Below are 141,247 nucleotides of genomic sequence, written 5' to 3'. Positions count from 1 at the left end.
TTAGCCTTCACGATAACAGCGTTGACTTCTACAATCTGCTCAACAGAATGCACATGGCTGACTAACAGCTCTCCCTTTTTGACATTTGTGCTGTGAAAATAGCCACCGTTGTCGGCTATTTTCTCAAAACCACATCGCAGCGTGTACATTGCTGCACACTCGCTTCAAACACCGCTTCGTCCAAGCGCGAGTTTGAAAAGTAGAAGCAGGAGCGCGCGTGCGCGCGCGACAGCTCTTTTTCAGCATGGAAATCCAAGCGCGCGCAAAGCGAGTAGACTGTGGTCAGGGCGCACGCGCGCGCGCAAGTAGCTTTCAACAACGTAAGCGCGCGCAAAGCGAGCTGCTTCCTCGTGCAGAATCCGTAAAGACACGAAAGCCCACAGGCGAGCTGTTGCGACAGCCAACAACACAACAATACACTTCCCCACATTTCGAGCGTCACGAAACCACTCCAGCCTTGTTTTAAACTCAGCTGTGACACCTGTTTGCATGCCTGCGAAGCCATGGCGGCGGGCCGGCGCGAGCACTCACAAAGAGAGTTAACGCGAGCGACGCGTGCAGCACACGAAACCGCCAGAACACGTTCGGTCAAGCGCCGCATCAGCGCCGCGCCCAACCAATGCTTCAAAAGTTCGCCGCTTGCGGAGGAGCGCGCGCTGCAGTAGCCCAGACAAACTTGAGGTTGGGTTCCCTATACCAACAATTCACCCCATCGCGTTGACACGGATCTAATGAATAGTAGAAGGGATACTCTTGTGACCTGGGAACTTTTCCAGCTTTTGATAAGAAGTTTCTAAATGACACACAGCTGTACCTGAAAATCAGGTGTCACGTGAGGAAGGCACACACGGCAATCTATGTGCCTTCTTTGAGTGCTTGTCATTTCTTGGCTGCGCGACCTCTCAAAAGCAGATTCCAACACACCTAACACTTCGACATGTTTCAAGCTTTCAAAGAACAATGGAGACCCTTACATTAGTTTTGTTAAAACATGGGCAGTTGCGAAGGAAATTAGGCACCCAAGAACTATAACAGCATAGAGAGACCGTACAGCTCCGAGCGGACGACCTCCACGAACAGTGGGCTGACCTGCGATCCTTGCAGGAGCAACGGGGATAGGTAGACGGGCAGAAGCAGGACGCGCACCAGGGAACGGTAGACGTCTGCTTGGGAGGTGCGGAGGGCTCGCTCCTCTTCCAGGACTCCAGCAGGGGTGAAGGCTTCGCCCGCCATGCCTATTTGTATAAATGCATTGTTAAGAACGAATAATGATGATGCCTTGTCAATGCGGCAACTTAGTCAATCAGCTTAAGAATATAAAGAGAAAATTTAAAAGGGCAGTCTAAATCGAGGGTCCCGGTGCTGTCTTATGGCTATGGGACCCTCGTCTGTATTTTTATACATTTTGTAAATATGTTCAATCTAATAAACTTTCACTTTCACTTTAAAAAAAAAAAAAACCTGTGTGGCACTTTGGACCAATAAAGTGTGCGATGAGGCCAAAGCCTCTGAAATACAGCTGATGCTCTCTTTTCGGGGTCTGCCTCTGTATGCTGTGTGGTACGGCGTTCGAGAAACGACAGATGAACGGCGTAGCACGGACACCTGGATCGGACACCCGGCAGGGTCAGCTTCTTAGATGCGTGAATCGCCTGGTGATAGGTTGAGTCATGACATCATAACAGAACATCCGGTCATTGCCGATGAAATCACCAGATCAAGACGTAACAATCTCATGGTATCCGGTGAAATCTCGTGAGGTGTGATACTTACCGCGGACGGACCTTCATGAGGCTTTCGCTTTAAAAAATCAGACTGCAGCTAGAATGACCTTCCAAAGAGATCTTTAAGTGACATCACCGAAACGCGGCGTTAATACTTCATTTGATGAGAAGTTAAGGTATTTGTGTGCTTTCTTTATAATATCACCGTTTGTTTCAGCGTGATATCGTTCATGGCCCTGTTCTACTGAAAATAGGGCTTCGGCAATGAGGCTTAAAGGAAATAATGCCTAGCCTTCCTCTGGCAGGTCGCTGCGGCAGGTGGCACAGCCGGATACTGAATGGCCAGAAGGTTGTGTGAAAAACAAGACCGCACAACAAGGCAGAGTTGGCAAGAATCGCTAACTTGCGGAGCTTCATTGAAAGAGTAAGTTGACAACAGGACACTAAGGAACTCTCGAATATCGGAATCAATTAAGCTGCTACTAGTGCCATGTAGTCGTCCTTGTACAAAAGGGTTAAAGCGGAGCTTTTGTAAGTGCAGCTCTTATGCGGCCGTTCAGCGGTTGAGCGGTTTCGCCGTGGTCGCTGGTGTAACCGAGAGAAAGAGTGTCACGAGCCACGATTGAGTCAGGAGCCAAACAGAATTTCTCAAAATAGGAGAAAGAAAATCGTACGCTCGAGACACCCGCCGGACCGAGTGCAGGCCTTATCGAGGTCGGCATCAATCAACACTGTCTCTGGCTCCCCGCTATCGCTGTTCCCTCGCGCTCTCTTTCACTTTGTTAAGAATCGAGACCTGAGTTCAAATTTTGCATGCTCGAATGTCGTAATCATCCTGACATATTTAATTTGATAGCAATAAAGGATCGTTCACCGAAAATCCGCCGTCGGCAGCCATCCGCCTGCGTTGTGAGGAAAAAATCACTCCAGGCCGCAGTCACATGCCCGACTCATTAACTGGCAAACATCTTGCGGATGCTTTAAAATATCTAAAGTACCTTTCTATCTTTCTCCTTGATAAAGCACTCGTATGAAAATGGCTATAGATTTAGGAAAAGCGGAGTAAGCACAGTACTAGTACCTGAAGCTTGCTAAACTGGTAGAAAGACCACTACAATTTGTTACCTAAATTAGGTGATCGATGCTCGAACGGGCCTAATGCAAAGGCATGCTCAGCTTTCATATGCTTTCAGCATAGCGAGGATGTGCTCACGTTTCCGCTTTATCTCCTGCATAAACAGGATTGAACCTTACTGCAAGACTAAGCGAATTGGTCATCAAAAGTGCCAACATCAAGAGATAGTGACATGGAGGAGCGTCTTTTCGGGGCTCACCTGTAAGGAAGGGCGTCGTCACTGATCTGGTCTAGCGCTGAGTAGTTTCCTCTTCTTCTGCTAATCGTCAGGAACGCACTCACGTGGGTCCGTGATCTCCACCTTCTTTTGCTTTTTCCCAAAGGAGGCCGCACGCTGCGCCTTTCGGTGACGCTACTTATAGTAAAGCTCGGCAGAGCACGTACGGGAGCAAATATAGTTTTCTATAATCGAGAGCTCAAGAGGACGAGCCTAGACTTATTACGAGGTTAGGACTGACCTTTATTCTGTGAGTTGTGTCCGTTTCTATGGCAGAATACATTGGCACTGATACAGGCAGCAAGTACACTTACACATAAACAAGTACAAAGACAACACGGAACACAGAACACAAATTGAAATAGATGGACGGAGTCACTGAAGTAAACACCAAGAAAGAGAAGTCGACATGGTCTAGATAGGCATAGCGAAGAAATAACACCAGGAATGTAGCGGAAGGGAAGGCAAGCGCAGCGGGATGGGGGAGGTTGGAGGCAAAATAATTATAGGTGGTCGGATAAGGCTAGAATGTTTGGGAAATAATGTGGGCGCTGCTAGCGAATGAGTACGTAAATTGGAAGGATCTGGAAAAGATCTTTGTCCGGGATTTTGCTGTAGGCATTCTGGATATGTTTTGATTTACTAGTGCCGTTCATCGTCGATAGCCGCTCTTATTTGAAAAAACAAATATACAGATGTTTGACGTGGCTAAACCTAGTAAAACCTGCGAAACTGATAGCTTGGAATAGTTTTTCCTGGTATCTGAGATAAGTGTTAATTCTTCCTCTGTCTTCTCGCCATCGCTTCTCGCGAGAACCGTAAAGCATGTTGCCACAGTTTCTGCGGACGACACGAATGTGCCTGCCTGGCCAAGGAGCAGCGATTCCAGGTCGGGATCCAAGGTGGAAGGCTGAATTCCGGTCTCAGGCTCCCTTCTTATGGCGACGACCGAATTTGCACCACCTGCCAGTTTGGCGACGTGCATCAGCAGGGTAACCCGGTCAGATGTCGTGAAGCAGTGCTTTCATGCTACAATCAGAGGAAAACGCTTGGACAGTAAAACGCTATTCTATACCATAAACTGTAAATGTTCCGCTGAAGCCATTTTGAAGATGAGGGTTCAGAGTAACATAGAGAGTGCGTAGAAATTTTTCGGAGAGCACGCAGAGTTGAAAACATGAAAAGCCTGACGCCATCAGCGGGAGAGCGAAAGACACCAGCAAGTTTCGCAACTGCTAGTAAAAGCCTAGAGGACATCGCCGTCAAGGAAATGTATACTACCACATCACGGGCTAAACTCACACATTCACTCTCCCTTTACTTTCCCTTTCCCCGGCATGGTGGAGTCACCTAGCTACCCAAAGATCTGTGTTATCATTAAATCACTTTCTCTTTCTTTTGCCCATTTTCTCAGCTTTGAGACTTCTTGTACATACAAACTACATTACAGGGAAAACGACCTTATTATGGAAGCCATGGACCATAGCTTCACAAATATCATTTCAGAGTTCGTAGTAGAAGCAGGCGGTAGGAGAGTGTGGATTCTGGTAAATTATCCCAGCTAACAAAACATTTGATTAAAAACCTCAAAAGTAAGATACAACAGCCCGAGCTATCAAATCTAAGCAATTAGTGCTATGTGTCTGGCATGGAGACGTATCACATGAAGAATATTAAGCATGTTCTAAAGAATGCTGGCAGCCATAAAGAGGTGAAGAGATATTAGGCATAGACAGAATTCAGTTTTATCTGTAAGGAAAAAGTCGTTAATGTCATTACTAATGCAGACAAAATAATCAAAGCAGCCGAGGAGTGATTTATACTGACCTACACAGCAGTCAAATTACGTAGTAAGGACAATAATGAGATTGGCAGTAGTGAAGAGCTATCAGACTTTCCGCCCGTTACGAAGGGCGAGGTTAAGAAAGCTTTAGGAGCTATGAAAAGGAGGAAAGCAACTGGGGAGGATCAGGTATATACCGATTTATGAAACGATAGGCGGCTATAGTACTAGAAAAACTGACAATCGTATAGCAATGCCTGGAAACGCAGCAATGTCCACCCTCTGTACTAAGATTCAGGAGACAAGCTGGACCTTAACTGTTACAGGTCCATAGCAGCTACGTCGGTATTTTATTGGCTGACCACGCAGGCCGTAAAGAACCACCTACAGCTCTGGGCCGAACGCAAGGGTGTTCTCGGAGAGCTACAGGCGGGTTTCCGGGTTGGCAGACTAATTGAGTACAACTTGTGTGTCCTCACACAGTGCATTGAAATCGCCAAGCTGGTCGGTGGCCCGTTCTATGTGGCTCTCCTAAGGCATACGACCGGGTCAACAGGCAGCTACCCTGGGAGATTCTGCGCGAGCTCGGCCTCGACAAAGCCCACCTTGGGACTGTACAGTGTCAACAAGATCGTCATATGTCGGGAGCGTCTTTATGACAACGCATTAAGCAGCGGCTTGTTGGCGGAGGCCTGCTGCGGAGTACTGCGGGCGTGTGAGTTACGAGCTCAGTTTCTCGAGTAGTGCTACTTGTGCCATCTGTGGAACGTCTGCAGAGACAACGAGATTCGTAATCCTGGAATGCCCGGCATTTTGGCCAGCCCCCGTGACCAGAGTATTGCCAGCAGGAGAATCCGCCCTAAGCCCATTCGCTAGTCGTGCTAAGGATGATGAAGTGGAACAAACGGCAAGAAGAAGACGACGCTGAGGCTGGTGAAATCGGTGCTGTCATCAATGTTAGTTGTGCGGACAGCTTTTGGCCTGTACATCTGCCCATTAACATCTTGGGGGAGGTGAATTCAATAGATTCCCTATGACAAACTGGATCTCCTCAGCGGCCGCCACGTCGGTACCACCACAAGGACTACAGGCACCGCTACCTCCACAGCCGCCGCACCTGCTGTCGTCATGGCCCACCCCCGTGACCCCGGAACCTTCTGCGGGACCGACGACGTTGATGTCGACGACTGGCTAGCCTAAACGAACACGTGAGCAAGCACAACAGGTGGGATCCCACACTAATGCTCGCGAATATAATCTTTTACTTGACTTGCACCGCGAGGGGGGGGGGGGTTGAAACCCACGAAGACGTAACATCTTGGGATATCTGCAAACAGAAGCGTCACGACATATTCGGAAAGCCTATTGGGGGCAACTTCGCCGCCAAGAAAGCGCTAGTCTTTCGCACCCAAACATCTACGGAGTCTTTTCTTACTTACATCCAAGACCAAGGCATGCCTGAGGAAGATAAAGTCGGTCATATATCAAAAGGCATTGCCGACAATGCCTTCAACCTCCTGTTGTGCAGGGATTGTTCCACCGTGGACTCTGTGGTGCAGGTGTGCAGACGTTTCGAGCAAGCAAAACAGAGGCGCATATATCCCGATTTCGGCCGGCTGCCGAACACGGCTGCCAGCTCCTCCTGTATCGATCTCCAGACTCCTCGACCGCCTGCTAACGACAGTACGTTGACACGCATTGTCCGGCAAGACCTTGAGGCAATGATGGCAGCGGGCTCACTATCGCATACGCCCGACAACACCGTACCTACTATGTCACTTATTCAGGTTGTTGTTCGCCAGGAGGTTACCAATATGGGTTTCCTTTCTGCCACCGACACCGTGGATTTCGGACCTACCCCTCCAGATATTGCTGCCGCCTCATCCAACGCCGATTTCTTGCCCCGATATCGGTACCGCAATCCAAATGAGTGGCGTACCCATGACAATCGCCCCATCTGTTTTACTTGTTCTCGCGTTGGACACATTCCCCGTCACTGCCGTAGCCACTGGTACACTTTACCTCGTTAGTTCGCCTACGTCGACCACTGCGGAGACTATGCCTCTCGCTATTCTTCACCTCGCCCCGACCAAAGCCGTGTTGAGCCCGGTTCCACTGTCCGTGCTGCCAACCGTTCACCATCTCCGCAGACATGAAGTTCGAGTTGTCCTCTTCCTCGCCGCTGTTCGCCACCGGCCTTTCCTGGCCTCTTACCGGAAAACTACCCAATGCAGCTCCCGGAGGTGACGCTGCATTTATGACACGGAGCAAAAAACCTCTGCTGTCCCCTGCCCTACAAAATAACCGTATCGACGTCTTTGTGGATGGAGTTAACGTTTCTGCTCTCATTGATACAGGCGCCCAGCTATCCTTTCTCAGCTCCTCATTTCGTCGTCGCCTCAAGAAAGTCCTTACGCCAGCCGTCTCATCCACAGTTCGCGTCGCCAATGGTAGCCCTGCAGCAGTGGTTGGTACGTGTACGGCGCGAGTTACCATTGCTGGCCGTCATGCCCCAGTGTTGTTCACTATCTTCCATGAATGCCCCCAAGACGTTATCCTTGGCATTGACTTTTTAACAGCCCACTCTGCCCTTATTTACTGCTCTACCGGCCTACTTCGCTTGGACCTTCTGCTCTGCTCTGAAGGCCCCTCCTGCTCACCTCGCCTTCGATCAGCACTGTTCAATCGCCTTCCTCCTAAAAATGCCGTTTACACCGCTATGTCGCCATTCCAACCCGTCCCGGACGGCGACTATCTCTCGCGTCCCATTACTGATGTCATGCTGCAGCGGCACGTCACCCTTCTTCATCTAAATGTGCACATCTCTGGAACCGCATCATTCTCCCTGTCCTTAACTTCAGCTTGTCAACTCAAGTTCTGCCCAAAGGGAATTTCACTCGCTGCGCTGTCCCCGATGACTGACTGTGCCATTTCAGCTTTGACTATGGTTCATCTAACTGCCGTCCCTGCAGCCACTGCCTCGTCCCCCACATCGCGCCCTGATCCTCTTATCAGCATAATTGCAGCTAATCTCCAGATTTCGCCGCTGATTTAAACAAGCTTTGTCTCACCTACAATGACCTTTTTGACTTCGGAACCCGCCCATGGGGTCAAACTACAGTTGTCAGCCACCGCATTGACGCCGGTGACGCCAGTCCTATTCACAGGCGGCCCTATCGTGTTTCGCTTGCCGAGCGACGTGTCATTCAAACGGAGGTCGAGAAGATATTAGCGAACGACATAATAGACCTTTCCAGTAGCCCCTGGGCATCCCCTGTCGTGTTGGTCAAGAAGGATAACAGTTGGAGATTCTGCGTTGACTACCGCAATCTGAATAAGGTAACCAAAAAGATGTCTATCCTTATCCTTGTATCGATGACACGCTTGATAGTTTGCACGGAGCCAGCTAGTTTTCATCCATCGACCTTCGTTCCGGATACTGGCAAATCTCCGTCGACGAAAGAGACCATGAAAAAACAGCGTTCATCACCCCTGACGGCCTCTATCAATTTAAGCGCATGCCTTTTGGCTTTTGCAAAGCTCCAGCAACCTTCGAACGCATGATGGACTCTTTGTTCAGATGCTTGCATCAAGTGGACCATTTGTTTATCTTGACGACGTAATTGCTTTCTCCTCTAGATTTGGCAGCCATCTCCTTTGCCTTCCTACAATCGTTCGATTTTCGCCGCGCCGGACTTTAACTAAACCCCACGAAGTGCAGCTTCGGTCACCGAGAAATCAAAGTCCTTGGCCACTTGGTTAATGCTTCCGGCGTTCCGCCTGACCCTGACAAGATTCGTGCCGTCAGAGGTTTTCTCACTCTGCGATCATCCAGCGATGTTCAAAGATTTATTGGCCTATGTTCATATTTCCGACGATTCGTACCAAACGCCGCAGCCCTTGCTCGTCCTCTCACCCGCTTCCTCAAGAAAGCCATTTCATTCTCTTAGGGGCCTGAACAAGCTGCAGCTTTCTCAGTGCCTATTGCTGCTCTCAATACTCCAGCCGTCTTGGCCCATTTCAACCCATCCGCCAATACTGAACTCCACACCGACGCAAGTGGTAATGACGTAGGAGCTATACTCGCTCAGCGACAACACGGCCGTACAAAGGTAGTAGCGTATGACAGCCGCCTCCTCTCAATGCCAGAATACAATTATTCTATCACCGAGCGAGAGCGCCTGGTGCTTCCCTGGGCTATTACAAAATTCCGCCCTTATTTGTTTGACCGCCATTTTACTGTTATGGCAGACCATCATGCCTTGTGTTGGCTTTGCTCTCTCAAAGATCCTACTGGTCGTTTGGGGCGCTGGGCGCTACGATTACAAGAATATACCTTTTTGTTGCCGCATTCCGTGATGCAGCTCTTGCCGGCGGTTCGGACATGAAGAGAGTCAGTGCACTCGCACATACGCAAGCGTCACCGGTCCCGGCAAAAGCGATGAAGTGTCCGAGCTGCACATGGATGAGGCGGACGCTGAGGAGACTTCAAAAGCAGGAAAAGGACCAGCGGCCAAGGAAGTATTGCAGCCTAATCTTCAAGTCCTTGTGCCGCAGAAGCCTAGTGTTCACGCTAGCCCACCGAGCAAACCAATAGTTACCGACCCGGAGGAATCTGCTTTGGATAACGCGACGAACGACGACGAATCGAACATCGAGGGCGCCGAAGCAACCGCAATGGACGTTACTCAGGGAGCAGCTGGCGTTGGGACCGGTATACTTCCATGAAAACGGCCGTGTGACCAGAAAGATACCGAGAGTGAGCAACTGGATGGCAGTGGCAGCGGGGAGCCGCCACCAAAAACAACTGGGATCAGACGGCCGCCCTTCAAACCGCGGCCGAACGTCCCGCCCGAGCCAAGGCAGGCGGTGAAACCGCCTCCATAATCCTTTCGCCTGTGTGGCCAGGTGGACTCAGCGAAGACGGTGCTGGCTGTGATCTGTACGGCGCCTTCGAAAGACTGGATTGGGGAGCGCTGCATGGAGGCTTTATGCACTGTGAGTTTAGTGTTTTGTTGCCCGATACAAACTCTAATTAGCGGGGCTTTTGTTACTAAACATGGCGGTTAATCACGATGTAACACTGCGTTTAGCATCTTTAAATGTGCGGGGTTTGGGAGCAAGAAGACGACAAAGCCAGCTGCGTCGCCTATTTCTTGAAAATGATCTTGACCTAATTGCTATCCAAGAAACTAAGATTGAAAGCGAAGAGCTAACTGATCGTATGGCGTCGTCCTTTTCTTCTTTGTATGACGTATGCGTCTGCCATTCCGTCGGCGCGTGGGGTGGCTGAGTTTTTTTTATTCGTAAAAGTTTAGGCATGAACGTTACTTTCGTTGTGGCTTCCCAATGGGGTCGTCTTCTTTGTTGACTTTTCGTTTTCGAATTATAGTTATCGTGTTGTCTGTGTTTATGCTCCGAACGCGGCGAGCGAGCGCTAAACATTTTTCGAAAGTCTCGAAATGCATCTTAGGTGCGACAAGGTAGTAATATTGATAGGAGACTTCAACTGCGTTTGTTTCGCTCAGGACCACGTGAAAAATTTGCCAATGAGGGACAAGAGTGCTCAGCTGCTTCACTCTTCAATCAATGAATGTAATCTCGAAGACGTTGGCTATTTGTTCTCTTACGACGCACACCCTAAATACACGCATTTTCAAAGGGATAGCCACGCCAGGTTAGATCGAAGTTATGTCTCTGTTGAACTGGCTTCATTGTGCACAGAGTATGACGTTAAGCCCGTAAGCTTCAGTGACCGTTGCTTAGAAATTGGAACATTTGGCAGAAAAAGAGCTTCCGATTTAACTGGCACCTGTGGAAATTTAACGTGAAGCTTTTAGAGGACGACAGTTTTGTAAGAGAAACAACGAAAGAACTCAATAAATTACTTTCGACGCAGACCGAAAGCTATACAGTTGAGTGAGAGGAGCAAAAGCAGAGAGTAAAGCTTTTAGCCATCGAAACTGCAAGCGCAATTTGATATGACGAGAAAACAAAACAAAAAAATGCACGAGGAGTTTGAGGTTTTGCTTAGCATGGATAGCATCCAGTCGGGAAGATGTGCACAAAAAATAAAAGCCTTGAAACGACAACTTGAAAACATTCACACTGAAAAGTATAAGGCAGCAGTGATAAGAGCAAGGTCTCAAAAATTTTGGGCGGGGGAGACGCCAACTAAGCGAGCGCTGTCAGATGAGAAACGGCACGCGTATCAAAAAGAAATACGGCAAATTGAGAACCAAGGTGCTGTAACTAGTGACCCTGCTACTATCAAAAATGCCTTTATAGAACACTACAATGAATTGCTTGGCCGTAAACGCGAAGTCAAAAATGGCTTTCAGGCAGAATTCTTGCGCCAAATGCCAAAACTAGATGATGATGTTATAACACGTCTAGAACGACTCATAAGTTTGACAGAAATAGAAAGTGCGATAGACGAGCTTCCAATGGGAAAGTCGCCAGGACCTGACGGGCTTGGCGCTGCTTTCTACAAAGGATTTAAAGATTACACTGCCCAGGTTTTGCTTAAAGTGCTAGACGAGTCATACGAGAGTAAGCAGGTTCCACCTTCATTTTCTACCTCGCACATTGTTTTCATTCCGAAGTATGATGAGCCAGGAAAACGCCTGTTGGTGGGTTCTTATCGGTCGATAAGCCTCGTCAACGTGGATTACAAAATATACATGAAAGTGCTGGCGAAAAGGCTTCAAAGTGTAATATCAAGTCTGGTTGGGTCACACCAGACGTGCGGCATTAAAGGTCGAAGCATCGCACCTATTGTGCACGTGGTACGAACTGTTTTGGAGTGTTGTGACGCGATTGGATCTCGAGTGGCAATGATACAGCTGGATCTCGCCAAAGCATTAGATCGCGTTTCGCACGATGCCTTGTTCGAAGTATTGGCACACTCAAACATAGGAAGAGTGATTGAGGAAGGTGTTCGAATGGTGTATGCGAACTGCACGACACGGATAATTGTGAATGGAGAGCTCACTGACAGCATTCGCGTGCTGTCGTCAGTGAGGCAAGGCTGCCCCCTGTCACCCCTGCTGTTTGCGGCCTACCTCGAGCCTCTCTGGCGGTCTATCATAAACAATGAACGTATAACTGGTTTTATGCTACAGTCAGCACAGGCAAAATGCTGGCATATGCAGACGACATCGCTGTATTCTGTTCAAGCAGAGAAAGCATTCAAGAAGTTACTGTCCTTGTTGAAAAATTCTGTCGACAGCCAGGCTGTGAAGTAAATTGAGAAAAAAAGGTCCGGGTTCTGGCATGGAGACTTGGATGTTATGCCTGAATAATTTTCTCGTTTGCAATGGTCAAAATTGCCGACCCAGTATTTAGGCGTGCCGTCCCACCCCTTTCTGGGCTGGCCAAGCAGAGAGGGCGAGAGAGAAAGCTGATTCATGGCAGCGCAAGCCGTTGCTAATGTTCTCACGAGCTTATGTGTGCAATGTTTTCCTTGTGGCAAAGATATCGTACGTAATGAATGTGCTTTCGGCGACGCGTGTTAACATCCAAAAAATTCATCGTGTCTTTGCCGTTTTCACGTGGGCATCAACATGGGAAAAGTGCTGCAGAACCAACCTGTTTCTTCCTGTTAAGGCGGGGGGCTTGGGCCTCGTGCATCTATTTTTGCGACAGGTTGTCTCGCGTTTTTTTTCCTTCGTGATCAAAGCAACGAATTCTTGAGGACGGTCATGCAAGTACGAGTGTGTAAAATGCTTCCAGAACATGTTGTCTGTTCTGGTAAGAATATGAGTGGCGTCTTAAAAGGGTACATGCGCGAAGTTGTTTTGTCTTTCAGAATGTTGCATGTGCAAAGTTGGCTTGTCTTTCAGAATGTAGCATGCGCGTTTTTCAATGGAATACTTGAGCAAAGTGTGTAAGAAGAAGCGGTACAAAGACCTTCTGGGTGTGACGATACCGTTGCCGATTTACCGTGCACCAACCGGGGAGGCTCCGGACAGGATGTCTTAAAGCGTGTGAAAAAGATGCCAGTTAGGCCTTCAGTTAAAACGTTCTTCTTTAAGCTACATTCCAACACATTACCTGTTAAAACCTGGTTACATGAAAAAGGCTTATTTGTTCCGTGGACAACAGACTGTCTCCTTTGCAAAAAACCAGAGACAATCGACCACGTCTTTCTGGATTGCTCAGACCCAGTCTTTGACTGGGATTTTCTCCAGAGAACACTAAAGAAAGACCTTCCGTTAGATCCGTATGGCATACGGTTCCTTCCAGTCGAGAGCGAGGGTATTCCTTTGGATTTAGTCATGGTCTTGGGCCTCCACAGCCTGTGGAAAACAAGGATGCAAGTGCAACATGCAGATGTCAACACGCGTTCTGTACGCGAGAACCTTATCGAGAGTTTGCTGCTCCTTAGAGAAACATGCCGGGTGCTTTCTGATCCACCTGACTGGATCAGTGTGCTTGATGAACTGGCTGTCCTGAAGAAAATTTAAACCTTTCGTGACAGCCAAAGTCTGGTTGTTGCGAGTTTTACCATTATTGTGAATTTTTTTTTAAATTGATGTGAGCTCAAAACAGGCAATAAAGAAAATAAAAAGAAAAAGGAGGTGTAGCTCAGTGGTAGAGCGCTCGCATCGCATGTGAGAGGCCCCGGGCTCAAACCCCGGCACCTCCAGGGATCCCCGTATAGCTTTTTTTTTTTGTTTCTTTCAAAATGTTTGAAGAAGAGTGGTAAGTATAACGTTGCTAAAGATAAATCTCGGAATCACAGCCTGAGTGGCTCCGATCGTAGAATCGGTGCGTGTAAATGCGGCGTGTTGCGTCATGAAACAAATTTCTGTTTATTTTGATCATTACGAATGCAGTGAAACAATATTCAAGGAAGCAATGACGAGATCACCTGTCTATCTGAGGATGTAGCTCGGAATTCTGCTTCCGGCCACGCCAGTGAACGGACGCAGGATGCAGGGCTCTGTAGGAGCGGCTTCAGCGGCCATGTCAGGCCACGGTAACAGGATTGCTGAACAGGACAATGCTTACCAGGTCGTTTTGCCTGCACTGCCAACAGGTCGGTTTGTTTTGAATACCGTTTTTTGCACGCCGATATCAGGGCCCGCCCGTACCGGGTGGAGGATTTCCGGGATGCGTTAGCGCAACACTCGCTAATACCCGATGTTATCGCAATGGGGGCGTATCGGATGAGCCACGTCTGGGCCATCACTCTCAAGGATACTGAAGCAGTGAACAAGATTGTGAGTGTAGGTGAGCTTTGTGCGAAAAACGGTCGCTGCTTGATCGCTGCCGGCGAACCAGGACGTGCGGCTGAAACTTCACTGGCTGCTACACAACGTGAAAGACGAGGATGTTCGTGCTGCCTTTGCGCCGTACGGAAAGGTGTCGGAAGTTACACGGGAGCGCTGGCGAGTTAAAGGTATGTTAGAAAAGGGCTCAACTACTAGACTCGTCACGCTGAGGCTGGAAGCTGGCATGAAGCTTGACGACCTGCCGCATCAATTGAGTGTTAGCGGCGCTCGTTATTGTGCCAGGCAGGCCCCCCCTGTGCCTACGCTGCCGGATTACGGGTCACATCCGCAAAGAGTGCCGGCGCGGAACCTGCCGACGGTTCGGGCATGAAGACAGCCAGTGTGCTTGTACCTACGCGAGCATTGCCGGACCTGGGACAAGCGAAGACACGTCCGTGTTAATAATAGACGAGGTGGTTGCAGAGGAGGCTGCTGACATTAGAGGTCAGTCAACAAAATAGGACGCGCCTTCCATGACTGTTTTAACAAAGAAAAAGGTGACGGTCCCCAGTCAAGAGAATGAAACTCGAGCCTTGCAAGTTCCGTCACAGGACCATGAAAGCGCGTCAAAGGAAGCGTCAGAAGTTGTAAACGATTTTTCTGACGGTCAGGAGCAGCTCAGTACTGAGCATCCCTCTACTAATGCCATGGAGGTAGGGCCGGAGGCAGCAGCCTTAATTGCCGCGAAACGTCCGCACGAGGAAAGCGTCGAGGAGACTCAGCTGCCAGGCGGTTTTTGTGGGGAGCCGCCGCCGAAAGCTTCCGGCATTAGTTGAGCAACGTTAAGACCGAAGCCGAACTTCTCGGCTGACACGCGACAGGCGGGGAAGCCGCCTCCGTAGTTTGTGTGGTGCCCTGAACGATTTGTGGTCGGATGCCTACCGACCAGCGTCAGGAACCTTCTGCAACCAAGCGGTGCTTGCGTGAGCCAAAATGAAACAAAGTGCTTGGACTTCGTTTGAATGCATCCCGACGTTCTGCTGGGAGGACATTACATGCATGCATACGCCGCTGTTCTTCAGAAGCGGAGGCCACGCAACCATGAAGGTAGGCACCATGCGGGCACGGGCGTCTCTTTCTAATACATGACTCTCAAGCTTAATTCGCCGTTACACGTAGCTACTTTGAATGTCAGAGGGCTGGGAGCGAGAAGACGACAATGCCAGCTCAGTCGCCTCTTTATGGATGATGATATAGATACAGCAGCTGTGCAAGAGTCAAGGATTGAGAGCCAAGAAAGCACTGACCGTATGGTGGCTTCTTTTCAAACAAACCTTTATGTGTGTGTATGCCATTCTGTTGGTGTATCGGGTGGATGCCTTTTATTTATACGTAACACGCTGGGAGTAAGCGTAGAGTCAGTTTTTGCCTGTCCAAGCGATCGGCTTTTGGTTACTGATTTTACCTACTCTAATTTATGCTGGCGTGTTGTGTATATGTATGCTCCCAATTCAAAATGTGAGCGTGAATTGTTTTTTGAGTCTATTGAATTGTGGTTGAAGACATACAAAATCTTGCTTGTACTTGGTGACTACAACTGTGCGTGCTCAGCTGTGGACCGAGCGGCGAAGTGTAAACCTCGAAGAGACGGAAGCTCCGAGCTGTTGAATGCACGTTTGCATGAGTATAGCCTTGAGGATGTTGGTAGTATGTTCTCCACTGGAACCCAGCTAGAGTTCACGCACGTTCAGCGAGAAAGCCATGCTAGATTGGACAGGGTGTATGCCTCGGTTGATCTTGTTTCCCTATGAACTGCATATGAGGTCAAACCTGTGTCTTTTAGTGATCATTGTCTCGTGAGTGCAGTGTTTGATAGGAAAGGAACAAAATCGCGCTTTAACTGATACCTATGGAAACTGAATGCCAAAGTTCTTGCCGATGAAGAGTTCCTTAGTTAAGACCAAGTTTGAAAATCGTCTGGCTATGCGACCAGTAAGTTTTGGAGCGGAATGGGACAGTTTCATAGAGTGGGTCAAATTGAAATCCATAGGAAAGAGCAGTAAGGTGCGGCATAAAGAGAAAGAAAAATAAAAAGAACTGAGTGAACTCCATTTTTTTTAGCATGGAAAGTACTGTGCCAGGGCATTTCGCCACTAAAATACGAGACATTAAAGCTCACATTAAAAGTGAGCTGGAAACAATCGGTAGCGAAATATGCACAGCGGCTGTCATACGTGAAAGGGTGAAAAAGGAGAAGTGCCGACAAAATGAGCGCTAGCAGACGAGAAAAGATACGCCTGCCAGAAAGAAATAAGGAGAATAAGGTATGCCGGCCATATCACTGAAGATGCTAAAGATATTCAGCGTGCCGTAGCAGAGCACTTTGAAGAACTGCTTAGCGCTAAGCTTGAGACCGTAGGCGGCTTTCAAACAGATTTTCTAAGACTGATGCCTGCACTGGATGACGAAAGTAAAGCGCGCCTAGAAAAACCGATAACGTTGCAGGAGATAGAATCTGCAATAGATGACCTGACACCTGGGAAAGCCCCCGGGCCGGATGGTCTAAGCGCTGCCTTCTTTAAAACTTTTCAGCAGTATGCGGCTCAGTTTATGCCCGATGTAATCACTGAAGCTTATGAACGTAATACTGTTCCATTGTCTTTCTCTACATCGCACACTGTGCTAATACCGAAGACAGAGGATCCGGAGAAACGACTGTTGGTGGGGTCATATCGACCGATTAGCCTCACCAATGTTGACTACAAGGTGTACATGAAGGTTTTAGCAAAAAGACTGCAAAGCGTAATAAAAAAATTGGTTGGGCCTCATCAAACGTGCGGCATCAAGGGTCGATCCATTGCCATGAATATACATGTCGCACGAACCGTATTATAATGTGCGGATGCACTCGGTGGTCAGATAGCCATGATGAAATTAGATTTGGCGAAAGCCTTTGACCATGTTTCTCACGAAAATCGTTTTTCCATTGTGGAGCATTCTAACCTTGGTGAGGTCATAGTGGAGGGTGTTAAAATGGCTTATGCGAACTGCACGACCCGTATTATAGTGAATGGTGATCTGACTGACAGCATCGCAGTACGGTCATCGGTAAGGCAGGGCTGCCCGCTCTCACCCCTGCTTTTTGCATTGCATTTAGAGCCACTTTGCTTGGCTATCATTGATAGCGATCGCATTTTAGGATTCAAGCTGCAATCAGCACACGTGAAAATGCATACGCTGATGACATTGCAGTCTTTTGTGCAACCAGAAAGAGCATCTGTGAAGTCACGGGTGTCGTCTAAACATTTTGTGATCAAACCGGATGTAAGATCAATTGGGAGAAAAGCTCTGGGCTTTGCCACGGTGATTGGGACGTGGCTCCTGACTTCTTCTGTAAGCTGCGATGGTCTGCTCTCCCAACGCGATATCTATGTGTGCCTTTAGATTGTTATCGAGATCGCGACGTGCACTGGATGGAAGAAACATCCAGAGCGAAAGAAAAAGCGGAGGCGTGGCAAGGAAGGCAACTCTCAATGTTTTCGCGCGCTTCTATTTGCAATGTTTGTCTTTTTTCGAGGCTGTGGTACCTCATCAATGTGTTGTGTGTCGCACGAAACTCAATTCAGAAAATGCACCGCGTTTTTGCTGTTTTTATTTGGGCATCCACATGGGAAAAAACCACCCGGACGAATTTATTTCTGTTAAAAGGGGCGGGCTTCGCCTTGCCCATTTGTTCTTGTGTCAAGTGGTTTCGCGATTTATAATCCTGCGCGATCAAAAAGATGCCGTTCTAAGAACTGTGATGCAAGTGCGATTGCAGAGGCTGCTCCCTGAATGGATTGTGTCATGTGAAAACATACCTGGTACTGTGACTGGCTACCTGCGCAAGGTTGTTTTTTCGTGCAAGTTGCTTGAAGTGCGGTTCTCTTTTGGTTACCTTTATAGTATTTCCAGAAAAAAACTATACATATAAAGGTCTCATTGGCGTGATGCTGCCGGTGCTTTTTACCGGGCATTACACTGTGGAGGCCCAGGGCAGGACGTTTTGAAAAGAGTCAAGAAGATGCCCGTGAGGCCATCTGCTGAAACGTTCCTTTTCAAACTTCACTTTAATACGCTCCCTGTTAAAACCTGGCTGAATGATAAAGGTATCTTCCCATGGACAACAAATTGCCTGTTGTGAAAAAAACCGGAAACAATTGAGCATGTTTTCTTACAGTGTTGGGATGCTGTCTTTCTATGGGACATACTCCAAAGGACAATTAAAAAGGAACTTCCCTTAACTCCGTACGGTATCGGATCCCTACCAGTGCAGAACGATGATGCACCGTATGACTTAGTTATGCTCGTTGGTCTGCATAGTTCGTGGAAAACACGAATGCAGGTGCGTCATGCAGATATAGATACACGATCTGCGCTTGAAAACTTTGTTGAAAGTGCAGTGTATATCATTCTACTTCCGGTCACCGCCGTGTACGGACGCGGAATGATGTGCTCCGACGGAGTGGCGATTGCGGCTTTTACCGGCCGCGGAAACAGGATCTCAGATAGCGAAGACAGCGATTATAAGCTTATTCTGCCTCAGCTGCCAACCGGACGCATTGTTCAGAACACCGTGTTTTTGCACGGCGAGGTGCGAGCAAGGCCCTACAGGCTTGAAGATTTACGAGATGCTCTCGTGCCTACTGGCTTACTGCCGGATGCGGTGGCCCTGGGAGCCTACCAGGTTAACCACGTTTGGGCAGTCACCCTTAATGGGGCCGAGGCTACAAAACGGCTGCTTGGCGTGAAGGAGCTAATGGTGAAGAGGCGCCGCTGTGTCATCATCGACCCGCAGGAACAGCAGGTGAAGCTGAAGCTTCACTCGGTATTGCATGGAGTGGCGGACGAGGACGTCCGGTCCGCACTTGCGGCCTTTGGGACTGCAATAGGTGTCAGACGAGAGCGCTGGCGAGTGCAGGGTGTGAGTTACAAGGGCTCCACAACGAGGTCAGTGCTTTTCAAGCTGAAGAACGGCATGAAAATAGAAGACCTGCCGCACAAGTTATGGGTCGGTGGTGAACTGGCACTAGTTGTCGTACCTGGTCGCCCGATGCAGTGCCTGCGATGCCATGGCTCGGGGAACGTGAGAAGAGAGTGCGAGGTGCCGCGTTGCTCGATCTGCAGGCGATTTGGGCATGAGGACTCGCAGTGCGTCCGTACCTACGCCGCGGCAACGAGAACGGCGGCGAGTGATGACACCGAGCACCTCATGGACGAGGCTGAGGCCGAGGACGCTGCGGAGGGGACTGGTGAGATAGCGACTTCTTCGGGAGCAGAAATGCCTCTGCTTAGCGAAGGAGCCCAGGATATAAGCACGGACAGGGCAAGTGAAATGGTGGAAAACCCACCATCGGCAGAGTCGGACATCAACGAAGATGGATCCAGTCAAGCGCAGCAGCCAGCAGCAGTGAAGGGTCAGGAACTCCTAGGCAATGGCAATGTCAGTTCAGTGGGTTTCGGAACTGCAACTAAACGCACCCACGACGCAGCCGGCGATCTCGACGACATGCCGTATGCAAGCAGTGTTGACGAGCTGCCTGTAAAAGCGGTGGAGGGACGGCGGCCGTCCTTCAAGCCGCGACCTAACTTCGCAACGGAAAGAAAACATGTTGTAGTAATCCCGATCGCCATCAGCTCGCGCGCCAACCCGAAGAGGTCGACGAAGTGGAGCCAGAGCCTTGTTGGCACTGCCCTGTTGATTCGAACGCTACCCCCGTCGCTTTGGTTTGCGAACGTTGCTTACGGTCTTGGTACCCCAATAACCACCCTACACTTGGTGGAGGTATCTCGGCCGTCGCCGCAGTCCTCCTCGCAAATTTCACCCTGCAACTTCGGAACCGCACGCTACCGCCTTCGGTCACAACCATGCAGGACGCTCCCAGCCAACCATCGGCGCCCATCCCTGCTACTCCTGCCACCATCTTCTGTCCCGGGGCACAACGCCCCCGTGACCCACCTTTCTTCAGTGGTACCGACGACCATGACGTTGACGACTGGCTGGCCTCTTTCGAGCGCGTCAGCACTTACAACCGCTGGGACGATTCCATAAAACTGAGCAACGTCCTCTTCTACCTCACGGACGTGGCGAATCTGTGGCTTCGAAACCACGAAGCCGATCTTCCGACGTGGTCTATCTTCAAGAAGTACTTCGCGGATGTCTTCGGCCGTCCTGCGGTAAGTAAACTCCGCGCCGAACAACGCCTCCATGCACGGCTTCAACTTCCCGAGGAAACGTTTACCAGCTACATTGAGGACGTGGTTGACCTCTGCAAGCGGGTTAATCCGTCTATGCCCGAGCCCGAAGGAGTCACCCATGTTCTAAAAGGTCTCACTGATCATGCGTACTATATAATGTCGGCCAGGGACCCTACTTCCGTATCCGACATTATAACTCTGTGCCAGAGGTTTGACGAGCTACGAAAGCAACGCGCTTCTACGCGGCGGGCTGCCGCACCTGCCGGCATTGCTGGCTTGGCACTGGCTACGCCGTCTGCGGAACAGTCTCAATTTATGCAGAATATCCAAGACTTCATCCGCGAAGAAGTTGCACGTCAGCTGTCCCTCCTCCATCCAGTTCAGCCGACGGTCTGCACTTCGCAATTAGCGCCGGCCAACGCGCCATCCATCTCGCCAGCTATCTGCCAAGTTATCGAGGAGAAAGTCGCCGAAGCGTTGCCTTCTAGTGTTCCCATCGCTCCTGTGCAAGCCCCACTCACTTACGCTCAAGTAACCGCTGGAACGCGCGGTCCGCTTCCTACATCATCTTACCAGAGCGGCCCTACATTTTATGCTCCACCTCTATTCATGGCCCCTCGGTTTCCAATCCCCCGACCGCGACGCCGCATTACGAACCAATGGCGAACCGCCGACAATCGCCCAATTTGCTATGCTGGCGGGCTCCCGGGTCACGTAGCTCGCCTTTGCCGTCAGCCCCCGCTTCATCCTGAGAACACAGTCCGTCAGTACCACTACGATCCCGAGCCGCCCTTGAGCAACGTCTCTTCTGGATCATCTCCACCTCGGGCTCAGTACTCAACACGCCGTTCGCCTTCGCCTCGCCGACGTTCCATTTCGCCAATGCTCCGGCGACAGGGCCCTACGCAAGGGGAAAACTAAATGCCGAAGTTCCGAAGGCAAGACCTGCGCGTTTGACGAACTCGTTAAGTCCTCCGCCTCCTCCCGCCAACGTCATTGAAGTGTTCGTAGAAGGTTTTCCCGTTCTTGCGCTGGTGGATACAGGTGCTGCCGCTTCCGTAATTAGTGATGCCCTTCGCCGCAAAATTTGCAAGGTCACGACGCCGCTTTCTGCTTTTTCGCTTCGTACGGCCAGTTCAGAGCGCATCACCCCTGTGGCAGCGTGCACGGTACGAGTTTGCATCAAAGACATTACGTATCTCGTCGAGATGGTGGTGCTTTACGACTGCTCCCACGACATCATCCTCGGCTACGACTTTCTGTCGACTCAAAGTGCTGTGATTGACTGTGCCCGTGCTGAAGTTGAGCTTTCCCCTGTGTGTAATGTTTCCCTGTGTGACACGCCTGTGCGCCCTGCTAAACTCCTTGTAGCTGCAGGCACCGACATTCCTCCCTTTTCTTCTGTTCTCGTTCCCCTTATTTCGACATCTGCCCTCCCTAGTCCTGTTCTCTTTAGCCCCAAGCTCGCCTCCGCCCACCATAACCGCCTCCTTCTTCCTTTCGCCGTTCTAACGATTTCTAATGACAAGCCACCCCCGCCGAAAAGCGAGACTGACCAGCCGGGCGGCTCCGGAGGTGTCTAGCGGTTTGCTAGACGTTAAAGGTAAGCACCATGCTTCTGGGCCTACCTCATAGTTAGAGCAATAATGGCACCTGAACCGTCTCTAAGTGTAGCCACGTTGAATGTCAGAGGACTAGCGAGCAAACGAAAACAAAGTCAATTGTATTGGCTGATAACAGATTATGACATTGACGTACTAGCTGTTCAGGAGACAAAAGTCGAAGGAGAAGAGGAGACTGGGAGCATGGTGCTCGTTTTACCTCAAGGTACTACGCTGTGCTTAGCCACGCTGTTGGGTTGTCGGCAGGATGCGTACTCTTTGTCAAAAAGTTACCGGGTCTTACTGTGCAGATCATCACATAAGGTCCTCTGGAAGATTCGTTATTTGTGATTTTAGTTATTGCCAAAGAGAATATCGGGTTATTTGCATATACGCACCAAATGCAGTGGATGAGAGATATAATTTTTTTGCTATGGTTCAGCAATATGTAGGCCCTGAAAAATGCCTCATTATTTTGGGGGACTATAACTGTGTACTGAATTCTACAGACAAAACCAGCGGCACGGCTTTCCGAGATAAGAGCGCAGATTTATTAGCCGATATTGTTACCGCAGCCGAATTAGTCGACGTAGCCGAAGTCTTAGAGAGTGGACAGGCAGTGAAGTACACTCATTTCCAGGGGACAAGCCACGCACGCCTAGATCGGATTTATGTAGCCCTCGACTTGATCCCAAAATGCCGCACTTACACCCTGCATCCGCTGTGTTTTACTGACCACTGTCTGGTTAAGTGCGTAATAGGAACAAAGAAAGAAGTTAGGAAGTTTGCTTGGGATATGTGGAAAATGAGCGTTAAGCTTCTCGACGACGAATATTTTGTAGCAAGAGTGACAGAAGCAACCAACAGAATAAATATGAACGATTACTGCAAGGTGGGACAACAGTGGGGACTATGCAAAGAGCAAATCAAAATCACAGCGATTGACAGGGCCAGTTCGATTCGATTTCACGAAACAAATTAAAGAAAACGAAGTGCAGAAAACACTAAAGATGCTAATAACAAAGGAATTGAAAAAACCAGGTGTTTTCAAAGATGACCTGAGGATTATAAAACAGCAATTACAGCTGATCGAAGAGCGTTATCGGGGCACGCTGGTGCGACCTAGAACAAATGCACTAAAAGCGGGCGAAGTACCTACGAAGCGGGCTTTAGGTTCCGAAAAAACGAACGGCCAACGAAACCACGTATGCGAGATAGAGCGGAACGGCGTTGTGGTATCAGATAACGACGGCATTGGGCGAGAGTTTTTTGAGCATTACCAGGCGTTATTCACGTTTCATGAAGCTGACTTAGACGGTTTCAAAAAGATGTTTCTGGGTCAGATGCCGCGACTGGCCGACGAGGTAAAAGAAGTTTTGGAGCGGCCAATAACCGAAAGAGAAGTGCGCCGAGCAATTGAAAACTTGAACGACGGAAAGTCGCCTGGGCCCGATGGCTTGAGTGCCGCGTTCTACAAGTTTTTCAAAGATAAGTTGTCTGCAGTGCTTACAGCTGTATTCAATGAGGCATACCAACTGAAAGATTTACCACCGTCATATAGTACATCACATACTGTTCTCATACCAAAAACTGACGATACAGAAAGACTTCGCCTTGTAACGAGTTACAGGCCCATCTCTTTAACCAATGTTGACTATAAAATACTAACGAAAGTCTTAGCAACTAGGCTCCATACAGTAATTAAGGACATTGTAGGGTGCCACCAGACATGTGGAATCGAGGGAAGGTCTATAGTAAGCAACATACACAAGATGCGGTGCGTGCTTGAGTGCTGTGATGTCATGCAATCTAGCGTCGCGGTTTTGCAGCTCGACCTAGAGAAGGCGTTTGACTGTGTATCACATGTTATCCTGTTCGCCATTCTTGACCATATTAATGTCGGTTCGGTTATCAGAGAGGGTGTGGCCATGGCATACAGGAGTTGCTCAACGCGGCTTATTGTAAACAAGACACTGGGGGCACCCATTGCCGTGCAGCGTGCGGTACGCCAAGGCTGCCTCCTAAGCTCACTTTTATTTTGTCTGTACATAGAATCACTATGCTTGACTAATATTAAAAATGACTCTGTTCACGGTTTTCGACTCCAAGCTACCGAAGTGAAGCTCTTAGCATATGCCGATGACGTCACAGTGAGTTGTATTGACAAAGAAAGTATTATAGCAGTGGTCGAAAAGGTAAAATGTTGTGGGGACATCACAGGGAGTTTGGTCAATTGTGAAAAATGCCTGGGATTTTGGCATGGAGAATGGTCGTCAACCCCAGACACGTTTGCAGGCGTAACGTGGGTGAAGACACCAGTGAAGTACCTGGGTGTCCCTCTGCAATTCTACGAAAGCAATGATGACCTCTGGAGAAGCCAGGCGCATGAAATACGTGAGAAAGCAGACAGATGGAAGGGGGTTCCTCTCTCGTTTTTTTCCAAGGCAACTGTGTGTAATCTTTTTTTTTTATAAGTAAATTATGCTATCTAATGGAGGTTATGCATTGCTCGCGGCTAAATGTGCAAAAGCTGCACAGAGTGTTTGCCACTCTTATTTGGGCATCGCAGTGGGAAAGGTGCAGCCGAACACATTTGTTCAGAAAGGTGGAGGACGGCGGTCTTGGTCTGGCGCACCTCTTTGTACGACAGCTTATTAACAGGTTTCTGTTTTTCCAGGACACAAAAGAGTTTCTTACGAACGGTGTGCCAAATGAGATTAAGACGGGTGTTGCCAAACTTTGTAATCGGCACGAATGAAATGCCAGATCCAATTAAGGGCTTTTTCAAGGATGTGGTGATGAGCGTATGTTTCTTGTCAGTACGATTTTCTAACGATTATTTGTCTGCGGTAAAAAGGAAAAGACATTACAAAGATGTATGCGACAGCATACTTCCTGTACCGATGTACAGAGCCATGCACATTGGAGGGCCGGGCCAGAATGTGTTAAAACGGGTGAAGAAAATGCAGGGGACACCAGACATGAAGTCCTTTTTTTAAACTTCATACTGAAACACTTCCAGTCAAAACATTCCATGAACAACGAGGTTTTTTCTTGCCATGGGGAAGGACTGTCTAATCTGCAAGATACCCGAAACTATAGATCATGTTTTTCTTCACTGCTGGGAAGGAGTGTATTTCTGGGATGTTCTGCAGAGAACAGTGAAAAAGGATTTCCCTCTAGATCCACATGGGATCAGATATTTGGCGATAGATACCGAAGATAGTTTTACTTTTGATCTCGTAATGTTGGCTGGCCTCCACTCTGTATGGCGCTCCCGGATTGCCGGCTTCTATTGTGATCCTTGCATCAGTTGCATCTTGCCTGTACCACACCTATGGGGCTGAAACGTGGAGGCTAACCAAGAGAGTTCTACTTAAGTTGAGGACAACCCAGAGGGCTATGGAACGAAAAATGATAGGGGTAACATTAAGAGATAGGAAGCGTGCAGAATGGGTCAGAGAAATAACTCATGTTGCCGACATTCTAGTAGAAATTAAGAAGAAATGGACATGGGCTGGACATGTAGTGCGAAGAGAGGATAACCGATGGTCGCTGAGGGTAACAAACTGGATTCCAAGGGAAGGAAAGAGTAGCAGGGGGCGGCAGAAAGTTAGGTGGGCGGATGAGATTAAGAAGTTCGCAGGGGTCAAGTGGATGCAGCTAGCACAGAACCGGGTTAAGTGGAGAAATATGGGAGAGGCCTTCGCCCTGCAGTGGGTATAATCAGGCTGATGATGATGATGATGATCGTGATCCTGATGCGAGGCCTGCACGGTTGTATTCTCGGGAGAGCATTTCCCGCTTCGTTCAGGGGCAGAAGACACTTGAGTGTGTGCCGCAATGGCTGCCAAGGGTGGAAGCCTTGGCAGGGCTAAAGGAATTCTAAGTGACAATGTCAGTACAAAACTGACAGCGTTTCCTTCTTGTTCCACGTCTTGCATGTGTTTGTATATAGTGTATCGTGATGTACTGAGTGGCTTGTCGGATCCCGGCAATAAAGAAAAAAAAAAGTGCGGTGTATATACGCGAAACGTTCGGGATGCAGCAGGATCCACCACAATGGCATTGTCTGTTTGATGAATTGGTGCACTTGAAAAGATTTTAGCCACGTACGCGTTAGCTCGAGCGTAGTTGACGTGTTTTATCATGTGTATTTTTGTTTTGTGTTTCACAGCAATAAAGAAAAAAAAGGGTGTAGCTCAGTGGTAGAGCGCTTCGCATGTGAGAGGCCTCGGGTTCAAACCCCGGCACCTCCAGGGATCCCCGCATAGCTTTTTTTGTTGGTTTCAAAATATTTGAAGAGTGGTAAGTATAAAGTTGCTAGAGATAAACTTTGCAATCACAGCCTCAGAGGCTCCCTTTACATAATCGGTGCGTGTAAATGCGGCACGTCGTGTCGTGAAACGAATTTTTGTTTACTTTATTCATTACGAAAGCAGTGAAACAATATTCAAGGGACCAATGAAGAGATCGCCTGTCGATCTGGGGGTGTAGCTCAGTTGATATCTTTAGTAGGAAAGTAAGCGAAGAAATTGACAAAATAGAGTCTAGGGGGAGATGAAAATATGGCAGCAGTGGGAACTTTGCAAAGAGCAAATAAAGATAGCAGCAATCGAACGGTCAAGCTGTATACGACACGAAGAGAAGCGTGAGGAGGACAATTTAAGATCCTTGCTGGCTAGACTACTTGAAAAAGAAAGCGAAGAGCCTGGTAAATGGATGGACGATGTTAGGAAAATAAAAAAACAGGATTGAACTGTTCGAAGAAGAGCGCTATCGTGGTGCGCTTGTGCGGGCGAAGGCGCAAGATATAGCTGCTGGGGAAACACCGTCTAAACGAGCACTAGGAATCGAGAAGACGCATGCTCAGAGAAATCACATTGAACTGATCGAATGGGGCGGAACGTTATCTGGAGAAAGTGGTCATATCCAGCAGGCGTTTCTCGAATATTATCGAGCGTTGTTTACAAAGCGAGACGTGGAAGTAAACGCCTTCAAAGGAAAGTTTCTGGGCGCTTTACCGCGATTAGATGATGAGCAGAAAGATAGGCTGGAGCTGTCAATAACCACGTCGGAGGTCGAGCTTGCCATAGAAAAATTGAACCAGGGAAAATCTCCCGGCCCCGACGGGTTAAGCGCGGCGTTCTACAAAGCATACAAACATGAAATAGTGCCGGTACTGACAGCCGTGTACAACGAGTCCTACAACGTAAATGTATTGCCCCCGTCTTATGGCAAATCCCACACAGTGTTGATTCCTAAATACAATGAAGCAGATAAGTTACAACAGGTTACAGCATATCGCCCTATCACACTCACGAATGTAGACTACAAAGTGTTTATGAAAATTCTAGCCCGTTGACTACAGTCAGTAATTCAACAGTTAGTTGGACCACACCAGACGTGTGGGATCAAGGTAGATCCATTGTTTCCAATGTGCATAAAGTGAGGAGTGTGCTTGAGTGTTGTGATCACACAAACAGTCGTGTAGCCATCCTTCAGTTTGATCTGGAGAAAGCATTTGATTCTGTCTCACATGAAATCCCGTTCTGCATACTCGACCATGGGAATGTAGGGTCCGTCATTCGTGAGGGAGTGGCCATGGCGTACCGAAGCTGCACAACAAGATTGATTGTAAATAAGAGTTTGGGGGCCCCCATAAACGTGCAGCGATCGGTGCGCCAAGGTTGTCCCCTCAGCCCTCTGCTATTCTGCATTTACATCGAGACACTGTGTTTAAATATCATAGAAAACGACAAAATTCGTGGCTTCCAATTGCAAGCTGCAGAGGTTAAGCTGCTGGCATATGCGGACGATGTGGCTGTATTCGCAGTGAATCGCGAAGGGGTAATCGAGGCCGTGTCGTCTGTAAAAGAATTCACAAAGGTTTCCGGCAGTAAAGTAAATTGGTCAAAGTCCCTGGGGCTTTGGCACGGAGAATGGCCAACGGCGCCCGAGAAGTTCGCAAACATGTCCTGGGTGACAACACCAGTAAAGTACTTGGGAGTCCCACTAGATAGTTATCGCGATAGCGAATCGTACTGAAGGGCACAGACTCAAGCCATGCGGGAAAAGGTGGAGGGGTGGAAAGGGCAACAATTGTCAGCTTTCGCCAGGGCCACAGTCTGCAATATGTTTTTTTATGTCGAAGCTGTGGTACGTGATGCAAGTGTTGCATTGTGCAAGGATGAACGTACAGAGACTGCATCGGATATTTGCCATTTTTGTGTGGGCAGCAGAATGGGAACGATGTAGCCGTACAAGTTTGTTTAGGCGGGTGAAGGACGGTGGACTGGGTTTGGGGCATTTGTTTCTACGACAGATTGTCAGCAGATTTTTTTTTGTTCGCGATGTAAAATATCCATTTTTGCGTACTGTGTGCCAATTAAGGCTCGGAAATGCACTGCCGGACTTTGTTGTCTCGACCGAAAGTGTATCGGGACGCATTTTTGGTGATTTTAGAGAAGTTGTCGCTAGTGTGCGATTCCTGTCTGTTCGATTTTCTTATGAATATTTATCTTGTGTTAGCAGGAAGAAGCTGTACAAGCATTTGTGCGACGTAGTTCTACCCGTACCAATGTACAGGGCCTTATACAGTGGAGGACCAGGACGCGACGTACTTAAGCGGGTGAAGGCGATGCAAGTCCCGTCAAATGCAAAAACGTTTTTCTTTAAGTTACACACGGAAACACTGCCAGTAAAGAAGTCCTTGGAAAGGAAGAATTTATTTTTACCTTTGGGCTCGCATTGCTTAATTTGTAAACAGCCAGAAACTATAGACCACGTTTTCCTGCATTGTTGGGAAGGGGTGTACTTTTGGGATATTTTACAAAGGACTTTAAAAAAGGAATTTCCATTAGACTCGCATGGTATTGGGTACTTGCCAGTAGAGAATGAGGATGGGGTGCCATTTGACCTTATTATGCTAATGGCCCTCCACTGTATTTGGCGCTCGAGAATGGCAGGGTACCATTGCGATCCTGACGCACGGCCAGCACGGATCTATTTTCGGGAAGCCATGAATAGATATATTGAAATTCAGAAACTTGCTCCTGAAGCTCCCGAGTGGCTCGGAAGATTGGAGCCATTAGTGACCCTAAGAGAATTTTAGCACGATGATGCCACAACCCACCTGAGTGATTGTTGTATTAATGAATGCTCGCTGTGCCCTGTAAGTGGTTTTGTGTATTGTGCTGAAGTCAGGCAATAAAGAAAAAAAAAGTAGCTCAGTGGAGAGACACAAGAAAAAGCAGAAAAGTGGAAATGTACTCATTTATCCGTGTTTGCAAGAGCCACTGTGTGTAACCTGTTTTTTATTAGTAAACTGTGGTATGTGATGCAAGTGCTCCACTGCTCGCGAATTAACATACAAAAGGTACATCGAATTTTTGCGGTTTTTGTATGGGCCTCTAGCTGGGAAAGGTGCATGCGGACAAACTTGTTCAGACGGGTCAAAGACGGAGGCCTAGGGCTGGGACACTTATTTGTGAGGCAACTGGTAAACAGATTTTTGTTTTTCCGTCATGTTGAAGATCCTGCGCACAGTGTGCCAAGTAAGGCTAGGGCGAGCCTTGCCAGAGTATGTAGTTGCAACAAAATGCATGACAGGAGGCATTTTTGGTTATTTCCGAGAGATAGTAACCAGCGTCAGATTCTTAACTACTCGGTTTTCAAAGGAATATTTGAGCAGCGTAACAAGGAAAACATTGTACAGAGATGTGTGCGATGTTATCTTTCCGGTACCGTTGTACAGGGCCTTGTACTGTGTAGGCCCCGGCGGTAATGTGTTGCAAAGGGTTAAAAAAATGAATGTATCGCCAGAAGTCAAGAGTTTTTTCTTTAAAGTGCACACTGGAACTTTACCCGTCAAAATTTTTTTGAAAGAAAAAGAGATGTTTCTACCGTGGGGACCAAACTGCTTAATCTGCAAGCAATCGGAGACCATAGACCATGTTTTTTCGCACTGTTGGGAAGGGGTTTATTTTTGGGACGTGCTACAGAGGACCATGAAGAAACAGCTCCCGTTGCATTCACACGGAATTAGGTACTTGCCAACAAAAAATGAGGGTGGGATCCCGTTCGATTTAGTCATGCTGGTGGGCCTCCACAGTATATGGCGCTCTCGTATGGCCGGGTACTACTGTGACCCCGAAGCGCGTCCAGCGCGTATATATTTTCGAGAGAGCATCTGCAAGTTTGTAGAAATACAGAAGATACGGAATCCTGTCCCTGAGTGGCTCTCAAGGCTAGAGCCTTTGACAACACTCAGAGAATTTTAATGTTACAAAGCCTGGTCCTCTCTTGGGGATTCCGCTTCTTGTATAACTGTGTACATATTTTTTTTTGTCTTTGTTTTGTGAAAGCTGAGGACCGGCAATAGAGAAAAAAAAAAGGGGGTGTAGCTCAGTGGCAGAGCGCTCGCTTCGCGTGTGAGAGGCCCCGGGTTCAAACGCCGGCACCTCCAGGGATCCGCGCATAGCTTTTTTTGTTGGTTTCAAAATATTTGAAGAAGAGTGGTTAGTATAAAGTTGCTAGAGATAAACTTTGCAATCACAGCTTCAGAGGCTCCCATTACAGAATCGGTGCGTGTAAATGCGGCACGTCGTGTCGTGAAACGAATTTTTGTTTACTTTATTCGTTACGAAAGCAGTGAAACAATGTTCAAGGGACCAATGACGAGATCACCTGTCGATGTGGGGGTGTAGCTCTGTGGTAGAGCGCTCGCTTCGCATGTGAGAGGCCCCGGGTTCAAACCCCGGTACCTCCAGTGATGCACGCATAGCTTTTTTTGTTGGTTTCAAAATATTTGAAGAGTGGTAAGTATAAAGTTGCTAGAGATAAACTTTGGAATCACAGCCTCAGAGGCTCCCATTACAGACTCGGTGCGTGTAAATGCGGCACGTCGTGTCGTGAAACGAATTTTTGTTTACTTTATTCGTTACGAAAGCAGTGAAACAATGTTCAAGGGACCAATGACGAGATCACCTGTCGATGTGGGGGTGTAGCTCAGTGGTAGAGCGCTCGCTTCGCATGTGAGAGGCCCCGGGTTCAAACCCCGGCACCTCCAGGGATCCGCGCATAGCTTTTTTTGTTGGTTTCGAAAATATTTGAAGAGTGGTAAGTATAAAGTTGCTAGAGATAAACTTTGGAATCACAGCCTCAGAGGCTCCCATTACAGAATCGGTGCGTGTAAATGCGGCACGTCGTGTCGTGAAACGAATTTTTGTTTACTTTATTCGTTACGAAAGCAGTGAAACAATGTTCAAGGGACCAATGACGAGATCACCTGTCGATGTGGGGGTGTAGCTCTGTGGTAGAGCGCTCGCTTCGCATGTGAGAGGCCCCGGGTTCAAACCCCGATACCTCCAGGGATGCACGCATAGCTTTTTTTGTTGGTTTCAAAATATTTGAAGAGTGGTAAGTATAAAGTTGCTAGAGATAAACTTTGGAATCACAGCCTCAGAGGCTCCCATTACAGACTCGGTGCGTGTAAATGCGGCACGTCGTGTCGTGAAACGAATTTTTGTTTACTTTATTCGTTACGAAAGCAGTGAAACAATGTTCAAGGGACCAATGACGAGATCACCTGTCGATGTGGGGGTGTAGCTCAGTGGTAGAGCGCTCGCTTCGCATGTGAGAGGCCCCGGGTTCAAACCCCGGCACCTCCAGGGATCCGCGCATAGCTTTTTTTGTTGGTTTCGAAAATATTTGAAGAGTGGTAAGTATAAAGTTGCTAGAGATAAACTTTGGAATCACAGCCTCAGAGGCTCCCATTACAGAATCGGTGCGTGTAAATGCGGCACGTCGTGTCGTGAAACGAATTTTTGTTTACTTTATTCGTTACGAAAGCAGTGAAACAATGTTCAAGGGACCAATGACGAGATCACCTGTCGATCTGGGGGTGTAGCTCAGTGGTAGAGCGCTCGCTTCGCATGTGAGGCCCCGGGTTCAAATGCCGGCACCTCCAGGGATCCGCGCATAGCTTTTTTTGTTGGTTTCAAAATATTTGAAGAGTGGTAAGTATAAAGTTGCTAGAGATAAACTTTGGAATCACAGCCTCAGAGGCTCCCATTACAGAATCGGTGCGTGTAAATGCGGCACGTCGTGTCGTGAAACGAATTTTTGTTTACTTTATTCGTTACGAAAGCAGTGAAACAATGTTCAAGACCCCAATGACGAGATCACCTGTCGATGTGGGGGTGTAGCTCAGTGATTCTGCTTCCGGCCACGCCAGTGAACGGACGCAGGATGCAGGGCTCCTCAGGAGCGGCTTCAGCGGCCATGTCAGGCCGCGGTAACAGGATTGCTGAACAGGACAATACTTACCAGGTTGTTTTGCCTGCACTGCCAACAAGTCGGTTTATTTTGAATACGGTTTTTTTGCATGCCGATATCAGGGCCCGCCCGTACCGGGTGGAAGATTTCCGCGACGCTTTGGCACAGCATTCGCTGATCCCCGATGTTGTTGCGATGGGGGCGTATCGAATGAGCCACGTCTGGGCTGTCACTCTCAAGGATTCTGAAGCCGTGACCAAGCTTGTTAGTGTAGGCGAGTTGTGTGTGAAAAACGGTCGCTGCTTGGTAATTGACCCGGCGAACCAGGATGTGCGGCTGAAACTTCACTGGCTGCTACACAACGTGCCAGACGAGGATGTTCGTGCTGCCTTTGCGCCGTACGGAAAGGTATCCGAAGTTACACGGGAGCGCTGGCGAGTTAAAGGTATGTTAGAAAAGGGCTCAACTACTAGACTCGTCACGCTGAAGCTGAAAGCTGGCATGAAGCTCGACGACCTGCCGCATCAGCTGAACGTTAGCGGTGAGCTGGCGCTCGTTATTGTGCCAGGCAGACCCCCGCTGTGCCTACGCTGCCGGAGTACGGGTCACATCCGCAAAGAGTGCCGGGTTCCTCGCTGCGGAACCTGTCGACGGTTCGGGCATGAAGACAGCCAGTGTGCTCGTACCTACGCTAGCACTGCCGGACCTGGGACCAGCGAAGACTCGTCGGAGTTAATAATGGACGAGGTGGATGCGGAGGAGGCTGCTGACATTAGAGGTCAGTCAACAAAACAGGACGCGCCTTCCATGACTGTTTTAACAAAGCATGAGGTGACGGTGCCCAGTCAAGAGAGTGAAACTCTGCAAGCCTTGCAAGATCCGTCACAGGACCATGAAGGCGCGTCTAAGGAAGCATCAGAAGATGTAATCAATTTTTCTGACGCTGAGGAGCATCTCAGCACTGAGCCTTTTTATACTGATGCCATGGAGGTTGGGCCGGAGACAGCAGCCTTTATTGCCGCGAAACGTCCACACGAAGAAAGCGTCGAGGGGACTCAGCTGCCAGGCGGTGTTTGTGGTGAGCCGCCGCCGAAAACTTCGGGCATCCGAAGAGCAACGTTAAGACCGAAGCCGAACTTCTCGGCCGACACGCGGCAGGCGGGGAAACCGCCTCCGTAGGTTTTGTGGTGTCCTGAACGATTTGTGGGTCGGCTCCCTACCGACCAGCGTCAGGAACATTCTGCAACCAAGCGGGGCGTGTGTGAGCAAAAATGACAGACGGTGCTTGGACTTCGTTTGTATGCAGCCCGACTTTCTGCTGGGATGACAATACATGCACACATATGCCACTGTTCTTCAGAAGCGGAGGGAAGGTAGGCACCATGCGGGTACGGGCGTCTCTCGCTAATACATGACTCTCAAGCTTAATTCGCCGTTACACGTAGCTACTTTGAATGTCAGAGGGCTGGGAGCGAGAAGGCGACAATGCCAGCTCAGTCGCCTCCTTTTAGATAATGATATAGATGTAGCAGCTGTGCAAGAGTCAAAGATTGAGAGCCAAGAAAGCACTGACCGTATGGTGGCTTCTTTTCAAGCAAACTTTTACGTGTGTGTTTGCCATTCTGTTGGTGTATCGGGTGGATGCCTTTTATTTATACGTAACACGCTGGGAGTAAGCGTAGAGTTCGTTTTTGCCTGTCCAAGTGGTCGGCTTTTGGTTACTGATTTTACCTACTGTAATTTATGCTGGCGTGTGTTGTGTTTGTATGCTCCCAATTCAGAACGCGAACGTGAATTGTTTTTTGAGTCTATTGAATCGTGGTTGAAGGTCGACAAAATCTTGCTTGTACTTGGTGACTACAACTGTGTGTGCGCCGCTGTGGACCGAGCGGCTAAGTGTAAACCTCGAAGAGACAGAAGCTCCGAGCAGTTGAATGCACTTGTGCATGAATACGGCCTTGAGGACGTTGGTAGTGTGTTCCACTGGAAACCAACCAGAGTTCACGCACTTTCAGCGAGATAGCCATGCTCGATTGGACAGGGTGTATGCCTCGGTTGATCTTGTTTCCCTATGTACTGCATATGAGGTCAAACCGTCTTTCAGCGATCATTGTCTCATGAGTGCAGTGTTCGGTAGGGCAGGAAAGAAATCGCGCTTTAACTCGTACATATGGAAACTGAATGCCAAACTTCTCGCCGAAGAAGAGTTCCTTACGGAAGTTAAGACCGAGTTTGAAAATCGTCTTGCTATGCGACCAGTAAGTTTTGCAGAGGAATGGGATAGGTTCAAAGAGTGGGTCAAATTGAAATCCATAGAAAAGAGCAGTAAGGTGCGGCATAAAGAGAAAGAAAAAGAACTGAATGAACAACTCCAGTTTTTTTTGAGCATGGAAAGTTCTGTGCCAGGGCATTTCGCCAGTAAAATACGAGAGATAAAAAGTGAGTTGGAAACAATCGACAGCGAAAGATACACAGCGGCTGTCATACGTGCAAGGGCTGAAAAACTTTGGGCAGGAGAAGTGCCGACAAAACGAGCGCTAGCAGACGAGAAAAGATACGCCTGCCAGAAAGAAATAAGGAGTATTAGGTATGCCGGCCATATCACAGAAGATGCTAAAGATATTCAGCGTGCGGTAGCAGAGCACTTCGAAGAACTGCTTAGCGCTAAGCCTCAGACTGTAGGCGGCTTTCAAAGAGATTTTCTAAGACGGATGCCTGCACTGGATGACGAAAGTAAAGCGCGCCTAGAAACACCGATAACGTTGCAGGAGATAGTATCTGCAATAGATGACCTGACAACTGGGAAGGCCCCTGGGCCGGATGGTCTAAGCGCTGCCTACTTTAAAACTTTTCAGCAGTATGCGGCTCAGTTTTTGCTCTGTGTAATCACTGAAGCTTATGAACGTAATACTGTCCAATTGTCTTTCGCTACATCGCACATTGTTCTAATACCCAAGACAGATGATCCGGAGAAACGACTGTTGGTGGGGTCATATCGACCGATTAGCCTCACCAATGTCGACTACAAGGTGTACATGAAGGTTTTAGCAAAACGACTGCAAAGCGTAATAAAGAAATTGGTTGGGTCTCATCAAACGTGCGGCATCAAGGGTCGATCCATTGCCACGAATATACATGTCGCAAGAACCGTACTAGAATGTGTTGATGCACTCGGTGGTCAGATAGACATGATGCAGTTAGATTTGGCGAAAGCCTTTGACCGGGTTTCTCACGAAATTCTGTTTTCCATTTTGGAGCATTCTAACCTTGGTGACGTCATAGTGGAGGGTGTTAAAATGGTGTATGCGAACTGCACGACCCGTATTATAGTGAATGGTGAACTGACTGACAGCATCGCAGTACGTTCATCGGTAAGGCAGGGCTGCCCACTCTCACCCCTGCTGTTTGCACTGTATTTAGAGGCACTTTGCTTGGCTATCATTGATAGCGATAGCATTTTAGTGTTTAAGCTGCAATCAGCACACGTGAAAATGTAGCATATGCTGATGACATAGCAGTGTTTTGTGCAACTAGAAAGAGCATCTGTGAAGCCACGGGTGTCGTCCAAACATTTTGTGATCAAACTGGATGTAAGATCAATTGGGAGAAAAGCTCTGGGTTTTGGCACGGTGAATGGGACGTGACACCTGATTTCTTCTGTAAGCTGCGATGGTCTGCACTCCCAACACGATATCTAGGCGTGCCTTTAGAATGTTATCAAGATCCCAACGTGCACTGGGTGGAAGAAACATTTAGAGTGAAAGAAAAAGCGGATGCGTGGCAAGGAAGGCAACTGTCAATGTTTTCGCGCGCTTCTATTTGCAATGCTTTTCTTATTTCGAGGCTGTGGTACCTCATAAATGTGTTGTGTATCTCACGAACCTCAACTCAGAAAATGCACCGCGTTTTTGCTGTTTTTATTTGGGCATCCACATGGGAAAAAACCGCCCGGACGAATTTGTTTATTTCTGCTAAAAGGGGCGGGCTTGGCCTTGCACATCTGTTCTTGCGTCAGGTGGTTTCGCGATTTATATTCCTCCGTGATCAAAAAGATACCTTTCTAAGAACTGTGATGCAAGTGCGATTACAGAGGCTGCTCCCTGAATGGATTGTGTCATGTGAAAACATGCCTGGTACTGTGACTGGCTACCTGCGCGAGGTTGTTTTTTCGCGCAAGTTGCTTGAAGTGCGGTTTTCTTTTGATTACCTTTACAATGTTCCTAGAAAAAAACTGTATAAAGACCTCATTGACGTGATGCTGCCGGTGCCTTTTTACCGGGCATTACACTATGGAGGCCAAGGGCAGGACGTTTAGAAGAGAGTCAAGAAGATGCCCGTGAGGCCATATGCTAAAACGTTCCTTTTCAATCTTCACTCTAATACGCTCCCTGTTAAAACCTGGCTGAATGAAAAAGGTATCTTCGTCCCATGGACAACAAATTGCCTGTTGTGCAAAAAACCGGAGACAATTGAACACGTCTTCTTACAGTGTTGGGATGCTGTCTTTCTATGGGACGTCCTCCAAAGGACAATTAAAACGGAACTTCCCCTAACTCCGTACGGTATCAGATTCCTACCAGTTCAGAACGATGATGCACCTCATGATTTAATTATGCTTCTTGGCCTCCATAGTTTGTGGAAAACACGAATGCAGGTGCGTCACGCAGATATAAATACACGATCTGCGCGTGAAAACTTCATTGAAAGTGCGGTGTATATACGCGAATCTTTCAGAATGCAGCAGGATCCACCACAATGGCAATGTCTATTTGATGAGTTGGTGAACCTGAAAAGATTTTAGCCGCGTACGCGTTAGCTCAAGTGTAGTTGACGTGTTTTATCATGTGTATTTTGTTTTTGTGTTTCACGGCAATAAAGAAAAAAAAAAGTGGGGGTGTAGCTCAGTGGTAGAGCGCTCGCTTCGCATGTGAGAGGCCCCGGGTTCAAACGCCGACACCTCGAGGAATCCGCGCATAGCTTTTTTTGTTGGTTTCAAAATTTTGAAGAGTGGTAAGTATAAAGTTGCTAGAGATAAACTTTGCAATCACAGCTTCAGAGGCTCCCATTACAGAATAGGTGCGTGTAAATGCGGCACGTCGTGTCGTGAAACGAATTTTTGTTTACTTTATTCGTTACGAAAGCAGTGAAACAATGTTCAAGGGACGAATGACGAGATCACCTGTCGATCTGGGGGTGTAGCTCAGTGGTAGAGCGCTCGCTTCGCATGTGGGTGGCCCCGGGTTCAAACGCCGGCACCTCCAGGGATCCGCGCATAGCTTTTTTTGTTGGTTTCAAAATATTTGAAGAGTGGTAAGTATAAGGTTGCTAGAGATAAACTTTGCAATCACAGCTTCAGAGGCTCCCATTACAGACTCGGTGCGTGTAAATGCGGCACGTCGTGTCGTGAAACGAATTTTTGTTTACTTTATTCGTTACGAAAGCAGTGAAACAATGTTCAAGGGACCAATGACGAGATCACCTGTCGATCTGGGGGTGTAGCTCAGTGGTAGAGCGCTCGCTTCGCATGTGAGAGGCCCCGGGTTCAAACGCCGGCACCTCCAGGGATCCGCGCATAGCTTTTTTTGTTGGTTTCAAAATATTTGGAGAGTGGTAAGTATAAAGTTGCTAGAGATAAACTTTGCAATCACAGCTTCAGAGGCTCCCATTACAGACTCGGTGCGTGTAAATGCGGCACGTCGTGTCGTGAAACCAATTTTTGTTAACTTTATTCGTTACGAAAGCAGTGAAACAATGTTCAAGGGACCAATGACGAGATCACCTGTCGATCTGGGGGTGTAGCTCAGTGGTAGAGCGGTCGCTTCGCATGTGAGAGGCCCCGGGTTCAAACCCCGGTACCTCCAGGGATCCACGCATAGCTTTTTTTGTTGGTTTCAAAATATAAGTATAAAGTTGCTAGAGATAAACCTTGCAATCACAGCCTCAGAGGCTCCCATTACAGAATCGGTGCGTGTAAATGCGGCATGTCGTGTCGTGAAACGAATTTTTGTTTACTTTATTCATTACGAAAGCAGTGAAACAATATTCAAGGGACCAATGACGAGATCACCTGTCGATCTGGGGGTGTAGCTCAGTGGTAGAGCGCTCGCTTCGCATGTGGGAGGCCCCGGGTTCAAACGCCGGCACCTCCAGGGATCCGCGCATAGCTTTTTTGTTGGTTTCAAAATATAAGTATAAAGTTGCTAGAGATAAACTTTGCAATCACAGCCTCAGAGGCTCCCATTACAGAATCGGTGCGTGTAAATGCGGCACGTCGTGTCGTGAAACGAATTTTTGTTTACTTTATTCATTACGAAAGCAGTGAAACAATATTCAACGGACCAGTGACGAGATCACCTGTCGATCTGGGGGTGTAGCTCAGTCATTCTACTTCCGGCCACCGTAGTGAACGGTCGCAGAATCATGTTCTCCAGCGGAGCGGCGATAGCGGCTCTTTCCAGCCGCGGAAACAGGCTTGACGACATGGACGATAGGGAGTATCAGATTATTCTGCCAACTTTGCCCACCGGACGCGTTGTTTTTAACACGCATTTTTGCACGGCGATGTGCGAGTCAGGCCATACAGGGTCGAGGATTCCCGCGACGCCCTGGTCAAGGCTGGTGCGCTCCCCGACGTTGTGGCGTTGAGGGCGTATCAGATCAACCATGTTTGGGCGGTCACGGTTAGCAGCACAGAAGCTACGAAGAAATTGGCGGCTTTCAAAGAACTTGAAGTTAAGGGACGCCGTTGCCTTATTATCGATCCCGAAGACCAACAGGTGAAGCTGCGACTTCACTGGATGTTGCACGGTGTGGCAGACGACGACATCCGGACGGCTTTTGCTGCGTTTGGGAATGCGACCGAGGTGACCCGGGAAAGGTGGAGAGTTCAAGGAGTCAAGGAGAAGGGGTCCACCACGAGGACTGTGCTCCTGAAATTGAAACCCGGCATTAAGGTCGACGACTTACCTCACCAGCTGCGAGTTGCCGGAGAGCTAGCCCTTGTCGTGGTGCAGTGCCTGCGCTGCCGCGGTACCGGTCACGTTCGACGTGAATGTAAGGTACCGCGTTGTCCAAAGTGTAGACGCTACGGACATGACGAGGCTGCCTGTGTGCTTTCGTACGCTTCGGCCGCAGGACATGGAACTGCGGAACGGTCGGCGGAGCTCACCATGGACGTGGTCGAGGCGGAGGAGGCGGCGAAGGGTGCCGGAGAGGTGCGAACGCAGACACGGGAGACTGATTCGTCGGTGGACTCGGCAGAAAGCGGCAATGCTGCGAGAGATGTGGGGAGAGCGGACTCTGCACCTGAGCTCCCTAGCAATGAGGAAGGCACGTCACTTGAGCCGGGGAACGGTATGGAACAGGATAATGGGGAGGAGCACTCGGACACCAGCGGTGTTCGTAAGCCAGGCGTCCCAGCCCCAGCCAAGTGATCCCACACGCAGTCCGAACCCGAAGGTAACCAGGCGTAAGCCCCCAGCGTCGACGAGCCACCAGCAAAAACAGGGAAATCCCGGCGGTCCACGCTTCGTCCGCGGCCAAACATTTCATCAGAGAGACGGGCAGCGGATAAAGTGCCCCCGCTGCAGGTCAGCCACTCGCACAGGACGGGGATGGATCCAACGACGGCGTCTAGCAACGCGCTAGACGGGAAAGGTAAGCACCATGCTTTCGGTCTCTTCACCCTTGATGAAAATGGCGCCTGAAACCACCTTAAGAGTAGCCACGTTAAATGTCAGAGGATTGGCAGGCAAAAAGAAGCAGAGCCAGGTGCACCGGCTCTTAACTGACCACGATATTGACGTGCTTGCCGTGCAAGAAACTAAGGTTGATGGGGATGAAGAGACCGGGAGCATGGTGCGACGTTTCACGGCTAGATTTTACGCCATTGTTAGCCACGCAGTTGGGACATCGGCCGGGTGTGTATTGTTTGTCAAAAAGCTGCCTGGTCTGGTTAAAGGGCTACTCCTCATGCTCTTCTGGACGGTGGGTTGTGGCTGATTGTGGATACAGCGGTGTTGAGTGGCGCATTATTTGTGTGTACGCTCCTAACTGTGTGGAGGAAGGAACAGTGTTTTTCGAGAATCTTATGCAGCAGTTAAGTACGGAAAGGCAGGTAGTGTTTCTGGGCGATTTTAACTGTGTGCTGAATGCTCGAGACAAAACCAGCACACGCGGATTCAGAGACAAGAGCACGGAAATGTTATGCCAGTTGACAAGCGAATGGAATATGGAGGATGTGGCTGATTGCTTGGAAGGGCCGCGTGGCGTTCAGTACACGCACTTCCAAGGTTCTAGCCACGCGCGTCTGGACAGAATTTACGCGTCGCTGGATTTGATTCATTCATGCAATGAATACCGAGTTGTGCCTATGACATTCACGGATCACTGTTTGGTGCAATGCTTATTCGGCACCAAAAAACGAAGCAATGCATTTAGCTGGGAGTTATGGAAATTGAACAATAAATTGCTTAATGATGATGCCTTTAGACGCGTGGTATTGAATGAATTGATTAAAGTGAGGCCAGGGACTTTGCTCGAAATCTGGAAACAGTGGGAGTTGTGCAAGGAACAGATTAAAATTAAAGCCATTGACAGATCAAGTTGCCTGGTGTACGAGAAGAAAATTACAGAAACCCAGCTTAAGGCTTTGCTTGCAAAACTACACGAACAGGAATGTAAGGCACCCGGCAGATGGATAGAGGATATTCGAAAAATGAAAGAACAAATAACTTGATAGAACAAGACAGATACCAAGGAGCGTTAGTGCGTGCAAGAGCGGAAAAATTGGCCATGGATGAGACGCCGACAAAAAGATCGTTGGGAATAGAAAAAGCAAATGCAAGGCGAAATCACGTGGCAGAGGTAGATTGGGCAGGACGCACAGAAACCGATAACGAAGGAATCGCGAAAGCTTTCCGGGAGTATTATGAAGAGCTATTTTCGTCCCGAGAGATTAATTTGGACCGATTTAAAGAATCCTTTCTTGACGCGATGCCAAAAATTGATGACGAACAAAAAGAAAGACTGGAGCGGCCAATAAGCGAAAAAGAAGTGCAGCAGGCAATAGAAAATTTAAACCCAGCGAAATCACCCGGGCCTGATGGCCTGAGTGCGGCTTTTTATAAAGCGTTCAAGGAACAGCTATCTCCTTTGTTGTGTGCCTTATTTAATGAAGCGTATGAACTGAAGGCACTGCCTGCGTCTTTCGGATCGTCGCACACAGTACTTATTCCGAAAACTGACCAACCAGATAAGCTTAGGCAGTTGTCGTCTTACAGGCCCATTGCTCTGACAAACGTTGATTACAAGATTTATATGAAGGTGCTTGCTGGCAGACTACAAACGGTTATATGCGAACTAGTGGGCCCTCACCAAACGTGCGGTATCAAAGGGCGATCTATCTTTCAGAACATTCACAAAGCGCGGAGTGTGCTCGAATGCTGCGATGCAACTCATGCATGCGTTGCGTTACTGCAGTTGGATTTGGAGAAAGCTTTTGATTTTGTGGCACATACTATTCTGTTCAGTATATTAGACTATGTTAATGTCGGCTCTGTTATTCGAGAGGGAGTGGCCTTGGCGTACCGTAACTGCACTACGAGATTAATTGTCAATAAGTCACTGGGGGCCCCCATCAACGTACGACGTTCGGTGCGCCAAGGTTGCCCCCTCAGCCCTCTTTTGTTCGGCATTTATATTGAAAGATTGTGTTTAAGCATCCTACAAAACAATGACATTGGTGGCTTTCGACTGCAGGAGTCAGAAGTCAAATTGCTGGCTTACGCATATGACGTTGCGGTTTTTTGTGTGAATAAAGAGAGTATAAAGAGGACAGTGGATGTGGTAAAACATTTTAGCAAAGTCACAGGGAGTAAAGTTAACTGGGGTAAGTGCTTGGGATTTTGGCACGGTGAATGGCAGCTGACCCCCGACACTTTCGCTAATGTGTCGTGGGTTACAACGCCTGCAAAGTACTTGGGTGTGCCCTTGAAATTTTACAAGGAAAGTGAGCCATACTGGCTAGAGAAGGTCAAAGAAACCCGTGAAAAAGCGGAGAAATGGAAAAGCGCTCAATTATCAATATTTGCAAGAGCCGCAGTTTGCAACCTGTTTTTAATTAGTAAGCTATGGTATGTAATGCAAGTGTTGCATTGCTCTCGTGTAAATGTGCAAAAATTGCATCGAGTTTTTGCGGTGTTTGTTTGGGCCTCGAGTTGGGAGAGGTGCAGTCGGACAAATTTGTTCCGGCAGGTGAAGCATGGGGGGCTTGGTCTGCGTCATTTGTTTGTGCGACAGATTGTCAACCGGTTTATGTTTTTTAGGGATGCCAGCGATCCATTCTTGCGCACAGTGTGAACAAAGACTTGGTCGAGCGTTGCCTGATTTCGTAGTTTATACTCAATGTATGCCTGGTTCTCTGTTTGGATTCTTTAGGGAAATTGTTTTGAGCGTGAAATTCTTAAGTGCACGTTTTTCGAAAGAGTATTTAAGTAATGTTAACAGGAGAACATTATAAAAGGATGTTTGTGAAGTGGTGTTCCCGGTGCCCTTGTACCGAGCTTTATACTATGGAGGCACAGGAAGTAATGTATTAAAACGCGTAAAGAAAATGCAAGTTGCCCCGGGAGCTAAAACGTTTTTCTTTATGCTACATACCGGTACTTTGAGTGTAAAATCATTTATGGAGGAGAAGGGTATGTTCCTACCGTGGGGGGCCCAATGTCTCATCTGCAAACAGCCAGAGACAATAGATCACGTGTTTTTGCATTGCTGGGAGGGGGTATATTTGTGGGATGTTCTGCAAAGGACAATAAAAAAACAGTTGCCACTTGATTCCAATGGCATTAGGTATTTGCCATTGGATAACCACGATGATATGCCGTTAGACCAGGTTATGTTAATGTGCCTCCACAGTGGCGCGCACGAATGGCTGGTTATTACTGCGATCCAGATGCACGGCCAGCCCGCATGTATTTCCGTGAAAGTGTGCAGCGATGGCTCGACGTGCTTAAATTGCAACCATGTGCTCCCGAGTGGCTGTCAAAGCTGGAACCTTTGACGGTGCTCAAGGAATTTTAACATGACAATGCCTGCCCCTCAGTGGGCGTTAGGCCACGCTAGCTACCTTTGTGTACATATATTATTCCTTTTTTTTCCTGTTGTTTTGAGTTCCAGTGCTGTGTATTTGTGTCAAAGCCAGGCAATAAAGAAAAAAAAAAAGGTGTGTAGCTCAGTGGTAGAGCGCTCGCTTCGCATGTGAGAGGCCCCGGGTTCAAATCCCGGCACCTCCAGGGATCCCGGCATAGCTTTGTTTGTTTGTTTCAAAATATTTGAAGAAGAGTGGTAAGTATAAAGTTGCTCGAGATAAACTTTGGAATCACAGCCTCAGAGGCTCCCAGTACAGAATCGGTGCGTGTAAATGCGCACCTCGTGTCGTGAAACGAATTTTTGTTTACTTTATTCATTACGAAAGCAGTGCAACAATATTCAAGGGACAAATGACGAGATAACCTGTCGATCTGGGGGTGTAGCGGGGAAGAAGAAGGGCGTTCCGGGCGGCTGAGCCTGAAAATGTTGCTTGCTGGAAACAGCGCATCGGCCGTTGGCCGAGGTCTTTCGACTCCTCAGGACACTACCGAAACGTACAAAGTTGTCCTTCCACGCCTGCCCACCGGTAATGTTGTCCTTAGTGCCGTTTTCCTGCATGCCGACCTTAAGGGTCGCCCGTACCGAGCACCTGACTTTCGAGACGCACTTGCACAGATTTTGGACCTCCGGGAAATTTTGTGCATTGGTCAGTACCAAATGAGCCACGTGTGGATGGTTACCTGCGAGAGTAGTTCTTCAAAGCAGAAGCTAATTAACAAAGCAGAGTTCCCTGTGAAAGGACTTCGGTGCATGGTGTTCGACCCGGATACAAAGAATGTCGAGGTTACGCTCCTTTGGCTTCCACGTTATATGGAGCACCGGAGGATTGTGGAAGCTTTCGAGCCTTATGGAACGATTCAATCTGTGGAGCGTGAAAAGTGGCGGTGCCCAGGGATGGAGCACATGGAAACGGCGAACCGTGAAATCGCCCTCAGGCTCAAGGACGGAGTGTCAGCAAGTACAATTCCTCACACTCTTAATGTTTATGGGGTGCAGGCACTAGTGCTTATCCCAGGGAGACCTCCACTGTGTCTTCGATGCAGCCGAGTAGGTCATGTACGGCGTCAGTGCCGAACGCCTCGATGCACCCAGTGCCGGCGCTTTGGCCATACTGTGGAGAACTGTGTATTAAGTTATGCCGATAGACTGCGTCAAGGCCAGTGGTCACGAGAAGATGACGTGGCGTCCGAACGTATCATGGATGTGTCAGAGGTTGTTGATGTAACTGGTGAGTTAGGTCATGAACATCAAATTGATGGGGACCAGAAGCCTTCTGCACTTCACACCAACTCAGAAGAATCTGCAGTGACTGGCCATCAAGAACCAGCGTCTCCAGAGCCAAAACCGCCGGACCCGGGCCCGCCTGTGAGTGCCACTCAGAGTGCTGCGCTTGCTGCCCAAGAACCACCTGTCATTGAAAGACGTCTGGATATGCCTCCTGTGGAATCAATGGGGAAGATACTGCCAGTGGATGCTCGCCTATCCTCCTTCGTCATTGATTCTCCTTCGTCGCTGGAGGGTAATAGTGAGCCGTCTGTGGCGCCGATCTCTGGTGCGTCCGGTTCTCTGTCGGCTGTCAGTGTGGCAGCGAGCGATGTGCTCCAATCAGGTTCGTGGGCCGAAGCCTTGAGTGTCTCAGAGGAGGACATGGACAACACAGTGCCTTTGAAGCGTCCCGCAGATGATGAGGTGTGTATCGATGGTGCTGGCCAGAAGGCACACTGTGTAGAGGCCACAGGAAGGGTGACTTTAAAGAGGAGGGCGATGTCTGCCCGAAAGGCCGCCAATTTGCAGGCGGGCCACCCCATTCCAGGGGATGATGTTTAAAAGGACTAGTACCAAAAATGGCTACAGTCGTAGCATATCAAATCGCTACCCTTAACGTCAGGGGTATGCGTAATCGTCGGAGACAGCAGCAGTTAAGACATCTGTTAAAAAAATGGAGTGTGTCTGTAGCAGCAATTCAGGAAACAAAGTTGTCCTCCGATGAAGAGACGGAAGCTGCTCTTGAGCCGTTTTTGCCGGAATATAACATCATTGTTAGCCACGCTAGAGGCTTGTCCGGAGGGTGTATGCTATTCCTGGCCAAAACACTAGAGATGACAGCCATGTCTTATTGCATAGATGGCGAGGGACGACTTATATGCTGTGACCTCACAATCTCAGGTGTGCAGTGGCGAATTATTTGTGTTTACGCCCCTGTAAAACAGCGAGACAGAAGGCATTTTTTTCTTTCATTAGTTAATCATTTGTGCACAGATCGCAAAATTATGTTGGTGGGAGATTTTAATTGTGTTTGTAGGGATGAGGACCGATCAGCAATATGTAAGAGATATGACCCTAGTGCTGCATTACTTAACGATTTGGCTTGTGAATATAACCTTGTGGATGTGGGGCAGGAAAAAGGCGACAGTATTCATTTCACTCATTTTCAGTTCTCCTCTAATGCCCGCCTTGACAGAATTTATGTTTCTGCAGACATGTTAGCAAATTTGTTTGGTTACTGGGTGCGGCCCATCTTCTTCAGTGACCATTGTATGGTGTCTCTTCAGGTAGGGAGGTACAGTCGGCAGATACTTCACCCTCGGTGGGAACTGTGGAAAATGAATAACTGCCTGCTCTCAGATGAAATCTTTAAGCGTGCTGTACCTACTTGTTTGAAAGACATATGGTCACGCCATGATCTGTCAGTTTTTCAAAAATGGGACTTGTTCAAACAGGAAACCAAAAACTTAGCAATTGAAGCCTCTGCAAGAATCGCGTTCCTAAAGAGACACCACCTTCGTGAGCTTGGGCGCACTCTAACTGAGCTACATGAGCTAGAGAGGGTTAGCCCGGGTGCCTATGTTGAAGAAATTAATAACGTAAAGGCAGAGCTTCAACAAATTGCGACGGAAAGATACAAGGGGGCCCTAATAAGATCTGGGACTCGAAGGTTTCTTGACGAGCAACCTTCACGTCGGGCCCTCAGTGATGAAAGAGAGAATGCTCTTACGAAGGAAATATTGGAAATTCATTATGGTGGTTGCACATATAGTGATGCTCCTAGTATTCTTGCTGCTTTCTATGATTATTATCAAAAGCTGTTCGGCAGTTGTAAAGATCCAAATCAGGGTTTCGATTATAATTCCTTACTTGAGAACTTTCCTCGACTAGACGATGAGAAATGTGCTGTAGTAGAGGGACCCATCACTTTGGAAGAAATTAAATCAGCCATTTCAGACCTTCAGAACCAGAAATCTCCTGGCCCAGATGGTATTACTATTGAATTTTATAAAACATTTTCGCCTTGCCTAACGCCTGTTTTGATGGAAGTATTCCAAGCATCTTATGATGTGGGTTTCCTGCCTCCCACTTTCTATTCAGGCCACACAATATTAATACCCAAAAGCAAAGATATTAATCGGTTGAAAACTGTTGAAGGATATCGTCCAATTTCCCTCTGTAATGTTGATTACAAAATTTTTGCCAAGGTCCTTTGTTCTCGTTTGCAGCTGGTTATCATGGACTTGATAGGTTCGCATCAGGTATGTGGTATCAGAGGGCGCAGTATTCAAACACACATCCATATTGCACGTTCAGTAATCGAGACAGTATCAGATGAGACAGGCCAAGTAGCTCTGATTCAAATTGACCTGGCGAAGGCGTTTGATAAAGTTCGGCACAATTTCTTGTTCGCGGTCTTGGAGAATGCAAACATTGGTGACGTTTTGCTCAAAGGCATAAGGCTGTGCTATATGAACTCGTATACAAGACTAATTGTTAATCAGGAGCTAACGAAACCAATACCACTGGAATCATCTGTTCGTCAAGGATGCCCACTGTCTCCACTGTTGTTTGGCTTATATCTGGAACCCCTCTGTCTCAGTATAATTAACAGTGCAGCCATCCGTGGTTTCTCCCTGGCTCAATGTGAAGTTAAGATTTTAGCTTACGCGGACGATATCGCCCTCTTTTGTTCTGGCAAAAAGAGTGTACTTGAGGCTTTACACTTGACTGAACAGTTCTGCGATGTATCAGGCGCGGCCCTTAATTTAGAAAAATCCAAAGGTTTTTGGTTGGGACACTGGGGCACTAGACTAAGCCAGTTTGGAGGCATATGCTGGGACTGTAGTCCTCTTCAGTACCTAGGGGTTCCGCTGCACCAAGTTCGTAACAGCGCAGCCTACTGGGATTCACAAATCGTACCTATGCGGCGACAAACGCAGGCTTGGATGGGTAGGGAACTCTCAGTGTTTGCTAGGGCACAGGTCTGTAACATATTTTTGTTTGCAAAGCTTGCGTATGTCCTTCAAGTCCTGCATTGTGCGAGGAGCAAAGTACAAGTTATACACAGAATATTTGCAACATTTGTGTGGCGCTCTCAATGGGAGCCCATGCGGCGTGACAACTTGTTTCTTCCCTTAGAGTTTGGTGGAGTGGGCCTTGTTCACTTGTTTGTGCATCAACTTGTCTCCCGTTTTTCCTTTTTCAAATCGGCAAACCATCCGTTTCTTGTAACTGTGCTCATTAGGCGCCTTAGTCCACATTTGCCTTACTTATTCGCACCAACTGGGCAGGCTCGTGAGGGGCGTTTATGGGGATTCCTTAAGGAGGTTGCTGACACTTTCAATTTTCTCACTGTGCGTTTCTCTGTAGATTACCTGTATAGCCTCTCGAGAAAGCAGGTGACCCAGGCTCTCACTGAGTCTTTGTTCCCTACACCATTGTATCGGCAGCCTTATCTGGGGTTTTTGGACACCACTGTTCTAAAGCGTGTTAGGCAAATGTGCATTCAGGCAGCTGCAAAAACGTTCTTTTTCAAATTACATACAGCGACGTTGCCTGTCAAGACATTTCTTCACAATAAGGAGATGTTTGTGCCCTGGTCGGTAAATTGTCGTCTCTGTAACGTGCCTGAGACAATTGATCATTGCTTTATTCTGTGCCGTGATGCTATGATCTTTTGGGACATACTACAAAGAACTCTTAAAAAGGACATTGAAATTACGCCTTATACAATTAGATTTTTGCCTCCTGACAAAAACTCTGTCGTGCCTTACGATCTATTTGTGTTGATGGGACTGTTCAGCCTTTGGAAAAGCCGCATGATCGACAGACATGCAGAGCCACCAAGATCGTCGAAATCCGTGTTTCGGGAGCAGTGTGCTTTGGTGAGAAGTGTATATGCTGCACGTGAAGAACCTCCAAACTGGATGCCGTATCTAGACGCATGTGTATGTCTCCCAGACTTTTGATGTTCTGATGATTGTGCATTGTCGGGCTGAGGATATGACGGGCTCGTATTAAGCAGCCCGGTAACTTTAGACATGGACATGTTTAAGTAAGTGGAGTTGTTCCTTTTTACGGAAGTTTTTCCATGCAATAGAGAAAAAAAGAACTAGGGGTGTAGCTCAGTGGTAGAGCGCTCGCTTCGCATGTGAGAGGCCCCGGGTTCAAACCCCGGCACCTCCAGGGATCCCGGCATAGCTTTTTTTGTTTGTTTCAAAATATTTGAAGAAGAGTGGTAAGTATAAAGTTGCTAGAGATAAACTTTGGAATCACAGCCTCAGAGGATCCCAGTACAGAATCGGTGCGTGTAAATGCGCACCTCGTGTCGTGAAACGAATTTTTGTTTACTTTATTCATCACGAAAGCAGTGCAACAATATTCAAGGGACAAATGACGAGATAACCTGTCGATCTGGGGGTGTAGCTCAGTGATTCTACTTCCGGACACCGTTGTGAACGGTCGCAGAATCATGTCCTCCAGCGGAGCGGCGATAGCGGCCCAGGCTGGCCGCGGTAACAGGCTTGACGAAAACGGCGATAAGGAATACCAGATCATTTTGCCGCATCTGCCCACCGGACGTGTTGTTTTCAACACAGTGTTTTCGCACGGCGACGTACGAGTGCGACCCTTCAGGGTTGAAGATTTCCGGGACGCCCTGGCCAAGATTGGTACGCTCCCAGACGTGGTGGCATTGGGGGCTTACCAAATAAACCATGTCTGGGCGGTGACTTTGAACAGCACGGAAGCAACCAAGCGGCTGCTAGCCTTCAAGGAGCTTGAAGTGAAAGGTCGACGGTGTATCGTCATTGACCCGGAGGACCAACAGGTGAAGCTAGGGCTCCACTGGATGTTGCATGGCGTGGCGGACGAGGATATCCGTACTGCTTTTGCGGCTTTCGGTCAGGTGACCGAAGTGACCCGTGAGCGGTGGCGAGTCCAGGGCGTCCACGAAAAGGGCTCAACAACGAGAACCGTGCTTCTGAAGTTGAAGCCTGGGATGAAGATAGAAGACCTGCCTCACCAGATAAGAGTAGCAGGGGAGTTGGCCCTTGTTGTGGTGCCTGGGCGGCCCATGCAGTGCCTGCGCTGCCGCGGGACCGGTCATGTGCGCCGGGAATGTAAGATTCCGCGGTGTGCGACGTGTAAGCGTTTTGGCCACTCCGAGGAAGACTGCGTACGAACGTATGCAGTGGCTACTGCACCAACAGCGAGGGCGGACATGACGGAACACCGAATGGATGTCGCAGAGACGGAGGAGGCCGCAAAAGGGGTCGGAGAGGCTGAGAGGATGGCAGCAACGACAGGCATGTTAGTGCCCCCGGGGGGTGATGACGAGATGCTCGGGGGACCAGACAAGGAAGTGGCACTGTCAAGTAACGGACCGTCGGAGGAAGAAAGGGTGAGCGAGGCCGAGAGCTCAAAAATTGAACTTCCGGAGTCTGCGGGCAGACGGGGGACCCTCGAAGGGAGCAGCGGCCGAGCGACCAACTTCCAGGGCCCTGCGAAGCGTGCCCACGACGGGAGCGCCAGTGAGACGAACGAGGCAGAGGCAGCTAGCAACGACGAGCCGCCGATAAAAACGCCAATAGGGAGGAGGGCGACCTTCAAACCAAGACCGAATGTCTCGACGGACAGGAGAGCTGCCGAAAAGCCGCCCCCGTCACAAGGTCTGCCAGTCCAACCTCATGGCTCTGGCGTCAACGAAAGCGTCTAGCGCCATGCTAGACGTGAAAGGTAAGCACCATGCTCTTGGCCTCTTTTCACTCTAAGAAAATGGCTTATGTACTGTCACTAAAGGTTGCGACCCTTAACGTGAGAGGTCTAGCAGCGAAAAGGAAGCAGAGCCAGGTCCTGCGCCTTTTAAATGAAAATGACATCGATATACTTGGAGTTCAAGAGACAAAAGTCGAGGGTGAACAAGAGACCGAGAGCATGGTGCAGCGTTTCACGTCGCGGTTTTACGCAGTTGTCAGCCATGCAGTCGGTACTTCTGCTGGATGCGTCCTGTTTGTGAAGAAGTTGCCGGATCTTGTAGTGCAGTCGCATGCTTCTTTTCCGTCGGGTCGGGGTGTGGTCCTCGATTTTAGTTTTTGCTCGGCTGAGTGGCGTGCTGTTTGTATATATGCACCTACGGTAGTTCATGAGAGGGCTGCTTTGTTTGATTTTGTTGAAGGGTATTTAAAAACGGATAAACAACTTGTCTTCCTGGGAGATTTCAATTGTGTACTGAGCTCCGGTGACAAAACTAGCCATCGTACATTTAGGGATCGTAGCACAGAGGTACTTTCGCGCTTGATAGACGTGTTTGCACTGGAAGACGTTGCAGAGTGTCTCACGAGCGAGCGACGGGTTCAGTATACTCATTTTCAGGGTGCTAGCCACGCCCTCCTTGACAGGATTTATGTGTCCGCAGAACTGGCCCCAAAATGCCAGGATTATTATGTTTTGGCGGTAACGTACTCAGATCACTGCATGGTTCAGTGTACAATTGGAACAAGAAAGGGAGGTAGCGGTTTTAATTGGGAATTGTGGAAGTTAAATAATAAACTGCTGAATGACGAGCAATTCACCAGACTAGTAGAAGAAGAAATTGGTAAGATTTGTCAGGAGGACACCCACGAACTGGGTCAAGAATGGGAACTGTGTAAGCAACAAATTAAAATCAAAGCTATAGAAAAAGCCAGCTGCATACGGTTTCAAGAAAAACAAAATGAAATGCATTTAAGGTCTTTGCTAGATAAATTGTTAGCCCTGGAGTGTAACACGCCAGGGTTATACATGGACGACGTTAGAAAAATAAAACAAAGACTTCAACCGAATGACGAAGACCGTTATCGCGGAGCACTGGTGCGTGCGAGAGCGGAAAAATTGGCCATGGATGAGACGCCGACAAAAAGGTCGTTGGGAATAGAAAAAGCAAATGCAAGGCGAAGTCACGTGGCAGAGGTAGATTGGGCAGGACGCACAGAAACCGATAACGAAGGAATCGCGAAAGCTTTCCGGGAGTATTATGAAGAGCTATTTTCGTCCGGAGAGGTTAATTTGGACCGATTTAAAGAATCCTTTCTTGACGCGATGCCAAAAATTGATGACGAACAAAAAGAAAGACTGGAGCGGCCAATAAGCGAAAAAGAAGTGCAGCAGGCAATAGAAAATATAAACCCAGGGAAATCACCCGGGCCTGATGGCCTGAGTGCGGCTTTTTATAAAGCGTTCAAGGAACAGCTATCTCCTTTGTTGTGTGCCTTATTTAATGAAGCGTATGAACTGAAGGTACTGCCTGCGTCTTTCGGATCGTCGCACACAGTACTTATTCCGAAAACTGACCAACCAGATAAGCTTAGGCAGTTGTCGTCTTACAGGCCCATTGCTCTGACAAACGTTGATTACAAGATTTATATGAAGGTGCTTGCTGGCAGACTACAAACGGTTATATGCGAACTAGTGGGCCCTCACCAAACGTGCGGTATCAAAGGGCGATCTATCTTTCAGAACATTCACAAAGCGAGAAGTGTGCTCGAATGCTGCGATGCAACTCATGCATGTGTTGCGTTACTGCAGTTGGACTTGGAGAAAGCTTTTGATTGTGTGGCACATACTATTCTGTTCAGTATATTAGACTATGTTAATGTCGCCTCTGTTATTCGAGAGGGAGTGGCCTTGGCGTACCGTAACTGCACTACGAGATTAATTGTCAATAAGTCACTGGGGGCCCCCATCAACGTTCGACATTCGGTGCGCCAAGGTTGCCCCCTCAGCCCTCTTTTGTTCGGCATTTATATTGAAACATTGTGTTTAAGCATCCTACAAAACAATGACATTGATGGTTTTCGACTGCAGGAGTCAGAAGTCAAATTGCTGGCTTACGCAGATGACGTTGCGGTTTTTTTGTGTGAATAAAGACAGTATAAAGAGGACAGTAGATGTGGTAAAACATTTTAGCAAAGTCACAGGGAGTAAAGTTAACTGGGGTAAGTGCCTGGGATTTTGGCACGGAGAATGGCAGCTGACCCCCGACACTTTCGCTAATGTGTCGTGGGTTACAACGCCTGCAAAGTACTTGGGTGTGCCGTTGGAATTTTACAAGGAAAGCGAGCCATACTGGCTAGAGCAGGTCAGAGAAACCCGTGATAAAACGGAGAAATGGAAAAGCGCTCAATTATCAATATTTGCAAGAGCCACAGTTTGCAACCTGTTTTTAATTAGTAAGTTATGGTATGTAATGCAAGTGTTGCATTGCTCCCGTGTAAATGTGCAAAAATTGCATCGAGTTTTTGCGGTGTTTGTTTGGGCCTCATGTTGGGAGAGGTGCAGTCGGACAAATTTGTTCCGGCAGGTGAAGCATGGGGGGCTTGGTCTGGGTCATTTGTTTGTGCGACAGATTGTCAACCGGTTTATGTTTTTTAGGGATGCCAGCGATCCATTCCTGCGCACAGTGTGTCAACAAAGACTTGGTCGAGCGTTGCCTGATTTCGTAGTTTATACTCAATGTATGCCGGGTTCTCTTTTTGGATTCTTTAGGGAAATTATTGTGAGCGTGAAATTCTTAAGCGCACGTTTTTCGAAAGTGTATTTAAGTAATGTTAACAGGAGAACATTATACAAGGATGTTTGTGAAGTGGTGTTCACGGTGCCCTTGTACAGAGCTTTATACTATGGAGGCACAGGAAGTAATGTATTAAAACGCGTAAAGAAAATGCAAGTTTCTACGGGAGCTAAAACGTTTTTCTTTATGCTACATACCGGTTCTTTGTGTGTAAAATCATTTATGGAGGAAAAGGGTATGTTCCTACCGTGGGGGGCCCAATGTCTCATCTGCAAACAGCCAGAGACAATAGATCACGTGTTTTTGCATTGCTGGGAGGGAGTATATTTGTGGGATATTCTGCAAAGGACAATAAAAAAACAGTTGCCACTTGATTCCCATGGCATTAGGTATTTGCCATTGGATAACCACGATGATATGCCGTTAGACCAAGTTATGTTAATGTGCCTCCACAGTATATGGCGCGCACGAATGGTTGGTTATCACTGCGATCCAGATGCACGGCCAGCCCGCATGTATTTCCGTGAAAGTGTGCAGCGATGGCTCGAGGTGCTTAAATTGCAACCATGTGCTCCTGAGTGGCTGTCAAAGCTGGAACCTTTGACGGTGCTCAAGCAATTTTAACATGACAATGCCTGCCCCTCAGGGGGGGTTAGGCAACGCGAACTAGCTTTGTGTACATATATTATGCCTATGTTCATGTTGTTTTGAGTTCCAGTGCGGTGTATTTGTGTTAAAGTCAGGCAATAAAGAAAAAAAAAAAAGGGGGTGTAGCTCAGTGGTAGAGCGCTCGCTTCGCATGTGAGAGGCCCCGGGTTCAAACCCGGGCACCTCCAGGGATCCCCGCATAGCTTTTTTTGTTTGTTTCAAAATATTTGAAGAAGAGTGGTAAGTATAAAGTTGCTAGAGATAAACTTTGGAATCACAGCCTCAGAGGCTCCCAGTACAGAATCGGTGCGTGTATTTGAGCACCTCGTGTCGTGAAACGAATTTTTGTTTACTTTATTCATTACGAAAGCAGTGCAACAATATTCAAGGGACAAATGACGAGATGACCTGTCAATCTGGGGGTGTAGCTCAGTTGAATTCTGCTTCCGGCCACGCCAGTGAACGGACGCAGGATGCGGGGCTCCTCAGGAGCGGCTTCAGCGGCCATGTCAGGCCGCGGTAACAGGACTGCTGAACAGGAGAATACTTACCAGGTTGTTTTGCCTGCACTGCCAACAGGTCGGTTTGTTTTGAATACCGTTTTTTTTGCACGGCGAAATCAGGGCCCGCCCGTACCGGGTGGAAGATTTCCGGGATGCGTTAGCGCAACACTCGCTAATACCCGATGTTATCGCAATGGGGGCGTATCGGATGAGCCACGTCTGGGCCATCACTCTCAAAGATGCTGAAGCGGTGAACAAGGTTGTAAGTGTAGGTGAGCTGTGTGTAAAAAACGGTCGCTGCTTGTGGATTGACCCGGCGAACCAGGACGTGCGACTCAAACTTCAACGGCTGCTACACAACGTGCCAGACGAGGATGTTCGTGCTGCATTTGCGCCGTACGGAAAGGTGTCGGAGGTTTTCCCGGAGCGCTGGCGTGTTAAAGGTATGCTAGAAAAGCGCTCCACCACTAGACTCGTTACGCTGAAGCTGAAAGCTGGCTTGAAGCTCGACGACCTGCCGCATCAGTTGAATGTTAGCGGCGAGCTGGCGCTAGTGATCGTGCCAGGCAGAACCCCGTTGTGCCTACGCTGCCGGAGTACGGGTCACATCCGCAAAGAGTGCCGGGTTCCTCGCTGCGGAACCTGTCGACGGTTCGGGCATGAAGACAGCCAGTGTGCAATAACCTACGCTAGCATTGCCGGACCTGGGACCAGCGAAGATTAGTCGGAGTTAATAATGGACGAGGTGGATGCGGAGGAGGCTGATGACATTAGAGGTCAGTCAACAAAACAGGACGCGCCTTCCATGACTGTTTTAACAAAGCATAAGGTGACGGTGCCCAGTCAAGAGAATGAAACTCTGTCAGCCTTGCAAGATCCGTCACAGGACCATGAAGGCGCGTCAAAGGAAGCATCAGAAGATGTAATCAATTTTTCTGACGCTGAGGAGAATCTCAGTACTGAGCCTCCCTGTACTGATGCCATGGAGGTTGGGCCGGAGACAGCAGCCATTATTGCCGCGAAACGTCCACACGAGGAAAGCGTCGAGGGGACTCAGCCGCGAGGCGGCGTTTGTGGTGAGCCGCCGCCGAAAACTTCTGGCATCCGAAGAGCCACGTTAAGACCGAAGTCGAACTTCTCAGCCGACACGCGGCAGGCTGGGAAACCGCCTCCGTAGTTTTGTGGTGTCCTGAACGATTTGTGGGCCGGCTGCCTACCGACCAGCGTCAGGAACATTCTGCAACCAAGAGGGGCGTGTGTGGAAAAAAAATGAAAGACGGTGCTTGGACTTCGTTTGAATGCAGCCCGATGTTCTGCTGGGAGGACATTACGTGCACACATACGCCGCTGTTCTTCTGAAGCGGAGGCCACGCAACCATGAAGGTAGGCACCATGCTGGTACGGGCGTCTCTTTCTAATTCATGACTCTTAAGCTTAATTCGCCGTTACACGTAGCTACTTTGAATGTCAGAGGGCTGGGAGCGAGAAGGCGACAATGCCAGCTCAGTCGCCTCTTTATGGATAATGATATAGATATAGCAGCTGTGCAAGAGTCGAAGATTGAGAGCCATGAAAGCACTGACCGTATGGTGGCTTCTTTTCAAGCAAACTTTTATGTGTGTGTATGTCATTCTGTTGGTGTATCGGGTGGATGCCCTTTATTTATACGTAACACGCTGGGAGTAAGCGTAGAGCCCGTTTTTGCCTGTCCAAGTGGTCGGCTTTTGGTTACTGATTTTACCTACTGTAATTTATGCTGGCGTGTTGTGTGTGTGTATGCTCCCAATTCAAAATGCGAACGTGAATCGTTTTTTGAGTCTATTGAATTGTGGTTGAAGACTGACAAAATCTTGCTTGTACTTGGTGACTACAACTGTGTGTGCTCAGCTGTGGACCGAGCGGCGAAGTGTAAACCACGAACAGACAGAAGCTCCGAGCTGTTGAATGCACTTGTGCATGAGTATGGCCTTGGGGATGTTGGCAGTGTGTTCTCCACTGGAAACCAGCCAGGGTTCACGCACTTTCAGCGAGATATCCATGCTCGATTGGACAGGGTGTATGCCCCGGTTGATCTTGTTTTCCTATGTACTGCATATGAGGTCAAGCCTGTGTCTTTCAGTGATCATTGTCTCGTGAGTGCAGTGTTTGGTAGGAAAGGAAAGAATCGCGCTTTAACTGGCACCTATGGAAACTGAATGCCAAGCTTCTCGCCGATGAAGAGTTCCTTATGGAAGTTAAGACCGAGTTTGAAAATCGTCTTGCTATGCGACCAGTAAGTTTTGCAGCGGAATGGGACCGCTTGAAAGAGTGGGTCAAATTGAAATCCATAGAAAAGAGCAGTAAGGTGCGGCATAAAGAGAAAGAAAAAGAAAAATAACTGAATGAACAACTCCAGTTTCTTTTGAGCATGGAAAGTTCAGTGCCAGGGCATTTCGCCAGTAAAATACGAGAGATAAAAAGTGAGTTGGAAACAATCGACAGTGAAAGATACACAGCGGCTGTTATACGTGCAAGGGCTGAAAAACTTTGGTCTGGAGAAGTACCGACAAAACGAGCGCTAGCAGACGAGAAAAGATAGGCCCGCCAGAAAGAAATAAGGAGTATAAGATATGCCGGCCATATCACTGAAGATGCTAAAGATATTCAGCGTGCGGTAACAGAGCACTTCGAAGAACTGCTTAGCGCTAAGCTTGAGACTGTAGGCGTTTCTCGAACAGATTTTCTAAGACTGATGCCTGCACTGGATGACGAAAGTAAAGCGCGCATAGAAACACCGGTAACGTTGGAGGAGATACTATCTGCAATAGATGACCTGACACCTGGGAAGGCCCCTGGGCCGGATGGTCTAAGCGCCGCATTCTTTAAAACTTTTCAGCAGTTATGCTCTGTGTAATCACAGAAGCTTATGAACGTAATACTGTTCCATTGTCTTTCTCTACATCGCACATTGTTCTAATACCCAAGACAGATGATCCGGAGAAACGACAGTTGGTGGGGTCATATCGACCGATAAGACTCACCAATGTTGACTATAAGGTGTACATGAAGGTTTTAGCAAAAAGACTGCAAAGCGTAATAAAAACATTGGTTGGGCCTCATCAAACGTGCCGCATCAAGGGCCACGAATATACATGTCGCAAGAACCGTATTAGAATGCGTTGATGCACTCGGTGGCCAGATAGCCATGATGCAATTAGATTTGGCGAAAGCTTTTGACCGTGTTTCTCACGAAATTCTTTTTTCCATTTTGGAGCATTCTAACCTTGGTGACGTCATAGCGGAGGGTGGGTGTTAAAATGGCTTATGCGAACTGCACGACCCGTATTATTGTGAATGGTGAACTGACTGACAGCATCGCAGTACGGTCATCAGTAAGGCAGGGCTGCCCGGTCTCACCCCTGCTTTTTGCACTGTATTTAGAGCCACTTTGCTTGGCTATCATTGATTGCGATCGCATTTTAGGATTCAAGCTGCAATCAGCACACGTGAAAATGCTAGCATACGCTGATGAGATTGCAGTCTTTTGTGCAACTAGAAAGAGCATCTGTGAAGTCACTGGTGTATTCCAAACATTTTGTGATCAAACCGGGTGCAAGATCAATTGGGAGAAAAGCTCTGGGTTTTGGCACGCTGATTGGGACGTGACACCTGATTTCTTCTGTAAGCTGCGATGGTCTGCTCTCCCAACACAATATCTAGGCGTGCCTTTAGAATGTTATCAAGATCCCAACGTGCACTGGGTGGAAGAAACATCCAGAGTGAAAGAAAAAGCGGATGTGTGGCAAGGAAGGCAACTGTCAATGTTTTCGCGCGCTTCTATTTGCAATGTTTTTCTTATTTCGAGGCTGTGGTACCTCATAAATGTGTTGTTATCTCACGAACCTCAATTCAGAAAATGCACCGCGTTTTTGCTGTTTTTATTTGCGCATCCACATGGAAAAAAACCGCCCGGACGAATTTGTTTATTTCTGTTAAAAGGGGCGGGCTTGGCCTTGCACATCTGTTCTTGCGTCAGGGGGTCTCGCGATTTATATTCCTCCGTGATCAAAAAGATACCTTTCTAATAACTGTGATGCAAGTGCGATTGCAGAGGCCGCTCCCTGAATGGATTGTGTCATGTGAAAACATGCCTGGTACTGTGACTGGCTACCTGCGCGAGGTTGTTTTTTCGTGCAGGTTTCTAGAAGTGCGGTTTTCTTTTGATTATCTTTCCAATGTTCCCAGAAAAAAACTGTATAAAGATCTCATTGACGTGATGCTGCCGGAGCCTTTTTACCGGGCATTACACTGTGGAGGCCCAGGGCAGGACGTTTTGAAAAGAGTTAAGATGCCCGTGAGGCCATCAGCTAAAACGTTCCTTTTCAAACTTCACTCCAATACGCTCCCTGTTAAAACCTGGCTGAATGAAAAAGGTATCTTCGTCCCATGGACAACAAATTGCCTGTTGTGCAAAAAACCGGAAACAATTGAACACGTTTTCTTACAATGTTGGGATGCTGTCTTTCTATGGGACGTCCTCCAAAGGACAATTAAAAAGGAACTTCTATTAACTCCTTACGGTACAAGATTCCTACCAGTGGAGAACGATGATGCACCTTATGATTTAATTATGCTTCTTGGCCTCCATAGTTTGTGGAAAACACGAATGCAGGTGCGTCATGCAGATATAGATACACGATCTGCGCGTGAAAACTTTATTGAAAGTGCTGTGTATATACGCGAAACTTTCATGATGCAGCAGGATCCGCCACAATGGCATTCTCTGTTTGATGAGTTGGTGCTCTTGAAAAGATTTTAGCCGCGTACGCGTTAGCTAAAGTGTAGTTGACGTGTTTTATCATGTGTATTTTTGGTCTGTGTTTCACGGCAATAAAGAAAAAAAAAGGGGGTGTAGCTCAGTGGTAGAGCGCTCGCTTCGCATGTGAGAGGCCCCAGGTTCAAACCCCGGCACCTCCAGGGATCCCGGCATAGCGTTTTTTGTTTGTTTCAAAATATTTGAAGAAGAATGGTAAGTATAAAGTTGCTAGAGATAAACTTTGGAATCACAGCCTCAGAGGCTCCCATTACATAATCGGTGCGTGTAAATGCGGCACGTCGTGTCGTGAAACGAATTTTTGTTTGCTTCATTCATTACGAAAGCAGTGAAACAATATTCAAGGGACCAATGACGAGATCACCTGTTGATCTGGGGGTGTAGCACAGTGGTATTCCACTTCCGGCCACCGAGCGTGATGGACGTGTTATGACGAGCTCCGTTGGAGCGGCTGCAGCGGCCATGTCGAGCCGCGGTGACAGGATTTTTGCATCGGGTGAAGAATACCAGGTCGTATTGCCTAGTTTGCCTACAGGACGATTAGTTCTAAGCACTGTTTTCTTGCACGGAGACACCAGGGTCCGCTCATACCGGGTGGAAGATTTCCGGGATGCGCTCGCTGCCCTATCGCTCCTGCCGGAAGTTATCGCCCTCGGGGCGTACCGCATGAGCCACGTTTGGGCCGTAACCTTTAAGGACGGGGCGTAAAGAAGATTGTGCAAATGGGTGAGCTGAAAGTGAAAGCTGCTCGATGCCTCGTGATTGACCCGGCGAACCGAGACATCCGAATAAAGCTACATTGGCTGCTACCCAGCGTACCGGACGAGGACGTGCGGCTCGCTTTCGCGCCGTTCGGCAAAGTGACCGACATATCTAAGGAGCGGTGACGCGGACAGGGTGTGGCGGATAAGGGTTCGACCACGAGGCTGGTAACGTTGAAGTTGAATGCCGGCGTGAAGCTGGACGACCTGCCCCACCAGGTGAACGTCGCTGGAGAGCTAGCCCTTGTGGTCGTTGCGGGCAGGGCTCCCCTCTGTCTGCGGTGTCGAGGCACGGGCCACATTCGGCGTGACTGCCGCATTCTACGGTGCGGTTCCTGCCGTCGCTTCAGACACGACGGGACCCAGTATTCTCGGACGTACGCCAGCGTCGTCGGGCCCGTGAGCAGAGTAGACGCTGCCGAACTGCTCATGGATGAAGCCGACGCGGAGGAGGCATCAAGAGCGGCTAATGTATCGATCGTCGCTGCATGAGACCACGGTGGGCGCCCCACAGACGGATCAACTGGAGTGTCAACCTGTCGCTGGCGCAACGCCCGAGAAGTCTTCCCCAGTGTCTGCATCGGCCGTCGCCGTCGTGCCGAATGGTGCGGCTGTGACATTATCTGACTCTGTGGTTAGCGACACCCAGCCCATGGACGTTCTCGGTACAGCGGTCAGCCAAACGGTTGGAAAACGGCCGCACGAGCAACTCGCTCCTAATGTGCCCCAACTTGGTGCCAGTGGCGGAGACGAGCCGCCGACTAAATCATCAGGTATGAGGCGTTCGACCTTGAAGCCGCGTCCGAACATTCCTGTAGAAACACGGCAGGCGGGTAAACCGTCTCCGTAGTTTTGTGTAGTTCATGCCATACAGAGGTGGCATGGGGTTCCGGGGTGTGTCGTTTAGGTAGACACCATGAGATAGGGTCCTTTCCTTTCTTCGACATGGAAATCAACCTCCCGAAAGCGCTACGTGTAGCTACAATAAACGTGCGGGGCCTCGGAGCAAGAAGGCGACAGTGCCAGCTTAATCGCCTTTTCATTGAGAACGATCTGCACGTAGTAGCTGTTCAAGAAACCAAAATTGATAGCCAAGAAGCGACAGATCGAATGGTGTCCGCTTTCCGACTGCATTTCGACGTTTGTGTGTGTCATTCAGTTAGTTCCTCTGGCGGCTGTGCCCTTTTCATGCGTAACAATGTTGGTATAAATGTGCAGTCGCTGTTTTCGTGTCAAAGTGGCCGGCTCCTGATTGTTGATTTTTCACATTACGATGTAAACTTCAGAGTTATGTGTGTGTATGCACCTAATATAGCTTCCGAGAGAATAATGTTTTTTGAACGTTTCCAGACGTACCTAGATTGTGAAAAGGTCATGGTTTTGTTGGGGGACTTCAACTGTGTTTGTCGCGCTGAAGACCGTGTAAAATGCTTGACAGTGAAGGATAAGAGTGCGGAGATCCTGAATTCAGTTATTCACGGTCACAACTTGGAAGATGTTGGAAGTGTGTTTGCTAATGCTGCTCAACTGCAATTCACTCATTTTCAAGGCAGTAGCCACGCACGACTTGATCGGTTGTATGTATCGCTTGAATTAGTGCCGCTGTGTACATCGTATGAGGTTAGACCAGTTTGCTTTAGTGATCACTGTCTAGTGATTGCAAACTTCGGCAGAAATCAAAGCAAAAACAGCTTTAATTGGGACCTATGGAAACTCAACACGAAATTATTGGAGGACAAGGGTTATGTTAAGGACGTTGAGGAGGAGCTAAAAAGGTTGCTCGCAGAGCAGCCGATAAGTGTTGCCGTGGGCTGGGAAGAATTTAAACAGGCAGTAAAACTGAAGGCAATTGAAAAAAAGTAGTAAACTGCGATATGAACAGAAACAAAACGAAAAACATCTGTGTGAGCAACTGAATTCCTTACTGGTATAGAATGCGCTCAACCAGGTACATTTTCCAAAGAACTAAGGAGCATCAAGATACAGTTGGAAAGATTAGATACACATAAGTACAGAGCGGCGGTTATTCGCGCACGGTCTGAGAAGCTGTGGGCCGCTGAAGCACCTACAAAGCGTACTTTATCGGACGAAAAGCGATACGCGAGCCGTAAGGAAATACGGAAAATACGAAGTGGGAATGATGTTTCGTCGGATGGCAGTGTTATCAAACATGTAATTGCCGGTCATTTCAAAGACCTACTTGGTCACCCGCGAAAAATGGTAGGGGATTTTGAAGCAGAATTTTTGCCTCTAATGCCCAAGCTTGATGATGAAGAAAAGGAGCGACTAGAAATGCCAATTTGCGTCGCAGAAATAGCGGACGCAATAGACTCTCTGCCAGCTGGTAAAGCACCGGGCCCTGACGGATTAGGGGCGTCCTTTTATAAAATGTTTAAGCCAATGATAGCTCACCTCCTTATGAAGGTTATCAATGAAGCTTACGAGCAAAACCGTGTTCCACTGTCCTTAAGAACTTCTCATATCACACTGATTCCGAAAACTGAGCAGCCGGAAAAGCGTTTGTTGGTGGGGTCTTATCGCCCGATAAGCCTCACCAACGTTGATTACAAAATATTTATGAAAGTGTTGGCAAGACGACTGCAATGTGTGATAACAAAGCTGGTTGGCACGCATCAGACTTGTGGCATAAAGGAACGGAGCATCGCCACGAACATTCACGTAGCGTGAAGCGTACTAGAATGTTGTGACGCACTTGGTGACCGTGTGGCAATGATCCAGCTGGATCTCGCAAAAGCATTTGACCGGGTGTCGCATGATGTGCTGTTTGCCATATTGGATCACTCCAATGTTGGGGATTTAATAACAGACGGCGTCAGAATGGCGTATGCCAACTGCACAACGCGAACTATAGTGAACGGAGAACTGACCGAAAGCTTGCAAGTGCGGTCGTCAGTTAGGCAGGGCTGTCCCATGTCGCCCCTGTTGTTTGCACTCTACATTGAGCCTCTTTGCTTGGCTATCCGAAATAATGAGAACATAACGGGCTTCAGGCTACAGTCAGCGCATGTTAAAATATTGGTCTATGCCGATGATATTGCGGTTTTCTGTTCAGATAAAGATAGCATCTGTGAAGCCACAAATGTAGTCCACAAATATTGTCAGTCTACGGGGGCGTTAATAAACTAGGAAAAGAGCTATGGCTTCTGGCACGGCAGTTGGGTAGACACGCCAGAGTACTACTCTCGACTGCAGTGGTCAACGATTCCTACAATGTATCTAGGTGTACCTCTCCAAGCATACCGGGACCCTTATTCGTATTGGAAAGATGAAACTTTAAATGCAAAAGAAAAGGCTGATGCGTGGCAAGGAAGGCAATTATCTGTATTTTCGCGGGCTACCATGTGCAATTTATTTCTCACCGCAAAAATATGGTATGTCATGAATGTGCTCAGTGTCTCTCGGATCAGCATTCAAAAATTGCACCGTGTTTCGCCGTTTTTATTTGGGCATCGACGTGGGAAAGAACCAGTCGGACAAACTTGTTCCTGTCTGCAAAGAAAGATGGGCTAGGCCTCGCACATTTGTTTTTGAGGCAAGTCGTCTCACGATTTATGTTTCTGCGAAATCAAAATGACATGTTCCTGCGCACAGTTGTGCAACTCCGACTGTGCAGACTCCTTCCAGGATATGTGGTATGCTCTTGTCATGCTATTGGTGGGGCTGTGAGAGGGTACCTACCCAGGCAGCACAAAGCATTGGGACAATGTTGTAAGTACGACGGCAAACAGTGGCCCTGCATTGGGCCAGCCTAACCAGCATGCTCCCAACATAGGACATGCCAGTGAACACAATGTCCAACAATGGCCCAGTCTAGCCAGTGCTCTCCCAGTGTTGGCGCTGCCAGTAGCCAACACTGGCTAGCTTGGGCCAAGATGTACAGTGTGTTCCCGATATTGGCACTGCCGTGCATACAGAATGTCTATGTTGGACCGAGATTGCCGTTGTTCCTCCAATAATGGTCGCACCGGGATTTAAAAATGGCTATAATGGGCCAAGCTGTCCTGCGTTCCTCCGTCATTGGGTTTTCCGTTTTTTAAAACTGGCTACAATGGACCAAGTTGTCCTGTGTTCTTCCGGCATTGGATGTTCCGGTTTTTAAACATGGCTACAATGGACAATGTTATCCTCTGTTCTTCCAGTATTGGATGTTCAGTTTTTTAAAGATGGCTACAATGGACCAAGTTGTCCTGTGTTCCGCCGTCATTGGCCGTTCCTTTTTTAAAACTGGCTACAATGGACCATGTTGTCCAGTGTTCTTCCGGCGTTGCCCGTTCAGTTTTTAAAACTGGCTGCAATGGACCAAGGTGTCCTGTGTTCTTCCGACGTTGACCGTTCCGCTGTTTTAAACTGGCTGTAATGGACCATTGCAATTTATCTTGTGTTTTTCCAGTATTAGCTATCCCTGTATAAAAACTGCCCACGATGGACCACTTTGTCCCCTGATCTCGCAATTGTCATTGCCATCCTAAAAACGCAGCTTTAATGGGCTGCCGAAGTGAATATTTTCCATTGACCATTCAATCAAAACAAATTCTCCATTTTTATGGTTGAATACACGTGCGCTGGACGCCAATCCGCGGCATTTAATTCCGACATTTCAGCCGATCGTTCGGACCTCAGGACCTCACAAAGTACCACGTACGGGACGACAATTACTATAACGCATTCAAGCACGTACCGCTGCAACTGTCTGGATTCGTCTTTTCGGTGCGCTCATATGCGGCGCACCTTTCGGGGTCAGCTATATGTGTTTATGGTTTTAGCATATTGGCATGCATGCAGATTTCGTCGCAGGCGTATACGTTTGTCGCACAATTATATCTAATGATAGCACGACCGTGCGACCACATACGTATACCCCAGACCGGCTAGCACTCACGACCCAATATGCCTGTATTGGACGCCGATTACATCCCTGCATCTATCTTAACCTATAGTACAAATCCAGTTGTCAGTGAGAACGCGCATAAAAACGAAATCGTGTCGTCATAGCATGTTCATGTGACATTAAATTAGTGATTAGAAGGTAGCTTTTTCTTTGCCGAGAAGGAAAACATTGCCTCAAGTTGAAGGAACAAATGACCATTTTCTCAGCGATGTTTTTGTTCTAGTGCTTTTGTATTACCCATAAGGAACTACGCGCAGCATCGTCTGTTTACCTGGAGAAAGGACCGAATACGATGTGTGTACTTTCTAGACGCAATCACTGGAAAATGAAAAGCCGGAAGACTCGCGAGGTTACCATTTTAGTTTTGGACATTCAAACGGTGGTAAAAAAAATGACAGTTTTTCGTGCAGACTGCGAGCATGAAGGCCCCGGTACATTTATATGGCGCACAACATATATATCGCCAATAAACAAAAAATAGTTTTTTCCGCCTATTATTTTAGAGTTTGACCATTCCAACCGCGCTAGGCGGTGGCAAAGGAATAAAAAAAACTGTACAGGAATGAAAATAATGTGCGCTGTCGAGTCATTCGAAAAAACGAATGCAGCCTAGAAACACTGTTTTAATGAGGCAGTTTTCCATGCCCTTTCCAATTCTTTCATTCTACTAAAATGATTTGGAATACGTTGCTTGCTCATTGAACGTTATCGTCTTTTTGTGCAATCCGCGTTAAGGTGAAGGTGATTGCGAAAAACGTCTGTGTATTGCCTGATGCCACAGCGCATCAGGACCTCGACGCGCACAAAATTGATTCTAAATCATTCATTGCTGTGTCTGTCACCGTCGATTTGCGAAGTCGAGACAAAACATGAGCGAAGAAATATTGTTACAGCTGGAGAATTATGAGGACGAAGTGGCGCGCTCGTTTGTGGAAGATTAAGAAAAAGAAGTGCGTCGAATGGGCGGCCCTCGTAGCCTGGCTCCTTGGCTGTTCCTCAATGTATATATCTTTAATCCTCTTTTGTAAATATATTTATCCCTGTTACAAAATTATATGCCTAAATTTAAAAACCTTGAACAGTTCACAAATTCCGTAGAATGTTCAGAACAGCGCGGTGCGCTATAATTGGACAAAGGCTTTATCGATGTGGCCATAATTACTTGCGCAACAAAATTATGCAAGGTGTTTTAATGGTTTCGAAAGCTGAGGTAGTGCAGAATAGGTGGAAAAAGTTTAACCATGTGAAAACTGTTTTTGTTTTCCTAAAAATTTTCAATGTTCGCTGTTTTCTGTAAATTAGCGCGATCGTATCTCTGTATCCAAATGTCATAAAAATATGAGCTTTAGCTGTTTGCGGATAATTATGCTGAGAACATATTGTGGAATTATTGCTGCTCTACCATGAACCTTTTCTGAAATAAAGGCCTGCAAATTAGGAAAATTTTCGTTTCCTGGGCCGATGTTGAGAATTTTTATAAAAACATCTACTCATACCCGAAAAGCGAACATTAACTGAATACAAATAAAAACATGTATATATTTAGTCGGATAATTTTCAGCTAGCTAACTTGAGCATAATTTGTATAATCTATAACCAAAGTTGGCCAGAATAGAAGAGAAGCTCGGAACTCCGCTTCTTTGACATTATTAAGCAGTCATCACGCAACAATATATAATATTTTGAAGTAAATATAAAAGGTCGAACGATAATCCTTTGGTCGATCATAGGTGGCGAAAGGGAGGGGACGCGCGCATTTGTCGATGCACCAACTCTATGGATTTACGCAAGAATGTGGATGGTAGATGGGGAGGCTTTCTATTTTTTTAGAAAATGTTTGTCCGTGGTTGGCTTGAAGAAACAATGCGTTTGCGAACACACAAAACAAAACTATTTATTAGAACTCGACTCGAGCGGTGGGCGCTGGCGGCCGCTCATCGGCACGGTCCGAAGTCACGGCTGGCCGGTGCAAGCAGAAGAGGGCTGGGTGAAGGAGGAATGGAATGTTGAGAGGGTCGTTGGTCTTTCGTTCCCACGCGCAGCCCTTGCGAACACAACACCGCGGCGGGAATCGCGCGCTGGTTGAGCGGGTCGTTGTTCCCCCTCGCCTACGCGTCTACGTGCAAGACACAACAGACAGCATCCCCAGCTGCGCTGTTGTGCGGCCTCCTCCCGAAGCGTTCATTTCAGAGCTTGTTGGAGACGCTACAAGACTTGTGACCACTTCTTAAACCTTTCTTTAATTTCTTCCCTCATTTTTTCTTTTTCATTGTGCTGTGCATAATTTTCTCTTGCGCCTATACATGTCCATGGACATGTATAGGCGCCGGTTGGTGCTTGCTACATATCAGTGAATAGCTGAGCTGTGAAATGTCGCCGGAGTACGGATTACAGCAACGGCGGGATACCATCGGCATTATCAGACTCAGTGAACGCCGTCATCTTAGACCGTGAGTATATATCTTTGCAGCATGCCGTTGCTTCATAATTGGTTCTATATAATCTCCTACCAGTCCCAAATGTTCTCTTTCCGTATTCTCCTCGAAACAACTGCGCGAAGCATGACTTCAAGAACTAAGCGAATTTTCGTCCGGGTTACATGCAAGCAAGTTCGTGGACTTATTTGCTGGCTGCGATATAATAGCAATTGCGCCGAAAATAGAGGAGCCGTGCGTAACAGGTGTGTATGCCACCAACACGTGACAGAACACTGCAGGCAGCCATTTGCGCAGTTTTTTGACTGTGCAGCGCGCCGCAATCAATTAGTAACCAGATACTACGCGCCCGGCTTTGTACATATATTTTGGACAGCCTCTCTTCTGCGCGCAGGAAGCCATGTTCGCACAGTTTTTGGATTTTGTTAAGAGTTAAGGGCAGTTTTTTGTTTTCAGATGTACAGACGAAGTTTTGAAAACTGTTCGTGCCGTTTGTGCAAGCGAATTTTACAGTGGGGCAGACATGTGCGTGATGCCGCTTGATGATTAGGCTATAATTAAGTCATAATGAACCTCCACTTTTATAATGGTTAATATCATATTGAGGAATTGAAAGCTGTGAACAGCGCAAGTGAGCCCCTTTTCAAAATTTTCTAAATCGACGCCCCCCTTCTGAGTCCGCGCCTTCAGGTGAGGGCGTTATCAGAAAGCGGCGACAATAGGAGAGCGATTTCGCAGACGCGCTTCGAAGGCAGGGGAAAATAACAATACAAGCAAAAAGGCACATCAGCCGTGTGTGCACTGCGTCCCTGTCACTGCAAAGTAAACAACGTGCACGCGGGACACATTGTACAAAACATTGACGGCCGGTATGAGGCAACCATGCATATCGTCCGAAATATTGCTCGCGAAGCGCTCGATCACGGCGCACACTTTCAGGCGAAATGGGACAGGCCGTCAGGTCCGCCTGTTCGGCAATTACAGCTCTTTGTACCTCACGTACCGTACCGTATGCATGAAGTGCACGCCATAGCCATCGTGCAAAAATGTTGAAACCGAAGCAGCGATCCACGTATTCTAATTCTATAGGAAATCATTTGGGAGTAGAAAAGAGCAATTTAATATGATGTGCATGGTTCTTTAATGAACGATATGTATAAATGGACGGTTGAATAGTTACAGTAATGGAGTGTTCCGCTAGAATTGTTTACGGCCGTGACCGCAATAAATATTACTCATATTGCTCTTAGCTTTAAGCTCTGGCATTGATAAGCCTATCTAAAGAACCGACTGGCAGTGACAGGTTGTTTACAGCTGTTGATCAAAAGGTAGGCCATCATGCTATTATTGCAGGCATATTTGCTTCGTTTTGTACCTCTGTTTATTAAAACTTAATTTTGTTCCCCATTCCTAGGGACGCTGCACCTCTTACAACACTCACTGTTCTGTCGCTTTTATTCAAGGTACAAAAAGGAGGAAATGCGCATGCACTCACAGGATAGCCTGTCTTTCCGTTAACAGCTGCAAATAACACGCCACTGCTCCTCGGTACCTTGGATGAAGTTTTCAATGGGGCTACCTGAGATGCCTAGCAATTGCTGTAATATTTATACCAATCACTGCAGTGAAAAAGAAAGGTAACACTGCATCACTTTAACTGCTGCATGCACCTATAAACGTGGCTTAATTTATTGCCTATTCTTATAGACGCAGGACCTCTTGCTATAGGCTTTGTTCAGTAAGCAACCGTCTTTCATTGCTTCAATTTCTATCTCTCCACCACTTTCTTGTTGCTCTGGGTGTGATCATTTGATTTCATTGTTCAAATCATATTTTTTATCATGTGTGAATGATTTAGCCTGCACATACATGCTTTCATTTTTTTTTAGATGCGCATCGGGAGCGTTTTCTACGTAGAAATGGATCGATTGAGTTGTATCACTGGTGCGAAAACCGACAACCCCCAGAAGATATGTGTCCTGTGGTTGGAAGGGCAATAAAGAAGAAGAAAATCAGCGGAAAAGCCTGCCTAAAAAAAGGTAGCACTGCATCACTGTAACTGCTGCATGCACCTTTAAATATACCTTATTTTTATTGCCTATTCTTATAGACAGTGGACCTCTTGCTATTGGCTTTTTGCAGAAAGCAACCACCTTTCATTTCTTCAATTCCTATCTCTCCACCACTTTTTTGTTACTTCGAGTGTGATCCCTTGATTTTATTGTTCAAATCATATTAAATCGCCGGTGAATGATTGCGCCTACACATACATGCTTTCATTTTTTTTTAGTGTTTTCTACGTATAAATGGATCGATTAAGTTGTATCACTGGTGCGAAAACCAACAGTTCGGTACCCCCAGAAGATTTGTGTCCTGTGGGTGGCAGGGGTATAAAGAAGAGGATAATCAGTGGAAAAGCCTGCCTAAAAACTTACAAAGATGGTGCAAAAGCGAAATGCTGATGAGGGTTAGAGTCTCATTACTTCTGTTATCCCATTTCACTTGCTAGGTGATGTGACATATATGAAGCACCTTAGTATAATTTGTGGTATACTTACTGAAAATTGTGTAGACATTAACTTTTTTCTCGTTCAAATATTTTGAGTGACGCACGAATTGGAATAAAACGAAGTCATCCACACATCTAATGCCCATAGACATTAGATGCGTGGATGAACTCATTGTGTTCCTATGTGAGCATGCAATAGTTTGTCGAATATATTAATATGTTAAAAGTTGATTTTTTTACTGTTAACCGGAGTAATACATATTCTCCATATCATAGCATTATTCGCCTGTAGTTTGTATCTGCTCTTTCCTAAATTGTATTCTACAAAGTATACGTGTGTCTTCTCGTACGTCTATTTACCTAGCGAACAATTTGCAATCGAATCCCTTTTGTGATGTTGTTTCAGCTACAAATAATGTATGACAGTTGTGACAATATAGGTAGCTTTAGGTATAACATATAGGGCGAAAATCTTTAATATATGCGATGATATTTTTATTCAACGCATTGGCTAAACCAGCCTGTTTGAAGAGACGAAATGAAAACAAATATGGATGTCTTCGGACAGGAACAGTAATCGTGGTGCCATCACCATTTTTTTAAATTAAATTTTCATATGTCGTGGGCTAATGTCTCGACACAAAGGAATGACCCTTAGGTTTGCCAGATGCGGCGTAGTATTCTCGAAAAAAAAAACAAAAAAACGCCTATCACTAAAGCTGGAAAACGCCGTTTTTGTCGTTTCAAAAAGTTGCACGTTTGGAGGCCGGCTGGTTGCGTAAAATTTTGTCATCCACTGTTTTTTACTCACCGCATTTGGGTAACGTTTACTTGTATAAGAAGTATTAAAAGTGTGTTTCATTGATGCAGTTGATTTAGTAAAAAATCGCAAACTTTGCTTCAAGAACAACGCGCTACAAAAATGTTAATGTTCAACCTTACATACTGGCGTGATGCGTTGCGTTGTTTGCACTAAAACATTCTGTGTTTATTACGCAGGTCATATTGTTAATTTAAGGCAGAATTTGGAGCTCTAAGCTGCTATGTGTGTTCTCTGTAACGCCACCAAAAGTATTATGCTGGAAAGCGATTTGCTTATGATTGTAATTATAAAAATTACACATTGAAAAATCATCTTCAAAAATATAGTATTGTTAGTGGTGGTCAAAGCTGAGAAATGGAATAATATATTAATAACCTAGATTGAATACTATTGCACCTAGCAATAAAAAAGAATGCAGGACAGAGAAAAAGTTCAGCCTTCACTTGCGTTCTGCCATGAAATGGACAGAAATAGTGAATTATTACCATTTAAGCTACATTAAGTATTTGTCCCAGAAGCAGAAAAACGGTGTATAAGCGCTGACAAGGTTTTAAATTTTACTTAAGGTAAAATGTAACTAAATTCAGCAGATACTAAATTGAAGTTTTGATGCCTATTCCATAAGGGGGAGCCATATAAGCACATCTATAGAACAAAAACAAGCATTTTTATATTTCTAATATTACATTTTGCAGAATTCAATATATTTACTGACTCAAATTAACAAAGTACTTTGCATTGTTTCCACAGGTTTTGATAAAAATTGATGTTGCGGCCGTTTCTTCAATTCTAATCAGTTTTCCTTATTTTACCATTTTCTTACTTTTGTCCAATTTCAAAATAATATGCAGATACACACACAAATCTAGAGCTTAAAATGTTTTCAGAAATAAAGAATGGAACCTAGATAATGTAGAGAAATAGTTTCTGTGCCAAGATATTATTGGATCTTGCAAGAATGCCGGCTGAGTTTGGCCATTATCAGCACAAGCACTCGGTTTAATATTTAATGTTATATTTTTAAACAGTATAACGCAACACTTTTTAGTCCGTGATATTTTTGAGGTACTGAAGATTTTTGAGAGGGATTTGAATGAAAATCGAAGATGATCTTTTTTTAATTGCAGAAAATTTGCCCTTTACTGCTGTTTTCGAATTCTGAGCAATTTTGATGCGTTGTGGAGAACACACCTAGTGGTCTGGAGCTCCAGATACTGCCTGGAATTAAGAACATGCGTCAGGAAGTGAAAACATATTTAGTGCAACCAACATAATGCATCACATGCCAGTACATAAGGTTAAAAATGAATATTTTTTGCAGCGTATCGCTCCTGAAGAAAAGTTTGCGATTTTTTAATAACACAACTGCAAAAACAAAATAGGTTTCTATTAGTGTTTGTAAATATAAAACCTGCATATATTTAGTGAGTAAAAAAGAGCAGATGACAAAATCATGGTATCCAAACTTGCAACATTTTGAAATGGCAAAAACAGCGTTTTCTACCTCTAGAGATATACCATACAATTGTTTTTTTTCGAGGAAACTACGCGTATCTTGAAAAACTAAGGTTAATTCTTTTGTGTCTAGATATTTGCCCACCACATATAAGAATTTCATTGGAAACGAAAGATGGCCATGGGACCTCGATTATGTTTCTTATCTAAGGCACCCATAATACGCTGTGAGAAAGCCAATATCAAGGGCTTTTTTTATTATTCCATATTTCGAACGGTTGTGCCATCTAAGAAAATTTGAAAGCTAGGCACACCTTAGGTGTCGCCAGCCCTCACTTTCTGTTACAGCTGCATTTGCTAAGCTGAATTAATGCGTTGAGTACTTTATTTTAGCCACGAATATAGCGCTATTACGTGTCAATTTTAAAGAAAGGCCGCAGTGACGCGATTCCTGTAGAATTTGTAAGTGAAATCTGTAAACCTTACAAATCTACCCATATGTATGATCTCTTGCAGGTTTTATTCAAGCTACATTACACCTGCTGCGCCCCATAGCTTGAGCCAAGGGTTATAAATAAACCATTAGAAACAGACGATGGAAACCGGTGGGGCATTGCTGGCAGCCACTTAGGACAGCGCAGAAAATTTTTATTTTGTACGTGGGGAAGTGCGGTTATTCGCTTCAAGTACTAAATATTCACTTTAGACAATAAATAGGACTTACAGATTCGGTGAGCACGTTCGGAAACCCCTGTTTCAATATTTGCGGTTAGAAACCTCATGTGTACCTCTTTTTCCAGCTGCAGATAAATTCCGGGTTATGTAGATACCGAAACCGTTACCAGCCCATTCGCGCACCTCAATTGTGCTGCTCACAACATGATTTTGAGCGGACAAAACAACCTGCCGCTATGATTGCTAGCCCCATGCATGAGTAAGGGTGATATGCTGGCGATGGTTGCTTCGCGTCGGCCCTTTGGCGCACATGAAGGCTCGAGTTACAATGAGCGCGCCGAACTTTGCAATGCGGATAATGACTACAAAGCGGGAAGGATATAAATGAGTTTAACAGTATTTTTCAGCTGTAAAATACAAATACAGGCTTGTTGGACGATGTGCTGGCGCGGACGAAGAAACCATAGGCAACTTGTAGGTCTAACGCTACACAGGGCTGTCGAGCCAAGCCAAGTCCTCAATTGTATTGTCCGGGAATCAGATTTCTGTATTTTCGTGGTTTCCTATTGTATCTGGCGTTCAAAATGCAGACGTGAGGGTTCTTTATCACAAATAAACAAACGTGGTTTGTGCCGGTACTCTTCAAAGTAGCAACACCATTTATTGTGTAAGTCATTAATCAGTAATTTAGGTAAATAATGTCAATTAAGGATTCCAAACAAAACCTTTTTTTTTGCGCTCAAGGTAGCTTCCAGCAATATATATATATGATTTCCTTTGCCTGCCTCCGAAATGTTTTTTTTTATTCCTTGGATCAAATTTGGTTGGACAAGCAGTATATGTGTAAAAATGATGCACCTGTGAGCTACCCGTTTAAGTGAGCTCCCGTTTAAGTGAACTACCCACAGAACCAGTCAAAAGCGTATATCAGCTAACCAGCGGGCAGTGAAGCAGTCGTGGGCTTAGATCGCTTGTGTATATTATATCTAGCCATTTAAAAAAAATGCAAATGGTCGCCGAACATTCTCTTGGTAACGATATTTAGTATAAACTGTTTGCACATCGCAGAAAGCGTAGGAGCGGCAAAAAACTAGCGCGCCAGTCATATGCGGAGACAGCTGACAATCAAGCACTAATTCCTAGTGTGGGATGAAACACTGGCTGTCTCAGCCGTATTGCTGTGGAGGCGATCAAAATGCAACAGGGCACATGCTATGCAATGTATGTGCGTCTTTCATCCTAATAAACCCAAGGCAGCTGAAACTAATCTGGAACTCATCAGTATAGTGTTTCTCATTGACCATAAATTTCGGTACATGAATCCTGGAATTTTCTACATCTTCCTAAAATAATGCGCGCGATTTTGTATGCCTCTTAATAGTGTTGTAAATTTTGTTTCCTCATTGTTTTTGTGCAGGTGTCATTTGCGAAAAAGTTGGGGTGGACGATTTGGAGGCACACGCATTTATTCGCAGGTGGCTGCCTGGTTCCTGTGACAGGGGGGGGGGGGGGGGGGTGGAAGAAAAAGGCGTTATGCTGAAACCTCCCCTGGCGAACCAGGCATGCCACCTGTGAATGCAATTGCAGGGTCAGCCCCCTCACTACGCCTATGAGTGTGCCCTCCAGCTCCCTGGCCCCTTCCACTTCCCGAGAGCCCGCCCTGCCCTGACCAACCCTGCCACTGCCCCGCTAACTGCTGCTGTGTGTGCCCTCAGCGCTGGCTAGTATTAACTGCCGTCTATAGTAACAATTGCAATAAATATTATCTTTTTGTGAACCATGCCCTTGTTTTGTGAATATCTACTGGTTGCTCATGAGCGACAATTTGAATTTATATGGCCACTCCTATTTGAAAGGCCATTATTGTCCCAGCAAGTTCGATGTGCTGTCACGAATATGGCTAGAATGAAAAAGGCTGCATTTTATGGCCTGCACAGGCAGTGAAACAAAATGTGTAATCTTGACATCATCAATGGTACATGAATGGAGTAGCCGGTGTACCCATAAACCATTGGATTAATATTGGTATCGACAATATGCGGCATGAATGGAGTAGCCAGTGCACCTGCAATGGCTAACCATTGGTATGATATTGGCACTGACAATGGGCCATCAATGGAATAGCTGGTATTAAACAAATATTGGTAGTACAATGATGGTATAATGCTGGACAGTATTGGCAAGAATCATGGTGCATGAATGGAAAGTCTAATATTGTGCCTACATTGGTGGCTCCAGCTTGGTTGAACACTGGACCAATCTTGGAACGAAAGATGGGCCAAGAATGGAGAATGTAGTAAAATGCCCAAATGCCAATATCAGTCCAATATTGATGCCATTCTTTTCCAGTGATGAACCATTGTCGGACCAATGCTAGTGTGCTGCTTGGGTACGCGAAGTGGTACTTGCATACGGGATGCTGCATGCGCGATTTTCGATGCAATACTTGAGTGATGTCACGCGGAAAAAATTGTACTCAGATTTATTGGATGCAATGATTCCGGTTCCACTTTATCGTTTGCCATTATGTGGAGGCCCAGGAGGAGATGTTTTGCACAGAGTGAAGAGAATGCCGGTGTTACCCTCGGTCAAATCCTTTTTCTTTAAACTTCATACTAACACGTTATCAGTAAAAACATGGCTTCATGAAAAAGGTCTTTTTGTACCCTGGACAACTAACTGTTACCTATGTAAGAAAGCTGAAACCATAGAAAACGTATTCCTCGATTGTTGGGATCCCATCTTTTTCTGGGATGTGCTTCAAAGGACTTTTAAACAAGAATTACCCCTAGATATGTACGGCATAAGATTCCTTCCGGTTTTACACGCTGACAATGGACCCCTGGATACGATTATGCTCCTCAGCCTCCACAGCTTGTGGAAAACGCGAATGCAGTTCAACAATGCAGATGTTGATGTGCGCCCTGTGCGGGAACATTTTATAGAAAGTGTTGTACGTTTGAGGGAAGTGTATCGAACACTCCCCGAACCACCAGATTGGATAGACCAGCTTAACAGCTTGGTAGAGATGAATAAATTTTAACGCGTCGTGTCCGCTAAAGGTTTGCTGACACGTTTTATCACTTTTGTATGTTGTGTATTGTGTGTCAAAGCCGGCAATAAAGAAAAAAAGGGAGTGTAGCCCAATGGTAGAGCGCTCGCTTCGGATGTGAGAGGCCCCGGGTTCAAACCTCGGCACCTCCAGGGATCCCGGCATAGCTTTTTTTGTTTGTTTCAAAATATTTGAAGAAGAGTGGTAAGTATAAAGTTGCTAGAGATAAACTTTGGAATCACAGCCTCAGAGGATCCCATTACAGAATCGGTGCGTGTAAATGCGGCATGTCGTGTCGTTAAACGAATTTTTGTTTACTTTATTCATTACGAAAGCAGTGAAACAATATTCAAGGGACCAATGACGAGATCACCTGTCGATCTGGGGGTGTAGCTCAGTCATTCTACTTCCGGCCACCGTAGTGAACGGTCGCAGAATCATGTGCTCCAGCGGAGCGGCGATAGCGGCCCTTTCAAGCCGCGGAAACAGGCTTGAGGACATGGATGATAGCGAATATCAGATTATTCTGCCAACTTTGCCCACCGGACGCGTTGTTTTTAATACGCTTTTTTTTGCACGGCGATGTGCGAGTCAGGCCATACAGGGTCGAGGATTTCCGCGACGCCCTTGCCAACGCTGGTACGCTCCCCGACGTTGTGGCGTTGGGGGCGTATCAGATCAACCATGTTTGGGCGGTCACGTTAAGCAGCACAGAAGCAACGAAGAAATTGGCGGCTTTCAAGGAGCTCGAAGTTAAGGGACGCCGTTGCCTTATTATCGATCCCGAGGCCCAACAGGTGAAACTGCGACTTCACTGGATGTTGTACGGTGTGGCAGACGACGACATCCGGACGGCTTTTGCGGCTTTTGGGAAGGTGACCGAGGTGACCCGGGGGAGGTGGAGAGTTCAAGGCGTCAGGGAGAAGGGGTCCACCACGAGGACTGTGCTCCTGAAATTGAAACCCGGCATTAAGGTCGATGACTTACCTCACCAGCTGCGAGTGGCCGGAGAGCTGGCCCTTGTCGTGGTGCCTGGAAGAGCGATGCAGTGCCTGCGCTGCCGCGGTACCGGTCACGTTCGACGAGAATGCAAGGTGCCGCGTTGTCCAAAGTGTAGACGCTACGGTCATGACGAAGCTGCCTGTGTGCTTTCGTACGCTTCGGCCGCGGGACATGGAACTGCGGAACGGTCGGCGGAGCTCACCATGGACGTGGTCGAGGCGGAGGAGGCGGCGAAGGGTGCCGGAGAGGTGCGAACGCAGACACGGGAGACGGATTTGTCGGTGGACTCGGCAGAAAGCGGCAATGCTGCGAGGGAGGGGGGGGAGCGGACTCTGCACCTGAGCTCCCTAGCAATGAGGAAGGCACGTCACTTGAGCCGGGAAACGGTATGGAACAGGATAATGGGGAGGAGCACTCGGACACCAGCGGTGTTCGTAAGCCAGGCGTCCCAGCCCCAGCCAAGCGATCCCACACGCAGTCCGAACCCGAAGGTAACCAGCCGTCAGCCCCCAGCGTCGACGAGCCACCAGCAAAAACGGGGCAACCGCGGCGGTCCACGCTTCGTCCGCGGCCAAACATTTCATCAGAGAGACGGGCAGCGGATAAAGTGCCCCCGCTGCAGGTCAGCCACTCGCACCGGACGGGGATGGATCCAACGACGGCGTCTAGCAACGCGCTAGACGGGAAAGGTAAGCACCATGCTTTCGGTCTCTTCACCCTTGATGAAAATGGCGCCTGAAACCACCTTAAGAGTAGCCACGTTAAATGTCAGAGGATTGGCAGGCAAAAAGAAGCAGAGCCAGGTGCACCGGCTCTTAACTGACCATGATATTGACGTGCTTGCCGTGCAAGAAACTAAGGTTGATGGGGAGGAAGAGACCGGGAGCATGGTGCGACGTTTCACGGCTAGATTTTACGCCATTGTTAGCCACGCAGTTGGTAGTTCGGCCGGGTGTGTATTGTTCGTCAAAAAGCTGCCTGGTCTGGTTGTAAAGGGCTACTCCTCATGCTCTTCTGGACGGTGTGTAGTGGCTGATTGTGTATACAGCAGTGTTGAGTGGCGCATTATTTGTGTGTACGCTCCTAACGGTGTGGAGGAAAGAACAGTGTTTTTCGAGAATGTTATGCAGCAGTTAAGTACGGAAAGGCAGGTAGTATTGCTGGGCGATTTTAACTCTGTACTGAATGCTCGAGACAAAACCAGCACACGCGGATTCAGAGACAAGAGCACTGAAGTGTTATGCCAGTTAATAAGCGAATGGAATATGGAGGATGTGGCTGATTGCTTGGAAGGGCCGCGTGCCGTTCAGTAGACGCACTTCCAAGGTTCTAGCCACGCGCGTCTGGACAGAATTTACGCGTCGCTGGATCTGATTCCTTCATGCAATGAATACCGAGTTGTGCCTATGACATTCACGGATGACTGTTTGGTGCAGTGCTTATTCGGCACCAAAAAACGAAGCAATGCATTTAGCTGGGAGTTATGGAAATTCAACAATAAATTGCTTAAGGATGATGCCCTTAGACGCGTGGTATTGAATGAATTGATTAAAGTGAGGCCAGAGACTTCGGTCGAAATCTGGAAACAGTGAGAGTTGTGCAAGGAACAGATTAAAATTAAAGCCATCGACAGATCCAGTTCCCTGCTGTACGAGAAGAAAATTACAGAAACCCAGCTTAAGGCTTTGCTTGCAAAACTACACGAACAGGAATGTAAGGCACCCGGCAGATGGATAGAGGATATTCGAAAAATAAAAACAGATTAACTTGACAGAAGAAGACAGATACCAAGGAGCGGTAGTGGGTGCAAGAGCGGAAAAATCGGCCATGGATGAGACGCCGACAAAAAGATCGTTGGGAATAGAAAAAGCAAATGCAAGGCGAAATCACGTGGCAGAGGTAGATTGGGCAGGACGCACAGAAACCGATAACGAAGGAATCGCGAAAGCTTTCCGGGAGTATTATGAAGATCTATTTTCGTCCCGAGAGGTTTATTTGGACCGTTTTAAAGAATCCTTTCTTGACGCAATGCTAAAAATTGACGAGGAACAAAAAGAAAGACTGGAGCGGCCAATAAGCGAAAAAGAAGTGCAGCAGGCAATAGAAAATTTAAACCCAGGGAAATCACCCGGGCCTGATGGCCTGAGTGCGGCTTTTTATAAAGCGTTCAAGGAACAGCTATCTCCTTTGTTGTGTGCCTTATTTAATGAAGCGTATGAACTGAAGGCACTGCCTGCGTCTTTCGGATCGTCGCACACAGTACTTATTCCGAAAACTGACCAACCAGATAAGCTTAGGCAGTTGTCGTCTTACAGGCCCATTGCTCTGACAAACGTTGATTACAAGATTTATATGAAGGTGCTTGCTGGCAGACTACAAACGGTTATATGCGAACTAGTGGGCCCTCACCAAACGTGCGGTATCAAAGGGCGATCTATCTTTCAGAACATTCACAAAGCGAGAAGTGTGCTCGAATGCTGCGATGCAACTCATGCATGTGTTGCGTTACTGCAGTTGGACTTGGAGAAAGCTTTTGATTGTGTGGCACATACTATTCTGTTCAGTATATTAGACTATGTTAATGTCGGCTCTATTATTCGAGAGGGATTGGCTTTGGCGTACCGTAACTGCACTACGAGATTAATTGTCAATAAGTCACTGGGGGCCCCCATCAACGTACAACGTTCGGTGCGCCAAGGTTGCCCCATCAGCCCTCTTTTGTTCGGCATTTATATTGAAACGTTGTGTTTAAGCATCCTACAAAACAATGACAATGTTGGTTTTCGACTGCAGGAGTCAGAAGTGAAATTGCTGGCATACGCAGATGACGTTGCGGTTTTTTGTGTAAATAAGGTGAGTATAAAGAGGACAGTGGATGTGGTAAAACATTTTAGCAAAGTCACAGGGAGTAAAGTTAACTGGGGTAAGTGCCTGGGATTTTGGCACGGAGAATGGCAGCTGACCCCCGACACTTTCGCTAATGTGTCGTGGGTTACAACGCCTGCAAAGTACTTGGGTGTGCCCTTCAAATTTTACAAGGAAAGCGAGCCATATTGGCTAAAGCAAGTAAAAGAAACCAGTGAAAAAGCGGAGAAATGGAAAAGCGCTCAATTATCAATATTTGCAAGAGCCGCAGTTTGCAACCTGTATTTAATTAGCAAGTTATGGTATATTATGCAAGTGTTGCATTGCTCCCGTGTAAATGTGCAAAAATTGCATCGAGTTTTTGCGGTGTTTCTTTGGTCCTCGAGTTGGGAGAGGTGCAGTCGGACAAATTTGTTCCGGCAGGTGAAGCATGGGGGGCTTGGTCTGGGTCATTTGTTTGTGCGACAGATTGTCAACCGGTTTATGTTTTTTAGGGATGCCAGCGATCCATTCCGGCGCACAGTGTGTCAACAAAGACTTGGTCGAGCGTTGCCTGATTTCGTAGTTTATACTCAATGTATGCCTGGTTCTCTGTTTGGATTCTTTAGGGAAATTGTTTTGAGCGTGAAATTCTTAAGCGCACGTTTTTCGAAAGAGTATTTAAGTAATGTTAACAGGAGAACATTATACAAGGATGTTTGTGAAGTGGTGTTCCCGGTGCCCTTGTACCGAGCTTTATACTATGGAGGCACAGGAAGTAATGTATTAAAACGAGTAAAGAAAATGCAAGTTGCTCCGGGAGCTAAAACGTTTTTTTTTATGCTACATACCGGTGCTTTGAGTGTAAAATCATTTATGGAGGAAAAGGGTATGTTCCTACCGTGGGGGGCCCAATGTCTCATCTGCAAACAGCCAGAGACAATAGATCACGTGTTTTTGCATTGCTGGGAGGGAGTATATTTGTGGGATATTCTGCAAAGGACAATAAAAAAAACAGTTGCCACTTGATTCCCATGGCATTAGGTATTTGCCATTGGATAACCACGATGATATGCCGTTAGACCAGGTTATGTTACTGTGCCTCCAGAGTATATGGCGCGCACGAATGGCTGGTTATCACTGCGATCCAGATGCACGGCCAGCCCGCATGTATTTCCGTGAATGTGTGCAGCGATGGCTCGACGTGCTTAAATTGCAACCATGTGCTCCTGAGTGGCTGTCAAAGCTGGAACCTTTGACGGTGCTCAAGGAATTTTAACATGACAATGCCTGCCCCTCAGTGGGTGTTAGGCAACGCTAGCTACCTTTGTGTACATATATTATTCCTTTTTTCCTGTTGTTTTGAGTTCCAGTGCGGTGTATACGTGTCAAAGCCAGGCAATAAAGAAAAAAAAAGGGGGGGGGGGGTGTAGCAGTGGTAGAGCGCTTGCTTCGCATGTGAGAGGCCCCGGGTTCAAACCCCGGCACCTCCAGGGATCCCGGCATAACTTTTTTTTGTTTGTTACAAAATATTTGAAGAAGAGTGGTAAGTATAAAGTTGCTAGAGATAAACTTTGGAATCACAGCCTCAGAGGCTCCCATTACAGAATCGGTGCGTGTAAATGCGGCATGTCGTGTCGTTAAACGAATTTTTGTTTACTTTATTCATTACGAAAGCATGAAACAATATTCAAGGGACCAATGACGAGATCACCTGACGATATGGGGGTGTAGCTCAGGGGGATTCTACTTCCGGACATTGTAGTGAACGGTCGCAGAATCATGTGCTCCAGCGGAGCGGCGATAGCGGCCCAGGCTGGCCGCGGTAACAGGCTTGACGAAAACGACGATAAGGAATACCAGATCATTTTGCCGCATCTGCCCACCGGACGTGTTGTTTTCAACACAGTTTTTTTGCACGGCGACGTACGAGTGCGACCCTTCAGGGTTGAAGATTTCCGGGACGCCCTCGCCAAGATTGGTACGCTCCCAGACGTGGTGGCCTTGGGGGCTTACCAAATAAACCATGTCTGGGCGGTGACTTTGAACAGCACGGAAGCAACCAAGCGGCTGCTAGCATTCAAGGAGCTTGAAGTGAAAGGTCGACGGTGTATCGTCATTGACCCGGAGGACCAACAGGTGAAGCTACGGCTCCACTGGATGTTGCATGGCGTGGCGGACGAGGATATCCGTACTGCTTTTGCGGCTTTCGGTCAGGTGACCGAAGTGACCCGTGAGCGGTGGCGAGTCCAGGGCGTGCACGAAAAGGGCTCAACAACGAGAACCGTGCTTCTGAAGTTGAAGCCTGGGATGAAGATAGAAGACCTGCCTCACCAGATAAGAGTAGCAGGGGAGTTGGCCCTTGTTGTGGTGCCTGGGTGCCCCATGCAGTGCCTGCGCTGCCGCGGGACCGGTCATGTGCGGCGGGAATGTAAGATTCCGCGGTGTGCGACGTGTAAGCGCTTTGGCCACTCCGAGGAAGACTGCGTACGAACGTATGCAGTGGCTACTGCACCAACAGCGAGGGCGGACATGACGGAACACCGAATGGATGTCGCAGAGACGGGGGAGGCCGCAAAAGGGGTCGGAGAGGCTGAGAGGATGGCAGCAACGACAGGCATGTTAGTGCCCCCGGGGGGTGGAGACGAGATGCTCGGGGGACCAGACAGGGAAGTGGCACTGCCAAGTAACGGATCGTCGGAGGAAGAAAGGGTGAGCGAGGCCGAGAGCTCAAAAATTGAACTACCGGAGTCTGCGGGCAGACGGGGGACCCTCGAAGGGAGCAGCGGCCGAGCGACCAACTTCCAGGGCCCTGCGAAGCGTGCCCACGACGGGAGCGCCAGTGAGACGAACGAGGCAGAGGCAGCTAGCAACAACGAGCCGCCGATAAAAACGCCAATAGGGAGGAGGGCGACCTTCAAACCAAGACCGAATGTCTCGACGGACAGGAGAGCTGCCGAAAAGCCGCCCCCGTCACAAGGTCTGCCAGTCCAACCTCATGGCTCTGGCGTCAACGAAAGCGTCTAGCGCCATGCTAGACGTGAAAGGTAAGCACCATGCTCTTGGCCTCTTTTCACTCTAAGAAAATGGCTTATATACTGTCACTAAAGGTTGCGACCCTTAACGTGAGAGGTCTAGCAGCGAAAAGGAAGCAGAGCCAGGTCCTGCGCCTTTTAAATGAAAATGACATCGATATAGTTGGAGTTCAAGAGACAAAAGTCGAGGGTGAACAAGAGACCGAGAGCATGGTGCAGCGTTTCACGTCGCGGTTTTACGCAGTTGTCAGCCATGCAGTCGGTACTTCTGCTGGATGCGTCCTGTTTGTGAAGAAGTTGCCGGGTCTTGTAGTGCAGTCGCATGCTTCTTTTCGTCGGGTCGGGGTGTGGTCCTCGATTATAGTTTTTGCTCGGCTGAGTGGCGTGCTGTTTGTATATATGCACCTACGGTAGTTCATGAGAGGGCTGCTTTGTTTGATTTTGTTGAAGGGTATTTAAAAACGGATAAGCAACTTGTCTTCCCGGGAGATTTCAATTGTGTACTGAGCTCCGGTGACAAAACTAGCCATCGTACATTTAGGGATCGTAGCACAGAGGTACTTTCGCGCTTGATAGACGAGTTTGCACTGGAAGACGTTGCAGAGTGTCTCACGAGCGAGCGACGGGTTCAGTATACTCATTTTCAGGGTGCTAGCCACGCCCGCCTTGACAGGATTTATGTGTCCGCAGAACTGGCCCCAAAATGCCAGGATTATTATGTTTTGGCCGTAACGTACTCAGATCACTGCATGGTTCCGTGTACAATTGGAACAAGAAAGGGAGGTAGCGGTTTTAATTGGGAATTGTGGAAGGTAAATAATAAACTGCTGAATGACGAGCAATTCACCAGACTAGTAGAAGAAGAAATTGGTAAGATTTTTCAGGAGGACACCCACGAACTGGGTCAAGAATGGGAACTGTGTAAGCAACAAATTAAAATCAAAGCTATAGAAAAATCCAGCTGCATACGGTTTCAAGAAAAACAAAATGAAATGCATTTAAGATCTTTGCTAGATAAATTGTTAGCCCTGGAGTGTAACACGCCAGGGTTATACATGGACGACGTTAGAAAAATCAAACAAAGACTTCAACCGAATGACGAAGACCGTTATTGCGGAGCACTGGTGCGTGCGAGAGCGGAAAAATTGGCCATGGATGAGACGCCGACAAAAAGGTCGTTGGGAATAGAAAAAGCAAATGCAAGGCGAAATCACGTGGCAGAGGTAGACTGGGCAGGACGCACAGAAACCGATAACGAAGGAATCGCGAAAGCTTTCCGGGAGTATTATGAAGAGCTATTTTCGTCCCGAGAGGTTAATTTGGACCGATTTAAAGAATCCTTTCTTGACGCGATGCCAAAAATTGATGACGAACAAAAAGAAAGACTGGAGCGGCCAATAAGCGAAAAAGAAGTGCAGCAGGCAATAGAAAATTTAAACCCAGGGAAATCACCCGGGCCTGATGGCCTGAGTGCGGCTTTTTATAAAGCGTTCAAGGAACAGCTATCTCCTTTGTTGTGTGCCTTATTTAATGAAGCGTATGAACTGAAGGTACTGCCTGCGTCTTTCGGATCGTCGCACACAGTACTTATTTCGAAAACTGACCAACCAGATAAGCTTAGGCAGTTGTCGTCTTACAGGCCCATTGCTCTGACAAACGTTGATTACAAGATTTATATGAAGGTGCTTGCTGGCAGACTACAAACGGTTATATGCGAACTAGTGGGCCCTCACCAAACGTGCGGTATCAAAGGGCGATCTATCTTTCAGAACATTCACAAAGCGAGAAGTGTGCTCGAATGCTGCGATGCAACTCATGCATGTGTTGCGTTACTGCAGTTGGACTTGGAGAAAGCTTTTGATTGTGTGGCACATACTATTCTGTTCAGTATATTAGACTATGTTAATGTCGGCTCTGTTATTCGAGAGGGAGTGGCCTTGGCGTACCGTAACTGCACTACGAGATTAATTGTCAATAAGTCACTGGGGGCCCCCATCAACGTACGACGTTCGGTGCGCCAAGGTTGCCCCCTCAGCCCTCTTTTGCTCGGCATTTATATTGAAACATTGTGTTTAAGCATCCTACAAAACAATGACATCGATGGTTTTCGACTGCAGGAGGCAGAAGTCAAATTGCTGGCTTACGCAGATGACGTTGCGGTTTTTTTGTGTGAATAAAGACAGTATAAAGAGGACAGTGGATGTGGTAAAACATTTTAGCAAAGTCACAGGGAGTGAAGTTAACTGGGGTAAGTGCCTGGGAATTTGGCACGGAGAACGGCAGCTGGCCCCCGACACTTTCGCTAATGTGTCGTGGGTTACAACGCCTGCAATGTACTTGGGTGTGCCCTTGGAATTTTACAAGGAAAGCGAGCCATACTGGCTAGAGCAGGTCAGAGAAACCCGTGATAAAATGGAGAAATGGAAAAGCGCTCAATTATCAATATTTGCAACAGCCACAGTTTGCAACCTGTTTTTAATTAGTAAGTTATGGTATGTAATGCAAGTGTTGCATTGCTCCCGTGTAAATGTGAAAAAATTGCATCGAGTTTTTGCGGTGTTTGTTTGGGCCTCGAGTTGGGAGAGGTGCAGTCGGACAAATTTGTTCCGGCAGGTGAAGCATGGGGGGCTTGGTCTGGGTCATTTGTTTGTGCGACAGATTGTCAACCGGTTCATGTTTTTTAGGGATGCCAGCGATCCATTCCTGCGCACAGTGTGTCAACAAAGACTTGGTCGAGCGTTGCCTGATTTCGTAGTTTATACTCAATGTATGCCGGGTTCTCTTTTTGGATTCTTTAGGGAAATTGTTGTGAGCGTGAAATTCTTAAGCGCACGTTTTTCGAAAGTGTATTTAAGTAATGTTAACAGGAGAACATTATACAGGATGTTTGTGAAGTGGTGTTCCCGGTGCCCTTGTACAGAGCTTTATACTATGGAGGCACAGGAAGTAATGTATTAAAACGCGTAAAGAAAATGCAAGTTTCTACGGGAGCTAAAACGTTTTTCTTTATGCTACATACCGGTACTTTGTGTGTAAAATCATTTATGGAGGAAAAGGGTATGTTCCTACCGTGGGGGGCCCAATGTCTCATCTGCAAACAGCCAGAGACAATAGATCACGTGTTTTTGCATTGCTGGGAGGGAGTATATTTGTGGGATATTCTGCAAAGGACAATAAAAAAACAGTTGCCACTTGATTCCCATGGCATTAGGTATTTGCCATTGGATAACCACGATGATATGCCGTTAGACCAAGTTATGTTAATGTGCCTCCACAGTATATGGCGCGCACGAATGGTTGGTTATCACTGCGATCCAGATGCACGGCCAGCCCGCATGTATTTCCGTGAAAGTGTGCTGCGATGGCTCGAGGGGCTTAAATTGCAACCATGTGCTCCTGAGTGGCTGTCAAAGCTGGAACCTTTGACGGTGCTCAAGGAATTTTAACATGACAATGCCTGCCCCTCAGGGGGGGTTAGGCAACGCGAACTAGCTTTGTGTACATATATTATGCCTATGTTCATGTTGTTTTGAGTTCCAGTGCGGTGTATTTGTGTTAAAGTCAGGCAATAAAGAAAAAAAAAAGGGGGTGTAGCTCAGTGGTAGAGCGCTCGCTTCGCATGTGAGAGGCCCCGGGTTCAAACCCGGGCACCTCCAGGGACACCCGCATAGCTTTTTTTGTTTGTTTCAAAATATTTGAAGAAGAGTGGTAAGTATAAAGTTGCTAGGATAAACTTTGGAATCACAGCCTCAGAGGCTCCCAGTACAGAATCGGTGCGTGTATTTGCGCACCTCGTGTCGTGAAACGAATTTTTGTTTACTTTATTCATTACGAAAGCAGTGCAACAATATTCAAGGGACAAATGACGAGATGACCTGTCAATCTGGGGGTGTAGCTCAGTTGAATTCTGCTTCCGGCCACGCCAGTGAACGGACGCAGGATGCAGGGCTCCTCAGGAGCGTCTTCAGCGGCCATGTCAGGCCGCGGTAACAGGACTGCTGAACAGGAGAATACTTACCAGGTTGTTTTGCCTGCACTGCCAACAGGTCGGTTTGTTTTGAATACCGTTTTTTTGCACGCCGAAATCAGGGCCCGCCCGTACCGGGTGGAAGATTTCCGGGATGCGTTAGCGCAACACTCGCTAATACCCGATGTTATCGCAATGGGGGCGTATCGGATGAGCCACGTCTGGGCCATCACTCTCAAAGATGCTGAAGCGGTGAACAAGGTTGTAAGTGTAGGTGAGCTGTGTGTAAAAAACGGTCGCTGCTTGTGGATTGACCCGGCGAACCAGGACGTGCGACTCAAACTTCACTGGCTGCTACACAACGTGCCAGACGAGGATGTTCGTGCTGCATTTGCGCCGTACGGAAAGGTGTCGGAGGTTTTCCGGGAGTGCTGGCGTGTTAAAGGTATGCTAGAAAAGCGCTCCACCACTAGACTCGTCACGCTGAAGCTGAAAGCTGGCTTGAAGCTCGACGACCTGCCGCATCAGTTGAATGTTAGCGGCGAGCTGGCGCTAGTGATCGTGCCAGGCAGACCCCCGTTGTGCCTACGCTGCCGGAGTACGGGTCACATCCGCAAAGAGTGCCGGGTTCCTCGCTGCGGAACCTGTCGACGGTTCGGGCATGAAGACAGCCAGTGTGCACGAACCTACGCTAGCATTGCCGGACCTGGGACCAGCGAAGATTAGTCGGAGTTAATAATGGACGAGGTGGATGTGGAGGAGGCTGATGACATTAGAGGTCAGTCAACAAAACAGGACGCGCCTTCCATGACTGTTTTAACAAAGCATAAGGTGACGGTGCCCAGTCAAGAGAATGAAACTCTGAAAGCCTTTCAAGATCCGTCACAGGACCATGAAGGCGCGTCAAAGGAAGCATCAGAAGATGTAATCAATTTTTCTGACGCTGAGGAGAATCTCAGTACTGAGCCTCCCTGTACTGATGCCATGGAGGTTGGGCCGGAGACAGCAGCCATTATTGCCGCGAAACGTCCACACGAGGAAAGCGTCGAGGGGACTCAGCCGCCAGGCGGCGTTTGTGGTGAGCCGCCGCCGAAAACTTCTGGCATCCGAAGAGCCACGTTAAGACCGAAGTCGAACTTCTCAGCCGACACGCGGCAGGCTGGGAAATCGCCTCCGTAGTTTTGTGGTGTCCTGAACGATTTGTGGGTCGGCTGCCTACCGACCAGCGTCAGGAACATTCTGCAACCAAGAGGGGCGTTTGTGGAAAAAAAATGAAAGACGGTGCTTGGACTTCGTTTGAATGCAGCCCGATGTTCTGCTGGGAGGACATTACGTGCACACATACGCCGCTGTTCTTCAGAAGCGGAGGCCACGCAACCATGAAGGTAGGCACCATGCTGGTACGGGCGTCTCTTTCTAATTCATGACTCTTAAGCTTAATTCGCCGTTACACGTAGCTACTTTGAATGTCAGAGGGCTGGGAGCGAGAAGGCGACAATGCCAGCTCAGTCGCCTCTTTATGGATAATGATATAGATATAGCAGCTGTGCAAGAGTCGAAGATTGAGAGCCATGAAAGCACTGACCGTATGGTGGCTTCATTTCAAGCAAACTTTTATGTGTGTGTATGTCATTCTGTTGGTGTATCGGGTGGATGCCCTTTATTTATACGTAACACGCTGGGAGTAAGCGTAGAGTTCGTTTTTGCCTGTCCAAGTGGTCGGCTTTTGGTTACTGATTTTACCTACTGTAATTTATTCTGGCGTGTTGTGTGTGTGTATGCTCCCAATTCAAAATGCGAACGTGGATCGTTTTTTGAGTCTATTGAATTGTGGTTGAAGACTGACAAAATCTTGCTTGTACTTGGTGACTACAACTGTGTGTGCTCAGCTGTGGACCGAGCGGCGAAGTGTAAACCACGAACAGACAGAAGCTGCGAGCTGTTGAATGCACTTGTGCATGAGTATGGCCTTGAGGATGTTGGCAGTGTGTTCTCCACTGGAAACCAGCCAGGGTTCACGCACTTTCAGCGAGATAGCCATGCTCGATTGGACAGGGTGTATGCCCCGGTTGATCTTGTTTTCCTATGTACTGCATATGAGGTCAAGCCTGTGTCTTTCAGTGATCATTGTCTCGTGAGTGCAGTGTTTGGTAGGAAAGGAAAGAATCGCGCTTTAACTGGCACCTATGGAAACTGAATGCCAAGCTTCTCGCCGATGAAGAGTTCCTTATGGAAGTTAAGACCGAGTTTGAAAATCGTCTTGCTATGCGACCAGTAAGTTTTGCAGCGGAATGGGACCGCTTGAAAGAGTGGGTCAAATTGAAATCCATAGAAAAGAGCAGTAAGGTGCGGCATAAAGAGAAAGAAAAAGAAAAATAACTGAATGAACAACTCCAGTTTCTTTTGAGCATGGAAAGTTCAGTGCCAGGGCATTTCGCCAGTAAAATACGAGAGATAAAAAGTGAGTTGGAAACAATCGACAGTGAAAGATACACAGCGGCTGGTATACGTGCAAGGGTTGAAAAACTTTGGTCTGGAGAAGTACCGACAAAACGAGCGCTAGCAGACGAGAAAGGATAGGCCTGCCAGAAAGAAATAAGGAGTATAAGATATGCCGGCCATATCACTGAAGATGCTAAAGATATTCAGCGTGCGGTAACAGAGCACTTCGAAGAACTGCTTAGCGCTAAGCTTGAGACTGTAGGCGTTTTTCGAACAGATTTTCTAAGACTGATGCCTGCACTGGATGACGAAAGTAAAGCGCGCATAGAAACACCGGTAACGTTGGAGGAGATACTATCTGCAATAGATGACCTGACACCTGGGAAGGCCCCTGGGCCGGATGGTCTAAGCGCCGCATTCTTTAAAACTTTTCAGCAGTATGCGGCTCAGTTTATGCTCTGTGTAATCACTGAAGCTTATGAACGTAATACTGTTCCATTGTCTTTCTCTACATCGCACATTGTTCTAATACCCAAGACAGATGATCCGGAGAAACGACAGTTGGTGGGGTCATATCGACCGATAAGCCTCACCAATGTTGACTATAAGGTGTACATGAAGGTTTTAGCAAAAAGACTGCAAAGCGTAATAAAAACATTGGTTGGGCCTCATCAAACGTGCCGCATCAAGGGCCACGAATATACATGTCGCAAGAACCGTATTAGAATGCGTTGATGCACTCGGTGGCCAGATAGCCATGATGCAATTAGATTTGGCGAAAGCCTTTGACCGTGTTTCTCACGAAATTCTTTTTTCCATTTTGGAGCATTCTAACCTTGGTGACGTCATAGCGGAGGGTGGGTGTTGAAATGGCTTATGCGAACTGCACGACCCGTATTATTGTGAATGGTGAACTGACTGACAGCATCGCAGTACGGTCATCAGTAAGGCAGGGCTGCCCGCTCTCACCCCTGCTTTTTGCACTGTATTTAGAGCCACTTTGCTTGGCTATCATTGATTGCGATCGCATTTTAGGATTCAAGCTGCAATCAGCACACGTGAAAATGCTAGCATACGCTGATGAGATTGCAGTCTTTTGTGCAACTAGAAAGAGCATCTGTGAAGTCACTGGTGTCGTCCAAACATTTTGTGATCAAACCGGGTGCAAGATCAATTGGGAGAAAAGCTCTGGGTTTTGGCACGCTGATTGGGACGTGACACCTGATTTCTTCTGTAAGCTGCGATGGTCTGCTCTCCCAACACGATATCTAGGCGTGCCTTTAGAATGTTATCAAGATCCCAACGTGCACTGGGTGGAAGAAACATCCAGAGTGAAAGAAAAAACGGATGAGCGGCAAGGAAGGCAATTGTCAATGTTTTCGCGCGCTTCTATTTGCAATGTTTTTCTTATTTCGAGGCTGTGGTACCTCATAAATGTGTTGTGTATCTCACGAACCTCAATTCAGAAAATGCACCGCGTTTTTGCTGTTTTTATTTGGGCATCCACATGCGAAAAAACCGCCCGGACGAATTTGTTTATTTCTGTTAAAAGGGGCCGGCTTGTCCTTGCACATCTGTTCTTGCGTCAGGGGGTCTCGCGATTTATATTCCTCCGTGATCAAAAAGATACCTTTCTAATAACTGTGATGCAAGTGCGATTGCAGAGGCCGCTCCCTGAATGGATTGTGTCATGTGAAAATATGCCTGGTACTGTGACTGGCTACCTGCGCGAGGTTGTTTTTTTGTGCAGGTTGCTAGAAGTGCGGTTTTCTTTTGATTATCTTTCTAATGTTCCCAGAAAAAAACTGTATAAAGATCTCATTGACGTGATGCTGCCGGAGCCTTTTTACCGGGCATTACACTGTGGAGGCCCAGGGCAGGACGTTTGGAAAAGAGTTAAGATGCCCGTGAGGCCATCAGCTAAAACGTTCCTTTTCAAACTTCACTCCAATACGCTCCCTGTTAAAACCTGGCTGAATGAAAAAGGTATCTTCGTCCCATGGACAACAAATTGCCTGTTGTGCAAAAAACCGGAAACAATTGAACACGTTTTCTTACAGTGTTGGGATGCTGTCTTTCTATGGGACGCCCTCCAAAGGACAATTAAAAAGGAACTTCTATTAACTCCTTACGGTACAAGATTCCTACCAGTGGAGAACGATGATGCACCTTATGATTTAATTATTCTTCTTGGCCTCCATAGTTTGTGGAAAACACGAATGCAGGTGCGTCATGCAGATATAGATACACGATCTGCGCGTGAAAACTTTATTGAAAGTGCTGTGTATATACGCGAAACTTTCATGATGCAGCAGGATCCGCCACAATGGCATTCTCTGTTTGATGAGTTGGTGCTCTTGAAAAGATTTTAGCCGCGTACGCGTTAGCTCAAGTGTAGTTCACGTGTTTTATCATGTGTATTTTTGGTCTGTGTTTCACGGCAATAACGAAAAAAAAGGGGGTGTAGCTCAGTGGTAGAGCGCTCGCTTCGCATGTGAGAGGCCCCAGGTTCAAACCCCGGCACCTCCAGGGATCCCGGCGTAGCGTTTTTTGTTTGTTTCAAAATATTTGAAGAAGAATGGTAAGTATAAAGTTGCTAGAGATAAACTTTGGAATCACAGCCTCAGAGGCTCCCATTACATAATCGGTGCGTGTAAATGCGGCACGTCGTGTCGTGAAACGAATTTTTGTTTGCTTCATTCATTACGAAAGCAGTGAAACAATATTCAAGGGACCAATGACGAGATCACCTGTTGATCTGGGGGTGTAGCACAGTGGTATTCCACTTCCGGCCACCGAGCGTGATGGACGTGTTATGACGAGCTCCGTTGGAGCGGCTGCAGCGGCCATGTCGAGCCGCGGTGACAGGATTTTTGCATCGGGTGAAGAATACTAGGTCGTATTGCCTAGTTTGCCTACAGGACGATTCGTTCTAAGCACTGTTTTCTTGCACGGAGACACCAGGGTCCGCTCATACCGGGTGGAAGATTTCCGGGATGCGCTCGCTCCCCTATCGCTCCTGCCGGAAGTTATCGCCCTCGGGGCGTACCGCATGAGCCACGTTTGGGCCGTAACCTTTAAGGATGACGTGGGCGTAAAGAAGATTGTGCAAATGGGTGAGCTGAAAGTGAAAGCTGCTCGATGCCTCGTGATTGACCCGGCGAACCGAGACATCCGAATAAAGCTACATTGGCTGCTACCCAGCGTACCGGACGAGGACGTGCGGCTCGCTTTCGCGCCGTTCGGCAAAGTGACCGACATATCTAAGGAGCGGTGGCGCGGACAGGGTGTGGCGGATAAGGGTTCGACCACGAGGCTGGTAACGTTGAAGTTGAATGCCGGCGTGAAGCTGGACGACCTGCCCCACCAGGTGAACGTCGCTGGAGAGCTAGCCCTTGTGGTCGTTGCGGGCAGGGCTCCGCTCTGTCTGCGGTGTCGAGGCACGGGCCACATTCGGCGTGACTGCCGCATTCTACGGTGCGGTTCCTGCCGTCGCTTCAGACACTACGAGACCCAGTATTCTCGGACGTACGCCAGCGTCGTCGGGCCCGTGAGCAGCGTAGACGCTGCCGAACTGCTCATGGATGAAGCCGACGCGGAGGAGGCATCGAGAGCGGCTAATGTATCGATCGTCGCTGCATGAGACCACGGTGGGCGCCCCACAGACGGATCAACTGGAGTGTCAACCTGTCGCTGGCGCAACGCCCGAGAAGTCTTCCCCAGTGTCTGCATCGGCCGTCGCCGTCGTGCCGAATGGTGCGGCTGTGACATTATCTGACTCTGTGGTTAGCGACACCCAGCCCATGGACGTTCTCGGTACAGCGGTCAGCCAAACGGTCGGAAAACGGCCGCACGAGCAACTCGCTCCTAATGTGCCCCAACTTGGTGCCAGTGGCGGAGACGAGCCGCCGACTAAATCATCAGGTATGAGGCGTTCGACCTTGAAGCCGCGTCCGAACATTCCTGTAGAAACACGGCAGGCGGGTAAACCGTCTCCGTAGTTTTGTGTAGTTCATGCCATACAGAGGTGGCATGGGGTTCCGGGGTGTGTCGTTTAGGTAGACACCATGAGATAGGGTCCTTTCCTTTCTTCGACATGGAAATCAACCTCCCTGAAGCGCTACGTGTAGCTACAATAAACGTACGGGGCCTCGGAGCAAGAAGGCGACAGTGCCAGCTTAATCGCCTTTTCATTGAGAACGATCTGCACGTAGTAGCTGTTCAAGAAACCAAAATTGATAGCCAAGAAGCGACAGATCGAATGGTGTCCGCTTTCCGACTGCATTTCGACGTTTGTGTGTGTCATTCAGTTAGTTCCTCTGGCGGCTGTGCCCTTTTCATGCGTAACAATGTTGGTATAAATGTGCAGTCGCTGTTTTCGTGTCAAAGTGGCCGGCTCCTGATTGTTGATTTTTCACATTACGATGTAAACTTCAGAGTTATGTGTGTGTATGCACCTAATATAGCTTCCGAGAGAATAATGTTTTTTGAACGTTTCCAGACGTACCTAGATTGTGAAAAGGTCATGGTTTTGTTGGGGGACTTCAACTGTGTTTGTCGCGCTGAAGACCGTGTAAAATGCTTGACAGTGAAGGATAAGAGTGCGGAGATCCTGAATTCAGTTATTCACGGTCACAACTTGGAAGATGTTGGAAGTGTGTTTGCTAATGCTGCTCAACTGCAATTCACTCATTTTCAAGGCAGTAGCCACGCACGACTTGATCGGTTGTATGTATCGCTTGAATTAGTGCCGCTGTGTACATCGTATGAGGTTAGATCAGTTTGCTTTAGTGATCACTGTCTAGTGATTGCAAACTTCGGCAGAAATCAAAGCAAAAACAGCTTTAATTGGGACCTATGGAAACTCAACACGAAATTATTTGAGGACAAGGGTTATGTTAAGGACGTTGAGGAGGAGCTAAAAAGGTTGCTCGCAGAGCAGCCGATAAGTGTTGCCGTGGGCTGGGAAGAATTTAAACAGGCAGTAAAACTGAAGGCAATTGAAAAAAAGTAGTAAACTGCGATATGAACAGAAACAAAACGAAAAACATCTGTGTGAGCAACTAGAATTCCTTACTGGTATAGAATGCGCTCAACCAGGTACATTTTCCAAAGAACTAAGGAGCATCAAGATACAGTTGGAAAGATTAGATACAGATAAGTACAGAGCGGCGGTTATTCGCGCACGGTCTGAGAAGCTGTGGGCCGCTGAAGCACCTACAAAGCGTGCTTTATCGGACGAAAAGCGATACGCGAGCCGTAAGGAAATACGGAAAATACGAAGTGGGAATGATGTTTCGTCGGATGGCAGTGTTATCAAACATGTAATTGCCGGTCATTTCAAAGACCTACTTGGTCACCCGCGAAAAATGGTAGGGGATTTTGAAGCAGAATTTTTGCCTCTAATGCCCAAGCTTGATGATGAAGAAAAGGAGCGACTAGAAATGCCAATTTGCGTCGCAGAAATAGAGGACGCAATAGACTCTCTGCCAGCTGGTAAAGCACCGGGCCCTGACGGATTAGGGGCGTCCTTTTATAAAATGTTTAAGCCAATGATAGCTCACCTCCTTATGAAGGTTATCAATGAAGCTTACGAGCAAAACCGTGTTCCACTGTCCTTAAGAACTTCTCATATCACACTGATTCCGAAAACTGAGCAGCCGGAAAAGCGTTTGTTGGTGGGGTCTTATCGCCCGATAAGCCTCACCAACGTTGATTACAAAATATTTATGAAAGTGTTGGCAAGACGACTGCAATGTGTGATAACAAAGCTGGTTGGCACGCATCAGACTTGTGGCATAAAGGAACGGAGCATCGCCACGAACATTCACGTAGCGTGAAGCGTACTAGAATGTTGTGACGCACTTGGTGACCGTGTGGCAATGATCCAGCTGGATCTCGCAAAAGCATTTGACCGGGTGTCGCATGATGTGCTGTTTGCCATATTGGATCACTCCAATGTTGGGGATTTAATAACAGACGGCGTCAGAATGGCGTATGCCAACTGCACAACGCGAACTATAGTGAACGGAGAACTGACCGAAAGCTTGCAAGTGCGGTCGTCAGTTAGGCAGGGCTGTCCCATGTCGCCCCTGTTGTTTGCACTCTACATTGAGCCTCTTTGCTTGGCTATCCGAAATAATGAGAACATAACGGGCTTCAGGCTACAGTCAGCGCATGTTAAAATATTGGTCTATGCCGATGATATTGCGGTTTTCTGTTCAGATAAAGATAGCATCTGTGAAGCCACAAATGTAGTCCACAAATATTGTCAGTCTACGGGGGCGTTAATAAACTAGGAAAAGAGCTATGGCTTCTGGCACGGCAGTTGGGAAGACACGCCAGAGTACTACTCTCGACTGCAGTAGTCAACGATTCCTACAATGTATCTAGGTGTACCTCTCCAAGCGTACCGGGACCCTTATTCGTATTGGAAAGATGAAACTTTAAATGCAAAAGAAAAGGCTGATGCGTGGCAAGGAAGGCAATTATCTGTATTTTCGCGGGCTACCGTGTGCAATTTATTTCTCACCGCAAAAATATGGTATGTCATGAATGTGCTCAGTGTCTCTCGGATCAGCATTCAAAAATTGCACCGTGTTTCGCCGTTTTTATTTGGGCATCGACGTGGGAAAGAACCAGTCGGACAAACTTGTTCCTGTCTGCAAAGAAAGATGGGCTAGGCCTCGCACATTTGTTTTTGAGGCAAGTCGTCTCACGATTTATGTTTCTGCGAAATCAAAATGACATGTTCCTGCGCACAGTTGTGCACCTCCGACTGTGCAGACTCCTTCCAGGATATGTGGTATGCTCTTGTCATGCTATTGGTGGGGCTGTGAGAGGGTACCTACGCGAAGTGGTACTTGCATACGGGATGCTGCATGCGCGATTTTCGATGCAATACTTGAATGATGTCACGCGGAAAAAATTGTACTCAGATTTATTGGATGCAATGATTCCGGTTCCACTTTATCGTTTGCCATTATGTGGAGGCCCAGGAGGAGATGTTTTGCACAGAGTGAAGAGAATGCCGGTGTTACCCTGGATCAAATCCTTTTTCTTTAAACTTCATACTAACACGTTATCAGTAAAAACATGGCTTCATGAAAAAGGTCTTTTTGTACCCTGGACAACTAACTGTTACCTATGTAAGAAAGCTGAAACCATAGAAAACGTATTCCTCGATTGTTGGGATCCCATCTTTTTCTGGGATGTGCTTCAAAGGACTTTTAAACAAGAATTACCCCTAGATATGTACGGCATAAGATTCCTTCCGGTTTTACACGCTGACAATGGACCCCTGGATACGATTATGCTCCTCAGCCTCCACAGCTTGTGGAAAACGCGAATGCAGTTCAACAATGCAGATGTTGATGTGCGCCCTGTGCGGGAACATTTTATAGAAAGTGTTGTACGTTTGAGGGAAGTGTATCGAACACTCCCCGAACCACCAGATTGGATAGACCAGCTTAACAGCTTGGTAGAGATGAATAAATTTTAACGCGTCGTGTCCGCTAAAGGTTTGCTGACACGTTTTATCACTTTTGTATGTTGTGTATTGTGTGTCAAAGCCGGCAATAAAGAAAAAAAAGGGAGTGTAGCCCAATGGTAGAGCGCTCGCTTCGGATGTGAGAGGCCCCGGGTTCAAACCCCGGCACCTCCAGGGATCCCGGCATAGCTTTTTTTGTTTGTTTCAAAATATTTGAAGAAGAGTGGTAAGTATAAAGTTGCTAGAGATAAACTTTGGGATCACAGCCTCAGAGGCTCCCATTACAGAATCGGTGCGTGTAAATGCGGCACGTCGTGTCGTGAAACGAATTTTTGTTTACTTTATTCATTACGAAAGCAGTGAAACAATATTCAAGGGACCAATGACGAGATCACCTGTCGATCTGGGGGTGTAGCTCAGTGGTAGAGCGCTCGCTTCGCATGTGAGAGGCCCCGGGTTCAAACCCCGGCACCTCCAGGGATCCCGGCATAAATTTTTTTGTTTGTTTCAAAATATTTGAAGAAGAGTGGTAAGTATAAAGTTGCTAGAGATAAACTTTGGAATCACAGCCTCAGAGGCTCCCATTACAGAATCGGTGCGTGTAAATGCGGCATGTCGTGTCGTTAAACGAATTTTTGTTTACTTTATTCATTACGAAAGCAGCGAAACAATATTCAAGGGACCAATGACGAGATCACCTGTCGATCTGGGGGTGTAGCTCAGTGGAACTCAAAACAACAGAAATTCCACTGAGCTACACACCCAGATCGACAGGTATTTGTATTTGTGTATTTTGTGTCAAAGCCAGGCAATAAAGAAAAAAAAAAAAGGTTGTGTAGCTCAGTGGTAGAGCGCTCGCTTCGCATGTGAGAGGCCCCGGGTTCAAACCCCGGCACCTCCAGGGATCCCGGCATAACTTTTTTTGTTTGTTTCAAAATATTTGAAGAAGAGTGGTAAGTATAAAGTTGCTAGAGATAAACTTTGGAATCACAGCCTCAGAGGCTCCCATTACAGAATCGGTGCGTGTAAATGCGGCATGTCGTGTCGTTAAACGAATTTTTGTTTACTTTATTCATTACGAAAGCAGTGAAACAATATTCAAGGGACAAATGACGAGATCACCTGTCGATCTGGGGGTGTAGCTCAGTCATTCTACTTCCGGCCACCGTAGTGAACGGTCGCAGAATCATGTGCTCCAGCGGAGCGGCGATAGCGGCCCTTTCAAGCCGCGGAAACAGGCTTGAGGACATGGATGATAGCGAATATCAGATTATTCTGCCAACTTTGCCCACCGGAGGATTTCCGCGACGCCCTTGCCAACGCTGGTGCGCTCCCCGACGTTGTGGCGTTGGGGGCGTATAAGATCAACCATGTTTGGGCGGTCACGTTAAGCAGCACAGAAGCAACGAAGAAATTGGCGGCTTTCAAGGAGCTCGAAGTTAAGGGACGCCGTTGCCTTATTATCGATCCCGAGGACCAACAGGTGAAACTGCGACTTCACTGGATGTTGTACGGTGTGGCAGACGACGACATCCGGACGGCTTTTGCGGCTTTTGGGAAGGTGACCGAGGTGACCCGGGAGAGGTGGAGAGTTCAAGGCGTCAGGGAGAAGGGGTCCACCACGAGGACTGTGCTCCTGAAATTGAAACCCGGCATTAAGGTCGATGACTTACCTCACCAGCTGCGAGTGGCCGGAGAGCTGGCCCTTGTCGTGGTGCCTGGAAGAGCGATGCAGTGCCTGCGCTGCCGCGGTACCGGTCACGTTCGACGAGAATGCAAGGTGCCGCGTTGTCCAAAGTGTAGACGCTACGGTCATGACGAAGCTGCCTGTGTGCTTTCGTACGCTTCGGCCGCGGGACATGGAACTGCGGAACGGTCGGCGGAGCTCACCATGGACGTGGTCGAGGCGGAGGAGGCGGCGAAGGGTGCCGGAGAGGTGCGAACGCAGACACGGGAGACGGATTCGTCGGTGGACTCGGCAGAAAGCGGCAATGCTGCGAGGGATGTGGGGAGACCGGACTCTGCACCTGAGCTCCCTAGCAATGAGGAAGGCACGTCACTTGAGCCGGGAAACGGTATGGAACAGGATAATGGGGAGGAGCACTCGGACACCAGCGGTGTTCGTAAGCCAGGCGTCCCAGCCCCAGCCAAGCGATCCCACACGCTGTCCGAACCCGAAGGTAACCAGGCGTCAGCCCCCAGCGTCGACGAGCCACCAGCAAAAACGGGGCAATCCCGGCGGTCAACGCTTCGTCCGCGGCCAAACATTTCATCAGAGAGACGGGCAGCGGATAAAGTGCCCCCGCTGCAGGTCAGCCACTCGCACCGGACGGGGATGGATCCAACGACGGCGTCTAGCAACGCGCTAGACGGGAAAGGTAAGCACCATGCTTTCGGTCTCTTCACCCTTGATGAAAATGGCGCCTGAAACCACCTTAAGAGTAGCCACGTTAAATGTCAGAGGATTGGCAGGCAAAAAGAAGCAGAGCCAGGTGCACCGGCTCTTAACTGACCACGATATTGACGTGCTTGCCGTGCAAGAAACTAAGGTTGATGGGGAGGAAGAGACCGGGAGCATGGTGCGACGTTTCACGGCTAGATTTTACGCCATTGTTAGCCACGCAGTTGGGAGTTCGGCCGGGTGTGTATTGTTCGTCAAAAAGCTGCCTGGTCTGGTTGTAAAGGGCTACTCCTCATGCTCTTCTGGACGGTGTGTAGTGGCTGATTGTGTATACAGCGGTGTTGAGTGGCGCATTATTTGTGTGTACGCTCCTAACGGTGTGGAGGAAAGAACAGTGTTTTTCGAGAATGTTATGCAGCAGTTAAGTACGGAAAGGCAGGTAGTATTGCTGGGCGATTTTAACTCTGTACTGAATGCTCGAGACAAAACCAGCACACGCGGATTCAGAGACAAGAGCACTGAAGTTTTATGCCAGTTAATAAGCGAATGGAATATGGAGGATGTGGCTGATTGCTTGGAAGGGCCGCGTGCCGTTCAGTACACGCACTTCCAAGGTTCTAGCCACGCGCGTCTGGACATAATTTACGCGTCGCTGGATCTGATTCCTTCATGCAATGAATACCGAGTTGTGCCTATGACATTCACGGATGACTGTTTGGTGCAGTGCTTATTCGGCACCAAAAAACGAAGCAATGCATTTAGCTGGGAGTTATAGAAATTCAACAATAAATTGCTTAAGGATGATGCCCTTAGACGCGTGGTATTGAATGAATTGATTAAAGTGAGGCCAGGGACTTTGCTCGAAATCTGGAAACAGTGAGAGTTGTGCAAGGAACAGATTAAAATTAAAGCCATTGACAGATCCAGTTCCCTGCTGTACGAGAAGAAAATTACAGAAACCCAGCTTAAGGCTTTGCTTGCAAAACTACACGAACAGGAATGTAAGGCACCCGGCAGATGGATAGAGGATATTCGAAAAATAAAAGAACAGATTAACTTGATAGAAGAAGACAGATACCAAGGAGAGGTAGTGGGTGCAAGAGCGGAAAAATCGGCCATGGATGAGACGCCGACAAAAAGATCGTTGGGAATAGAAAAAGCAAATGCAAGGCGAAATCACGTGGCAGAGGTAGATTGGGCAGGACGCACAGAAACCGATAACGAAGGAATCGCGAAAGCTTTCCGGGAGTATTATGAAGATCTATTTTCGTCCCGAGAGGTTTATTTGGACCGTTTTAAAGAATCCTTTCTTGACGCGATGCCAAAAATTGACGAGGAACAAAAAGAACGACTGGAGCGGCCAATAAGCGAAAAAGAAGTGCAGCAGGCAATAGAAAATTTAAACCCAGGGAAATCACCCGGGCCTGATGGCCTGAGTGCGGCTTTTTATAAAGCGTTCAAGGAACAGCTATCTCCTTTGTTGTGTGCCTTATTTAATGAAGCGTATGAACTGAAGACACTGCCTGCGTCTTTCGGATCGTCGCACACAGTACTTATTCCGAAAACTGACCAACCAGATAAGCTTAGGCAGTTGTCGTCTTACAGGCCCATTGCTCTGACAAACGTTGATTACAAGATTTATATGAAGGTGCTTGCTGGCAGACTACAAACGGTTATATGCGAACTAGTGGGCCCTCACCAAACGTGCGGTATCAAAGGGCGATCTATCTTTCAGAACATTCACAAAGCGAGAAGTGTGCTCGAATGCTGCGATGCAACTCATGCATGTGTTGCGTTACTGCAGTTGGACTTGGAGAAAGCTTTTGATTGTGTGGCACATAGTATTCTGTTCAGTATATTAGACTATGTTAATGTCGGCTCTATTATTCGAGAGGGAGTGGCTTTGGCGTACCGTAACTGCACTACGAGATTAATTGTCAATAAGTCACTGGGGGCCCCCATCAACGTACGACGTTCGGTGCGCCAAGGTTGCCCCATCAGCCCTCTTTTGTTCGGCATTTATATTGAAACGTTGTGTTTAAGCATCCTACAAAACAATGACATTGTTGGTTTTCGACTGCAGGAGTCAGAAGTGAAATTGCTGGCATACGCAGATGACGTTGCGGTTTTTTGTGTAAATAAGGTGAGTATAAAGAGGACAGTGGATGTGGTAAAACATTTTAGCAAAGTCACAGGGAGGAAAGTTAACTGGGCTAAGTGCCTGGGATTTTGGCACGGAGAATGGCAGCTGACCCCCGACACTTTCGCTAATGTGTCGTGGGTTACAACGCCTGCAAAGTACTTGGGTGTGCCCTTTAAATTTTACAAGGAAAGCGAGCCATATTGGCTAAAGCAAGTAAAAGAAACCAGTGAAAAAGCGGAGAAATGGAAAAGCGCTCAATTATCAATATTTGCAAGAGCCGCAGTTTGCAACCTGTATTTAATTAGCAAGTTATGGTATATTATGCAAGTGTTGCATTGCTCCCGTGTAAATGTGCAAAAATTGCATCGAGTTTTTGCGGTGTTTCTTTGGTCCTCGAGTTGGGAGAGGTGCAGTCGGACAAATTTGTTCCGGCAGGTGAAGCATGGGGGGCTTGGTCTGGGTCATTTGTTTGTGCGACAGATTGTCAACCGGTTTATGTTTTTTAGGGATGCCAGCGATCCATTCCTGCGCATAGTGTGTCAACAAAGACTTGGTCGAGCGTTGCCTGATTTCGTAGTTTATACTCAATGTATGCCTGGTTCTCTGTTTGGATTCTTTAGGGAAATTGTTTTGAGCGTGAAATTCTTAAGCGCACGTTTTTCGAAAGAGTATTTAAGTAATGTTAACAGGAGAACATTATACAAGGATGTTTGTGAAGTGGTGTTCCCGGTGCCCTTGTACCGAGCTTTATACTATGGAGGCACAGAAAGTAATGTATTAAAACGAGTAAAGAAAATGCAAGTTGCTCCGGGAGCTAAAACGTTTTTCTTTATGCTACATACCGGTGCTTTGAGTGTAAAATCATTTATGGAGGAGAAGGGTATGTTCCTACCGTGGGGGGCCCAATGTCTCATCTGCAAACAGCCAGAGACAATAGATCACGTGTTTTTGCATTGCTGGGAGGGGGTATATTTGTGGGAGCTTCTGCAAAGGACAATAAAAAAACAGTTGCCACTTGATTCCCATGGCATTAGGTATTTGCCATTGGATAACCACGATGATATGCCGTTAGACCAGGTTATGTTACTGTGCCTCCAGAGTATATGGCGCGCACGAATGGCTGGTTATCACTGCGATCCAGATGCACGGCCAGCCCGCATGTATTTCCGTGAATGTGTGCAGCGATGGCTCGACGTGCTTAAATTGCAACCATGTGCTCCTGAGTGGCTGTCAAAGCAGGAACCTTTGATGGTGCTCAAGGAATTTTAACATGACAATGCCTGCCCCCTTAGTGGGTGTTAGGCAACGCTAGCTACCTTTGTGTACATATATTATTCCTTTTTTCCTGTTGTTTTGAGTTCCAGTGCGGTGTATACGTGTCAAAGCCAGGCAATAAAGAAAAAAAAAGGGGGGTGTAGCAGTGGTAGAGCGCTCGCTTCGCATGTGAGAGGCCCCGGGTTCAAACCCCGGCACCTCCAGGGATCCCGGCATAACTTTTTTTTGTTTGTTACAAAATATTTGAAGAAGAGTGGTAAGTATAAAGTTGCTAGAGATAAACTTTGCAATCACAGCCTCAGAGGCTCCCATTACAGAATCGGTGCGTGTAAATGCGGCATGTCGTGTCGTTAAACAAATTTTTGTTTACTTTATTCATTACCAAAGCAGTGAAACAATATTCAAGGGACCAATGATGAGATCACCTGTCGATCTGGGGGTGTAGCTCAGTGGTAGAGCGCTCGCTTCGCATGTGAGAGGCCCCGGGTTCAAACCCCGGCACCTCCAGGGATCCCGGCATAACTTTTTTTTGTTTGTTACAAAATATTTGAAGAAGAGTGGTAAGTATAAAGTTGCTAGAGATAAACTTTGGAATCACAGCCTCAGAGGCTCCCATTACAGAATCGGTGCGTGTAAATGCGGCATGTCGTGTCGTTAAACGAATTTTTGTTTACTTTATTCATTACGAAAGCATGAAACAATATTCAAGGGACCAATGACGAGATCACCTGACGATATGGGGGTGTAGCTCAGGGGGATTCTACTTCCGGACACCGTAGTGAACGGTCGCAGAATCATGTGCTCCAGCGGAGCGGCGATAGCGGCCCAGGCTGGCCGCGGTAACAGGCTTGACGAAAACGACGATAAGGAATACCAGATCATTTTGCCGCATCTGCCCACCGGACGTGTTGTTTTCAACACAGTTTTTTTGCACGGCGACGTACGAGTGCGACCTTTCAAGGTTGAATATTTCCGGGACGCCCTGGCCAAGATTGGTACGCTCCCAGACGTGGTGGCCTTGGGGGCTTACCAAATAAACCATGTCTGGGCGGTGACTTTGAACAGCACGGAAGCAACCAAGCGGCTGCTAGCCTTCAAGGAGCTTGAAGTGAAAGGTCGACGGTGTATCGTCATTGACCCGGAGGACCAACAGGTGAAGCTACGGCTCCACTGGATGTTGCATGGCGTGGCGGACGAGGATGTCCGTACTGCCTTTGCGGCTTTCGGTGAGGTGACCGAAGTGACCCGTGAGCGGTGGCGAGTCCAGGGCGTGCACGAAAAGGGCTCAACAACGAGAACCGTGCTTCTGAAGTTGAAGCCTGGGATGAAGATAGAAGACCTACCTCACCAGATAAGAGTAGCAGGGGAGTTGGCCCTTGTTGTGGTGCCTGGGCGCCCCATGCAGTGCCTGCGCTGCCGCGGGACCGGTCATGTGCGGCGGGAATGTAAGATTCCGCGGTGTGCGACGTGTAAGCGCTTTGGCCACTCCGAGGAAGACTGCGTACGAACGTATGCAGTGGCTACTGCACCAACAGCGAGGGCGGACATGACGGAACACCGAATGGATGTCGCAGAGACGGGGGAGGCCGCAAAAGGGGTCGGAGAGGCTGAGAGGATGGCAGCAACGACAGGCATGTTAGTGCCCCCGGGGGGTGGAGACGAGATGCTCGGGGGACCAGACAGGGAAGTGGCACTGCCAAGTAACGGACCGTCGGAGGAAGAAAGGGTGAGCGAGGCCGAGAGCTCAAAAATTGAACTACCGGAGTCTGCGGGCAGACGGGGGACCCCCGAAGGGAGCAGCGGCCGAGCGAACAACTTCCAGGGCCCTGCGAAGCGTGCCCACGACGGGAGCGCCAGTGAGACGAACGAGGCAGAGGCAGCTAGCAACAACGAGCCGCCGATAAAAACGCCAATAGGGAGGAGGGCGACCTTCAAACCAAGACCGAATGTCTCGACGGACAGGAGAGCTGCCGAAAAGCCGCCCCCGTCACAAGGTCTGCCAGTCCAACCTCATGGCTCTGGCGTCAACGAAAGCGTCTAGCGCCATGCTAGACGTGAAAGGTAAGCACCATGCTCTTGGCCTCTTTTCACTCTAAGAAAATGGCTTATATACTGTCACTAAAGGTTGCGACCCTTAACGTGAGAGGTCTAGCAGCGAAAAGGAAGCAGAGCCAGGTCCTGCGCCTTTTAAATGAAAATGACATCGATATACTTGGAGTTCAAGAGACAAAAGTCGAGGGTGAACAAGAGACCGAGAGCATGGTGCAGCGTTTCACGTCGCGGTTTTACGCAGTTGTCAGCCATGCAGTCGGTACTTCTGCTGGATGCGTCCTGTTTGTGAAGAAGTTGCCGGGTCTTGCAGTGCAGTCGCATGCTTCTTTTCCGCCGGGTCGGGGTGAGGTCCTCGATTTTAGTTTTTGCTCGGCTGAGTGGCGTGCTGTTTGTATATATGCACCTACGGTAGTTCATGAGAGGGCTGCTTTGTTTGATTTTGTTGAAGGGTTTTTAAAAACGGATAAGCAACTTGTCTTCCCGGGAGATTTCAATTGTGTACTGAGCTCCGGTGACAAAACTAGCCATCGTACATTTAGGGATCGTAGCACAGAGGTACTTTCGCGCTTGATAGACGAGTTTGCACTGGAAGACGTTGCAGAGTGTCTCACGAGCGAGCGACGGGTTCAGTATACTCATTTCCAGGGTGCTAGCCACGCCCGCCTTGACAGGATTTATGTGTCCGCAGAACTGGCCCCAAAATGCCAGGATTATTATGTTTTGGCCGTAACGTACTCAGATCACTGCATTGTTCAGTGTACAATTGGAACAAGAAACGAAGGTAGCGGTTTTAATTGGGAATTGTGGAAGGTAAATAATAAACTGCTGAATGACGAGCAATTCACCAGACTAGTAGAAGAAGAAATTGGTAAGATTTGTCAGGAGGACACCCACGAACTGGGTCAAGAATGGGAACTGTGTAAGCAACAAATTAAAATCAAAGCTATAGAAAAATCCAGCTGCATACGGTTTCAAGAAAAACAAAATGAAATGCATTTAAGATCTTTGCTAGATAAATTGTTAGCCCTGGAGTGTAACACGCCAGGGCTATACATGGACGACGTTAGAAAAATAAAACAAAGACTTCAACCGAATGACGAAGACCGTTATCGCGGAGCACTGGTGCGTGCGAGAGCGGAAAAATTGGCCATGGATGAGACGCCGACAAAAAGGTCGTTGGGAATAGAAAAAGCAAATGCAAGGCGAAATCACGTGGCAGAGGGAGATTGGGCAGGACGCACAGAAACCGATAACGAAGGAATCGCGAAAGCTTTCCGGGAGTATTATGAAAAGCTATTTTCGTCCCGAGAGGTTAATTTGGACCGATTTAAAGAATCCTTTCTTGACGCGATGCCAAAAATTGACGAGGAACAAAAAGAAAGACTGGAGCGGCCAATAAGCGAAAAAGAAGTGCAGCAGGCAATAGAAAATTTAAACCCAGGGAAATCACCCGGGCCTGATGGCCTGAGTGCGGCTTTTTATAAAGCGTTCAAGGAACAGCTATCTCCTTTGTTGTGTGCCTTATTTAATGAAGCGTATGAACTGAAGGTACTGCCTGCGTCTTTCGGATCGTCGCACACAGTACTTATTCCGAAAACTGACCAACCAGATAAGCTTAGGCAGTTGTCGTCTTACAGGCCCATTGCTCTGACAAACGTTGATTACAAGATTTATATGAAGGTGCTTGCTGGCAGACTACAAACGGTTATATGCGAACTAGTGGGCCCTCACCAAACGTGCGGTATCAAAGGGCGATCTATCTTTCAGAACATTCACAAAGCGAGAAGTGTGCTCGAATGCTGCGATGCAACTCATGCATGTGTTGCGTTACTGCAGTTGGACTTGGAGAAAGCTTTTGATTATATGGCACATACTATTCTGTTCAGTATATTAGACTATGTTAATGTCGGCTCTGTTATTCGAGAGGGAGTGGCCTTGGCGTACCGTAACTGCACTACGAGATTAATTGTCAATAAGTCACTGGGGGCCCCCATCAACGTACGACGTTCGGTGCGCCAAGGTTGCCCCCTCAGCCCTCTTTTGTTCGGCATTTATATTGAAACATTGTGTTTAAGCATCCTACAAAACAATGACATTGATGGTTTTCGACTGCAGGAGTCAGAAGTCAAATTGCTGGCTTACGCAGATGACGTTGCGGTTTTTTTGTGTGAATAAAGACAGTATAAAGAGGACAGTGGATGTGGTAAAACATTTTAGCAAAGTCACAGGGAGTAAAGTTAACTGGGGTAAGTGCCTGGGATTTTGGCACGGAGAATGGCAGCTGACCCCCGACACTTTCGCTAATGTGTCGTGGGTTACAACGCCTGCAAAGTACTTGGGTGTGCCCTTGGAATTTTACAAGGAAAGCGAGCCATACTGGCTAGAGCAGGTCAGAGAAACCCGTGATAAAACGGAGAAATGGAAAAGCGCTCAATTATCAATATTTGCAAGAGCCACAGTTTGCAACCTGTTTTTAATTAGTAAGTTATGGTATGTAATGCAAGTGTTGCATTGCTCCCGTGTAAATGTGGAAAAATTGCATCGAGTTTTTGCGGTGTTTGTTTGGGCCTCGAGTTGGGAGAGGTGCAGTCGGACAAATTTGTTCCGGCAGGTGAAGCATGGGGGGCTTGGTCTGGGTCATTTGTTTGTGCGACAGATTGTCAACCGGTTCATGTTTTTTAGGGATGCCAGCGATCCATTCCTGCGCACAGTGTGTCAACAAAGACTTGGTCGAGCGTTGCCTGATTTCGTAGTTTATACTCAATGTATGCCGGGTTCTCTTTTTGGATTCTTTAGGGAAATTGTTGTGAGCGTGAAATTCTTAAGCGCACGTTTTTCGAAAGTGTATTTAAGTAATGTTAACAGGAGAACATTATACAAGGATGTTTGTGAAGTGGTGTTCCCGGTGCCCTTGTACAGAGCTTTATACTATGGAGGCACAGGAAGTAATGTATTAAAACGCGTAAAGAAAATGCAAGTTTCTACGGGAGCTAAAACGTTTTTCTTTATGCTACATACCGGTACTTTGTGTGTAAAATCATTTATGGAGGAAAAGTGTATGTTCCTACCGTGGGGGGCCCAATGTCTCATCTGCAAACAGCCAGAGACAATAGATCACGTGTTTTTGCATTGCTGGGAGGGAGTATATTTGTGGGATATTCTGCAAAGGACAATAAAAAAACAGGTGCCACTTGATTCCCATGGCATTAGGTATTTGCCATTGGATAACCACGATATGCCGTTAGACCAAGTTATGTTAATGTGCCTCCACAGTATATGGCGCGCACGAATGGTTGGTTATCACTGCGATCCAGATGCACGGCCAGCCCGCATGTTTTTCCGTGAAAGTGTGCAGCGATGGCTCGAGGGGCTTAAATTGCAACCATGTGCTCCTGAGTGGCTGTCAAAGCTGGAACCTTTGACGGTGCTCAAGGAATTTTAACATGACAATGCCTGCCCCTCAGGGGGGGTTAGGCAACGAGAACTAGCTTTGTGTACATATATTATGCCTATGTTCATGTTGTTTTGAGTTCCAGTGCGGTGTATTTGTGTTAAAGTCAGGCAATAAAGAAAAAAAAAAGGGGGTGTAGCTCAGTGGTAGAGCGCTCGCTTCGCATGTGAGAGGCCCCGGGTTCAAACCCGGGCACCTCCAGGGATCCCCGCATAGCTTTTTTTGTTTGTTTCAAAATATTTGAAGAAAAGTGGTAAGTATAAAGTTGCTAGAGATAAACTTTGGAATCACAGCCTCAGAGGCTCCCAGTACAGAATCGGTGCGTGTATTTGCGCACCTCGTGTCGTGAAACGAATTTTTGTTTACTTTATTCATTACGAAAGCAGTGCAACAATATTCAAGGGACAAATGACGAGATGACCTGTCAATCTGGGGGTGTAGCTCAGTTGAATTCTGCTTCCGGCCACGCCAGTGAACGGACGCAGGATGCAGGGCTTATCAGGAGCGGCTTCAGCGGCCATGTCAGGCCGCGGTAACAGGACTGCTGAACAGGAGAATACTTACCAGGTTGTTTTGCCTGCACTGCCAACAGGTCGGTTTGTTTTGAATACCGTTTTTTTGCACGCCGAAATCAGGGCCCGCCCGTACCGGGTGGAAGATTTCCGGGATGCGTTAGCGCAACACTCGCTAATACCTGATGTTATCGCAATGGGGGCGTATCGGATGAGCCACGTCTGGGCCATCACTCTCAAAGATGCTGAAGCGGTGAACAAGGTTGTAAGTGTAGGTGAGCTGTGTGTAAAAAACGGTCGCTGCTTGTGGATTGACCCGGCGAACCAGGACGTGCGACTCAAACTTCACTGGCTGCTACACAACGTGCCAGACGAGGATGTTCGTGCTGCATTTGCGCCGTACGGAAAGGTGTCGGAGGTTTTCCGTGAGCGCTGGCGTGTTAAAGGTATGCTAGAAAAGCGCTCCACCACTAGACTCGTCACGCTGAAGCTGAAAGCTGGCTTGAAGCTCTACGACCTGCCGCATCAGTTGAATGTTAGCGGCGAGCTGGCGCTAGTGATCGTGCCAGGCAGACCCCCGTTGTGCCTACGCTGCCGGAGTACGGGTCACATCCGCAAAGAGTGCCGGGTTCCTCGCTGCGGAACCTGTCGACGGTTCGGGCATGAAGACAGCCAGTGTGCACGAACCTACGCTAGCATTGCCGGACCTGGGACCAGCGAAGATTAGTCGGAGTTAATAATGGACGAGGTGGATGCGGAGGAGGCTGATGACATTAGAGGTCAGTCAACAAAACAGGACGCACCTTCCATGACTGTTTTAACAAAGCATAAGGTGACGGTGCCCAGTCAAGAGAATGAAACTCTGAAAGCCTTGCAAGATCCGTCACAGGACCATGAAGGCGCGTAAAAGGAAGCATCAGAAGATGTAATCAATTTTTCTGACGCTGAGGAGAATCTCAGTACTGAGCCTCCCTGTACTGATGCCATGGAGGTTGGGCCGGAGACAGCAGCCATTTTTGCCGCGAAACGTCCACACGAGGAAAGCGTCGAGGGGACTCAGCCGCCAGGCGGCGTTTGTGGTGAGCCGCCGCCGAAAACTTCTGGCATCCGAAGAGCCACGTTAAGACCGAAGTCGAACTTCTCAGCCGACACGCGGCAGGCTGGGAAGCCGCCTCCGTAGTTTTGTGGTGTCCTGAACGATTTGTGGGTCGGCTGCCTACCGACCAGCGTCAGGAACATTCTGCAACCAAGAGGGGCGTGTGTGGAAAAAAAATGAAAGACGGTGCTTGGACTTCGTTTGAATGCAGCCCGATGTTCTGCTGGGAGGACATTACGTGCACACATACGCCGCTGTTCTTCAGAAGCGGAGGCCACGCAACCATGAAGGTAGGCACCATGCTGGTACGGGCGTCTCTTTCTAATTCATGACTCTTAAGCTTAATTCGCCGTTACACGTAGCTTCTTTGACTGTCAGAGGGCTGGGAGCGAGAAGGCCACAATGCCAGCTCAGTCGCCTCTTTATGGATAATGATATAGATATAGCAGCTGTGCAAGAGTCGAAGATTGAGAGCCATGAAAGCACTGACCGTATGGTGGCTTCTTTTCAAGCAAACTTTTATGTGTGTGTATGTCATTCTGTTGGTGTATCGGGTGGATGCCCTTTATTTATACGTAACACGCTGGGAGTAAGCGTAGAGTCCGTTTTTGCCTGTCCAAGTGGTCGGCTTTTGGTTACTGATTTTACCTACTGTAATTTATGCTGGCGTGTTGTGTGTGTGTATGCTCCCAATTCAAAATGCGAACGTGAATCGTTTTTTGAGTCTATTGAATTGTGGTTGAAGACTGACAAAACCTTGCTTGTACTTGGTGACTACAACTGTGTGTGCTCAGCTGTGGACCGAGCGGCGAAGTGTAAACCACGAACAGACAGAAGCTCCGAGCTGTTGAATGCACTTGTGCATGAGTATGGCCTTGAGGATGTTGGCAGTGTGTTCTCCACTGGAAACCAGCCAGGGTTCACGCACTTTGAGCGAGATAGCCATGCTCGATTGGACAGGGTGTATGCCCCGGTTGATCTTGTTTTCCCATGTACTGCAAATGAGGTCAAGCCTGTGTCTTTGAGTGATCATTGTCTCGTGAGTGCAGTGTTTGGTAGGAAAGGAAAGAATCGCGCTTTAACTGGCACCTATGGAAACTGAATGCCAAGCTTCTCGCCGATGAAGAGTTCCTTATGGAAGTTAAGACCGAGTTTGAAAATCGTCTTGCTATGCGACCAGTAAGTTTTGCAGCGGAATGGGACCGCTTGAAAGAGTGGGTCAAATTGAAATCCATAGAAAAGAGCAGTAAGGTGCGGCATAAAGAGAAAGAAAAAGAAAAATAACTGAATGAACAACTCCAGTTTCTTTTGAGCATGGAAAGTTCAGTGCCAGGGCATTTCGCCAGTAAAATACGAGAGATAAAAAGTGAGTTGGAAACAATCGACAGTGAAAGATACACAGCGGCTGTTATACGTGCAAGGGCTGAAAAACTTTGGTCTGGAGAAGTACCGACAAAACGAGCGCTAGCAGACGAGAAAGGATAGGCCTGCCAGAAAGAAATAAGGAGTATAAGATATGCCGGCCATATCACTGAAGATGCTAAAGATATTCAGCGTGCGGTAACAGAGCACTTCGAAGAACTGCTTAGCGCTAAGCTTGAGACTGTAGGCGTTTTTCGAACAGATTTTCTAAGACTGATGCCTGCACTGGATGACGAAAGTAAAGCGCGCATAGAAACACCGGTAACGTTGGAGGAGATACTATCTGCAATAGATGACCTGACACCTGGGAAGGCCCCTGGGCCGGATGGTCTAAGCGCCGCATTCTTTAAAACTTTTCAGCAGTATGCGGCTCAGTTTATGCTCTGTGTAATCACTGAAGCTTATGAACGTAATACTGTTCCATTGTCTTTCTCTACATCGCACATTGTTCTAATACCCAAGACAGATGATCCGGAGAAACGACAGTTGGTGGGGTCATATCGACCGATAAGCCTCACCAATGTTGACTATAAGGTGTACATGAAGGTTTTAGCAAAAAGACTGCAAAGCGTAATAAAAACATTGGTTGGGCCTCATCAAACGTGCCGCATCAAGGGCCACGAATATACATGTCGCAAGAACCGTATAAGAATGCGTTGACGCACTCGGTGGCCAGATAGCCATGATGCAATTAGATTTGGCGAAAGCCTTTGACCGTGTTTCTCACGAAATTCTTTTTTCCATTTTGGAGCATTCTAACCTTGGTGACGTCATAGCGGAGGGTGGGTGTTAAAATGGCTTATGCGAACTGCACGACCCGTATTATTGTGAATGGTGAACTGACTGACAGCATCGCAGTACGGTCATCAGTAAGGCAGGGCTGCCCGCTCTCACCCCTGCTTTTTGCACTGTATTTAGAGCCACTTTGCTTGGCTATCATTGATAGCGATCGCATTTTAGGATTCAAGCTGCAATCAGCACACGTGAAAATGCTAGCATACACTGATGAGATTGCAGTCTTTTGTGCAACTAGAAAGAGCATCTGTGAAGTCACTGGTGTCGTCCAAACATTTTGTGATCAAACCGGGTGCAAGATCAATTGGGAGAAAAGCTCTGGGTTTTGGCACGCTGATTGGGACGTGACACCTGATTTCTTCTGTAAGCTGCGATGGTCTGCTCTCCCAACGCGATATCTAGGCGTGCTTTTAGTTTGTTATCGAGATCCCAACGTGCACTGGATGGAAGAAACATCCAGAGCGAAAGAAAAAGCGGATGCGTAGCAAGGAAGGCAACTCTCAATTTTTTCTCGCGCTTCTATTTGCAATGTTTTTATTATTTCGAGGCTGTGGTACCTCATCAATGTGTTGTGTGTCTCACGAACCTCAATTCAGAAAATGCACCTCGTTTTTGCTGTTTTTATTTGGGCATCCACATGGGAAAAAGCACCCGGAAGATATTGTTTATATCTCTTAAAAGGGGCGGGCTTTGCCTTGCCCATTTGTTCTTACGTCAAGTGGTTTCGCGATTTATATTCCTGCGCGATCAAAAAGATGCCTTTCTAAGAACTGTGATGCAAGTGCGATTGCAGAGGCTGCTCCCTGAATGGATTGTGTCATGTGAAAACATGCCTGGTACTGCGACTGGCTACCTGCGCGAGGTTGTTTTTTCGCGCAAGTTTCTTGAATTGCGGTTCTCTTTTGATTACCTTTATAATGTTTCCAGAAAAAAACTATATAAAGATCTTATTGACGTGATGCTGCTGGTGCCTTTTTACCGGGAATTACACTGTGGAGGCCCAGGGCAGGACGTTTTGAAAAGAGTCAAGAAGATGCCCGTGAGACCATCTGCTAAAACGTTCCTTTTCAAACTTCACTCTAATACGCTCCCTGTCAAAACCTGGCTGAATGATAAAGGTATCTTCGTCCCATGGACAACAAATTGCCTGTTGTGCAAAAAAACCGGAAACAATTGAGCACGTTTTCTTACAGTGTTGGGATGCTGTCTTTCTATGGGACGTCCTCCAAAGGACAATTGAAAAGGAACTTCCCTTAACTTTCTACGGTATCAGATTCCTACCAGTCCAGCAAGATGATGCACCGTATGATTTAATTATGCTCCTTGGCCTCCATAGTTTGTGGAAAACACGAATGCAGGTGCGTCATGCAGATATATACACGCGATCTGCGCGTGAAAACTTAATTGAAAGTGTGGTGTATATACGCGAAACGTTCAGGATGCAGAAGGATCCACCACAATGGCATTGTCTATTTGATTAGTTGGTGCACTTGAAAAGATTTTAGCCACGTACGCGTTAGCTCGAGTGTATTTGGAGTGTTTTATTATGTGTATTTTTGTTTTGTATTTCACGGCAATGAAGAAAAAAAAAGGTGTAGCTCAGTGGTAGAGCATTCGCTTCGCAAGGGAGAGGCCCCGGGTTCAAACCCCGGCACCTCCAGGGATCACCGCATAGCTTTTTTTTTGTTTTTGTTTCAAAATATTTGAAGAAGAGTGGTAAGCATAAATTTGCTAGATATAAACTTCGGAATCACAGCTTCAGTGGCTCTAATCGCAGAATCGGTGCGTGTACATGCGGCACGTTGTGTCGTGGAACGAAATTCTATTTATTTTGATCATTACGAATGCAGCAAAACAATATTCAAGGGAGCAATGATTACATCACCTGCCGATCTGGGGTTGCAGCTCAGTCATGGCAGCGAAGGCAACTGTCAATCTTTTCACGCGCTTTCATCTGCAATGTGTTTTTGATTTCAAAGATATGGTATGTAATGAATTTTCTATGTGCGTCACGAAGTTTCATTCAAAAAATTCATCGTGTGGTTGCGGTTTTTCTTTGGACGTCAGCCTGGGAAAAGACGAGGAGAACGAATTTATTTCTTGCTTTAAAAAGCGGAGGAGTCGGATTGATTCATTTGTTTCTGCACCAAGTGGAATCGCGCTTTTTTTTTCTTCGCGACCAAAGTGGCATCTTCTTAAGAACAGTGATAGAAGTGCGGCTGCAAGGGCTGTTACCCGGATTTGTTGTCTCCTTATGTGAAAACTTGTGTGGTGCTGTCACAGGATAGTTGCGCGAGGTAGTTCTCTCTTACAATGTGTTAGAAGTGTGTTTTGTTCTATGAATATTTGTGCAGTGTTGGCAAGAAAAAGCTGTATAAGCACCGAGTTTAAATCATGCTGCCGGCACCTTTGTATCGGGAGCCTTACCGTGGAGGCTCAGGGCTGGACATTTTAAAACGGGTGAAGAGGATGCCAGTTAGACCGGCCGCCAAATCGTTCTTTTTAAAATTGCACTCTAATACTCTACCCGTCGATACCTGGCTTCACGAAAAAGGAAAATATGTCCCTTGGACGACAAACTGCCGGCTTTGCAAGAAGCCAGAGACAATCGAAAACATATTCTTTGACTGCTGGGATGCAGTATTTCATTGGGACGTGCTACAAAGAAAAATTGAAAAAGAACTACCACTGTACCCTTATGGCATCCGGTTTATACAAGTGAAGAACGAAGACGTACCCTATGGTTTAATAATGCTTCTAGGCCTCCCCAGCTTGTGAAAAACACGAATGCAAGTAAGGCATGAAGATATTAACATTCGCAGTGGGCGTGAAAAATTTCTTGAAAGTGCTGGTTATCTACGGGAATGTATCTGTGCGCTCCCTGACCCACCACAGTGGGCATAAGTTCTGGATGACTTGGCAAAAGTGAAAAAAAAAATTTGACCTCACACGCCTCAGCTCAAGGGCAGCTGAAGTGTTTTATTAAGTGTGACCATTTGTTGATCATGTGTACTTCGGAAACAAAGAAAAAAAAAGTGTAGCTCAGTGGTAGAGTGCTGGGTGCGTATGTGACAGGCCCCGGGTTCAAACCCCGGCACCTCCAGGAATCCCCGCATAGCTTTTTTTGTTTGTTTCAAAATATTTGAAGAAGAGTGGTAAGTATAAAGTTGCTAGAGAAAAACTTCGGAATCACAGCCTCAGAGGCTCCCGTTATAGAATCGGTGCGTGTAAATGCGGCACGTCGTGTCGTGAAACGAATTTTTGTTTACTTTATTCATTACGAAAGCAGTGAAACAATATTCAAGGGAGCAATGACGAGATCGCTTGTCGATCTGGGGGTGTAGCTCAGTGGTAGAGCGCTCGCTTCGCATGCGAGAGGCACCGGGTTCAAACCCCGGCACCTCCAGGAATCCCCGCATAGCTTTTTTTGTTTGTTTCAAAATATTTGGAGAAGAGTGATAAGTATAAAGTTGCTAGAGATAAACTTCGGAATCACAGCCTCAGAGGCTCCCATTACAGAATCGGTGCGTGTAAATGCGGCATGTCGTGTCGTGAAACGAATTTCTGTTTATTTTGATCATTACGAATGCAGGGAAACAATATTCAAGGGAGCAATGACGAGATCACCTGTCGATTTGGGGTTGTAGCTCAGTGGGCTGTTAGAAAAGACGGGGGAAGCATATCCTTGTCGTAGACCTGAATAAATAATGTAGTCAAAACTGGGGCGAAATCGTCTTTGAATTCCTTGTAAAGGGCGGCTGCAAGCCCGTCAGGTCATGGAGGCTTTCCAGGGTTGAGGTCTTCTGTTTCTTTATTTACTTCTCCTTCGGAGATTGGCAGCTCTAAACGTTTTTTGTTTCGTCATCCGCCTTGGCATAAAGAAAGGAAACTAGACTTGAATTGTTCGATTTTACCTTCTGTGTGACTAAAATGTCCGCTGTAGTATTCACCAAAGGCCCTCTCTATATTCGATTTATCTGAATAGACTACACCGTTCCATTCTATTTTTGATTTGTAATTCTTGCGGGCGTGCTTCTTTTCCGATCAAGAGCACGTTTTGTGGGCATTTCATCTGCTAATAGGCGCTGTGCCCTCTCCCTCACCATCGCGCCTTAATATCTCTCCTTATCTATTGCCTCCAATTTCTGCTTGACGGAGCGGATTTCTTCCAAGCATGAGCCCGGCTGCTTGCCCTCTTGCGTCAGTAGAAACGTGAGGTCGTTTCTAAGCGCCTCTTCTTTCACCTTTACTTGCTGTTTTATAGCACACAATCATTGAATTGCATTAATATTTCCCATTTTTCCCCTTGAGATTCATTTTTTTTTAAATACAGACGAGGGTCCTATTGTCAGAAGAGTGCATCGGGACCCTCAAAAGATCACTACAACAAAATAAATAATAACAGCGAAGTTAGCGAAAGATTATAATATACAAAACATGGCAGCTCAGTAATTTTACACAAAAACAAAGGCACTAACACAGGTATTAGACAAAAAATATAAAACATCAGCAATTCAACAAAAATTCCTGCAAGTTATTCTTAAATGTGGGCAAATACATATACGTTTTCAGTGTTAAAGGCAATGAGTTCCAGAATGAAATGGCTGCAAAAGATGTCATTTTTCCATAATTAGTACAAACTTTTGCGAGTAGGAAATTCTTATTCGCTGCAAATCTTGTAAAGTTATAGTTTAAAAGTAGTAACGGATTAACAGACCGGAAATGCAAGCTGTCATTCAATAGCTTAAAGAACGCTATTACAAGGTGATACTGAAAGAGCTGGTGGACTGATATGATATGATGTTCATATAATAAGGGACGAGCTTTATGGGAAAAAGTGCTGCAGGTGATATTACGGATGGCCTGATTTTGTGTATGCTGTGCAGACGATAAATGGCAGTTTTGTTTTCCCAAACGACAATCCCGTAAGCAAGGCGACTGTAAATGAAAGCATAATACAGAGATAAGAGAATGTAACAAGGAAAATATGGGCGTGCTTTATTGAGAGCTCGGTTGCCAAACATAGATATTTTTTTCCAGATGAGCAATGGGGGCTGATAATTTAAGTCCAGAATAAAGAATAACGCTCAGATAGCTAGTGTTATCGGAAGCTGGAATAGTGTAAGAACTGAGGGTTAGCATAGGAGTGCAAGGTAGGATTATATGGCTACTTTTTAAAAATAAAACCCGTGTTTTAGTGGGGTTAATAACCAGGTGGTTATTAGGACACCATTTTATTATGTTACTCAAACCTTTATTCAGATCAACAGTAAGATCATCAATGAACCTGTTAGATAATGACACAGTAGTATCGTCCGCGTATAAAACACAGTGAGTTGGACTAATAGAAGTAGGAAGGTCGTTAATATATTATACGAACAGTAAAGGTCCTAAAATAGATCCCTGAGGAACACCTTGGTTAATAGTTTTATCTAGAGAGGTAGTTCCATAATTATTGATCATTTGTTTACAATCTTGTAAGTAGCTTTCCAGGACAGATACAGGGCCTACTATGCCATAACATTCCAGTTTCCGTAGCAAAATCAAATGGTTAATTGTATCAAAAGGTTTTGTGAAATCTAAAAACACAGAACCAACAAATTCGCCTTTGTCAATGCCCTGCTTAATAAATTCAGTCAGAGATAAAAGCCAAGTTGAGCTGCCGGACCTAATCCAAAGCTGACAATGGGTAATAATATTAAATTTATTTAGACAATGGTCTAAGCGACTGATTATTAATTTTTCAATTACCTTACTAAGAGATGATAATATAGATAAGTTTTATGCGCACAAAAAGACGACACAAAAAGACAAGGCAGGTATCACCGTCCTGTCTGCCTTGTCTTTTTGTGCGCATAAAACTTATCTGAGTATGAACCAACTAGCCCCACAACGCATATTACTGATAATATAGATATTGGAAGATAGTTAGATATTGTTTGTCTGTCACCTTTTTTGAAGACCGGAATGACTTTCGCTATCTTAAGGCAAGCAGGAAAACCGCCATTCTTTAAGAGAAGATTATTAATGTGACAAAGTGGTACAGAAACTAGATTAGCAACAAGTTTCAGGTGCCGTGAGGATATGTTATCAAGTCCAAGACTAGTGTCCTTGAGGCTATTAATAATCAACTCGATTTCACAAGGGGAGACAGGAAAAAGAAATATTGATTAGTGCATTTAAAATCTTGCTCCGGTGGAAGTGGAAGTCGGTTATGTGACTCAGAAAAGAAGTCACTAAAAGCATTCGCGATGTTATATGGTTCATTGTAGATAGTACCATTGAAATTAATTTAAGTTGGGGCATTGTTAGCGCGAGGCAAATCGAGGAATTCGCTCTGTCTCCATTGCTCTTTAGTGTCGTTAGCGTTTTTACTCAGTTCTTGTTAATAGTAAGATCTTTTCGCATTTTTAAATAAGTTGTTCAGAACATTGGAGTATTTTTTGTAGAGGGCTTTCAAAGAAGCTTTAAAAGGCTGCTTCTTCGTTTTTGTGTACAGATTTTCTTTTCGGCACATACTACTTAATAAACTATTTGTAAGCCATGGATTACGGGAAATTTGTAATTCTATTTACATTTAAGTATTGTTGTAGTCTCAGATATGTAGTGGGAAAAAAGGTGAAAAAACATTCCATTGCTCCCTCCGGATTGCTGGACAAGAAGCATGGAGACCAGAATGTGTTACTGATAGCCTTAACAAAATCTTCGTTGTTGAATCTGGAAGTGTAGAAAACTGACCGCGAAGACAGGATGATTTACTGTGTGTAACGAAACTACGAAAACGATCCGTAAAGTCAATATCAATAACCCCTGAGAGGGGTGGGGGTGATATATTTGTCAGGGCATGGCCGATTAAAGAAGAGGATCCACTGGAAGTACACCTCGTTGATTGATGATAGATTGATGATAGATAGAGGAGCATTGATGATAGATTCATAGCCAAACCCACTGAAGCAATCGGTATAGAAAACAACATTAGGTTTATCTGTATCTAAAATAATAATAATAATGTCACCAAGAATTAAAACATTTTTGTTTTCGAAAGATAGCTTATTTAATGTGGTGTCTAATGCTAACAAAAACTCCGGGATTGATGAAGACGGTGACCGGTAAATGCAGCCGAGTACCAACTTTCGTGAGTCAGTGGAAAAGAGAATGGTTAGCTACTACACAAACAGATTCACATTGCGGTACATTCAGAGCGGGATCACATCTACGCTGGTAAGAAATTTCAGGGGAAATAAAAATTGCAGTGCCATCCGTGGCTGCTAGACGAGCGATAAAAGTCGTTTTTTGATGCTTCGGCTGACAAGTATCAGGTGATTTTGCCAAGATTGCCAACCGGGCGTATTGTGCTTCATACTGTTTTTATGCATGGTGATGTGAAGGCTCGATCATACCGAGCTGAAGACTTCAGGTACGCATTGGTTCGCCTTAGATTGCTCCCAGAAGTGGTCGCTTTGGAGGCGTACCAAATGAACCACGTTTGGGAAGTGACGTTTAAAGACGCCGCGACCACAAGTAAGCTGCTCGCTGTCAGTGATGTGAAAGTGAAGGACCATCGCTGTGTAATCGTCGATCCCAACGACCAGGGAGTCCGGTTGAAGATTCACTGGCTTTTGCACGGCGTGCCTGACGAGGACTTGCGAGCCGCAGTGTCGCCGTGTGGGACGGTGTCTGAAATCGCAAGGGAAAGGTGGCGTGCGCGAGATGTCACAGACAAAGGATCAACTACGCACACCTTCTCCCTAAATCTGAAGACAGAGGTGAAAATAGACGACATCCCACATCAGCTGCGAGTTGCCGGGGAGCCAGCGCTTGTCGTGGTCCTGGGCAGGGCTCCCTTGTGTCTTCGCTGCAAGACAACAGGCCACATTCGTAAGAAGTGCCAGGTTCCGCGCTGAGCTCGTTGTCGTCGTTTCGGCCACGACGAACCTCTGTGCGTAAAGACGTATGCAAACGTCGCAGGGCCCGAAAGGAACGACGACATGTCGGATCACCTCATGGACGAGGTTGATGCGGAAGAAGCAGTGAGAGAGACCGGCACCAAGTGCTCAGCAGAGACAATGGTCACTCCACCCTCCCCGAACGCGGACGAGGTCAAGGAGGAAGGTGTCAAGAACTTGCAAGTGTGTTCCATCGGCGTCATGGTCCCTAAGATGACCAGCGGCAGCGACTTAACAGAGGACACAGAGTTCAATCATAACACAGTATTAATGCACGAGACAGTCAGCATGGGCGAATCTGAGGCAGAGAACTCGGCAGCGGACACGAGACGACACGGAGGACGGAACACCAGGTCACGGAAAGGCAGACGTCGAAGGACCGCCGACAAAGACTTCCGCGCCGGTACGCCGGGTACCCCTTCGGCCTAGGCCGAACTTCTTGTCTGAGAAGGGAGGGACGGCAGCACCGCTTCCACCTCAGACGTGACACCTGCCACCATGGCGGGGTACTCGGCCCCACTAGACATCACTAAAGATATGACCATGCTTCCGGTTTTTCGTTTATCAGCAATAATTCGTCTAGACAAAGCCATTACATTTGCGACTATTAATGTTCGAGGGCTCGCAGCAAGGCGCAAGCAAAATCAACTGTTTCGTTTGGTTAGCGAGCTGGAGCTAGAGGTTATAGCGATTCTGGAAACAATAGTTGATGGTGAGGAAGAAACCGGGGGAATGGTTAGCTGTTTTACTTCAAGATACAATGCCGTTGTTAGTCACGCAGTTGGTGCAGCGGCTGGTTGTGTGCTGTTTGTGCGTCAGGGCCTTGGTGCCAAAATTCAGGCTGTCACTACTTGTGAGTATGGCCGCTTCGTTGTTTGCGATCTCGTGCTGTACTCATAAGAACGGCGCATATTATTTGTGTTTATGCACCGAGCAACATTGGTGAAAGGCGCGATTTCTTTGAAGGTATTCGTTAGCATTGCAACTCCGAAAGGCAAACTGTGATAATGGGAGACTAAAATTGTGTACTCGCCGCAACAAATAAAACGAGTAGACGGCCGCATAGGGATGCCAGCACCTGCGTTCTCGCAGGATTGGTAAGTGAGTTTAAGCTTGTTGATGCCGTTGGATGTTTAGAGGGCGGGCGAGCTGCTTAGTTCACTCATTTCCAGGGGCCGAATTACGGACTCCGCTCACAAGTTTGTGAGCGTGACGTGAAAATTACAGAGCTGTGACGCAGTCTTGAGACGTCAATCGTGACGGAAGTACGAAATCGTCCAATTAACAGTCAGTTTTAGCGTGGCTCCGGGCCCAGTCGGAAAAAACTACAGAAAATGTTCTGATGTTACGACAGAATTTCTGTGCGGTTTTTGACGGGAAACCTGCTCTGACAACAGAACATTCTGTCGTAACATCAGAAATGTCTGTAGTTACAACAGAAAAGTGCTACAGAACTACAGAAAATAGAAATATACTATAGAAAAACTACAGAAAAGTACTACAGAACTACAGAAAATTCTGATGGTTACGACAGAACTACCGGATATTTTGTCGTATTTTTGACACAGTTCTGTAGTTTTTTCAACTGAATCCTCGGCAAACGCTATTGCCACAGTGTGGCACAAAACTGAGCAGGGACCGTCTCCTAACTTTTTGTAACACGACGCAATTAATACGCAATAAATAAAACAGACATAGGTTTATTTTGGCAAGGTACTATTTTTAGTATTGAATAACATTAAGCTCACGTAGAAGCGTTCTTAGTTTTGTAGTTATGCTTGCTATTAGGTAACTTTTTTTGCCGCGAGGCGCACCGACGGCGTCATGGCGTGCACATGGCGGTCTGCAAGTAAACAGCTGATATCCTGAGAAGGTGCTGCTTTTTTTAGCGTCGTCGGAAATCGAAGTACCGTGCAGGTGCCGTGAGCATGCTGGAAATCTAACAGAATGCAGTCGAAGTTCAGGGCATGGAGTGCTTGACACGAAAATGGACAAAGACAACTTGTGGAGGTGTTTTCTGTCGGCGCCTACTAGTATTGATGAGAAAAGTGCTGAAAGTGCAACGTGCAGGCTGTGTGGTTCTATTTGTTTCGCTTTATGAAATACAAGACGACTGTGAAGCGTATAGTGTAGGCCAAAATGAAGCTCTGTCCTTGCATGATCATCTGTTTGTATGTAGCTGGATAGTTTAGGTAAGAACATGATGATGGGAATGCTTCCACCCCTGCCGGGACTGAACCCGAAGCCTTCATTCACTGCAGTGCCATCGTGACAGGGCTTTCGATGTAGCGTTCATTGTAGTGTGCTCTGTGTTTTGTTTCTTTGTTCTCCATGACTAGGTTGCTTTGTTTTCGAGCGATACCTTCTGCCCACACACCATTTGCTTGATTCATATGGGATATTTTTTTGCACCAGTTTGTATACCTATGGGATTTTTTACTTATGCTACAATCACTGTGAGCACTAAAACTCGCAATATTATGCATTTAATTTGTCAGCTTTACACTGTTTAGCATTAGGCAAATGCTTTCTCTGCATCCTAACAGTATATGCAGGCCTGTCGTCCTGTTTTTTTTTTTACCCTATGCAAACAGTGTACATAGCCCTACTTGTGTCATGGTTCTGCACTGTTAAGTGCCATACTTTGTTTTCTGCTTCTGAAATGTGCCAAACCTATGACAACTACTATGCAAGCCTGTAATCTTTAAGCAACTATTCTTTTGTGTCTTGCCTCTGAGTTGCAGTTTTATGCACAATACTGCCATTTATTGTTTCTGATGTGTGTCAGACCTGCGATGAGTACATTGCCAGCTCACAGGCTCTAAAAAATTATTCTTGTGTGTCTTCTCTGTGTAGCACAATTGTGTAGCACGTGCAAATAACTGCCTGTGCTATTTCAGACAGTTGGTGCCGCTGCTGCATATTTAAGCGTGTGAAATGCTGCAGGAAAATAAATGTGCACAGTGGATACACGTGCTCCTAAAAAACTTCTGTCAGACTTTGCCATTCCGATAGGCATCACAATTGCTGCCTCGTTGTGAAACGCTAATTATGTACTCAAACACATGCACACACACAAACACTAACATGCACGGTTGCAAGCAACAGTGAATGGGGGGAGGGGAGCGGTACGAAGACAAATTTGACTTGACTGATGAGGTTCGAGAATATTCATCTTTATCACAACAGGTTTCTGGCACAGACATGAAACGAGAAGGCGCTGCACTTGGCTGCTTGTGATGAGTTGGTCCGCTACGTGTGGTAAATCACAGCCGATTGTTGTGCTGGGACTGACGCCGCACCTGCTGCCGCACCATGGGCATGCTGTGTCAGCCAGCTCTGGGGGCAGCTTCTGTGGAACCGGCTCACAACATGATTCTGTATGGGTTTTCCCTAGAGGTATGCATGGCAATATGATCCCAGTTCCAAGTAGCCGGTACAGAGATGTGACCGTTACTTGTCCAAGCCAGCAGCACCCTCCTCGTCTGCAGGCAGGAAGACATCCAAAAAAGTTATGCAACACGGCACATGCTACACGCTCTGGCTGGTAGAGGAGTGTCTAGTATTTTTGCAAGCACCGGAAGCGGCTCTTCAGGACGCCGATGCAGGTATCCACCATTAACCTTGTCGAGGTGTATGCCTTGTTATATAACTATTATGGAGACTCCGGATTGGGATTCCATGGCACTGGCAGCCATGTCTCCAACAGGTGTCCCTTACACCAGTATAACCGAAAATGGCACGCTGTTAATCACATTCTTCGTTGTTGTCAACCTCAACAGCCTCATAAACTTTAACAGCCTTACTGACACAATGGAAGAGTCGCATCAAATAGCCCATTGCCAGGTTTTGCTGACGATGACATTCATGGGCTTCCAGACAATGAATGATTGAACGTTTCAGCAACACTGCTGTAAGGACAGCCTTGCACATCATATCGGTATAAATGATGCCCCATTTCTACTCAATATAGGCATCAAACACACGCATTCCCATCTTCGTTTCTTACGTAGTCAAATATTTCAACAATGTACGACGTGTCCTATGTTTCAGCCTTTATAAAAGCCCAAGAACGGCAATACATGTCAGGCATGTGGAGCCTACCGTAACTTATCTTGCAAAGAGAAGTGCGGCTCACTGTCGTGGATTCGACGTCTCGCAGAAGGCCTGCCTCGACCGGTGTCATGCCTGTATGCAGCCGAGAATTCCGCAAGAAGAAAGCATCATGTCAAGATCCCAGGTAGGAAGGTTCATGGCCCAAATCATGTTGGCTTCTCATATCTGAAAACAGGGACTTCACAAGGCTACTCGTATACGCCCGATGTGCCGTCGACAAACCCGACGGCGCCCGGTATGCTTCCATGACGAAGAAAGCCATTCTTCGCCGCCGCCCTAGCTGCACGCCGCAAATGCTTTCGAACTCTAGGATGCGCAAGGCCGATGTTCGCCTCGTTGTCAGTAGCGGCTTGGAAGCCACTAGCAGTTCGGAAAAAGATCCGCGCACACATTATTTGCCGCCGCACAGACAGCACACTCGGCCACACACCTATCTCAGTTCATGGCGTCACACTATACTATATCCTTCTCGAGTAGCAACATGCGTCGAAACATCTGGCCCGGCACGTCAGTTTTCGTACATCGTCCTTCGCCGATGATGCGTCGGGTCGCCGCCGCTACTGCCTCACGAGAACGCCGGCCGCCGCGTAGATCGCCGCAATTTTCCCTTTGTGAGCGGCTCGCATCGCTCACAACCCCCGCTCACAATTGGCCCGTAGCCAACGTCATCACTTCAAGTGTGTTCATGACGTAAACAGCAGACGTTCATGACTTAAAGAAAGGCCACTCCCGCCGTGTTGCCGCTGGCCGCCGTGTTGCCGCAGGAAGACTGTGAGTGTGATTGTGTGAGCCGTCTGTAATTCGGCCCCAGGCTTCTAGCCACGCTCGACTCGATAGGTTGTACATATCTCGATCTGGTGCCTGTATGTCACTAATATCATGTGAAGCCAGTATCGTTCAGCGATCACTGCTTGGTCACCGTCACTATCACTGCGAACACAACTAAAAGGCAAGGATTTGACTGGCAAATATTGAAGTTAAACTCAAAATTATTATCTGAGGACAGTTTCCAAGCCTACGTTGAGAGGCATGTAGCCAAAATGAATGACAATGGCGAAACAAAGTTAGGGGCTAAATGGGAGGTTTTTAAACAGAATATCAAGATGACAGCATTGGAAAGATAGAGCGCTATAGCTAGAGAAGAAAGGGCCGAAGAAAGTTTCCTTCGCGTGAATCTACAGCGTCTAATCGATTCGGAAAGGAAAAATCCCGGCTTGTTCATAGACGACATACGAGCTCTTTAGGCCAAGTTTGAACTGATCATCATCATCATCAGCCTGATTATACCCACTGCAGGGCGAAGGCCTCTCCCATATTTCTCCACTTAACCCGGTTCTGTGCTAGCTGCATCCACTTGACCCCTGCGAACTTCTTAACCTCATCCGCCCACCTAACTTTCTGCCGCCCCCTGCTACGCTTTCCTTCCCTTGGAATCCAGTTTGTTACCCTCAGCGACCATCGGTTATCCTCTCTTCGCACTACATGTCCTGCCCATGTCCATTTCTTCTTCTTAATTTCTACTAGAATGTCAGTAACTTGAGCTATTTCTCTGACCCACTCTGCACGCTTTCTATCTCTTAATGTTACCCCTACCATTTTTCGTTCCATAGCCCTCCAAGTTTGAATTACTCGACGCTGATCGATATCGCGGTGCCCTTGTCAGAGCTAGAGCCGAACGGCTGATAAGGGGGAAGGTTCGACCAAAAAGGGCGTTAGGCACAAAAACGTGGCACGCTCGAAGGAATCAGATAGATGAAATTGAATACCAAGGGACCATTGCCAATTAAAAGAAGGAAATCAAGCAAGCTTTCTTCGAGCATTATCGTCTGCAGTTCGTCAGTTGTGCAGTTGACATCGAGACGTTCAAGAGAGTTTATTTACCTTTTTTGCCACAACTTGACGAAAAGACGACAAGTGTGCTAGAGACCCCCATCACGGTGGACAAAATGAAATGCGCAATAGGGAATCTGAACCCTGGCAAATCGCCTGGGTCAAATTGACTTAGCGCAGCATTTTAAAAAGCTTTTCAGGATTTTTTCTCGCCGGTACTGGAAAAAGTGTATAATGAAGCATATGAGCTTAATGTGCTGCCGCCATCATTTGTATCTTCTCATGCAGTGCTAATTCCCAAAACGGAGGACCGAGGTCAATTACGCAGTGTTACCGCTTACCGGCCGATTAGTTTAACAAATGTCGGCTACAAACCTTTAATGAAAATACTTGGTAAAAGACTACAGACAGTTATTAAAGATATTGTTGGAGACAACCATACATGCAGTATTAAAGACAGGTAAATTTTTACGAACATTCACATCGCGAGGGTCATTCTTGAATGTTGCGATGCTGATGGACTTGGAGTAGCAATGCTCCAAGCAGATCTTGAAACGGCTTTTGATAGAGTACCCCATGACTTGCTTTTATGTGTATTAGACTGTGTCAAAGTCGGATGCGTCATCAGAGAATAAATGACTATGGCTTACAGTGGTTGTACAACAGGCTGATTGTCAACAAATCCGTTGGAGACAGTATTGCAGTTCAACGCTCAGTTCACCAAGGCTGCCCCCTTTCACCTCTTCTCTTTTTTATCCATCTTGAACCTTTATGTTAAGCGTTATCAAGCGTGAGAAAATACGGGGCTTCAAGCTGCATCAAGCAGAAGTGAAGCTTTTGGCTTATGCCGATGATGTCGCGGTGTTTTGTGTAGACTACGAAAGCATTGTAGAAGTTGTGAAAACTGCAAAAAAAATTTGCGCTGTAAGCGGCAGTGCTGTGTCCGCGCTTCTGGCACGGTGACTGGCCAGCGACCCAGGTATTTTCGCTAACATGAAATTTGTTACCAACCCTGTCAGCTACATTAGTGCCCCTCTTGAATCGTATCGGGACAGTGACCCATACTGGAAAAACCAAGTCGGTAAATTGAAAGATAGATTGGACAAATAGAATGGATGGCAGTGGTCGGTGTTTGCTAAGGCCACGATTTGTAATTTGTTTTTAGTGACAAAAGTTTGGTATGTGCTTCAAGTGTTATATTGTTCGAAAGCAAACGTTCAAAAGATGCATCGTATCTTTGCCGTTTTTGTGTAAGGATCTTCGTGATAACGGACGACTCGGATAAATCTCTTCCGGCGGGTGAAGGAGGGCGGACTTGGTTTGGCACATCTGTTTATGCGCCAGTTAGTTAAGCTTTTCATGTTCCTGAGGAATGTGAAAAATCCATTTCTTAGTACTTTCTCTCAGTTGCGCCTGAGGCAAGCTCTTCCGGGAATTGTCGTTTCTTCTGACCGCATGTCTTGAGGTGTCCACGGGCATTTAAGGGATGTGGTCTCGGCGTACAGGTTCTTGATGGTGCGTTTTTCTTTAGACTATTTGTGGAGTGGTAAACAGGAAAGACCTCTACAAAGGCTTGTGCGATGTGGTGCTTCCAGAACCGTTGTACAGATCTGTATACTCGTCCACAGTGGGCAAAAATGTTCTTAAGAGAGTGAAGAGGAGGAAGGTGCCGGCAGGGGTGAAAACATTCTTTTTTAGGCTGCACACTGGAACATTGAAGGTAAAAAAATTGAAGGATAAGAAAGGGCTTTGTATACCCTGGGGTGTCCACTGCATACTATACAGGAAATAGGAAACGATTGAATACGTGTTTCTTGAATGCTGGGATGCCGTATTTTTATGGGACGTGCTCCAGAAGACGCCTAAAAAAGAACTACCCCTGAGCACACATGGTATCCGATTTTTGCCGGTAGATGCTAGCGATGATAAACCGTTGGATCTTTTGATGCTACTGGCCCTCTACTGCATATGGAAAAGCAGAATGGCTGTAGAGCGCGCTGACGTGGATGCACGTTCAGCGGGACAGCTATTAGAGCATACGGGCATATGTGGACGAACAGAAAACTTTAAAACTAGAACCAGAATGGCTGGCCGGTGTAGAAGGGTTGTCACATGTGAGATTTTTAATCCGATAACTTCAGCTAAGAAAGGCTGAAGCTTTTATTCAGGGCTTGATCTCTTATTTTGTCACATTAATGATGTCATATGTGTCTCTTCTCGTACGTCCTCGGTCAGGAAATAAAGGAAAAAAATGTGGGATGTGGTAGAGCGCTCGTTTCGCATGTGGGACGCCCCGGGGTCAAACCCCGGCACCTCCAGGGATCCCCTTATAGCCTTGTTTTGTTTCTTTAAAAATATTTGAAGAACAGGAGTAAGTATATTGTTGCTAGAGATAAACTTCGGAATCACAGCCTCAAACACTCTGATCGCCGAATCGGTGCGTGTAAGTACGGCACGTTGTGTCGTGAAACAAATTTCTGTTTATTTTGATCATTACGAATGCAACGAAACAATATTCAAGGACTCAATGACGAGATCACCTGTCCATCTGGGGGTGTAGCTCAGTCATTCTACTTCCGGCTACCGTTCGGTGCGCACGCAGGATCATGGACTCCACCGGAGCGGCGATAACGCCCCAGGCTGGCCGCGGAAACAGGTCCGACGCAAGTACTGATAGCGAGTATCAGATTGTTTTGCCGCAGCTGCCCACAGGACGTGTTGCGTTAAACTTGCTTTTTTTTTCTGCACGGCGAGGTTAGAGCTAGAACCTTCCGAGTCAAGGATTTCCGCGATGCGCTCGCCGAGACGGACGCGCTCACCGAGGTTGTCGCCTTGGGGGCATATCAGGTCAATCACGCATGGGCTGTCACTTTCAAGACCGCTGAAATCACAAAGCACGCCTGTGCTTTGAAAGAGCTTAAAGTTAAGGGGCGACGATGCATTATTTTCGACCCTCAAGACCAGCAAGTCCGACTCCGACTTCACTGGATGCTCCACGGTGTCACTGACGATGATATCCGGACGGCTTTCGAACAATTCGGCAACGTAACCGAAGTCACCCGAGAACGATGGCGCGTCTCGAGTCGAGTGTAAACGAAAAGGCTCCACAACATGGTGGTTACTCCTGAAGTTGAAGACAGGGCTGAAGTTGAATGACCTTCCCCATCAACTGAGGGTAGCAGGCGAGTTGGCCCTCGTCGTAGTGCCCGGAAGGCCTATGCAATGTCTACGTCGCCATGACTCTGCACACGTGCGATGCGAGTGTAAAGTGCCGCGTTGCCGCGTTGCTCTCGCAGCCGGCGCTTTGGACACGCGGAAGTGGAGTGCGTGCGCACCTACACGGCGGCAACGGTACCAGCTATGAGTGAGAAGACGTCCGAGGACGGGATGGACGTTGCCAAGGCTGAAGAAGCAGCGAAGGGAACCCAAGACAACACGGGAGGTTCCGCAGTGCCAGATAATTTGGCGACATCGCATGGCAGGGATAAAGAGGTAAGCGCGGACACCAGTACTCAAGTGCCAGCGTCGGCTGTATCTGAGTCGTCCTTGAAAAATGACGTGTTCAGTCAAGGCGCCGCACAAAAGGAACCCCCAATGAGTGTCGGAAGTCACGGAAGTCGAAGCTCGGTCAACGAGCGCCGCTTGTGCGCCAAAGCGTCCGCATGCCGAGGCTGCCAACTGTGCTGAGAACTCTAGCAACATCGAGGCGCCACCAGCGAAAGCGACGCAGAGCCGACGACTATCGTTCAGGCCCCCACCTAATACCTCGGCAGACAGGAAAACCGTTGAAAAGCCTTAAAGCAAGTCGGGCCCACCACAAGTGATGGCAGTGGGACCTCTTGAGCTGTCTAGCGGCACGTTAGACGTGAAAGGTAAGGTGCCTTGCTGCCGGTGTCCTCCTTTTGCATTAAAATGGCGATGATACAGGTTGCTACAACGCCCGTGGGTTGGCAGGTAGAAGAAAACAAATCCAAGTACATCGCCTTTTGACAGAGCTACACACAGACGTGCTAACAGTTCAAGAAACTAAAGTGGAAGGGGAGGAGGCGACTGGGAGCATGGTGCAGCGTTTCACGTCAAGGTATGATGTGGCTGTTAGTCACGCGGTGGGTTGATCGGCTGGGTGCCTTCTGCTTGCTAGGCGGTTGCCAGGGCTGATAGTGCAGGCCGTGACTTCATCCGCATGTGGAAGGCTTATTGTCTGCGACGTCGTTTTTCACAATAGCGAATGGCGCGTTCTGTGTTTGTATGCAGCCAAAACTGTTTAAAAAAGGTTCAATTTTTTTTCACAAGCATGCATAAATATTTAAATTCAGAGAGGAAACGCATGGTGATGGGGGATTTTAATTGCGTGTTAAGCGCTAGAAACAAGACCTCAAAAGGTGCCTACAAAGACGCAAGCACTGACTGTTCGTCCCAGATGATTTGCGAATTTTCGCTCGAAGACGTTGCGGAGTGTTTGGTCGGCGCGCGCAGCGTGCTTTACACTCATTGCCAGCGATCCAGTCATGCGAGACTCGATCCGATTTATGTATCGTTGGATGCGATACCAAACTGTCAGAATTATGACGTTATCGCGATTTCGTTTTCCGATCACTGTCTTGTGAAGTGCAGTATTGGACCTAGAAATGAAAGCAAACATTTTTTCTGGGAACTCTGGAAGTTAAGTTCTAAAGTTTTAGATGACCAGATGTTATGCGAAACTATAGTAGAGAAGATAAAAGAAATGGAGCAGCGACCTAACAGCAACACTGGGGAGCAGTGGGAGTTATTTAAACAAGAAATAAAGATGAAAGCAATAGAAATAAGTAGTTGCATTCATCATAATAAAAAGCGAGAAGAGACAGGTCTAAGGTCAACACTAAACATGTTAGTTGCTCAGGAAAGCAAAGAGCCAGGGGTGTATAAAGATGACATCAAAAATATAAAACGAAAATAGAGTCAATGTATGAGGAACGATATCGTGAAGCGATCGTTCGAGCAAGGTTTGAAAGATTTACAGTTGGCGAGGCCCCCACTAAGCGGGCCCTCAGTCCTGAAAAAGCGCACTCGTCGAAACGAAATACTAGAAATAGAATGGAACGACAGCCGTTTGACAGATAAGAATGAGATAGCACGTGCGTTCTATGATTACTATCAGCAGCTATTCGCATTAAGGGACATTCAGTTGGAAAAACTTCAGGGGGTGCTTGTTTAATTACCCCGACGATTTAATTACCCCGTCAAGCTACCCAAGGGCAGCTTTTTTCTACGATTCCTCCATCTGTAGTTTTAGATGGGAAATAAACTTTGGCTTTGATTGCACAGTCTTTGGCGGTCCCGAATGGCGGGCTTCCACGTTGACCATGAAGCTCGCCCAGCAAGGCTCTACTTTCGCGAGTGTATGTACGCCTTTGTCCAAATGCATAAAGCGATGAGTGCTGTCCCAGCATGGGCGGTGAAGATTGAACCATTGACAGAGTTGAAAGACTTTGAACTCGACAACGTCAACCCCATTAGGGTTAACTGCTTTCGTTTTATCTGTGTCATATTTATGTGAACAACTCGAGCTGGAGTGTTCAGTTAAATTTCTGTGCAAACCTTGGTTCTGTGTATGACAGCCGGTAATAAATAATACAAAAAGAGGTGTAGCTCAGTGGTAGAGCACTCGCTTAGCATGTGAGAGGCCCCGGGTTCAAACCCCGGCACCTCCACGGATCGCCCCGTAACTTTTTTTTCGTTTCTCTCCAAATATTTGAAGAAGAGGGGTAAGTAGAAAGTTGCTAGAGATAAACTTCGAAATCGCAGCCTCAGAGGCTCCGATCGCAGAAGCGGTGCGTGTAAATGCGACACGTTGTGTCGTGAAACGAATTTCTGTTTAATTTGTCCATTACGAATGCAGTGAAACAATATTCAAAGGAGCAAGGACGATATCACCTGTCTGTCTGGGCATTCCACTTCCGGCTTCCGTGGGAGAGGGACGTGTGATGGCAAGCTCTGAGCATGCTTCGTTATCGGCCATGTCTGGTCGAGGATGCGGCGAACCACGTCCACCACCGAGCTATCGCATGGTTCTACCTACGTTTCCTTCGGGACAAGCAATGAAGACAACGGTTTTCCTTCACTGAGATATTCCGGCCGGCCTTATCGCATACAGGATTTTAGTGAGGCGTTGGAAAAGACCGGAAAAGATGGCTGGAATTGGACCCTTCTAAATGTCCATATCTGGATGCTGAAGATGAAGACTGAGGAAGCGAAGGAACGCCTGCTGACAGAAGGCGCACTCGAAGTGAAGAGACGCTACTGTGCGGTAATTGACCCGAACTTGCGTGAGTTGGTTTTCAGGGTGCACAGGGTGCCTTTGTACGTTTCGAGTGAATTGATGCAGAGGGCGTTTGAAGATTTTGGAGATGTGAAAGAAGTCACTCATGAGCAGTGGAATAACCCGGGTTTTGAAGAGGCCGAATCGACAACTTGGCTAGTAAAAATAGTGCTCAAAGAAGGGTTTTCAATCGATGATTTGCCCCACATGTACAAGTTTTACAGAGGGTTTGTGTTAGTGGTGGTGCCTGGATGGCCACCAATATGCTTAAGATGTAAGAAGACAGGCCACATTCGACGTGATTGCTGCACTCCGAGATGTAGCTCGTGTCATATCTTCGGGCACGACCGGGAGGGATGCGTCCGCACGTATGCCCGAGTGGCCACGGGTATTGTGCCCCCGCAAGACGACGGGAGCGAGTTGATCATGGACCAGAAGGAACTGGAGAGCGCTGGAGCCCTACCCCTACAGTATCCGGAGAGGGACCTGCTTTTCAACAGTCGGAGCACACTACCGGCGGAGGGAAGACGCAAGCTGGCGAACCTGCTGCAGAAACGACTGGAAACAGGGCGGAGGCTGCTGTGTCGTCGGACCAGACAACAGCGAAAGGCACTTCGAAAATCAGCGTCGCTGAGTCCCCGATGAATATGACAACCGCCTTCATGAAGAGACCTCGAGACTACGAAAAGGTACCAGCTACAGAACGGGAACTGCGTCGACTAAAAAAGCAGTGGAGGGTGGAGGGTGCTAAAAAAGGCAAACTAGCCTTATCGCAAACCTCGTTGCGGTCCTCGTCGCTCAATCGCGACAAGAGACTGAAGCAGTGAGCCTTTAGTCATTGTTTGTTAGCTTGGGTTGGAGTATGGCCTATTGGGAAAAAACCGCTAAAAGTGGGCACTATAAACGTCCGAGGGCTCGCTTCGAGACGGAATCAAGTGCAGTTGAACCGTTTGATGAGCGAACTAGATTTAGACATCATAGCCAAACAAGAAACAAAGGGTTGAGGATGAGCAGCAAACAGATTGATTGAGTGATTGAATGTCCTTTATTGAATGGGAAGGCTCATGGCCATGGATAGGGATAAATGGGAGTAGACAAACTTCATTGTTTAGGTCGTCACTCAAATCACATTGCTCTAATCAGGCCACTAAGTGAGCCATACATGGCAAATATCATCTGTGTGTTAGCATCAATTTCTAGAAGGGAACGGTAGTTCAGGCGGTAGGGTTTGATCTCGGAGCGTCCAGTAGACAACGCAGGGCAATCCCAGAGTAGAGATATGCCGCCGCGAGTTGAGTCGTACAGTGGGGGCACGTAATACTTTTCTCTGTATACTGACGCCAGCGGGCCATAATACGTGGCGTGTAAGCCGCATGGGCGATGAGCTTATTCAAAAATACTTCTTGACTTCGGGTGAGGTGGGTTCTTCTCGTAAAAGGTGGGTCTGGTGTGGCCACCTGCATGCGATGCTGACTGAGGCTACGAAGACTGGTCTGAGTATAGTGCATAAAGGCAAGAGAGGGGGTGAGTTGCCCACCCAAGGTCGAGTAAGGTTTAATCAAGGGGGTAGGGAAGTAAATGTGGCCAAGGCAGCCGCGGCGTGTGCCACCGCATTGCCACCTGATTCGTCCGAGTGACCTGGGGCAAGTGAATAGTGGCAGTTCTGGTCGCGAGTTCGTGGCGTTTAAGGATACGCTGTATGGCCGTAGCTGTTGTATTTTGTGAACCCGGAATAGCGATTTCCTTGTAAGCTTCATAGGAATCAGCAAGATTACGTATTGAAGCAGTTCCGGTGCAAGGCACTCCTGACAAGGCTCCCCAAATCGCGAGGAGTTCAGCATGAAGAGGGGTACCTCGAGGTAGGTGGCAGGCATAAGCGCCTGAAAGGGAAAGATTGTCATCGCATACCCAGCCCATATATGCAAATTCTCTTTTAATCGAGGCGATCGAAGCGTCAGTGTATATGTCAGTCGTATCAGGGATTCGCTCTTGTCGGTGATGGACAGCGAGGAGCTCTCGGGGAATGACAAAATCGCGGTTTATAGGTCGGCGATGGAGGCATGTGACTACTGGCATCTCTCAAGGGGGAAGAGATGCATATAAGGCTGGTGTTTTGTCGTTACGCTGTTCATCCCAGGCCAGCATGCGACGCCCTTGGACAGTGTTCTCTACACGTATTCGATGACGCGTCTGTGACTCGGTAACGATGACAGTGAGCGGTGCAAGAGCGGCCAAACGCTCAAGTTCGGCTATAGGAGTGTGCTTAGGTAGACCGGTAATAGTGCGTAGTGTTGCGCGATGAAAGCGGTCGGCCTTAGCGAAGTCAGTCTTCGACAGTTGGAGGACGGGTGTGCTATAGGCAAGTTGCAAGTGCTAGGAGGCGCCCCGTCTTTCGGACCTCTAGCGCCATCTGGGGAGTTGCTGCTCAAATGTGGCAGGATTACTTCCGCAGTCAGCGGCGCTCGCACTGCGTGTTTGAAACTCAGTGATGGCGGCAAACAACGTGCCAGTATTAATTTTAGCCGGGTTTCGGGAGCTACAAGAACTTGACAGCTTTTTTCGGGGAAAGAATTTGGAGAAGGGAAGGCTTCTATTTGAAGCGGGGCACGTTTACGACGTGAGGGAAATACTGGACTCGCACGGATCGGAGGTCACAGCTAGGTGCATTCCACAGACGAAAATCAACGGACCGGCGAGATGCGTGAAGCTCAGCGTAAGTACCTTCGTTTTACCGTGTGGACGAACGGAATTATAGAGGACATAATGCTTGCAGGTCGACGGCAGAAGACGAATCTTCGCAGGGAGCTGCGATTGCCGTGCGGGCATCGCAGGGAAATGCAAGCACGCCGCAGCAGTTGCCCTGTACGTATAAGACGGAAACTGCGACTCGAAAACCTCTCATCCACGATCGTGGGGCGTACCGGCGTCTCGTAAGGCATACCCGAGGCACTCTAACGTTGCTGTCCCCAAAAAAGAAAAAGGTGAGGAATGCTACCAGCTGTGTTTACTCCGGAAAACGTTTTCGCGCAGGTTGCTGTAAACTCGAGTCTTTTTTATGTTGCGATTTTTCAGTGCGTGCAAAGGAGGTTCCGCTGAACCATGTCACACAATATTTCGGTGACCTCAACTGCCCCTTAATTGATATGTTGAGCGCAGAAGAGTGTATGCCAGCTGAGCCCGCTACAACCCCTCCTCATAGCTCTGCGCAAGCCCTGGTGCTTTTTGAATGGGAGAGGATCGAGAAAGAGTTCCACTACTTTACTGCCATGCAGTGTGGAAACAAAATACTTCTTAAACGAGTTAACTTCCTAGAGAGTGTACAGAGTGTATCCTAGTGGACAGTACTTAAGTATTCGTATTTTTTTCTTCTCTAAGAGAACCTAATTGAAAAACAAAGATGTATTAACTGCTATTGTGTCTATTGTGTCTGGCTCGCAATGCCCCCTCTCCCCCCCTTTCCCTCAAAGGCTGTCGGGCCCGGAGCGACGAATTTATGAACGCTACGTCGCTGTGCCGCCTGAAGATGTGCCTGACCTATCAGCTAGGACGGCGCTTGATCGTAGTCTTTGGGCCAATGAAAGGTTTACGAGAATAACTGCTACAAAGGTAAAGAGAAGTATCTTGCAGCTTGATCAATTTTCTGACCCTGACACTGATTGCGCTAATACAGACGTAGTCTTTTCCCTGACTTTTGTCTTCTGCAGGCACACAGGATTCTGACCTGCTGTGAAAACCTCTACGAGCGTGCAAAGACCATTGTTACCGAGGTGCCGTACAATGGCTACCAGGTGCAGTATGGGCTGTTAAAGGAGCCATCAGCCCGTAAGGCGTTTGAAAAGAAGCCCAACGTGAATGTCGCCCAATTCGGTCTGGTGGCTTGTCCTGGAGAGCCGTGGCTTGCGTGCTCCCCCGACGGCATTTTCAGGTAATCACTTTTATCGGGTTGTTCTTCCAAATAGAAAGTTTAACTTTCAGGGATGAAGACGGCAGCGCAGTGCTACTTGAAATCAAGTGTCCATTCTCAAGAAGACAACAGAGCTTGACCAAGAGACCCTTGCTGAAATACCTGTGCGGTGAAGGCATTCTGGATTTAAGACGCAGACATTCGTATTTCACACAAATACAAATCTGCTTACATGTGCTAGGCTTGCAGTGCTGCTACTTTTATGTACACACAGAAGTGGACTCACTCACAATCCAAGTAAAAAGAAATGATGAGTTCCTGTCGTCTGCAGTTCCCAAGCTGCGAAACTTTTATTTTGAGCACTTTCTCAGGGCATTGCATGAATGTACAGACATGTGATGTGTTTACTCAATTTAGTATTGTTCATGGATGGATGGAAACAACTTTATTTAATAAAAAAAAAAGAAAAAGTCTTCCAGGGTGGTCCCCTACTAGTCCAGGAGTCCGCGGGCTTTTGCTTCACATAGAGCCCGATCTACCAGCCATTTCTGACCGGCAGGTTGAGCTGTCCGCAAAGCAGCCTCCCAGGAAGTAAAGGTAGGTGTAGAGGCAGTATCCTTTTACAAGTGTCGCCATCCCATCACCAACAGAGACCAGGAAACAGTGCCTAATAATGAGAACTGCTTTATTTAATTTGTACCCTTTTAATACAGTGACATGTAAAGCCTCATATATGTCGCAGTAAGGGCAGTCATTTTGACCCTTCTTGTGTATATAAAAAACGTGCAATAAATTTTTTTCCCCTTTTCAGCCTCATTATTTCGGTGGCTTGGAAAAAATGGGCGTCTTCAGGTTTGTTAGCACTGCTAGTACATGAAGAATCTCATCAGCATAGCCAGTCAGCTCATGTGGTATCCTGCGTGTAATGATATCAAAAATTTTCAGCCTCTGAATCACTCTTTCTACATGAATGCGCACGGAGGCGGTTTCATATGTGGCATCCACCTCAGACTCCGTGAATTGTGGGCTGGTAGCAAAAGGTGGCATCACCAACGTTGCATCCTGCGAGCCAACACCTGTTTTTATGCCTGGAAATCCTTTATCAGCTAAGACGACATCTCCTGGTTCAAGAAGAGACAAAAAACCTGATTCAACTGTTATCGTAGTATCACTAGTTCGACCTCCAAACCCCTTTGAAAGAAAAGTTATAAGGCCATTCGGAGCTATTCCAACAAGGTACTTGATGGTGTTCCTTCCTTTGTAGTCCGAATGCCACAGGTTTTGTTTTTCAATTCCTGGAGGCACTTCAGTTTCAAGTTCAGTGCAATCTACAACAACTCTGCATTTTGGATAGTGTACTTTGAAGCATGGAGGTAATGTGGCCAGAACGGCTCTTTGTGATGGCCAGTATAACCATTTCCTTGTTGCAGCATGGATGTTTACAAGTAGACCCTTGAAGATGCGAGAGGCCGTTGTTTTGTGGACGCCAAAAAGAACAGCGAGAACAGAAAATGGCAGCCCTAGTTTAAGTTTGATCAGAAATAACCGAATCTTGTTCTCACTGGACAGCTCATTCATCTTCCTTGGAGCAGGTGGCAGTATGCTTAACAGCAGATCAAATAATGAAACATTAATTGCTGTCAGCGCATGAAAGGCGTTTTCATCGTGTTGAAGAGATCTGAACCCCGCGAAGAAAGGCTCTTTGCACGCCGGTCCAGTGCTTTTGTCCGAAAGGCCCGGACTGCATGAGCTGCCCAAGCTTGTGCTGCACACTTCTTTGTGACTTATGTAGGATGAAGCATTTCCATCGCACAACTCTGATAGAAATGTGAAGTTCACGCTGAAAGTAACATTGCAGTCTTCAGTCATTGTTGAGGCCTGAAACCAGCATTTTAAAACCAGCTTAGCACACCAGTCAAATTAAATGCAATGAAAAGCACCAATTACATGCAGTAAACTTTTGCTTACATCCACACGATGTGTGTCATCTGCAGACTGGCTACCGACGGAGGCCACTACGTCGTCAATGTAAGGCGGGCAGTCTGAGATCTGTGGTTCCGGGCTTGAGACACACCCTGTTTGTTGATTGTCATAACTGGATATCTGTCGCTCCTCCTGCATCTTTTGCTTCTGGCGCTTTCTTCTTCTGGCAAAAAAAAAGACTTCGTCGCTTCGCATTTGTGGGTAGTCACAGCGAAACAATATTGGTTCACTAAAGCACCACGATCACGCAACCAAATCAACAGTCAATGCACAAAATGAGGTGGCATTAGCCACACTACCTCCAGCTGAGGGCAAATTCAAAAAATATATGCTCAACCTCGTATAGCGATCGCTTGACAGAGGCCCACTCGTCGCTTTATATGCAGCGGGAAATATTGACGGGTGGTAAGCAGGGTGGCCTTCTTCATTAGATTTCACACCACCGACGAAATGTTTGCTGCATATCCTGCTATGCACTGCAGGTCTCCAGTTGCTGCCGTCATTGCTGTAAAAGCAACACATTCATCGTTAACGCACTTGGAATATTGCCGGAACATAAAACAGCTTACTTCTGCCGTCGGACGAGCGTGATCCAGCGGTGACGCCGTTCTATGTCATACGGTCGGCTCGGAAACCTATAAAACTTCGTTCCTGGTTAGTTGGTGTACGCGCTGTTGCAGCCCACGACGCAGCAGTTCGTGTTGCATTTCGGCATTGTTCCGAAAAGGCAACAGCTAAGCGCCAAACAGTGCCCCAAAAGGCTTTCCGAACGCCAGCGGGCCGATCGTATCCTTCCGAGTGTGCGCTCGCCGCCGTGAGGGGCGCCCTAGTCGGCGCGGGAACGACGTTCGCTACGAGCCTATAGAGTGTTTTTCCAACCACCGCTGCTCGGGCCATCGCACGGCAGGCATGTTGCCGCGCACCGCCGTGCCGATTGGACAGGCGACAAATTGTGTATAGCAGCTGGCCAAAGGCATTGTAGCTGATGAACCCATTGCTGGAGACTGTTGCAGCTTGAGGTTGGCAGGCCAAAAATGCGCATTTGCCCATTTGAGGAGGTGATGTTGTTGCCTCCGATGTGAAGATGGATCTGCATACTGAGGTTGGTTTTATGGTTTCCGTCGATACTAATCAATTCTGTTTTATGTGGTGCGAGTTCGAGGCCAATTTTGGTTAGTGTATCTTCAAGACAAAAAAGGGCCACCTGAAGTTCGGTCTGCATAGAATATTTGAGTAATCAGCTGCCTCAGTTCAGACGGTAATATCATCGGCATATAAGCGAATCTTGCGCTTGTGGTGATTTCCAGATTCTCGGCGACGCGTGTTATGGCCAAGTTGAACAATATGGGTCCGAGAATGGAGCCTTGAGGTACATACCTATCCAAGTAATAGGTTTTCGGCACCCATCCTAGAGCTTTGCCATGTAGCTGAATAGGTCTAGATATAAAAAAACTGCGGATCCTGATTTAGGCACGAGTACTAGGAAAGCGTTTGGCGAGTTCCTCCAGGATAATCTCATGGCGAACATTGTCAAAGGATTTGTGTATATCGACAGCCAGGGTATAGTCACGTGGCGCTTTACGATGAGCTCTGTTCAGAACTATTCGCAAAAGCCAAAGGCAGTCATGCTTTCCGAGGTTAGGGCGGAAGCCGGCTTGAGCTGGATGAAATACAGGACTGACGTATTCAATGTAGTGACTAATTCGGGTATGCAGCAGGCGCTCAATGATTTTACAGGGATGTGAAGTCTGGGCGATTGGACGCAAATTACTAGGAAGTCGAGGGTTTTTGCCAGGTTTAGGGATAGGAAGAATAAGAGAAAGCCTGAGATTATCCGGTACCGTTCCGGTCTCCCAGTAAAAATTAATGATGTCGAGAAGGGCGTCCTGGGCTGCCGAGTCGAGATTGCGAAGCTCTTGCCAACTGACTCGGTCATGCCCGGGTGTGGCGCGAGCTCGGCCTCTTCCGAGGGCTGCTTGCAGTTCTCCCTTTGAGAATGGGGGATGCAGGTCTTGATCAGGGTTTCTAACTAACAGATAATATGTGTTTGGTTTTCGGTCACGCTTCAATGTTTGCGTAAGCCATGCGGTCGGTTTGTCGGCAGGTTGCTGTCTGCCCTTACAAAAAAGCTTAATGAGTTTCTGTTTAAATGTTGATTACATTTCTAATTATGCACATTAACATTTTTATACATTTTCTTGATGCATTCTTGATGAGTTTCATAAGAACGTTGGCCACCGTATTTCTGATGCACTCTTAGTGCATGAATGTTTTTTGAACTAAATGCATGAGTGGCTATTGTCATCATAATGTGTATTGTTTGATGTGTTTCTAATGTCCCTAAAGATTCCAGTGGGCACCCTAGTGTAGTAGACTGTTATGGCCACTGACACTGGAACTGCCCCAGAAGGCTTTGAAGTAAGTCGAATTTCAGGTCGCCACTTGGAGCTAAGTCAAAACTTCACATTTTATTTAATTTTACATGTAACCATTGATGACAGGCTGCTAATTGTTTGCACCACTGTGGTGTTCAAATTGCCACAAGTGTAACCTGAAAATAGAGAAGAGGCGTTTATTTAAATCAGTGTCACATAGATGGCATTTACTGCTCACATGCTCAAATGGCTACAGTGCTGTGCTTACCGATGATATCATTTACCCGAACAGGGTCCAGAACTTCCTTGCACGTTGCATCTTTATTCAGGTTGCTTCACTTGTCGTAGAGGGACTTTCTTCTCAGTTGTTCGGTGAACATTGCCCGCATCATGCCCCTAGAAAATTTTGCCGCTGTTGCTTTTCAGTCCGTACGTAGACGATCTAGTGGGGCCTTTACCACCAGGACACCATCACCAAGAGGAACCTGCATATGAATTTACCAATCAACCAAAGAAACGATGTAACACATATACAACAGTCTCAATATATTTAGTCGAAGCAGTGTCACATGAGATGACTCAAACCTTGTACAAGTATGGCGTTTCATTCAATCAATGGAAATTTTTAATAACAGTAAGTCGCAAATTTGCCTTCAATATGCGCACTTTAATGAGTAAAGCAAGTAAACATGCGGCTAAAGCTATTATACCCGCTTCATATGTACGTTTAAGCAAAGGAAAAAAAGTAAACATTTGGTCACTACCAAACTCTGTAATAGTAACATCCGGTACAATGCTTGGCCACGTAATTCAAGCTGTCGACTTTTAGTTGAATGCTGAGGCAGCAGTAGCAAATATTCATTTTATTCTAGTCGTCACTACTAAAGACACTACAAAAATCAAGTAATGCGGTCAAAGAGTTATGTTGAAATATGACGGACCGCAAAATAAATTAAAACTGGATGATTTGAACCACATCAGCTCACTTAGCACGTGTACAAATGCCTTATTGGAAGTATTGTTGAAAATAAAATACGTAGCTAAATGATTCTTCGAGAGCAAGAGTAAATGCCATAAGAAACGCATAAGAGTAAAAATGCAATTTCACACTCCATGCAACCG

At 47.3% G+C, this 141,247-nt stretch overlaps 2 protein-coding genes, 27 non-coding genes and 1 pseudogene across 29 annotated transcripts; 28 read left to right on the top strand and 2 right to left on the bottom strand.

Annotated features, from left to right (window-relative positions):
- Positions 1-1,233, bottom strand: part of LOC146194573 (uncharacterized) — a 33,146-nt pseudogene extending 31,913 nt beyond the window's left edge.
- A 12,204-nt stretch (positions 1,234-13,437) lies between these two features.
- Positions 13,438-13,509, top strand: TRNAA-CGC (transfer RNA alanine (anticodon CGC)). The gene has a single exon. It is a non-coding gene; the product is annotated as a tRNA-Ala (tRNA).
- Positions 13,510-30,310: 16,801 nt separating this feature from the next.
- On the top strand, positions 30,311-30,382 carry TRNAA-CGC (transfer RNA alanine (anticodon CGC)). Its single transcript has one exon. It is a non-coding gene; the product is annotated as a tRNA-Ala (tRNA).
- Positions 30,383-30,613: 231 nt separating this feature from the next.
- Positions 30,614-30,685, top strand: TRNAA-CGC (transfer RNA alanine (anticodon CGC)). The gene has a single exon. It is a non-coding gene; the product is annotated as a tRNA-Ala (tRNA).
- A 228-nt stretch (positions 30,686-30,913) lies between these two features.
- Positions 30,914-30,985, top strand: TRNAA-CGC (transfer RNA alanine (anticodon CGC)). Its single transcript has one exon. It is a non-coding gene; the product is annotated as a tRNA-Ala (tRNA).
- Positions 30,986-31,214: 229 nt separating this feature from the next.
- TRNAA-CGC (transfer RNA alanine (anticodon CGC)) lies at positions 31,215-31,286 on the top strand. Its single transcript has one exon. It is a non-coding gene; the product is annotated as a tRNA-Ala (tRNA).
- A 228-nt stretch (positions 31,287-31,514) lies between these two features.
- Positions 31,515-31,586, top strand: TRNAA-CGC (transfer RNA alanine (anticodon CGC)). The gene has a single exon. It is a non-coding gene; the product is annotated as a tRNA-Ala (tRNA).
- Positions 31,587-31,815: 229 nt separating this feature from the next.
- On the top strand, positions 31,816-31,885 carry TRNAA-CGC (transfer RNA alanine (anticodon CGC)). The gene has a single exon. It is a non-coding gene; the product is annotated as a tRNA-Ala (tRNA).
- Positions 31,886-37,382: 5,497 nt separating this feature from the next.
- On the top strand, positions 37,383-37,454 carry TRNAA-CGC (transfer RNA alanine (anticodon CGC)). The gene has a single exon. It is a non-coding gene; the product is annotated as a tRNA-Ala (tRNA).
- Positions 37,455-37,682: 228 nt separating this feature from the next.
- Positions 37,683-37,754, top strand: TRNAA-CGC (transfer RNA alanine (anticodon CGC)). The gene has a single exon. It is a non-coding gene; the product is annotated as a tRNA-Ala (tRNA).
- Positions 37,755-37,982: 228 nt separating this feature from the next.
- On the top strand, positions 37,983-38,054 carry TRNAA-CGC (transfer RNA alanine (anticodon CGC)). The gene has a single exon. It is a non-coding gene; the product is annotated as a tRNA-Ala (tRNA).
- Positions 38,055-38,270: 216 nt separating this feature from the next.
- Positions 38,271-38,342, top strand: TRNAA-CGC (transfer RNA alanine (anticodon CGC)). The gene has a single exon. It is a non-coding gene; the product is annotated as a tRNA-Ala (tRNA).
- Positions 38,343-43,416: 5,074 nt separating this feature from the next.
- On the top strand, positions 43,417-43,487 carry TRNAA-CGC (transfer RNA alanine (anticodon CGC)). The gene has a single exon. It is a non-coding gene; the product is annotated as a tRNA-Ala (tRNA).
- Positions 43,488-48,726: 5,239 nt separating this feature from the next.
- TRNAA-CGC (transfer RNA alanine (anticodon CGC)) lies at positions 48,727-48,798 on the top strand. Its single transcript has one exon. It is a non-coding gene; the product is annotated as a tRNA-Ala (tRNA).
- A 5,127-nt stretch (positions 48,799-53,925) lies between these two features.
- Positions 53,926-53,997, top strand: TRNAA-CGC (transfer RNA alanine (anticodon CGC)). The gene has a single exon. It is a non-coding gene; the product is annotated as a tRNA-Ala (tRNA).
- Positions 53,998-59,196: 5,199 nt separating this feature from the next.
- Positions 59,197-59,268, top strand: TRNAA-CGC (transfer RNA alanine (anticodon CGC)). The gene has a single exon. It is a non-coding gene; the product is annotated as a tRNA-Ala (tRNA).
- Positions 59,269-75,824: 16,556 nt separating this feature from the next.
- On the top strand, positions 75,825-75,896 carry TRNAP-CGG (transfer RNA proline (anticodon CGG)). The gene has a single exon. It is a non-coding gene; the product is annotated as a tRNA-Pro (tRNA).
- A 5,476-nt stretch (positions 75,897-81,372) lies between these two features.
- LOC146194554 (uncharacterized) lies at positions 81,373-92,677 on the top strand. Its single transcript, XM_084596587.1, has 2 exons — positions 81,373-82,302; positions 92,117-92,677. Exons 1-2 carry the CDS (start codon positions 81,373-81,375, stop codon positions 92,675-92,677), a joined length of 1,491 nt encoding a protein of 496 aa, XP_084452713.1.
- TRNAA-CGC (transfer RNA alanine (anticodon CGC)) lies at positions 86,210-86,281 on the top strand. The gene has a single exon. It is a non-coding gene; the product is annotated as a tRNA-Ala (tRNA).
- TRNAA-CGC (transfer RNA alanine (anticodon CGC)) lies at positions 91,492-91,563 on the top strand. Its single transcript has one exon. It is a non-coding gene; the product is annotated as a tRNA-Ala (tRNA).
- Positions 92,678-96,625: 3,948 nt separating the features above from the next.
- On the top strand, positions 96,626-96,697 carry TRNAP-CGG (transfer RNA proline (anticodon CGG)). Its single transcript has one exon. It is a non-coding gene; the product is annotated as a tRNA-Pro (tRNA).
- Positions 96,698-96,928: 231 nt separating this feature from the next.
- On the top strand, positions 96,929-97,000 carry TRNAA-CGC (transfer RNA alanine (anticodon CGC)). The gene has a single exon. It is a non-coding gene; the product is annotated as a tRNA-Ala (tRNA).
- Positions 97,001-97,352: 352 nt separating this feature from the next.
- TRNAA-CGC (transfer RNA alanine (anticodon CGC)) lies at positions 97,353-97,424 on the top strand. Its single transcript has one exon. It is a non-coding gene; the product is annotated as a tRNA-Ala (tRNA).
- Positions 97,425-102,475: 5,051 nt separating this feature from the next.
- Positions 102,476-102,545, top strand: TRNAA-CGC (transfer RNA alanine (anticodon CGC)). Its single transcript has one exon. It is a non-coding gene; the product is annotated as a tRNA-Ala (tRNA).
- A 232-nt stretch (positions 102,546-102,777) lies between these two features.
- On the top strand, positions 102,778-102,849 carry TRNAA-CGC (transfer RNA alanine (anticodon CGC)). Its single transcript has one exon. It is a non-coding gene; the product is annotated as a tRNA-Ala (tRNA).
- A 5,125-nt stretch (positions 102,850-107,974) lies between these two features.
- Positions 107,975-108,046, top strand: TRNAA-CGC (transfer RNA alanine (anticodon CGC)). The gene has a single exon. It is a non-coding gene; the product is annotated as a tRNA-Ala (tRNA).
- Positions 108,047-113,258: 5,212 nt separating this feature from the next.
- TRNAA-CGC (transfer RNA alanine (anticodon CGC)) lies at positions 113,259-113,330 on the top strand. Its single transcript has one exon. It is a non-coding gene; the product is annotated as a tRNA-Ala (tRNA).
- Positions 113,331-115,004: 1,674 nt separating this feature from the next.
- TRNAA-CGC (transfer RNA alanine (anticodon CGC)) lies at positions 115,005-115,076 on the top strand. The gene has a single exon. It is a non-coding gene; the product is annotated as a tRNA-Ala (tRNA).
- A 16,107-nt stretch (positions 115,077-131,183) lies between these two features.
- Positions 131,184-131,255, top strand: TRNAA-AGC (transfer RNA alanine (anticodon AGC)). The gene has a single exon. It is a non-coding gene; the product is annotated as a tRNA-Ala (tRNA).
- Positions 131,256-136,543: 5,288 nt separating this feature from the next.
- Positions 136,544-137,645, bottom strand: LOC146194544 (uncharacterized). The gene has a single exon (XM_084596080.1). It carries the CDS (start codon positions 137,634-137,636, stop codon positions 136,584-136,586), a length of 1,053 nt encoding a protein of 350 aa, XP_084452206.1. The 5' UTR covers positions 137,637-137,645; the 3' UTR covers positions 136,544-136,583.
- Positions 137,646-141,247: the final 3,602 nt, after the last annotated feature.

This window comes from Amblyomma maculatum, chromosome 3 (genome assembly GCF_055883805.1).
Source record: "Amblyomma maculatum isolate TAMU_Amacu chromosome 3, ASM5588380v1, whole genome shotgun sequence".
NCBI classification, from domain to species: domain Eukaryota; kingdom Metazoa; phylum Arthropoda; class Arachnida; order Ixodida; family Ixodidae; genus Amblyomma; species Amblyomma maculatum.
This window is presented reverse-complemented; position numbering and strand designations above follow the sequence as displayed.

Excerpts from the sequence above, each read along its gene's own strand:
- LOC146194554 (XM_084596587.1), top strand. The coding sequence starts at position 81,373 with ATGTGCTCCAGCGGAGCGGCGATAGCGGCCCAGGCTGGCCGCGGTAAC. Across the intron at positions 82,303-92,116 it reads GATCGTCGGAGGAAGAAAGG|GATGACGTGGGCGTAAAGAA; the intron begins GTGAGCGAGGCC and ends GTAACCTTTAAG.
- LOC146194544 (XM_084596080.1), bottom strand. The coding sequence starts at position 137,636 with ATGACTGAAGACTGCAATGTTACTTTCAGCGTGAACTTCACATTTCTA.